The sequence below is a fragment of the Muscardinus avellanarius genome (assembly GCF_963383645.1).
Source record: "Muscardinus avellanarius genome assembly, chromosome: 2".
NCBI lineage: Eukaryota > Metazoa > Chordata > Mammalia > Rodentia > Gliridae > Muscardinus > Muscardinus avellanarius.
Genome location: NC_137787.1, coordinates 55,311,193 through 55,455,371, shown reverse-complemented (window position 1 = coordinate 55,455,371; position 144,179 = coordinate 55,311,193). Strand labels below are relative to the sequence as shown.

The 144,179-nt window shown below is 37.3% G+C and overlaps 1 pseudogene across 1 annotated transcript; it reads right to left on the bottom strand.

The window, feature by feature from the left end:
* Positions 1-44,249: 44,249 nt before the first annotated feature.
* LOC308258714 (shieldin complex subunit 2-like) lies at positions 44,250-123,106 on the bottom strand (annotated as a pseudogene). The gene is made up of 2 exons: positions 121,993-123,106; positions 44,250-44,420 (listed from the first exon to the last, which is right to left on the bottom strand). The product of its transcript is annotated as a shieldin complex subunit 2-like (transcript).
* Between the last annotated feature and the right edge of the window lie 21,073 nt (positions 123,107-144,179).

Below are 144,179 nucleotides of genomic sequence, written 5' to 3'. Positions count from 1 at the left end.
GATGCCAAAAGCCTGTAAGAAGATGACATTCCGATGAAGAGTTCTGAAGAGAGACTGCAACAGCACTCCCATTCTTCACTCCAAGCTGTGGGTACTGCTATGTGACAGAGGAGGAGTGTTGATTTAGGGGAGGGAATCATACTGTGGGGAAACATCTAAACCATTTAAGCTCTGGAAAAGGGTATACACCTTTGAGCTTAGGTTAAAAACATTGTCTTGCCTGCTCATAATGCTGGAAGGATAAAGAGATCAATAAAGTTTCTTCAGATCCTGTACGTTGTACTTGTCTCTTATGTTGTTAACATTCCAGGGAAGCCAAGATCACAAAGGACAGGGGATTCTGGTGGTAGAATGTTAGTATTGATTCTACGATGTTACTGTAAACCCCTTTCTCTGCACGTCTCAAGTTTTTGAGTCTGAGTATTTTAATGGAATTGACAATCTAGAGCTTATATATGTTATGCTAATATAGTGATTATATACTGTAAGTTTTTCTATAGGCTCCACATCTGGAATGATGGGACAAAATGGGTTAAACATACTTTGCACAGGCACTCTGACCACATCTCTAGATTCATTTCATAGAACACTATGGACTGATGTTTTAATAGTCACCTCTTTAGCACCTATACCTTCGGACATGTCTGGAAAACTCAGTTCCTGTCTATGACATAGCATATCTTGGGGAAATGGAACTAGAAGAATGAGTAAGACATATGCATGCACGGACACATCCCCAAAAGGTGACCTTTGAAGTCACTGAAATCTGCTTATTCTTCACAGTAGTGGTAATAGCCTTGTCCTGCCCAGTAATTCAAATTACCCTTTATAAAATAAAACCTATCATCTAGTAAAATGTATATTATTCATATATGAAAACTAATTACCAAAGCTGCAGCTTGACATTTTTTGGATACTCTGAAAACAAATGCATATGGAGGTCATGACCTGTAAATTTCAGGTTTATTTTCATAGAGTAATTAGGGATTAACTGGTTTATCACAATAGTGTCTTGGTAAAACACTTGAGTAATAGTTGATAATTCAATTTTCACTGTTGGGTCTTTACTGAACTCTGTAGAGCTAAAAGTTTATCAGCCTGTAATAGAATATATGTTTTCAAATCTTTTTATTTGCTATTTTTCTGTAAGTAGGATTTTTTTTCCTGTTTCACTAGGCCTGGATTTTCCCAATTATATAATTGTACTAAAAGCAATGAACAATAGGGTAGAAATGAGGCAAGGGGAAATGTATTTAGTGTTAAAACAACAGGTAGTATAAAGTATTTGGAAAGATTTTTATAAGCAACAAAATATAATTTGTATGAATATTTACACATTTGCAGCATGAGGCTTCACTGTTAGAACATTATTTTTGCTTGTGCTAATAGGGTTATATTGCATCTTGTTTTTGTGTTTTGTTTGTTATTGTCTATGGGCTCTGAAAATTGAAGTTTACTGCTAATTGCCAAGAAGAACATAAGTGAGTATATTTCTTAAAGATATAACAACGACAATTGGTACATATTTATTTGAGGATTATTTTATAATTAAGCACTGTGACTGCTTTGTGATTCTTCTATGATTTTACACTTGAGAGCGGGTCTGGTTCAGTCATTTCTTGATTCTGATTTCCAGATATCAGTGAAAGAATAAAAGAGCTTAAGGAATTACAAGCATGCTGGGTGTGGTGGGAACAAACTCGTGCACATTCTTCTCGAGAGAAAAATAACACATTTTCTAATCTTTTAGGATTTCTTTTCCATGTTTCCTTTAGACCAACAGTAAGATATTTTTACTTTTCTTATTTTCCCTTTTTCTTACAGAAAAGGTATGTTTGAAAAACCTGACAGAACCAGAGGCTAAAGCACACAGTTCATATATATATATATATATATATATATATATATATATATATATATATATATATATATAAACTTCTTTATTCTAGTTTCCAGAATTCCTCCTCTTCAGCCTTTTCTGTTCATTGGAATGATGAAGTGATTATACAGTGATGTAAAGAAGCTCCATCCAATGTTTGACACTCAATAGAAAACAAGGAAGTAGGTTGATGTAGATCAGATGGATGATCTGCACTGAGCCCTTAACAGGTTCATGGAGAGGGGGAAGGTGCATGGGTTTAAATTTAATTTAATTATTTTTTTGTTGTTGTGGTGGTACTGGGGATGGAACCCAGGGGCTTTCTACCTTTGGACTTTACTCCCAGACCTATTTTTATACTTTATTTGGAAACAAGGTCTTGCTAAGTTGCTGAGAGCCTCACTAGGTAGCTGAGGCTGGCTTCGAACCTGTGCAATCCTCCTGTCTCAGCTTCCCAAGTGCTGGGATTACAAGCGTGTGCCACCACGCTTGGCTTTAAATTTAATTTCTATTGTAGCAGATATAGGATTGTGATAATTTGCCAATATATATTTGTCAAACATACTTAATAATATGTTAAAATACATAGGTGTCAAATTGACTTCCTTCTAGAGCCACTTAATATATTTATTTCTTGTAACCTTTGTAAGGGACAAAAAAAAAAAAGCCATTCTTTTATTGATAGTGCCAGGTCATTTTCAAAAGCTCAAGGCAGTAGAAACATTGTACTTTATATTTTTATTCCAGAGTAAATGCAGTATATTAAATATATAGGTTTAGATTGATGCTTAGTGTTTTCACATAAGTTTGTTTAAAGGAGCTTTCCTTTTGGAATTAATAAAATTCTAAATACAAAGAGGTATAGAAGTTAATTTGAGAGATGTAGTGGAAAACCTGAAGACCCTCTCCACTTCCCCTCCCTGCCTTCCTTCCTCCAACCGATTGCATTCACCATTTGAGGAAAAGAACAGGTTAGCACATGCTTGTTTCTCATAGTCCTGAATTGGGAGGGGGTTTTTTTGTTTTTTGTTTTTATCTCTTAAATCACAACCTTATAAATAACACCTTTGCCACTAGGCCAGTGTTTCTAATTAAAACTTAAGCATGTGGAAAATACACCTTTTTAAAAATATCTTGTTCTTGGAGCTTTGCTTAAATACTGATAGGTGCTTTTACTTTTTCTCAGTTCTGACTGGTACTGGTTATTTTTCAGTGTAAGCAAACTCATAGTACACTATTCATCTCCACTAGGTGTCAGTGTGTTACCAAATGAAATCAGTTTGGCAGGCTCTCCAGTTCTTGAAATCTATTGGAAGGATGAGTTCATTAACAATTTCTAACCAGTATCATATAGAAGTGTGTTAATGAGTAGTAATGAGTAGTAATGAAAAGTATTTGTCCTAACAACTATTAGTAACAAATCTATTTTAAAAATCCAGTAACTTTCATGTAAAAATTTCAAAGTTCTTAAGAAATATTCTAGATTTTACTATAATATCCCCCAAAGAGCTCAAATATGGTTGTCCCATTACAGTAGAGAAATGATAACCACATGAGGACACAATGGCTGGCCCAGGATTGTTTGGTCATGGTAGGATGAGGATAGATGCTGCTGTAATTGTAGAGTCAACTTCACCTAAGTCTTGTTACTCCTTGCCATCTATTGTGTATTTAAATGTTTTAAATGTAATAGACTGTAGTTTCCCTTTAGAGGAGCTTGTCATTTAAATTAACTATTTTCCCTATAAAACACATGTAGTAAGAGTTATTAACTAAGCTATTTGCATAAGTTCTTTGAACTCTTTATACTCTATCAGCTGAATAACTGGCAAATATTTTACTCCCATTCTGTAGGCTCTCTTCATGGTCTTGATTGTTTCCTTTGTTCTACAGAAGCTTTCTAATTTGATGCTTTTCTACTTAAGGGGATGGTGCTAGGAGGGAAACACTAAGAAATATGTGTATATAAGAATATCACTTTTATTATTATGAATAATTATATTACACTAATAAAATTTTTAAAAGTATATTTTCCTGAGATGATTATTTGACATTCTCAAAAATATGAAATGAAATTTAGCTTTTTCTAAACAAACCATTGAGTTAATTGTTGATATATGGATGTTTATACAAAAAATTTTACACTGCACTGAGACTGCTAAATAAGATAATAATAGTATGTATTGTTTTATACATAGTGAACTCAGACCAACATGAGCCCCATCTCAGTTCATTTACTGAAGAGGAGAGGAAATTGTAACTTGGTGTGGAACATTGAAACTCTTAGGTATTTGAGTACCACAGTGCATATTGCATATTGTAGGTTTTATACTATATAGTTTCCTTAAAGAAAAGTCTACATATAATTGTATATGTTAGAATTTAAACAGTAATTTCCTTTATATATACAAGTTGTAACTATGTTAAGTCATAAAAATCAAGGTTAAACTGCAGAAGTAGAATCAGAGTTTAAAATTTTAAATATTAAGTGGAGATGGTTGCCTTAATCTAGGAAGGCTCTTTGTGTTTTGTGTTTAATGCATTGTTAATGTTAAGTGAATATTGATGTGTATAAAATGTAGCTTTCCTTTTTTGTTATTTTAAATGGTGTAAGGTTAAAGGAGTTACTAGCAAAGTTCAAGAGATTATCAAAATAGATACTGACTTGTATGTTTAGATTTATGTTTTGATTCAGAACATATATAGTAAGTCATGCATGCATAATTCAAATCGAGGTATAACATTTTACATGTATAAAAGAAAACTTGTACTCTGATTATATGTCTCCTTCAAGTAATCGCAGTGGCTACCATTGAATTATGTATGGAAAATTCATGGCCAATAAAACTTATACACCTGATCAGTGATCATCACTTGGGGAAGTTGGACATATATATATCAGAATTGTCTAAAAAACCTTAAAATGTTCCTTTGCCACTTTCTTTGTCCTATAATCGTATTTGGAAATCTGGATTTTCAGATTTGGGGTAGGGATTAGGAAGGAGAAATCAGAACTGTTCAGCTCAAAGACTTTTCAGGGTTCTATAAAGTGTATATAGTTCTGGTATATCTACAACCTTCAAAGTAAACCTACTCTCACCAGGCAGATGCTCAGATTAATTTCTAAAATGCTGGAGCACCTGGAATACTGAGTCCACACTAGTCTGGAGTTACAGCATTGAAGCAAATCTAGATGATAGACCAGTATTTGCTAGATCAATTCTTGTTAAATATGAAGGTAAGGAATCCAGGTGGAAGACCCAAACAAGGTCAACCTACCTTGTATCTGATTTGTAGAATATTTAAAACTCCAGGTTCCACAAAATCTTTGTTTAATAGTTGTCTCAGTGTACCTAAGATTTTACTATTCAAGATTCATTTGTTGGCTTAAAATATTTTCAGAAATCTTATTTTATGTTGATGTTATAAGAATTGGTAATATACTGAGTTTTATCCATGACTATAAAGCTCATTAAAATCACTTCCCCTGATGTGCATGGTGGCACACACAGTCTCAGCACTTGGGAGGCTGTGACAGAAGGATCACAGGTTCAAGGCCAGCCTCAGCAACTTAATGAGACTCTCAGTAGCTTAGATCTTATTTCTAAACAAAAAATAATAGGGGCTGGGGTTGTGGCTCAGAGGCAGAATGCCCCTGGGTTCAATTCCCATCCCCCCAACATACACACAAAATCACTTCCCTTACCCATACCTGCTTAAAGTAAGTTGTTGAGTAAGTGAGGACATTGAAGAAGAGGAAACTCAGAACATTCCAGCTACTGCTTGAGAAAGTAGGTCCACTGGGAACCAAGTAGTGATGAAAAAACCCTCTTGGAGATCAGGTCAACCCGTTCCAGCTTCTAACTTGAAGCTATGAAGAAATTGCCTAGGGATCTTCCTAAAGTGTGGATTTGGAATATGCAGGACTGGGGCAGGGAAGTCTGCATGTCAGAGGAGCTCTCAGGTGATGTCCCTGTGCTGCTGTGGGTGAACACACTTCATTGCTTGAGCTGTTGTTCCATGGCAAGCTCTCTACCCACCACCCGGATCTTCAGAAATTGTAGCAGCGCTTGAGTGAGTCTAGAATCAACAGAGAGCTTGTTAAAACATTCCCATTGAGTAGATGAGGATCACTGCTGATCTTGGGGGCAAACTTTGAATGGCAGTACCTTGGACAGCGCATTCCCAAGCCACATCTGGAACCCTGGCAGGGCACCTGGTTTTCCACCCAGCATGATTGCCTTCTTGTTTGTGAGTGATTCCCAGAAACCTACAATGGGGAGCCAGCTTTTTAACTTTTGCCAAAAATAGTAGCTAAGTGAACTTAACATTCAAGTTCTTAAATGTCTTTTCTGTCTGGGGAAGCTTAGCCACATACAAGATCAAGATTGTGTATTGATGGTTGGCATATTATCTGGAGGATAAAAAATAAATTCAGTAGGAACTGAACCTCAAGATAATTTTAGATTACAGTTTCCTGGCTACAGTGGGTTGAACTGTTGGAAATCCACAACTTGCTTAAGGATATACAGCAAAGGATGGAAATGGTATTGTTTGAAATGTTGCAGGCTTTTGTTGAAGAAAAGTTTTATTTTAAACTTAGAAATATTTGAAGACCTGGAAATGTATTGAGAAAATATTCTTAGGCAACTAAGAGAAACTTTGTAAAGTTCGTCCCTGCTTAGAGCAATGCTTATTCCAGTCTTGTTAATATAAAAGATAAAGGTGAGGCTAAATATGGAAGTATGTTAATGTAAAATAAGTTCACATGAAATAAATTTTCCTTATTGCAACAGCACTTAAAGCACAAAACTGTCAGATTTTTCCTTCAACTACAAGTCCATTTCTATTTTAATCAGTTCCCCAATGTTTCAATGTATTGGAATTATTACCATTATGCAAAATATGGTTACAGTTTCTTGACCTTCAGATAGCAGTATTTGATAAGCACTTAAACTTAAGGACTGACAAAATTAAACTTGTCTCAAAGATTAAATATATAACAGATTTTTAAACAGTAAGTTAGAGATTAATTTTTCATTTTAAAACTGTTTTCCTTCTTTTATTAATATATAGCCATTCCATTTGAACTCTAGTATTTTGTGATTTGTAAACATTCCTCTCAGTGGACATACATTTAAAAGAATTAGCATCCACAGCTGAGTAGTAGAGTTGGCATAGCTAAGAAACCGTAGGTTCATAACAACAGAACATGTACTACATGAGAACCACAATAGTAAGATTCACCAAATATTTCTTGTTAGAGGCTGGTACTATTCTGAACAAATCTACTCAAAGCCCATTGGTTTTTCTTCCATACTACAGAAACCTTGATTCACTACAGTGAATGGATTTCTTAGATAACTTTCAATGTTGATAGCTGAGTTGCACATTATACTCTTCTGTTACTGGAAGAATTTTTAAATGGGGACTTTCTCCATTCTACCCAACCCATTTAGGGCATTTTGTTGTTGTTCTAACCAGACTCTTAATAGAAATCACTCAGGTCTGTAATTAGGGCATTTCCTCATTTGTGTGACTAGTCGCCTGCACTTCTGAAGCACATGAATCAAGAACCAAGACTTTTTACTCTTCATTACATCTGCAGGGCCCCCTGTAACTCAATAAATACCTCTTAGTTATTTGCTCTGACGACTTCTTAGTGTTCATGTAGCGTCATTACTTCCCAGAGTCCATCAGCTTTGGGGACCAGGCAGAAAGTGCAGTAATAGTTACTTTGTACCTCAGTCTCTTAATATTTCTTCCCGTTATTTAAATAAAGGAGGGGTGAGATCTTGGAAATCTCCCAACTGCTATTTTCTTTCCCCTGGTTCTTTCTGTTACAGTGTGGATGCTTTGACTGTCTTTGACTGACCTAGCACAGCCCTGAGAAGAGAGAACACACTGGCTGTGGCAGCCACTGTTCCATAGCACCCCAGGCCTTGGATGCCACATCCTATTTTTCATTCTTTTTATTTTGAAACCGGGTCTCACTGAGTTGCAGAGGGCCTCACTAAGTAGCTGAGGCTGTCCATGAACCACGATCCTCCTGTCTGAGCCTACGGAATGCTGGGATTACAAGTGTCTGCCACCATGCCCTGCTTTTGTCATTCTTATCTTAATGTGATAATGTGTTTCTTCTTTATAGAAGAAACATGTTTTGTATCAAATTTGTTTCTACATTTAGTATTGTTGCCTGTGTCCTTTTGTTTTCACTTGGCATCCACATTTCTTTGATGTAGATACTCTTTGCATTTTGATTATCTTAGTTAAACCACACTGAAACAATAATTTGCTTTATCTGGTTCATAATGTCTGTGAGAAAGGCGATTACCTTTCCTGAAGGGTAAGCTGACAGTGGGCAATTTCCTTTTCCACAGGTGGTGGTGATAGGCAAACGAAAAGGCAGGGGTGGTATTGACCATGTTCCTAGCACTCCAAATGAGCAGGAAACACAAGAAGCACAGAGTCATGGTCTCCACTGCAGCAGATTGTCACTCAGTCACCTTGGAAGCCCCAGGAAGCCTGGAAGCGCAAAATAACCAAAAACTCTGTGACATTCAAAAGCATTAGATGTTGCTCTCAGGCTTGCAGAGGAACATAGAGCGATGGACATTCAAATTAAAGATGTGCCAAGAATAAAGGCCTGATAAAGCGGATGGTGCAGAGGAGAGAGATTTGGGTGGTTGCTACATTACTCCAGAAGGGAAGTATAACTGGGAAAGGGGAAAGAGCAGGAAAGGAGACAGCTCACTACCATTGTGCTGGCCATCACCAGATGTGATCTCTTTGATTTCTTTAAAAGTCCCAATATAGGAGATTTTATAAGACTATGTAATTTGCCCAAAGTTAAAAGCCTAAAGTGGCAGAATCAGGATTCAAATTCAGGACCATCTGACTGCAAAGCCAGCTGCCTTTTGTTACAGCATATGGTTAATAACCACATAAGCCATTCTGTCTTAATAAGGATGCTGCTTGTGCTACTAGTACCGTAATTGAGAAAGTGATCCTACCTCCAGCATGTGCCCACACCAAAACAAACAGTCACTGCAGGGACTCCATGTCTGCAACCATTGGCCCAGTCACACTTTTTTCTTTGCTTCAAATGCTGAATATTTAATTAAAGGAGAACTTAGGCACTCAATTGAAACACTGAAGATATGGCTCTGAAGTGTTCTATTGCTTTGAAAATTATAAATTTAACCATAGACCTTGAAACCAAACATTAAACTTTCCTATATTGGTCCAACTGCCAGTCACTTCCTTCTTATACCGAACCTTTCATACTAGAAATTTTTTGCATTAGAAATCATTTTCAATTTAGTTCAGCATGCAACTTTAGACATGATTAGCTACTTAAGAGCCCAGGCTGGCCCAGGTCTAAACAATGTTGAGGGGAGACTCATCAGGATTATTTGCACCTCCCACCAGAGAGAACATAGAGCCTGCGTTGTATGAGATCTAGAGCAGTGGTATAGCAATGCATCATTGAAAATGATATTTATTATGTAGGTGCCTGGACCCCACTCCAAGTCTATTGTAACAGAAATCATTGAGAAGTGATCCAGGAATCTGCATTTTAATAAGCACCCAATGTAATATCTGTATACACTCATCTTTAAAATAACTGGTGAAGCTATAGAGAGGCCATTTTTGCAATACAGTGCTATTCAGCAGCAGAGGACTTCCTCCTGGGATAACAGGCCCTTGGAAATAGATTCTCTGCAATCATCTGTTGTGCTGTATATTTTGAGATGGGGACACAAAAGGAGATAGGCATTTTTACTTGCTAACAATCACTTCTACAGTTAACATGTTATAATGACAGCCTCCTGAAAAAATGGCTCTTGCTCATTAGAAGTTGAGAGGGTTATTTCAGATGCTATAAAAGAATACTGTTTAATATTCATGGCTCTATAGTTTTAAATTTTCTGTGGTGGTATTTTTTCAGTGATTTTTTTGATGGAGTTATCCAAAAATATTTTTCTCCCAAGTACTGCACTATAATAGTACAATGCTCAATGAAAATGGAAGCCAAAATATGTCCCATAGGAGCACAGCTTGCCACTTTCACCTGATTTCTTAAACAGTAACATATGAAACAAAAGTGGCCAAGAAAAAAGTAGAGCGGTGTTTCTGGGGATAGCTTGGCGGCTTCAAAATTCATTATTTTTACATTTATAGAATTCATTGAAATAATTTGATTCATTTTGTATGGTTAAAGGGATGAGATGTTGATTGGAGACCCTTAAAATGTTGTGCCTAGGAGACTTAAGTGCTAATAGTCCTTTTAAAGAGATGCTTCATTGAGCATTTGAAAAATGAACAGAGTGAATATGTCATATTCATTGGTAGATGCTGAGTCCTAGCCTTCTAAAATTAAATATTTTACAACTTATGATAAAATTAATTTGTAAGTGTTAGCTATTGTGGCATAAAATTAGTATAAAATCTCAAAGAAATTATAACCAAATTTGATATTATTTAACATAAGGCTATTTTGCTTGAAATACATAACTTAAAATATAGCTGACCTGCAGAAAAGCTCAGACAGCTTCTTTGTTCTTTGTCTCTACATTAAGCAGTGACAGTCTGATGTTTTCTGCTACTTTTACTGAGTTTTCCAGACATTTTTAAAAATTTGCTTTTATTGGTGCATTGTAGTCATACATCTTAATGGAGTACAGATGGTGGAGGCACACATCCTCCAATTAGCCCTTACCCAATTCCCTCCCCATTTTCTTCCCCCTTCCTACTTTAAGAATTTTGGGGGAGGTAAAACATACACACATTTAAAGATAAAATTTCAAATTAGTGACAGACATATATCCCAAAGACTTTAAAATGTGGGAGGGGATTTGCTCTGGGCTGGATTTATCAAGAAGACTTTCTGGAAAAATGAGGTCATTGTGCTGAACCTTATATAAGACTTCAATAAGGAACAGAAAATGGGAGGATGCAGTGGCAATATCTCTGATAATAAAGGAAAAGTGTATTTGATGATATGCTTATAAGTAGTTATATGTGTGTTGAGAAGAAGAAATATGGTTAGAAAAGTAAATTCAAGGAAACATGTAGGTCCTTTGGGACTTACAGAATTCAGGCAATATCTTCTATCAAGTGGATTTCAAAATATAAGTTCCTGTGGAAAAGTCCAAGGCACAGATGAGAGCCTTTCTTGGCCTCCATGGGCTTCACCAGCTCTGACACCTTCAGTCTATCAGGCAGCCTGCTCTCTGGCTACTCTCCCATCAGAAGGCTCATGGTTCCTCATCTCACCTCCTCCCAGTTGGCTTTTCCATCCTACTGGCTCCTTTCTCTTCTTTTCTCTGACCTTCAATCATTTTTCTTCTTTTACTCAGAAAGGAAAAAACAAGAAGTGGCTCTTTTCTCCCACAAAACAGCTTTTTCTTTTCATCGTGCCTTATTTCCTGCTATTATTTATGATCGGTACTATGTTGGGAGAAAAGTGACCAATATAAGAATTTTTCTGCACAAAGACAATGACAAACAAAAACATTTTCCCCAGTTTCTCCTGTAGCTGTAGGTCTCTGCATCACTAATGAGAACAAACCACCTGCATTCTCTACACGGTAATGGTTCTATTTCTGGGTGATCATTGCTTTTTCTATCCCACTCCACTCTCCTCTACATTCTCCCCTCTCCCTCCCCTGTGATGGAGAGAGTGAGGGAGCAGAGGAGGGAAAGACAGAAAGAGATTAAACTCTTGTCAGGAAGAGTCATTTTAAGACCTGATGTCCTTTAAACTGCTCCCTAGAAGCAACTAATATTCATTACTCTTTAACGACTTTGTGTCTAACATAATGTGGGTTTTATATTCACATACATCCTCTTATTTAATTATCTCCATAGCCATATGAGAGAGGTATAATTATCCTTATTTTGATAGATGTGGGAACACAAGATTAGAGAAATGTAATAACCTGTCTGAAACAATGCAGCAAATTCAAGACAGTGGGGACTTGAATGAAACCAGCTCAGTGTTCAGGTATTTGAAAGAGTTGGTCTGATTTCTACTTTCTACAATTTAAGCTTCTCTCCACAGTTTTTTTTTCAGCCTTTTGCTTGACTGAAAAAAGAATTGTAGCTGCATTAATGTGAAAATTACCACCAGAATGCCATCTCTCTCAAATTACTATTGAAATTTAAATCTTTCAATAAACATGCCTCATATTAATGAGGCTTATTACTCATTCACCTAGCCAGTTATTTTATTTTCTGTCTAAGGGATTCTTTAGAGCATATATCCCTTTTGTATTTTATTCAACTTCCTTTTAGCCTTCAGGTCCATTCTCTGTGTGTCCATAAACACGACTGTAGTGCAATTCCCCAGAGAAATACAATGAGAGAGAGAGAGAGAGAGAGAGAGAGAGAGAGAGAGAGAGAGAGAGAGAAGAAAAAGAAGAAGAAGAAGAAGAAGAAGAAGAAGAAGAAGAAGAAGAAGAAGGAGGAGGAGGAGGAGGAGGAGGAGGAGGAGGAGGAGGAGGAGGAGGGGAGAAGGAGGAGGAGGAGGAGGAGAAGGAGGAGGAGGAGAAAAGTGAGATTGATTGACTGAAGAATTGATTTACATGATTATGAGGATTGGCAAGTCCAAAATCTGCCCCATGTCCTGACAGGCTGCAAACCCAGAGAAGAGCTGCTGTTGCAATTTAAAGATAGTCTGAAGACAGAATTCCATCTTCCTTGCAGAGACCTCAGTTTGTCTTAAGGCCTTCAACTGATTGGATGAAGCTCATCTACATTAAGTGTTATAATCTGGATGTTGAATGTTCCCCCACAGACTCATGTTTTAAGGCTTGGTTGGTCACTGGAGGCTCTGCTGAGAGGTGGTGGAGACTTCAGGAGGTGGGGCTGAGTCAGAAGAGGTGGCTTCCCAGGGATGTGTCCTGGAAGTGTCTTGTCTGTGGTCTCTGTTCCCTACCATTAGTTTGCTCCAACTCCTGCGCCTCACCATGCTGCTCTGCCTCATCACAGGCCCACAGCGATCAGGCCAAAGCACTGTGGACCAAGATCTCTGAAATCAGGAACCCAAATAAATCTTCTCTCCTTTAAGTTGATTTTCTCAGACACTATCACAGTGGTGAAAAGTTAACACAGTGTAATCTGCTTCACTCGAAGTCTACTGATTTAAACATTAACCCCATCCAAAAATACCTTCACAGAAACATCTAGAATAGCCGGGCAAGGTGGCACACGCTTGTAATCCCCGCACTTGGGAGGCAGAGACAGGAGGATCTTGCTGGTTCGGAGCCAGCCACACTGGCTTAAGAGACCCTGTTTCCACATAAAAAAAAAAAAAGTAAAAAAAAAAAATAGGTCTGGGAGTGTAGCCCATGGGAGTGTAGCCCGGAGGTAGAAGGGCTTCCAGGAACCCCAGTACCACCAAAAGAAAAAGAAAAAGAAACATCTAGAATAGTATTTGACCAAATTTCTTGATACCATAGCCTAGCTAAGTTGACACACAAAATTAACTATGATAGCTACTAACTGCTGAACTGCTGCTTTATTTATTCGTCCACTTATGTATGTGGAGAAAAATGTCTAGAAGTATGCACACTACAGTCTTTACAGCTGCAGAGTATGTGTCACTGAGCCATTGAAAAATAAGAGTTTTTTTGATAGTACTGCCCTATGTTGCTTAAATGTCTTCAGAGACATTGCTATCACTATTATATTTTTCAATTCGTTTCTTGAGCAAAATAACACCAGCATATAGAGTTTGTGAGTCATTTCTCAGGCCTCTGTTCTATCCCTCTAACTCTCTGATTTCCATTCCCTGCAAGCATTTCAACTCTTTTATCTATTATTTTTTCTGGTTTTAGACTCTAGAGTTAATCCCTAAACTTAAAAATGATGTATTGTTTTTCCAACTTGAGACATTGTCTATTGGTATGACATTCTGCCGTGGAAGATGGAATTTTTTACCCCATCCCATAAACTTTCCACTTGACCTCACTCCATTCTCCTCAACTCATGTCACATTTGGTTAAAATATAATCATTGTTACAGTATATGTTTTCTCTAATTTCCAGAAGCTAAGGAGTAATTGGGATACCAGAGGGACTACAGGTAATGGAGGATAAACCTCAGTGGAGCCAGGGGGATGGTCTAAGGTAAGGGGAGGGGAAGAGTAAGGCACACTGAAGGAATTACTATCATTGGCTATGTGTATATATGTGAAAATACCAATGTCAGTCTCAATACTCCAAATGGGGAAGGAAGAGATGGGGAGGGAGGTGGGGGGGAGGGACATGAAGTACTGTGTGCATTTATGTCACTGTCAACATGATTTACATTATGATGTGAGACTATAATGCACCCATAAAAGCATATTAATATATGCATGTGTATTTTGTGTTACATTATTGTGATTACATAAGTCTTTTATAGCAAAATGAAATAGAGTGATATAATTACATTTCTTTTTTATACATCTTTTCCCTCTAAAAGTTGCCTAACTTTGTGTACTTGTTTTCTACATTTTATTATTAACTCATTTCCATGCTGTTAGATCTTTAAAATTCATCTTTACAGAGTTAAGTATATATTTAACTCTATAAAATTCTACTACTGAGCTATACCCACACCCACGTATAGCTAAGCTAATACTTTCATTTATCCCCTCAAAATCAGCACTCTGAGCTCTCTGTCCTCCAGTTCCAGTCTGAATCACACATTATTTATTATTTAATAGTTTCCCTTTTATCTGTAGTAGCTTTATGGGACACTTATTAACGGATATTGGAACTCCTGGTTCTTTTATTTTCATATTTTTTCAATTTTTATGGTACTGAGGATTGAACCTAGGATTGATCTACCTCTTAGCTAGCCCATTTATTTTATTTTGAAGCAGTGTTGTGTTATGTTACCACATGTTGCCCTCGAACAGCTGATCTTTCTCTCTCAGCCTCTCAAGTACTAGTATCACAAACATGCACTACCACATCTGGCTTCTCCCCATGTTTTAGCCCAAGGAGAATGTACTTTATTTCTGTTATTGTATATTATAACTTGTTCCATGATATTTTTCCATATTTTTTTGTTTTTTAAAAATTTTGGTACTGGGATTAAACCCAGGGACATTCTACTACTGAGCTAGCTACACTTACACAACTGTTTTGAAACAGGATTTTGCTAATTTGCTGAGGGCTTAAGCTGCTGAGGCCGACCTCACACCTGCTATCCTCCTGTCTTAGCCTCCCACGTGCTGACTAGAATTACTGGTATGCACCACTGTGCCCAGCTATTCCCACATATTTTTGTGATTAGGAATCTGAAGAGTCACTGGTGCATCACCCACACTGGGGCTTCCTTTATTGGTGTTCCTATGGCTCCTCTCTGGTCCCATTAGCTCAGTTTTCCCGGGTCTCTCAAGCCATAGCTGCTGAGAGACTTTGTTTTCCTCTTTTGCAAACTAACTTTCCAGTTTCCCTCATGGTCTTCTCTAGGTCTTCTTAGAGATGTTCATTTTGTGGCTCTCCTGGAACAATAATAAAGAATGGCTAGATCAGGAGTATAAAAACAGTGATGTAAGTTACTCATTTGTATTTAACAAATAATCATTTTAACACAAAAACTTACAATGGCTCTTTTCTTCTGTCCAAGCTGCCTCTCTCTGTGGTTAAAGGTGCAGTTGCCTTCAGAAGGTAATGGCTAGAGACCCTGGTGAAAGTTGAGGCTGGATCCCAGTGGTCTTCAGCTTATTCCTCCCACACTGAAGGCCAACTGTCTATCTTCCCCACTTTGTCTCATCTCCTGACAGTCCTCAACTTTTCTACTTTTAGATGCCTGGTTATCAACTAATGCAATGTTCTTTTCTCACTGTTCAAAGCAGTTCAGGCCCAAGCATGGAGGATCTAAAATACCCTGACTCCAGACAAAGACATTCCTCATCCCAGATCAACAGAGCATGTCAAAGTAAGAGAATGAAATGATTTTAGTATTTTGCCACTTTAATTTTATGCCTCTTACCAACATTTTCTCCCCTTTGAACTGTTGTAATTCCTTCTATAGAAAAAAGCAAAATTTTAATCTTTGTCATGTTTACAATAAATTAACATTAAATGTGACAAGTATGTTGAAAATGTCAAAGAAAGTTTTATTGATTTTAAAATGTCACAGGTGACAGTTTCTTTGATCATGTGCTTTTTTTTTAGATTTAAAATCCATTTGGGCCAAGTATAATGGCACACATCTTTAATCCCAGTACTCGGGAGGCTGGGACAGGAGGATCTCAGGTTCACAGTCAGCCTCAATAAGTTAATGACATCCTCCACACCTTAGTGAGATTCTGTTTCAAAGTAAAAGATAAAATAGGGCTGTGAGGCCGGGCGTGATGGCGCACACTTGTAATCCCCACGCTTGGGAGGTGGAGACAGCAGGATCGCACAGGTTCGTCGTCAGCCTCGGTGGCTTAAGAGACCCTGTTTCCGAATAAATAAAAAAAGGTCTGGGAGTGTAGCTCGGAGGGAGAAGGGCTTCCAGGAACCCCAGCACCACCAAAAAAAAAAAAAAAAAAATAGGGCTGGGAGTATATCTCAGAGGTAGAGTGTTGCAGGTTCAAATCACACCCCCCCACACACAAGATGTATTTTGTTTTGAACATAGTTTGAACTATAAAATATCTCCTTTCCACCATAACTTTCAACTTATTCTGGTCTCTTCTTTGGAGGTAATAATGGTTTCTGCATCTTGTCTATTCTTCCAGAAATATTGCATGCATGTAAGAAAAAATACTTTTATATAAATGATAAAATATACAACATAGTTCTATATCTTGCTCCCCCACTTAACTAAGTATCTTAGAGCTTGCTCCATAGATAGAAATACTGGCTTCATTCTTTGCGGATGTGCCATACATTATGTTCACATCTCTACTGATCAACACGGTGGCTATTACAGATAATAATGTTATATTCATATTAGTTCACACACAGACAACTTATCTGTAGATTCTACAGTGTAAGATAAATCCTTGGTAATTCAATCACATTTTTCTTTTTTTTCTTTCTTTCTTTTTTTTAACTTTCTATTGGTGCATTGTAGTCTTATATCTTAATGGAGTACAAGATGGTGAAGGCATATATGCACACATCACCCAATTAGCCCTTACCCAATTCCTTTCCCATTTCTTCCCCCTCCTTCCTTCTCATGTTTGGTTTAGTGATTGACTTTGATATATTTGTTAATGTACATTATGAATTTTAGAGAATTTCTCTCTTCCCCCTCCCATCCCCTCAGGTCATTGTATTTGCTCATCTATAGTATTCTCTAATTCATCTAGAGCTCCTCCTATGGCCCATTCTCTCCCTAGCTTTCACATATTGGGTAGAGCATTGATTTCTTATTTCTTATGACTAACTAATCTCACTTAGCATAATGTTCTCCAGTTTCATCCATTTTCCCTATAAATGCTTTGTGTTTTTCTTTATGGCTGAGTAAAATTCCATTGTGTACATATCCCATAGTTTTGTAATCCATTCATCTGTTGATGGACATCTCGAGTGTTTCCATAGGTTGGCAATGTTAAATTGTGCAGTTATGAACATAGATACACATGCATTAGTTTGGTAGTTTGGTTTCCATTCTTTTCAGTAGATACCCAGACGTGGTATTTCTGGATCATATGATAAGTTCGTTCCCATTTTTCTGAGAATCCTCTATACAGTTTTCCAAAGTGTTTGCACTAATTTGCAATCCTATCAACAATGTAGTAGCATTCCCACTTCTCCACATCCTCACCAGCATTCGTTGTTGTTGTTGTTTTGAATGATTGCCATTCTAGTTGGAATTAGGTAAAATCTCAAAGTAGTTTTGATTTGCATCTCTCTAATTGCTAATGATGTTGAGCATGTTTTTATGCATTTATTGGCCATTTGAATTTCTTCTTTTGTGAAGTGTCTACTTAGTTCCCTTGGGTTATTTGTTTTCTTATGGATGAGTTTCTTGAGTTCTCTGTATAATCTAGATATTAGTGCTCTCTTGGAGGTGTAGATGCCAAAAATCTTCTCGCATTCTCTTGGCTCTTGGTTGAGGTTCTTGAGAGTTTCCTTTGCTGTACAGAAGTTCTTTAGTACATGCAATCCCACGTATTGATTTGCCTTTTAGTTTCTTGTGCCTTTGAGGTCCTGTTGAGAAAGTTTTTACCTGTACCTATGTGTTGCAGTGTTGGAACTATTCCCTCTTTAAGAAGCCTTAAGGTCTCAGATCAAATTTCCAAGGCTTTGATTAATCTTGAGTTGACTTTTCTGCAAGGTGAGAAAGTGGTATTTATTTCCATTTTCATATGGTTAACCAGTTTTGCCAACACCATTTGCTGAAAAGGCTTTTTTCCAGTGTATGTTTTTTGACCCTTTGCTAAAAATCAATTGGCTGTAAGTGTGCAGATTTGTTTCTGAGTGTTCTATTCTGCTCCATTGGTCTACATGTCTGTTTTTGTGCCAGTACCATGCTGTTTTTATTACTATGTCTTTGCAGTATAAAGTCAGGTATTGTGATTCTTCCTGCATGGTTTTTGTTGCTGAGAACTACTTTGGCTATTCTGGGGTTTTGTTATTCCAAATGAATTTAAGGACTGATTTTTCTGTTTGTGAGGAGTGACCTTGATAATTTAATGGGTACTGCGTTGAATCTGTCGATCACTTTTGAGAGTAAGGATATTTTGATGATATTTATTTTGCCTATCCCTGAACACAGAAGATCTTTCCATCTTCTAAGATCTTCTTTAATTTTATTTTTCAATGTTTTATAATTTTCTTTGTAGAGATCATTTACCTCCTTGGTTAAATTTATTCCTAAGTATTTTTTTTAATGGAATATTCTGAGTGGAAGTGTTTTCTGGATTTCTTTCTCAGTGGATTTATGGTTGGTATACAGAAAAGCTTCCAATATTTTAAGATTGATTTTTGTATCCAGATACTTTGCTGAATTTCTTGATCAGTTCTATAAGCCTTTTGGTTGAGTTTGTTGGAACTTCTAAGTATAGTATCATGTCATGTGCAAATAGTGAAAGTTTGAATTCTTCTTTTCCTATTTGTACTCCTTTGATTTTCTTTTCTGCTCTGGCTAGAGACTCAAGTACTATATTGAAAAGAAGTGGTGATAATGGACATCTTTGTCTTGTTCCTGTTTTTAGGGGGAATTCTGGAAGTTTTTCCCCATTTAATACGATGTTGCCTGTGGGCCTATTGTAGACTGCCTTTATGATGTTGAAGTATGTTACTTTTATTCTGATTCTCTGCAGTGCTTTTAGCATAAGTGGATGTTGGATTTTGTCAAATCCTTTTTCAGTGTCTATTGAAATGATCATGTGATTTTTGTCTTTAGTTCTTTTTATATGATGAATTATATGGATTGATTTTTGTATGTTGAACCATCCTTGCATCCCTGGGATGAACCCTACTTGGCCATGGTATATGGTTTTCTTGATGTAGTTTGAATGCATGTTGCTAGTATTTTGTTTAGCAGTTTTGCATCCAACTTCATCAAAGATATAGGCCTGTACTTTTCCTTCCTTGAGCTGTCTTTATTTGGTTTTAGTATTAAAATGATGTTTGCTTCATAGTTCTTCCCATGTATTTGGGAGAGTCCCATTTTTTTTTTTTTCTATTTCATGAAATAGATTAAGGAGTATCAGGATTCGCTCTTCTATAAAGAGCTTTAATAAAAGTTTTATAAAATTACTTGAAAAACCATCTGGTCCTGGGCTTTTCTTGGATGGTAGGCTCTTTATTGATGTTTCAATCTCTTTGATTGCTATTGGTTGGTTTAAATTTTTGATATCTTCTTGAATCAGTTTAGAAAGGTTGTAATTATCTAGAGTGTTGTTGATTTCTTCCATATTTTCCTTTTTGTTGGAGTATAGTTTTATTTTTTGTTTTTTGTTTTGTTTTGTTTTGTTTCTTTGGTGGTACTGGGGTTCCTGGAAACCCTTCTACCTCCGGGCTACACTCCCAGACCTATTTTTATACTTTTTAAAATTTGGAAACAGGGTCTCTTAAGCCAGTATGCTGGCTTTGAACCTGCGCGATCCTCCTGTCTCTGCCTCCCAAGTGTGGGGATTACAAGCATGCACCACCACGTCCGGCATTGAAGTATAGTTTTTAAAGTAGTTTCTGATAATCCTGTGGACTTTTATGCTGTCAGTGGTAATATCTCCTTTTTTTTTCTTATCTTCATAATTTGAGTTGATTTTCCCCCCACCTTTTTTTTTCGGTTAAATTGACTAGTGGTTTACCTATCTTGTTAATTTTTTCAAGAAACCAGCTTTTGGTTTTGTCGATTTTCTTTATTGTTTTTTTTATTCTCTACTTTGTTGATTTCTGCTCTGATTTTAATAATTTCCTGCCTTCTACTATTCTTGTTTTTCAAGGCTTCGAGGCGTGTTACTAGGTTATTTATTTGGTGATTTTCTGTTCTTATGTGGACACTCAGTGCTATAAATTTTTCTCTTAATACTGCCTTCAAAGTATCCCAGAGGTTTTGATATGTTGTATCTCTATTTCTTTTTTTTGTTTCTAGAAATTTCTTTATTTCATCCCTTATTTCTTCTATGACCCATTTTTCATTCAGCAGTGTGGTGTTCAGTCTCCACATGTTTATGTAATTTTTCTGGGTCTTCTTATAGTTGATTTCTAGTTTCATTCCATTATGGTCTGAAATGACACAGGGAAGTATGTCACATTTTTTAAATTTGTTAGTGTTCACTCTGTGGCCCAGGATGTGATTTATTTTGGAGAAGGTTACATGAGCAGCTGAGAAAAAATGTGAACTGTGCTGCAGTTGGGTGGAATATTCTATATGTGTCTAATAGGTCCATTTGGTTGATGGTGTTCTTTAGGTCTGAGGCATCTTTACTGATCATTTGTTTAGAAGATTAGTCTAATAGTGTGAGAGGGGTATTGAAGTCTCCCAGTATTATTGTATTGGGGCTTATGTGTGACTTAATGTTGCAAAGAGTTTGTTATATTAAAGTAGCTGCACCTGTGTTTGGGGCATAAATGTTGACTGTCATTATTTCCTCTAGCTGGATTTTTACTTTTACCAGTAAAAAAAATGACCTGATTTATCTCTTCTAATAAGCTTGGGCTTGAAGTCTAACTTGCTTGATAATCATAGTTGCTGCTTGTCCTCGAGCTCCATTGGCATGGATTACCTTGTTCCAGCCCTTTACCTTTAGTTTGTGGCTATTTTTACTTGTAAAGTATGTTTCTTCCAGGCAGCAGATAGATGGGTTCTGGTTTTTAATCCATTTTTATCACATTATGTCTTTTTATTGGGTAGTTGAGGCCATTTATGTTCAGTGTGATTATTGAGAGATGTTTTTTAATTCCTAACATATTGAGATTTAACTTCTGTTTGAGGTAGTGTTTGTTCTTCTTTGCTTTGTTGTTTGCTGGGTGGAAATTTTTGTGGTTTTTTTTTCTGGGATGTATTAATTATTTCTTCTTTGCAGTTAATCTCTTTGAGTATTTTCTTTAGTTCTGGTTTGGAAGACATACATCCTTCAGATTCTGTTTCTTGTGTAAGATTTTTATTTCCCCATCTAATCTGAGAGATAGTTTTGCTGGGTAGAACATTTTTAGCTACAAGTTGTTTTCTTTCAGAAATTGAAATATGTTACTCCAGGCCCTTCTAGCTTTCATGACTTGGTTTGGGAAGTCTGGAGTGATTCTCATTGGTTTGCCTCTGAATGTCACTTGGTCTTTTGTTTTTGTAGCTCTTAAGATTCTTTCCTTGGCTTCTGTATTGGTCAGTTTGACTATTATGTGTTGTGGTGAATCTTTTCTCTGATCCTGTATAAAGGGGGGTTTCTATTATTTTCCTGTACCTGTGTATTGACCTCTTGTTCTATGTTTGGAAAATGTTCTTATATTACTTCTTTAAAAAGCCTGTTAATTCCTTTTGTTTCCACTTCTATTCCATCTTCTATGGCAATTATTCTTAGGTTAGCTCTTTTAAAATGGGCCCATATTTCTTCAATGTCCAATTCATACTGTTGAATTGTTTTTTTTTAAAGTTATATACTATGTGTTCCCTTTTTGGAGTGATCATCTTCTAGGAGCAATATTCTATTCTCTATGTGGTATACTTGATTATTTATAGTTTGAATTGATGCCTTAACTTCAGTGATTGCATCCTTTATTTCTTTCAGACTATGTGTAGATTCTTTTTGGAAGTCCTGTGTTATTTCTACAGTTACATTCATCATTTGACCTCTGGAAATCTCTGCAATTCTGTGTTGTCAAGTTCTGTTATTATGGGGTTGTGGGAGCTCATTGCTTCCTTATTGTTCCTCCCTCTCAGGACTTCAGAAGCTTGTATCTGTTGCTTTTGGTAGATTTATCTCAGTCTTTAGGTATCAGCTGGTATATCCAAGGGCAAGTTGTCTTGTATTCAACAGTCAAAGTTGAGTGAGGAGGGAAGTGAAGTTGAAAATGCAGGAATAGGGTAGAGACACAGAAAGGGACAAGTAGAGTGAGAGTATGAATTTGGTAAGGTAGTATATAGTAGGAATTAGAGATAGTGAATATTTAGCAGTATTCTAGTAATCAATGTAGAGGTTTTATACACAAAAACTCCTTTTTTTGTATAGTGGTATGAAGTGAATTTAATACAAGACACTGAAGAGAAAAAAGAAAAAAAAAAAGGCAAAGAGAGAAAAGAGTAGGTATGTACAAAAAGAAAAGCTTGGGAGAGAGGTTGTGAATAGAGCCATCAAACAAGCATATACACACACACACACAAACAAACAAACAAAAACAAAATAATGCAACCCTACAAATATATGAATATTCAGCTAACTGTCCTCTGTAGTCTCTTTCTGTGCAGACACTGAGTGCAACCGGCATGTTTTCTGCTGCAAGTCTGGTTCTCTGAGTCTTTCTCACTCTGCAGATGGCTGGTGTCAATAGGCTGGATCTATTAAGTACAGATCATCCTCCATGCTTTCCACAGGTGTGGAATCTCAGTCTCTCCCTGCCTCTGTAGGTGGCAGATGTCTCTGAGACCAAACTCAATCTAAGAGTCTCTTTTCTGCACAGCTAGGGCTGGACTGTTCTAACTTCTCCATATTCACCACGATTGGATGGTCTGTGGTAATCCCAGAGATACTACTAGTTATATCTAATGTTAAGTATAAGTCTCCACACACACTTTCTTCTGATGCAGAGCCTGAGTCTGTCTGAGCCTCTGCTATGTCCAACAGCAGATTCCACCCCCTCCTTTGCCAGGTTGAACCACAAAGCCTCAGACCCAGGGAGTTTATTGTGGCTGTGCAGTGCCTGGGGACACTGTGCTGGGTGTTCTCCCACAGGGACGGCGGTATATTTATGGTGTTGCTGAGTGCTAGTCTGGATCTCTGGAGGGCATGGTAAGCTAGGCCAGCACTGCTGCAAGTTGCAGACTCTATTCCCACTTTTGCCAGTTTGAATTGCACAGTCTCAGGCCCAGGGAGTTTTTCGCAGCTGTGCCTCACTGGATGTTCTTCTCTGGGAAAAACAGGTTCACTAAATGGTGGGGATTGAACGGTGTTGTTGAGCATTGGTCTGGATCTCTGCAAGGCGTGGTGAGCTCAGCCACCACTGCTGCAAGTTGTAGTCAGTGTTTGGACAGGAGGAACTGATGACTTACAATTCCAATAATCTGCAGCTGCTTACCAAAAGTCCTTGGTTGTTTTCCAGTTCATCTCTAGAGTCAGGTGCAATGAGGCAAGATGGCACTGCCAAGGTGCCTGTGGCTGCGAGGTGGGCAGGGTTTTTTTTTTTTTTTTTTTGGTTGAGTGCTGCTCTGAATCTCTAGAGGGTGCAGTGAGCTCGGCTGCCACTGCTGGAGGTTGTAGCCAGTGTTTGTGCCTTCAAGTCTTTGGTTGTTTTTCTGTTTGTCTCTGGAGTTGGGTGCAGTGAGGCAAGATGGCATCTTTGGGGTGCCCGCGGCTGTGAGGTGGGAGGGTTCCTTTTCGCTCTCTGATCAGTCGTCTAGCCTTTTTTTCCTTTCACCCTTGTTGTTTTTTAAAGCTGTGCTGTTTTCTGGCTTTTGTAAGAACACTGTTTTTAAGGCAATGAAGATCGAGTGTCAGCAGGACTGGTATGTGCTGATTTCCTCAGTCATCATCTTCCCAGAAGTTCTCAATCACATTTTGAAACACAGGTGTTTGTTATGTCAACTGTAAAATTTTCAAGTACTTGATAAATACACAAAGTAAATTTATCTTAAATAATGCTCTAAAGTGGTATCATTTCTATGAATTTTATTAAGTACATCTTAAGGCCTAGAAATTATATGTATGATTGGTGGTTTTTACTCTTTTCTTTTTTCTCTTTCTTTTTATTTTCTCTTCTGTTTTTTCCTTCTTTCTTCTCTCTTCCTTCCCATTTCTTTCTTCTTTGGTTTCTGTTAGTGGTCAGAGTGAGCGCTATCTTACCACTAGGTGGTGGTACAAGAACACAGGGAGGAGTATTTTCGTAAACAGACTAGGAATTCATTTTGATTTCCTGCTTTGTTTTTAAATTGCTATACACTTGGGCCTTAAATGCCTCCTGAGGGATGTCATTGTGATTGCTGTTTAGTAGTTGAGCCAAGATAAAACTGATGTTGAGCTTTACAGCAGCTGTTATAGACCACTTTATGTTGATGTTGAGACTTTTAAAAAATCTTCATTGCTTGAAAATGGTAACTCTTCAGTGGGAATCGGTTAAGTTTTCTGAGTGATTTGAAGGGCTTGCTTATATTTCTGACTGATTTACAGACCTTACAATGTTGCAGTTGAGACTACTTAGAATTTATAATCCTGCTTTATATAGCTGACTGAATTTTCAGTAAAGATGGGACAGTTTCCCAGCTACTACCTATAGAAATGACAAAAGGCATCTGCTTTATATGGTTTTTACCTTTGTGACTGAAATTCAGTGTTTTGCACAAATTTGCAACATTAACTTTGTCTAAAAGGCTCAAATATATTTAAAAAATGTTTTTGGATTGTATCTAAAAGTGTTTATCTGTATGTGAATTACCTTAATTAACTTTGGAAGTATGCCTTTCCTCTTAATAGTCCAAGTCTACTCTTAGAAATTTTGAATCAGTTAATTCTCCTTAATTCACTTAAAAGAAGGAACCTAGCGTTAATGTGGAAGAATCTTTGCTTACATTAGAATCAGATGATAGTATTGCTGTTTAATGCACTAGCAGCAGGACTGCCGTGACAGGTACCCCGAAAAAAGACATTCTGCTCAGAGCTGGTCTATACACAGATTCTCATGTTCTGCAGTGTCCTTGCTGGACCTGTAGAAATGGGCATACACAGGCTCTCTCCCTACTTTTTTTTCACAGCATGTTCATGTCAATTGGCAAATTCATATCTTCCTGAGAAGTAACCTTAACAATTAAATGCCTGCTGTCTTGCTTTGATAGGTCAGTTATTTTGGGATAAGTGTGGAGCATATTATCTCATTTCCATAGCTATTAATAATTCCACATACCATTTGTACTAGGGTTACATGAGTTAGAAAATAAAGAATACCAACAGTTTGGCTAAATTGTCTTATGGGTTTTGATACAAATAGGGCAGTTTTATTTTACCACTAAACATACCCTAATGAAATCCTGACTCAATATCCAGTAGTGCCCTGTTCAAATATTATAACCCAAGCCTTCATTTAAGGCATTTGCTAACTAAAAGGAAAATGGCACTTCTGTGTCTATTCACACAATAAGAAAAAAGGAAAAAAAATTACAACATTCAATTCCAGGGAAGAACGGCAAGTTAAAAGAAGCATCCCTTAGATGAAATCATTACAACCCACCCCTGGTAAATATAAGCAACTGCAGCTGATTCCTTGGTTTGATTAGGAAAAGATAGCCCATTTTGTGATCTGCAACGTTTAAATCAATTGAACTATAGTGAAATCTCTCCCCTGAAATGGCTATTACACAGCTTGCAACCTTTTGTTCAAGAGATTAAGTTTGCATCTCCTCACATTATCTCCTTGTAATTGGAAAACTTTCATTTTGACGGAGAAAATGTGCCAGTATCCCTGTGAGCTTTGCCACAAGCCAATGCAGAAAGCCATCTGGAGGGTGCGTGCCCAAGTCAGGCGGCAGCCTCCTGTCGGGCTGTATCTGGAACTTTGCAACAGAACAACTAATAACGTCTTAAGCTCCATTTGTCTAGCTCGCTAGTGCTCTTGGCAGAGGTCATAACCAGCAGTGGTTTTGTTGATTTGCTGCATCAAATGTAATTAGGTTAAAGCACTCACTGACAGAGCCTCTCATGATGGCATCAAAGCCTCGGGCTGAAATTTACCCATTGAGTCAAATTTAAGTGGCGATCAACAAAGACATAGTAATTTCATCACTAGGACAATAAAACATGATAATTTTTAAAGGTGCTTACTTGGGATGACAAAGCTTTCTTTTCACTGGATCTTATAACTGTTTTATTTCTATTTTTATTTTATTTTAACTTAATGATATCATTCTTTAGTTACTGGTTTTGTTGGATCTACACATACACAAGCCATACATCCCTTCTGAACCTTACCATTGAGAACATTACAGGAAATGAGACATTCTCTACAGGGTATCTCCAAAGAACTTTGCTTACCACTTGTGTACTCCTAAAGATGAAGGCAGCATTATTACTGACCTTTTAACCCTTGCCTACTGGAAAACTCCAGTGCCATCAGCAGTCTCTTTATAAATGAATCAGTTTCAGACTCTGAGTAAGACAGAGAAACCATTACTTGGGGTTAAATTCAGGGCAAGTTTAGGCCCAGAGTTCAAGATAGAAGTATAGAAGTTAGCTATTGTAGAGCCATAAAAAAAAAAACCACCACCAAACCAATGTATGCCACTGCCGAAAAGAAAAAACTTTAGCAGAAATAAGGTTTATTTCCTACTTATATGTGGTAAAAGAAGAAGACAAGGTCTGTGCTAGAGAAAGAGAGAGCTTAGAGGTAGTCTCAGCAGGAAGGGAGCAGTTCCCAAGAATTGCTGGGCTATATTCGATAAGGATTTTTAATAATTAACAGAGATGTGAAGTATGATGTAATGTGCAAAATGATCATATGTGAATGCATATTTTGTTGGTTCCCCAATTTTCCTCTCACATCCCCTGTTTCTCTAGATAGATTGCCAATAGTAAGACTTGTAAAGAAATAACTCTGAAATTTCCAAGGAATGGCAGCAATATACTGCCAATATGAAGACTTGTAAAAAAAAAAAAAAAAATCACTGAATTTTCCAGGAATGGCAGCAATCCACACAGTAGACTGTGTCCTTCATTTTGGAAGTTGTCTTAGTTTTCATGTTCCAGGTATGCTGCTTTTGATAAAAGCAATAGGCATATGTGAGAATGAGGTTAAGTAAGTGTTTATTTGAGGATTTAATATTGTGCGTGTTGTAGGAGTAAAGCAATTATCATGCTGTTAATTTCATATTCATGTATGGCTTATTTATTTGTTGTTTACCTCTCTGCATAATGAAAACTCCAAGGAAATCTGCTTCTTCTAGGGCTCTAATTTTAAATGAAGCTAAATGTTATGTATAATTTTAAGTTTCAGATTGCTAATTTTATTCTATTTTAAATCATCTATGCATAAGAAACTCCTATGTTATTCTAAGAATCAGTCTTTTGAACAGAATCAAAGCATAATTGTCTAAGTAATTATATAACAAGTAGTAGATTAAAGCATGAGCCAGAGGCATCATAGGCATATTTTGAACCACCCAGTCATCTGAACTTGTATATATGTATGGCTTTTGTGTGTATATGCCTTTCTATGGATACCTTACTTTTTTGACAAGTATAATGTAGTCAGAAGATAATAGCTTATTGCCTCTGCTAATAAACTATTTGTTCTGGATTACTTGCAATCTGATGGCAGAGTCAATGTTTAGTTAAATGATTGTGAAAGCTTCTGGGACACCATGTTTTTCATCTATTTACATGACATGGTATTTTTAAAGAGCCAGTCATTGCCAGAATTCAAGGCTAGTTTGCTTTCTGGGCATAAAAGAGAGGAGGAAAAGGTGGATGGAGGGAGACAGAGAAAGAGCTTGAGCAAGAGCCTGAGAGTAGCCCAAATTCATATCCATAGTATATCTGAGTTTTCCTCTCCAGTCTTGGAATCCAGTCAAGCTACACACCTTGTCTTCTATTTCCTGGCCCACTCTTGCTCTTCTCTGTTTAATACCAGATTCATATCTGGAGCCAAAGTTTAATACCAGATCTGGAGCCAAAGTTGTATTTCATCCAAGTTCTTTAAAATATTTTGTTTATTTGAAAGCATCACTATGTGCCCACCATCTTATAAAGTTTTTGTCTTTGGGTACAGCGTGGTTGAGAAGATAACATACAGGTGTGAAATAGTGAATAAATAATCCTGCAAGTCAGTATATCTTTAGAGACCCCAAAAGCAGGCATTTTTGAGAAGATTCATTTCTGAAAACTCTTACCATGGTCTGAAAAAGTTGGTATATGCCAGTTGTTCAATTTCCATTGTTATTTACAAAAGTAAAGCTTTGAATTAAGAAAAAATGTGCCATCTGCCTACCCCTGTGATAATGCTTGGTGTTATTCCCAAGCATATCAGCCACTGGCTTGGCATTTTAACTAACTGAAGCACTTTTCTCATTAGAGTGTGCCTGTGTCTACAAAGCCCTTTTTTCCTGGTTTCTAATTTTAATATTTCTGCCCTTTGCCTACCTTTGCTGGAATTGAGGCTGTCTATCTGCCAGTATGGTCATCTTTTTAATTGCCTCTTGCCTTCTGTGTACTTCATGTATAGGCTGTCTATGGTATCCCTCCTTCCCTAGTTACTTATTCAATCAACCCTTTTACCCACTGACTGTTTAGTAAATATTTATATCAAATGCCTATTTTCAGTGGACACAAAAGGCATATACATCTTTTTGGAGACACAAAAAGTTTTATACCCAGGCATGGTGACATAGGCCTGTAATCAAGGAATACCAAAGGTTTGTGGCCAGCATCAGCAATTTAGTAAGGCCCTCTGCAATTTAATGAGACCCTGTTTTAAAAATAAAAAATAAAATAGGATGGGTATGTGTAGTTTAGGGGCAGAATGCCCCTGGATTCAATCCCTATTAACACACACACACACATACACACACACACACACACACACACACACAGAGAGAGAGAGAGAGAGAGAGAGAGAGAGAGAGAGAGAGAGAGAACATGATGCCTGCCCTCAACTAGATTTTAATCAAATAAAAAAGTGCATGTAAATGTACTTTAAATAGATGTTTGGAAGTGCCTTGGGTGAATATAACACATGTATTCATCCAGTCAGAATACATGGAGTGTTTCAATATGTCCAACACAGTGGATCACAGGAGATATAACTGCAAATTATTCACACCTAGTACCTTCCCTAGATGAATTTAGAGGAAGTAGATGCCACGGTGGGACTGGCAGCTTTGTTTCACATATGAGTTTGTTGGGGATGTTAATTTCAAGCCCCATTCAGATCCATTGAATGAGAAGTTGCATTTTAAGAATAAAGTACTCAAATATGGCACTGTGACACATGCCCAGCAATCCCACCACTTGGGAGGCTGAGAAAGGAGTACCACAGGTCTGAGGCAAGCTCATAATAACTTAGCTACATCTGTTTAAAAATAAAATAGGGCTCAGGGTGTAGCTCAAAAGTAGAATACCCTGGGTTCAATCCCTAATAACCCCCTGCCCCTCCCCCCCCCACACATTCAAAGAAGTTACCTAAATGATTCAAAATCAAGTTTGAAAAACACTGGACTAGAAAGATTGCAAAATACTTTTTAAAGGTTCTGAAATGAATAGAAATTAAAAAGTTTGTTGAAAGAGGAAGGAGAGTAAGAGGGAATTGGATGTTATCTGAAATCTACATTAGGATATAAAGTTTTGGAAGCTAGTTGGGAATGATTCTTCAAAGAATGACAGGTGATGGCCTGGAAAATATTTGATGGTCCACAGGGAGGGGAAGTGATTAATAAAATCTGATAAATCAAAATTCAAAATTGGGAGGAAGGAGAATGGTCCAGAGTCTATACTAGCAGTAGTGATCCAGTGCCCATTGTAGGGTAGTGCCTAGGTGTTGAGATTTCTTATACTGATCATGTGGAAGTAAACAGTGTTTTCCCAAGTAAATTATTGCCTGTTAGGATGTTTTTGTTTGTATTTTTGTAGGGGATACTGGGGATTGAATTCAGGGGCATTCTACCTCTGACCTACACTTCCAGTCCTATTTTTTTAGAAATTTTTAATTATCATTTCTTATGTGGATCATATTGAAAATGGCAAACATTCACACAGTGCTTGGTGCCCTCCCCCCAGTTTCCCTCTCCACCCCCAACAATGAGTGTCCTGGTTGACAATGCTACATTCATATATATATATATATATATATATATATATATATAATTTTTTTTTTTTTTTTGGTGGTACTGGGGTTCCTGGAAACCCTTCTACTTTTGGGCTACTCTCCCAGACCTATATTTTTATACTTTTTTATTTGGAAACAGGGTCTCTTAAGCCAGCACGGCTGGCTTCGAACCTGTGCGATCCTCCTGTCTCAGCCTCCCATGCGCAGGGATTACAAGCGTGTGCCACCACACCTGGCTACATTCACATTTATACACATATTTTAATGTAGCTCCTCATTAATTAACCTCAGCCTTCTTCCTCTTCTACTCTTCCTTTCTAGCTTTGCTGAGGTTTCCCCTCCATTATCTGGAGTCCCTTTGGTATCCCTAATACTCCCTAGTTTGGGCATATTAGAGAAAACATATGTCCCCAACCTAGGTCTCCATCAACAGATGAATGGATTGCAAAATCATAGGAAATACACACAATGGAATTCTATTCAGCAATAAAAAAGCACAAAATCATATCATTCGCAAGAAGATGGGAAGACCTGGAGAACATTATGTTAAGTGAGAACAGCCCTATCTTTTATTTCTTATTTTTAAAACAGTGTCTAACTAGGTTGTGGAGGGCCTCACTAAGTAGCTGAGGCTGGCTATGAACCTGTGATTGCCCTGTCTCCACCTCCTAAGTACTGGGATTGCAAGTGTGTGCCACCATGCCTGGCATAGGTTTTTAATTCCAAAATAATAGTGAAGTCAATAAGTAGATACAAATCAAAGTGTAGTGATTTATATACATCAATTTTTCTAAATATATTTAATTTTTTAGACCTGAGATATGCAAAATAAATGAGTTAATCATGTAAAATGGATCAGTAATCTTGCTTTAAAATTAATTTAGAATGTTATTTTGGAAAAATAAGGCTGTTCACATCTTTAACCACAAAGATTCACATCTTTAACTACATCTTTTGTTTATTTATTTTTGTAGTACTGGAGTTTTAACCCAGGAACATGCTACCATTGAACTACACCCTAGTCCTGTTTTATTTTATTTTTAATTTTGAAGCAGGGTCTTGCTAAGTTACCATGCACTGGCCTTGAACCTATGATTCTCTTGTCTCAGCCTCCTGAGTACTGTGATTACAGGTGTGAGCCACCATGCCTGGCACAGTCACATATTTATCACCAGTAAGGTCTCTCATAAGCTTGAGAGTAAGTGGGCTTCACCGTGGGCCCATTACCTGCTTTACTCATCTTTCCTGTGCAGTTTTTGCCCCAAACACCATATGTCCTAGTCTATAAAGGCAATGTTGAGTGTCCAGTGACCTTCTTAAATATACCTTTTTAAATCACCATGTCAATTGGTTTCCATTCTCTTGTGGGTTCAGTCTTTTCCACAGGGATACTTCCATTTACAGGTTTGGAAGAATTTGGGGGGGCCAATTCTGTGTAACCTCATTAACCTGTGACAATCATAAAAATTTTACATTTGTTTCCTAGGCTCTTGAGAGCCACAGCAAATAATTTCATCTCTGAACTGCTTTAAAAATGACATCCTTATCGTAAGTTTTGTGGACATCTGTTAGGGTGGCATTCGGTGTGCTTTAAACACATGACTTATCTGCACACAAACTTGAGCTGACAGGGAGAAGCCTGCAGCTCTCCAGTAAATGACAGACTTAATCAGTAAGACATAGAGCCCATAGCAGTGTCTTGGATAAAGTCTACCTCACAAGGACTGTAGAGCACCATCAGAAAGTCTCAATTTGATATTTCAAATATATCAGCACAATGGTAAGAAAGACATTCTTCCTTCTGATTGGAGTGAAATACCTTGTCTTGAAATAACTTGGTGGATAAAACCAGGATTTAATTTTCTTTGTAATTAAGGACAGGAAACTGGAGATGTAAGTGGGATTATGTAGGGGTTTAAAACATGAGTTTATTGGCTTGAGGTAGGATTTGTAGGTGAGTGTTTTGTTGCAGACACAGAAGGTTAATTCATCTAATAAGTTAAGATAAAATTTTCAAACCTGAGTTATTATAATTTTGACAGATCATATTTTGGAAGAGCCTTTTCTATATAGCCACAGAAATGTCTACTCATGAACTGAATTAATAGTTACATTGGACACAAGTAAATGTACTATGTTTAAAGGATAATATGTTTCTCTACTTTGAGTTCTACAAGTAAAAGTGGTGTATTACAAGTATGAATCATATGGTATGTAACTATTTCATGGATGTTCAACATTTAAGGGTAGATTTCCAGATTCATCTAGAGCCATGCATGATAAATCAGTCAAGAGGTCAATTTCTGATAATATTTTAGGTATAAAGAAAGATGGAAGAAAAATAGAATGAGGGAGGGAGGAAGACAGAGAGGAAGAAAGGAAGTAAGGAAGGAACGACTGTGTGGTTGAGAAATAAAAGAAATTTTATTCGTAAATTGAAATTTCTCTCTTTAAGTTGTGGATGATAGCAGCATTGGCTTTATGGTTCCTTATGAAAGGATTCTGCAAGGGCACAAACATTTGAATATATTTGTTCTAGTGTTTCTTAAATAGATCTCATTTTTCTGCAGTCAAATTTCATGCCCATGAATTACTTAATTTAGTCACTTAAAATTTTTATTTCAATAATGAAAGCCACACTACATAGACAAGTATACTATTTCTATCCTTATTGATAATAGAAGTTCTAAGTTTGATTGTTTCTATATATGAAAATAAGAATTTATAAAACAACAAAACAAATAACTAGAAAGCAAATTTCAGGTAAGAATACTTTCCTTTATTTCACAAAGAATAGCTACATTTTATGAGCTAATTCACTAGAATCAACAAATACCATTCATGCAAATATGAACACAGGGTCAAAAATTATTTTTCTAACATTAAAGTCAAGGTCATAGTTTTTCCTAAATATATTGGGCATCCTTTGACTCCAGAAGTATTAATTCTATATTTTGTCTCTTTTTTGATAATATCTTATTTATACTCAAGCTTCTTTCCCACCACATCAGATTACCACCGGTGAGAATGACTCAAAATAGCTTTCCCATTTAAGAAAAGCAAACAAAAAACTGGGAGTGGATTGACCGGCTGCTTAGTGACTGGCTGTTGGAGTCCATCCCGTGGAAGACTGGAATGTGATAGTGAAAGTGGCTACACATAGATGATTATCTGTAGAAAAAATGTCACACATCATGTGGTCTGTTTGCTAATGCAATGTGATGCACTTGAGTGTAAAAATAATGGGCTCTGTCAGCTTTATTAATTATCATGCTTGTTCTAGGAGTCGGGATCAGGAACTGTCTCCAAACCACCAGATTTAATGGGCTATTTTAGAGCTTTACATTCAAGTCTCTGATCCCAACTCATCTGTATTTAGTGATATGCTGAGTTAGACTCACATAATAGCAATATTAGTGATATGGGATAATCTGTTTAGATGGATGGGATAATTCTTATTTTGGTAGTGGGTTTCTTTAGCATAGTAGGACAAGTTTCTTAGTTATTGAACCTATTCTGATGCCTGGGGCTCTTCTCTATGTCATATTGCCTCTGTTTGTTCATTATATTATACTTGAACCATATTGCATTGAGGTTAATACTGGAAGCAAACGAGGTTGTAATGGCTACTCACATGTGGTTTCTTGATGTATTTTTCTTGGTGTGTTCTTAGAAAGCAAAAAGGCAAGATGGCCAGTGTTCCAACAATGGGAACTATTGAAACCTGGGAATGAACTAATGGGACATTTTGAGACAGAGATTTATGAATGCGATACTGCGCAGGAAAATCTGGCTGCTGTGGGACATTGCTTATTTTATTCTTCAAGTAAATGATGTGTGTGTGTGTGTGTGTGTGTGTGTGTGTGTGTGTGTGTGTGTGTGGTGCATAAGAGAGAAAGAGAATATAGTGATATGTACATTTAGACTACGAGCATCAAGAGGGCAAAAAGACATGTCCCTCTCTTCATAACATGCCTGGATCTTGGCACTGTATCAAGTACCCAGTGACTCTGTAAGACATATTTGTAAAGGGGTAGATGTTCTAGTAAAAATACACAAAGGTTAGTGTGAGAAACCTGGGTTTCAGTTCTCTTGGGTGCTTGCTAGCAGTATGTTCTTGGGCAAGTTAGTTATCCTCTGTGAATCTCAGTTTTTTACTTATAAAAGAATTATAAGCCAGACACAGTGACATGCACCTGAAATCTCAGTACTTGGAAAGCTTAAACAAGAAGACCTTAGGTTCAAGGCCAGCCTCAATAACTAAACACATTTTTGCCAGAATTTGTTGCTATTTGTGATTTGAATTATTGCCATTCTAGTTGGAGTTAGGTGAACTGTCTGGGTAGTTTTGATTTGCATCTCTCTGATTGCTAATAATGTTGAACATTTTTTCATACTTCTCTTGGGCATTTGAATTTTTTTCTTTTGTAAAGTGACTATTTAGTTTGCTTGCTTGTTTTTGACTGGGTTATTTGTTTTTTTTTTTAGTGCTGATTTTCTTGAGTTTTCTGTATATTCTAGATATTAGTTTTCTATTGGAAGAATAGTTGGCAAAAATTTTCTCCCATTCTGTTGGCTCTCTGTTGAGGTTCTTGATAGATTCCTTTGCTGTACAAAAGCTCTTCAGTTTAATGCAACCCCACTTATTGATCTTCCTTTTACCCTCTTGTGCCTTTGAGGTCTTGTTGAGAAAGTTTTTACCTGTGCCTATGTGTTGCAGTGTTGGACCTATACCCTCTTCAAGGAGCTTCAAGGCTCTTGTCTAATTTCCAAGTGTTTGCTTAATCTTGAATTGACTCTTGTGCAAGGTGAGAACGTGGGATTTATAACAAAAACCCAGAATAGCCAAAGTAGTTTTCAGCAACAAAAACAATGCAGAAGGAATCACAATACCTGACTTTAAACTCAGACTCAGAAACACATCTGCATCAACTGATGCATGGATTAAGGAGATGAAGTACCTGTACAACACGGAATACTATTCAGCCATAAAAAGAATTAAATTCTGCTACTTGCAGCATCATGAATAGAACTGGAGAAAGCTAGGCAAAGAGAGAAAAGCAATGATGCATGATATCACTCATAGGTGGAATCTAAAAAAGTTGATCTCACAGAAGTTGAGAGTAGAATGGTGGTTACCAGAGACTGGGGAGAGTAAAAAGGAGGGAAAGAAAGATGAAAAAAGGTTAAACAATGGGTATTAAGTTAGAGTTAGATAGGAGCAAGAAGTTCTGGTGTGCTACAGATAATAATGTATTGTACATTTCCAAAAGCTAGAAGAGAGGATTTTGAAATGTTTTATCATAAGGAAATCATAAATGTTTGAGAAGATAGATATTTTAACCTAGTTTACACATTACACAATGAATACATCTATCAAAACATTATAGTTACCCATTGATATCTATGATTTTTGTTTTTTTACATATCAGAAAAATTAATTTGAATTAAAATTAAAACAATAATTCTAATGCTAAAAAGAACAGGGAAATTGCTAAATATTTTTTCTATGTATAAGAACCATATGCATTTTATTTATTTATGACTTTAATATTACCTTATTAAGAGTAGGAGTTCCATCAATAAGTTGTTTATGAGCTTGCTCTTCTTAACACTAAATTGGAGTAGCCACTGTATTCTTGAAATTTATGATTGGTTGTCATCCTCATGTACAAGTAATGCCTAAGTACATTTTTACATTGGAAAAATAAATTTTATTGCTGTTGGCATGCATTTTTCTATTACAGAAGAATGTTTATCATACTAGATATAAATTTTAAATTTGAGAGTTCATTGTGGAATGTAATATATCTTTAAATTTTCTTGTGGGTTAGTAGGATACCACATATGCTTCCATAGTTCAATGACATGCTTTTCCATAACATAAAAATTTCTGAATATATTTTCATTTTTTTGTGAACTGATTGATTTATTTCATCTTTCAATATACATTCAAGTTAAGGTTGATCTGGGTGCTGTTCTCTCAACTTTAAATTTGTTGGAAAGATTTTTCCTTGCAAGAATTATAGTAAGCTTCACCAATGAGCTTTGCCTCCTAGCAATTAAATGCATTCACATTGCTAGAAAATTCAAATATATTTAAAATACAGGATTATGAATATTAGTGACAATACTATCTATTATTTGTTATAGGGCACTAATAACAGTCTCTTGAAAAATTAGAGAATTATCTTTCATGGTCCTTAGTGTCCATATGCCACATGAAATAGTTTTTTCTAACAAAGTTAATTTCCTCTATAAACTAACATTTTTCTTCATTGTAAAGCTTGTCAGTTTGATGGAGCGTATCTATGATGATCTGTTGAAGGCAAACCTTTGAAGCCTTCTATTAATGATTGTCCTCTAACAGATCTTGGAACCAGCCTGACGATAGAATTAAACCCACGCATATTTCATAATAACACTTGACATTACAACTAGACAATAGGTAAAAGCAAAGCCAGTAAGATAGTAAGGACATGAAGTTTGGGGGACAGGGTAGGAAACAGGATGTAAAAGGATTTGCTTTTTATTGCCTGCAGGACAGTTGTTGTGTCTTGGTTCCTGTGGGCAAATGTACTCGTCAGACACCTTGCTATAGAGCAAGAGACTCATTACAAACTTCTCCTAGTACCACATGTATAGCTATACATATTTCTGTGATAACTTTATTTTGATAATTCTTGAACTGCAACACACTGCATATTAATTGAGTACAACTGGTTTTGGATTGTGTTTAAAAAGGTGCAAATTATGATTTCAAAGTGACCTGATAGAGGTGCAAATGAACGTTAGCACAACATTTCTAAAACTGAATTATTTTAAATATATGCATATAGATATGAAATTGGAGCCGGTCTATTTCATTTTCCTTTAGTTGGAGGTTTACTGCCTTAAAATGGGAAATAAATGTGTGAATTCTATCAAGGGTGTGAAATTCTCCATTTGTACAGACTGGAAACTTGGTAATAATTATGAATAAGAGCAATAGCAGACATTATACAAAAGTTTAGCAACATTTTAATTTTAAATGTGAGTATTTTGGGAAGAGTTTACAATCTGCTTGGAGAGGTTTTCTTGCAGTCTTCGGTATTAAGGAGTTGGAGTTTTTCAAACAGCCTACACATGCTAATTTTCTTGTAGTTTTGAAACAGAAAATGGCATTGACTAATCTTTTCTATTTCTGAAGCTGCTTCTCCAAAGTGTGTTTGAATCTGATAAACCCACGAGCTTCAGCTTAACCCACCCTAAGTGAAACTTAACCTTTTTCTTTCCTCTCATCAGTGGAAGGTGGGCCTCAGCTGCAGGAAGCAGGAGAGAAGCTGGCCCGAGCCAAGGCCAGCTGGAAGGCCAGGCTTCCCTGCTCTCCAGCCAAACAGACGCTTGGCACCAAGTTACCCTGGGGCAGAGGTTTAACATGGCTTGAATGAGGCTTGGAGTCTGAAGCATCTCTCCCTCTAGGTGGATGTCACTGAGAGCCCAAGGCCCCTCCTTTATTAACTGGCCCCTCACATTGATGGCAATGATGAGGGAATAGCCAACCGCTAAAACAGTTGGTTCTTTTTTATTATTTGTAATTTTGTCTATTTGCATGGGAGTCTGGCAGCATATGGCCTGATGAATTAAAAAAAAATAAAACCCTGTAAACTCTCATCCACTGGCCAGACCCTCCAGCTCGCAGCATTAGCAGTGGCTAGTGCCGCTCCACCTGCCACTTGTCTGGAGATGGGGGTGTCGACTGATGACCTACTAGGACCCCAAAGCCAAGCCGTGCTCAGCTAATGCCATGATTTAATTCCTAACAGTACTGTCACAAATGGCTAGAAGTGGCAACACCTACTGTTTCCATAGTGAATCTGATTGCCAAGCTACCTGCTCTCTGCCTTACCTAATATTCCACACTAATTATGCCCTATCAGGCCGGCAGGGATAGTAAGAGAGCAGAGGTGCTTCTAGTCCTGTGCACGCAGGCCGGTTGTGAGTAGCAATGCATAGGGGCGCACACCCACGTTATCATTCCACACCAAGAGGGAGCTGCAGCAAACCTGGGAAAGAAACAAGCATCGACGCAGTGCATCTATTTACTTAATTAAATGCTCTGTCTTTTCAAAGTCAAATAATTATATAGTTCTAGATTTTTGTATTCCTGAATTAGCCATTTTAGTTAAGCATCAACATTGAAAAAGGGAATTTATTTTGTACTTTCTTTTGAGAACTAAACCTTGCTGTGCCTGAAACAAAGAAATTATAATAATTTGCGTTAATACTTTATAGACAAACTGAATCACAAACCTTTTTCTTTTTTCTAATTTTTTGTATTTAGCATGTGTTTATATTTGTCTGTAAAGCATATAGACAAACAAAGAGAAAGAATGTACAGACTTCCATTAATTAAATGGACTGGCACGAAAAGAAAAAAAGGGATCTTGAAATTCATGCTCAGTCTGCTAACAAATACATTTTTTTCTCTGGTTAAAAAATGTTTTATTTTAGCCAAATGTGGTGGCACATGCCTGTAATCCCAGTACTTGGGAGGCTAAGAGGAAGATTGCAGGCTGGAGGCTGGTCTCAGAAATTTAGTGAGGCCTTCAGCAACTTAGTGAGGCACTGTTTCAAAAACAAAAACAAACAAACAAAAAAAATTGAAATATAGGACCGGGGTGGTGTAGCTCAAAGATAGAATGTTCCTGGGTTCAGTCCCCAGTAACACACACACACACACACACACACACACACACACACACACACACAAACACTGAGTTTTATTTTTCCTGCATATTAAGATTGCCAAACACATTTATACTAAAGATATGTTGTCAGCAAGGCCAGAAATCTAAGAAAGAAGGACATAAATAGGGAATAAAAGCTTTTATAACCTTATCAAATAAGGTATTTTTCTGATAAGCCGAAGAAGATACGTCCAGCATTGTGAGATTGGCAACAGATAGGGTGGTCTACAATACCTCACACAAATGCTTGCTTGACAAATCCAAGGTATTGCTACCTCACTGAATCCTTTTAAAAACTCCATGCAGTAGACATGGGAGATATTTAAGTATTTAATATCTGGTAGGACAAGAATAATGACCAATCAGAATGGCAGCCCTGGAGTAGAATTTCAGAAGCCCCTCTATGTGGCGAGGTGTTGACACTTTGGCTCCTGTATTTGGTGAGGTCTGGAGGACACTGGTGCAGAATGGGAAACAATATTGATGGGCTTTGGGCAACAGCTCTTACCTATGTATGGAAGTGCTTCCCCCTTTACTAGCCAGCATAACAAAACTTTGTGTGCTTGCTGACATCCAGCCCCAGGGCTGGCATTATTTATAGATGAAGATATCGTGCCTTCAAGAGTATATTTAAGAATCATAAGTAATAGGAGCCAGAGCCAGGATTTGACTCTATGTCCATCTCATTCCAAATGATCTCTCTGTCATGTATGTCATGTCACTACTTAGTATAATGCTTCTTTGATATTTTGCTCCAAGTTGAGTCCAATATTTTTTCCCTTGATTAACCTCTGGATAATGTGGACAAAGACATCAAATATACCCTAGCAATTGAGTCATAAAGTTGACATAGAGCAACAGAAATCTCTCTACTTCAAACCCAATTGACTATTTGGAGTTTGGAGTGGTATGTTTCTTATGTGTAATTAGTGGTTGTGTTTGATCAGTTTGTTGACTTAAAATAAATCTTTATTGTTGTGCTTTTATCTAGAGAGGCATGTGGCTTATATTACATAAGAGTCATCTTTTTATGTAAAATGAAATTGTAGGTAAGAGCAAGATGCTAAGTTAAAAAAAAAAAGTTTTATGCTATTAGGGATTGAACCCAGGGGCAGTCTACCTCCAAGCCTCACCCCAAGCCCTAATTTATTTATTTATTTATTTTTGTGTGTGACACATCCTGCCCTATTTTACTTTTTACTTTGAAAGAGAGTCTTGCTAGGTTACTGAGGCTGGCCGTGAACCTGTGATTTTCCTGTCTCAGCCTCTATGTACTGGGATTTTGTTTCAATTCATAACAAACACAAATAAAACTTAAATTGTGAAAAACACTTTAAGTCTTAAAATTTTTATGTGTAGAAGTGAAATTTATATTACAAACTATTTGGTGGTTGATTTTTTCCTGAGGAAATAAAGAGATGTGTTTTGAAGAAATTGTAAATTGATACTAATCATTTTACAAATACTTTGTGGTTTCTTACGGGACCAACCAAAGTAGGACAAAAGGTTATATGCAAATGTATAACCACATTCTTTTTAGACAAACAAGAAAAAGAACATTGATTTCACTAGATAAAATGTAGCCGAGCATTGTCTGTAATATTTGTTTCAGATGTTTATTTGTAATTCAATATTGTAGAATTGTGCTTGCAAATTTCCAATATATAAACTAAAATTGCAGTAGGTATATTCTCAATCTGATGAGGTAAAATTTATTTCACCTATCATGTACCTTAAGTATAGGACTAATTTTGTTTTAGGCCCTAGTCTCTACCTATATTGCTAATAAGAAAATATTCTGAGTTCCATGAATTTTCTGGAATTTACTTGCTCTCAGACTTCTAATTCTGATGTAAAACAAACCCAAGCCTCATAGGTAGGTCACATCCTCCCATATTTTTCTCAGAAATAAGACAAAGGTTGGTTAAGCAAGACGTTATAATAGTTAAAGTTATTTGTTTAGATTTGCAGTGTGATTCTAAGAAAACTGACAAACTGAATCTAAGTTCTCTAAATTCTGACTATCAATGTAGATTGTACTACAAAGAATTTAAGAATTGGGACACTTCCGGGAAGATGGCGACCAAGAAAAGCGGGGCTTAAGAGCCCCGCTAACAACCAATCTCCATTACCACAAAATCAGCGCCTTTCATAGCCATAAAACACCATCATCAGAGAAACAAAAAAATCACCAGTCTCCAGTGAGAAAGCGGACTGAGAACAGAGCTCAGAGCCACAGAGGAGATACACCGGCCTCACGCCCAAGGACGCGGCGGCAGCGGCGACTTCATCGGATGGCTACAGCAAGCCGAGGTGAGCCGCTGTGGAACAGCCAGGCGGGATTTTTCAGCGCAGGGAGCATCTAAAGCTCCCAGTGGCTGAGCTCAGCACACGCTGCAGGGACTCAGAGTGGAACTCAAAACCAAGAAGAAATAAGCCAGCCTCACGGCCGAGGGCATAGCAGCGACGCCATATTGCCACTGGCGGCAGCAGCAGCGAATTCACCGAGTCCAGTACAGCTACATCTGCGAACTCAAGAACAGTGAGTCAAATTGCAGGCCACAGAGGAGAAATCCCAGTACTGTACTCCCTGGGACTTGACCCAGTGGGGGAGTGGCGGTGGCAGAGATATCACACCATAGGAGAACGTGCAACCTGGCACCCCCCAGAGTTTAAAGCAGCCTCTATCGACTCCCTGGGTCGGAGACTTTGTGATACAACCCAGTAAAGGAGTAGTGGGTCTGAGATACTACAGCCTCGAGATCCAGAGCACCTTAAGCAAAGTCATAGTGACCCAAGGGAAGAACCCAGAGAAGGCACAAACTTCCAAAATCATGGGAAAGAGGAATAACAATGGAGCAATGAATGCCCACAACCCCACAACATCAGAACCCGATAAAACAGAAATTCAGAGATTTCTAGAAGATCAAATCAGGAAAATAACTGTAGAAATAATAGAGGTGCTTCGAAAAGAACTCAGAGAGAGCCAAAAAGAGATAAAAGATGCAATTAATGAAGTAAAGGCATCAATTCAAAGCACAAACAACTGATTAGACCACATGGAGAACAGAATCTCGCTCTTAGAAGATGATCATTCCAAAAATGAACGCATAGTTTCTAATCTAGAAAAAAATATCCAACAGCAGGAATCTGACATTGAAGAAATATGGGCCCATTTTAAGAGAGCTAACCTAAGAATAATTGGAATAGAGGAGGGAAAAGAAAGTGATACCAAAGGGATCAACAATCTCTTCAAGGAAGTAATAGCAGAAAATTTTCTAAACATAGAGCAAGAGGTTGATACACAGATCCAGGAAACTTATAGAACTCCCTTCAGACAGCATCGGAGAAGAGGATCCCCACGCCACATAATTGTCAAAATGACCAATGTGGAAGCCAAGCAGAGAATCTTAAAGGCAACAAAAACAAAGGGCCAAGTGACATTCAGAGGCAAACCAATTAGATCACTCCAAACTTCCCAAACCAAGTCATGAGAGCCAGAAGGGCTTGGAGTAACATATTCCAAACTCTGAAAGAAAACAACTTCCAGCCAAACATTTCCTACCCAGCCATACTTTCTATCAAATTAGATGGGGAAATAAGAAGCTTCCATGACAAACAGAAACTGAAGGAATTTATGTCTTCAAAACCAGCGCTAGAGAAAATACTCAAAGAGATTAACTACAAAGAAGAAATAGGTAACACACACCAGAACCAGAGAAACAAGATTTTCCATCCATTAGACAACTAAGATTGGTTATCTGTGGAGATTAATTATTTATGTTAGTCTTTTACCTATCTCTAAATGGTATTATTTGCCTTTATTGTTGTTAATTTTTAGGATTTCTAGTTGGAATATGAATATACCTTCAGATATAGCATTTGGAAATATTTTATCCAATTCTATCAGTAACTTTTAACTCTGTTTACATTGTCTTTGGATATACAATATTTTTTTATTTTTTAGGGAGTTTGTATACTCTTCTGTTGCCTGTGCCATTGAAATCATATCCAAGAAATCACTGCCAATTTCAATGTTGTGAGGTTTTATGACTCAGATTTTCTTCTAAAAGTTTATAGTCTTAAGATTTATATTTAGGTCTTTTATCTATTTTGAGTTAATACTTGTATATGTGTTAGGTAAGGTTCCAATTTTATTCTTTTTCATGTAATTATTATTTTTCAACAACATTTAGTTAAAAGATTATTATTTCCTCCACCAAATGTTCGTGGAAACCTTGTCAAAAATAACTTGACAATATATGGAAGTATTTAGCTCTAGGCTTGTATTTAACTCCAATGGTTTATATATCTGCCTTTAGAACAGTATTACACTGTTTCAAATATTGTAGCTTTATATGGTTTGAAATCAGAAAATATATATCTTCTAGCTTTGTTCTTTTTCGAGATTGTTTTGGGTATCTAGAGTCCATATTCCATATTAGGATAGATTTTTTTCTGAAAAATAAATATATAAATATATGATAGTTTCACCTAAAAAATAGAAAAAAATATTCTCTGGTAAGAAAGAAAGCAAAAAGAAATATTGAAATGTTATCTTTAAGTCATCAAAAGCTTGGTATCAGACAAATGAAAGTGTTATGTGAGATTATCATTTTTAATTTTGGATAAATTGCTATAATACTAGATGTCAACCACTAAGCCAAGCATGGGAAGGAGGGATGGGGAGAGAATGGGGTGGGGATCGGGTGGGGGCTGACTGGGTGATGTGTGCATGTATGTCTACAAAGTTTGTATCCCACTATGATGTATGAATACAATGCACCAATAAAAAAATTAAAATAAAAAAAAATTGGATAGAACTTCAGGTATCATTAACTCAGCATGTCGTCCTAATCTAAATAAGCTGTATGACAACTCTTCTATTTGTTTTAATTCATAAACACAGGTAAAGGTAAAAGACAGTCTGTACCTTTTCCTGGTCCAGTGTCCTTGCCAGTATGGTAGAAACTAGCTATACAGAAAGATCCATGGACAGAAATATTTATCTTAAATCACACCCTTATTTCCTTAAAGCATCCATTCTGTTGCCAGGAGTGCTAATAATGGCTCCTGGACACTATATTTTAAACAAATAATGCTTCCTTTAAAAAAAAAGTGCAGTCTGTTATAAAAGGCTTTGTAGGTTGGAAATATATATACTTTAAACAGAACTCGGTTAAGAAAACTCCGCCATCAAATGCTTCATTAGTCCATGTGTAGGTGTAGTGTACACGTTCAGCTGCGTGGTGTGACCCAGTGTTGACTTCTCGGTTTTCGTATTGAGAGGTTGACCTGGACCTGCTGGGTGAAGTTGCCTGTTCCACAGGAAGCCACCTCCTTCACTGCTGCTTGCTGCTTTCTCTTTAGCCCACACCCAAAGCCACTGTCACTGTCATGGGAATGAGCCTTCACAAGGTAAGTGAAAAGAAAACAGGAACAAATATGTTTTCAAGCTGAATTTTCAACGCCTGATGCAGGCATTGGCTCATGCTGAGGAGCACAGCCTTGCAGGGACCCCTATCAGCCCCGGTTGATGTGGAATCTTATATAGTGTGAGTGAAATGACAGAGATCCCAGGTTCCCAAGTGCTCTATTGGAGACAGAAGTAGGTTATGTTGTCTAGACTAGAGGAAATGTTTTGTGTTTTTTTTTTTTTTTGAAGAAAGTTTAGCCAAATTTTAAAAGCCAAATGAGGGCTATAGAACTAAAATTTTACTGATTTCTTGGTTTTAGAAAGGCTTTTTCTTCTTTCTTTTTGTCTCATTTTAAAAGTCTATCTTTAATCCCAATATGCAAATTAAAACTTGCAGTGATTCCAAAGGGATACTGGCTGTATCATACAGAGGCAGCCTCTGGCTTTGGTTTTCCTATCCGGACTTTTCAACTTGAGGTAGAATCAATATTATGTTTAAGGATTCACTGTAGTCTTTTTGGCAAACATAAAGCACGGGGCTATTTTAAATGAGTGTTTCATAAGCATCTAAAAATATGGTAAGTTTTTATATAAAATGGCTTTTTACTATATTGTAAACAGTAGATTTTTAAAATTTTTATTACTATTAATTTTAATTTTTTAAAATTTTTATTAGTGCATTGTATTTATACATCATAATGGGGTAAAAGAACTTGTGTAGATATAAATGCACACATCACCCAGTCAGCCCCCACCCAGTCCCCACCTCACTCCCTCCTCATCCATCCCTCCCATGCTTGGTTTAGTGGTTGACTTTGATATGAATAAGTACATCATGCGCTTTAAAGAGTTTCCCTCTCCCCACCTCCCATCCCCACAGTTAGGTTGCCTTATTTGCTCCTTTATAAGATCTCCTTTTCACCTGTAGTTCCTCCTATGACCCCATTCACCTTTCACATATTAGGGAAAGCATCCAATTCCTTACTTTTTGCAAATGACTAATCTTGCTTAGCATAATGTTCTCAAGATTCATTCATTTCCCTGAAAATACCACAATTGTATTTTTTATGGCCGAGTAAAATTCCATTGTGTACATATCCCACAGTTTTGTAATCCATTCCTTTGTTGATGGACATCTTGGCTGGTTCCACAGTTTGGCTATGGTGAATTGTGCAGCTATGAACTTAGATACACATGCATTAGTTTGGTAGTTTGGTTTCCTTTCTTTTGGGTAGATACCCAGAAATGGTATTGCTGGATAGAATGGTAGATTTGCTCTCATTCTTCTGAGGGTTCTCCATACTGTTTTTCAAAGTGGTTGCACTAATTTGCAATCCCACCAACAATGTTTTAGAGTTCCCACTTCTCCACATCCTCACCAGCATTTGTTATTGTTTGTTTTGAATGATTGCCATTCTAGTTGGAGTTAGGTGAAATCTCAGGGTAATTTTGATTTGCATCTCTCTGATTGCCAATGATGTCGAGCACTTTTTCATGCATTTATTGGCCATTTGAATTTCTTCTTTCGTGAAGTGTCTATTTAGTTTACTCACCCATTTTTTGCTTGGATGCTTTGTTTTCTTAGTGTTGAGTTTCTTGAGTTCTCTGTATATTCTAGATAATAGTCCTCTATCAGAGGTGTAGGTGGCAAAAATCGTCTCCCATTCTGTTGGCTCTCGATTGAGGTTCTTGACAGTTTGCTGAACAGAAGCTCTTCAATTTTATGCAATCCCATGCATTGCTTCGCCTTTTTGTTTGTTGTGCCTTTGGGGTCCTGTCCAACCATAAATCCATTGAAAAAGAAATTCAGAAAGCACTTCCACTCAGGATCACCCACAAAAAAAGAAAATACTTAGGAATAAACTTAACCAAGGAGGTAAAAGATCTCTACAAAGAAAATTATAAAACACTGAAAAAAGAAATCAAAGAAGATCTTAGAAGATGGAAAGATCTTCAATGTTCATGGATAGGCAGAATAAATATTAGTAGATTTTTAAAGAGTTTTTTTGAATCTTTTTCATCATAAGGCAACATAGACATTTGTAGTTCTCATGCTTCAAGGATTTTTCTCCCATTTGCCCTCAAGCCCTTTTATTCTTTTTCCAGTAAGTTACCACTTTCCTCTCCTTTCTCCCTTGCAGAATATAAGCCATCAATTTAAGATGCCAAAAGCAGAAGTTTTGAGAAAATTTGAACAATAATTAGAGCAAGTTTTTTTTACCTTTGATTTTTTATCCATTCTATAGACATTTATTGATTTAAGTTGCTTTATTACAATGGTTGAAAGTCAACATTTTTTTCCATTATAAGAAGAGGGTCCCGAACTCACTATGGTTGGAATTACTGTTTTATGATGTTACAGGAGTGATATGCATTCAATAGAAACCATCTTAGAATTCTGTGATCTGTTCCCAGGCCAGTGGCCTGTGGCACCCACCATCTCTTGCAAGGCTGAGTGGTACTTTCCCATCAGCCATGCACTCAGGAGGGCGGAAGCTGTAACTCTATGGTGTCTGGTGCTGCTGAGCTGGGCCGATGGAAGGTTAGGTGTATTAAGTGCATTTGAATATATGATATTTTTTGTGTACAACAGGTTTATCAGGAAATACCCATTGTAAGCTGAGGAACATCTGTACTTATGGGACCATTTCCCTCCAACCTAGAATATTCCATCTCATGTTATGGTATAAGTTTTAGCAATTTCCCCTGTCCACTAGCTATCTGAAGTCTCAGTTCTAGCCTTTGAAACTATTATTCAAGAGGCCATTGGATCTGAGATCACACACTATTTCATTTTTTCTAAACCTAGAATTTGTTTTTTCTGCTGCAAATGATCCTATTTCCCACTGGTGGCTCTAATGATCCTATTTCCCACTGGTATCTCTGGGTTTCACAGATATCATCAACTAATAAGAATATTTGCATTTATATACAAACATTTTGTTCTCTTAGTACCATTTCAAGTTATTAGTGGATTTTGAAAAACAAACACAAATGACTGGCAAACAGTGACAGACACTCTGTGTTCACTGATGGCCTGTGTTCATAGACTGCCTGTCATGGCATGACTGTGATAGGCTTTGGGGAGTCTAATCTAGAAATATCTGTGAGTCTTCACTGTGGCATCTTCTAAAGCTCCTCTCTAGTCCTGCATCAACTAGGCTGTGGCCAAGATTTCTGCCTGACGCTTTGCCTGCCTTTCTCTCCTTGTGCTTTAACCCAGTGTTAGCCACTTGATCTCAGTCACCATCAGCAAGCTGACCTCTTAGAACTTCAGAGCTCACTGCTCTTTTTGCCTGGATTTCACTCCCTTTATCATTTTTCATGGCTTAATCCTGCAAGTAATTCGAGTTCCTAATTAAATATCATCTCAAAGATATTTCCCTGACCACTCCATCTAAAGGAATAAGTAAAATTATTTGTAACTTTCTTTCCTCTGATTTTACCTTCATAAAAATATAACATTCTGTTACCTATTCCATGATTGCCTGTCTTCTCCACCAGAATGGGTGTGCCCTGAGTACAGACATTGATTTGTTTGGTGTCCTGTTCATTAGAAGTGAGCCGGCACACAGAAGGTATTAAATGAACATCTGTGGTGTGAGTGAATTGTTTGTGGTAGCAAATGAATACAAATATAAGCAAAAAAAAAAAGACTCATTGGTAAGAGAATGTTTAAGTGAATTGTGGTCTATTGATAATTTGCAGTATTGTGTAGTTACTGATAAGAATGGAATGAGATCTCTTATCACTGAGGGATTTCCAAAACTTATTATTAAGGAAGAAGTATGGAGATAGAAGAGTATAACAAGGTATGGCGGTTCACATCTGTAGTTCCAGACCTAGAGAGGGAGAGAAAGGGGGATTGCAGGCTCAAGATCAGCCTCAGGAATTTAGTGAGACTTCCAACAATATAGCAAGATTCTGTTTCAAAATAAAAAATAAAAAGGGCTAAGGGTGTGGCTCAGAGGTAGAATGCCCCTGTGTTTAATCCTCAGTACCAAATGAAAAAAAAAGAGTATATATAGAGAATTATACTTGTACCTTGATTTCAAATAAATTTTGCTTTAAAAAGATGAAATAGTTTTAAAATATAAGTATGTTACTTCTATCGTTATAGGGTTTCTAGACAACTATTATTTTATGATGAACATCAATGATATAACTTGGCAAGAACACTAAAAATTATTCTAGAACAAAAAATGGCCAACGTGTCATAAGCCATTTTGTACATTATAGTGTTAGTTTCAAAATTATTTTCCTAAGAGAAGAAAAATGTTTAAGCACTGAAGTTGGGCAAAGAGCTTTAGATTTACCTGAACTTTAGATTTTCTTTGACCATTTCCCCCCACTAACATATTTGTAAAACCAAATTCTTTTTTTTTCTCTAAAAAAATACATAACATGAAGAAGAGAATTCTGGGAAGTGATAGATTAATGATTCAGTGTAAGAATTCTAAATTTCTGACATGCATGCTTAATAATCACCAAACAGCAACAAATTGCAGTGGTTTGTAATTGTTTTCTTTCGTGATAAATGCTGGTCTTCGGCAGTCACTGGTTTAGGGCAGAAGTCTTTGTGTGTGTGTGTGTGTGTGTGTGTGTGTGTGTGTGGTATTGGGGGTAGTACCCAGGGACTTTCTACCACCAAGCTACACCTCTAATTTTATTTTTATTCTTTATTTTAAAACAGCATCTCACTAAGTTGCCGAGAGCCTCACTAAGTAGCTGAAGCTGGCCAAGAACCTTCGAGCCTACTATCTCAGCCTCCCAAATACTGGGTTTACAAACATGCACCAGCATGCCTGCCTAGAATTCTTTTGAGTAGGTAAAACAGTAAACACTCAAAAGAAACATGTAAATAAGGAAAGAAATGCAAAGATCTTTTTCACTATCTTTTTGTAAAGCAGGATTGAAAGGAATCAGCAGTATATAACAAGGGGGACATCAGCTTTATGATTGACCATTCACAAGATATGCTTTATGTTAACTTCTCTGCAAAGTGTGTGTGTGTGTGTGTGTGTGTGTGTGTGTGTGTGTGTGTGTGTGGCAGTGTCCTTTTCAAAATTAGAGTTTTTGAATCACAGAACCATGCGGAAATCCCACACTATTAGAACTGTGGGGAAAGTTCACACCCACTGATGAACTGAGAAGCTTGCTTTCATTATTAATATGCAACAGTAATGCCAGTTGTATTCTGATAAAAGTCAGTATAGATATTAGACATCAGCTCAGTAACTCTTGACAAGACAGGTTCCTGCAGAGAGCTGTAAAGTCTGACATCTTCATCCTTTTTAAAACTGTGAAACTTAAAACAAAGAATTATTTCAATCTCAGTAGTAAAGAAAATTGTAGAGAAAATTAGTAGTAGAAGATGTATTGACTAACTACAGTAGTCTTTGATCGTGGATGCCTAGGGTCACCTCTGGAGAATCTTACAGTAATTGAAATGAAGACCTTAATGAATTCTTCCCTTTACCACGTTATAAATGTCTGCCAAGCAGTGTATACATAGGTTTATTGATGGACAGCTGTTTAAGACAGTGCTCTTTACAAATGCCATTGACCTACCAACCTCATATCTGTAGTTGCTTCATTGAGATTTACAATTTTCTCTGCTTATGTTAAAACTGCATGGATATAATTCATTTCTAGTAAAGCCCCATTAAATAATATTATAAGAATGGCTTTATTTTTTTAACATATGTACTGATGTTATATGCACCTTATAAATACAAGGATATGCCAGGAGATGAACAGTTATAAAATTAACTTTACTTAGAGATCTCACTAAATATTTTCAAACATAAAATGATTCTAAAACTCAAAAAGTAAGAAAAATAAACACATTACTGGGGACATAATAAGCAATATGTATTTGTCTTTACACATGAATATAGAAAGTTTTAAACATTTAGTTTTAAAAATGTATGTGAAATCTATTGTGAGTTGCAAAACCTTTATTATTTTATTTTATGACCCACAATTATTATTTATCTAATGTACTAAATTAATTTAAGTAAATGTTAATTTATATACCATCTCTAAATCTCATTCTTTTTATATTCTTTCTCCCTCCACCTATATTATATATTTCTTTCCCTAATGCAAATATGGGATATTTAGATATAAATGTTAAAAATTGAGGTTTGTATTATATTTTAGATTATGATAGCTGTAATCATTAACCTGTTGTTTAGAAAATACAAAAAAAGTATTTCTAAGAAAGATTTAAAAATTTATGCAGGCTATTATAATTATTACATAACACATGCATATAGATTATACATATCACTCAAACTGTGGATTAGATGACGAATTTGTCCAGTGAATAATTTTATTTAAACATTAAGAGAATTTTAATTTTGTTTCCTCATGACAATAAAACATATTATATCCATTAGTAACATCTACACATCTACATGAATGGTTTCCAGATCCTCTGAGGTTTCTTTCTTTCTTTCTTTCTTTCTTTCTTTCTTTCTTTCTTTCTTTCTTTCTTTCTTTCTTTCTTTCTTTCTTTTTGTGGTACTGGGGTTCCTGGAAACCCTTCTACCTCTGGGCTCTGCTCCCAGACCTATTTTATATATATATATATATATATATATATATATATATATATATATATATATAATTTTATTTGGAAACAGGGTCTCTTAAGCCAGCGTGGCTGGCTTCGAACCTGCGTGATCCTCCTATCTCTGCCTCCCAAGCGCGGGGATTACAAGCATGTGCCACTACGCCCAGCCAGATCCTTTGGGATTTCTAATCACTGAAATGGACCTCACTGAAGTAGCTTGGACATTGGCCAAGCAAGTTTATAAGTCAAGGTGGCAGCATTTTCAATTGATTTCATCTCTAATGATGAAGCATCACAAACACTGGGAACAGACCTTCTCTTAAGCTTCAGAAGAATGCTCTACCCTTTAGTAACAAATTTTACTTTAATTTACTTTTGTTTACTTTCAACTACACAGGATATTCAATAGGAAAGTAATGTAGAATGAGCCCTGGCTCCAAAGTGAGTTCATATACTTTCTGATCTTTTACTAGAATGTCAGTGACTAACAACTATAAACTTGTATATGCTTTTCTAAATCCTACCCCTCAACCAATTTTTTAAAAAATGACAACAGGTTGTATGGTTGTTACTGTATTTGATAAGGTATACACTTCACTACACATATGTCTGTTGAATAAACATGGCTTCTAAGCTGTTCAGAATTACACATTTTTTGACCTGGTCTTTCAGGTCCATCAGGAGTAAGCCAAGAGTAAGCAAGTGTGTTCTGGCTCCCGGAGGGAAAAAAGTCTTCATTTCATGAAAAGGCAATTAATCTAGAAGGCTGGAGCTAAAAACATGGATGGGTATAAGCTTGTCTAGGAAGATGAAGAAGAGGATAATTTTGAGATGAATAGCGCCATCTGCAGCATTAACTTGAAGCTCAAGTTACAGGAGAATAAAAATGTGCTTAGGAATGATGACCACTAAGATTTCATGGTGGACTTAAGGAGAGTGCTTTTGAAAGACTGACGTGGCTGAGAGGATGGGGAGTGGAGCCAGTGAACATAAACAGCACTTGTGAAAGCATTTGGTGATGAGGTGGGAGAGGCAGAGTGAATGGTCTGAGCAAGAGAAAAGGTTGAGTGAAGAAACATTGGATTTTTCCATTTTGAGAAATAAAATTTATTTCTGATATAAATACATGAATTGAATCCAGAATGTTTTTGTAGTACTTAGAAGGTCTCAGGAATATAGGTTTGCTATAACTAAATAGAAATAAACAGAGAAAATTAAATATCTACTTGAAGTAATTCATCTTAAGCTCAAACACAAAAATATACTTATTTTTAAACACTAACCTTACTTTACGATATATTGGTAAAGGTTTAATAAATAACAGTTAAATGAAAATTTTTATGATTCTTTCTGTGGATATTTTATATTTGGTACTCTGATGATGATATATGCCATGCATAGACTGTTGGTTTAACATTAAGTATGTTAGAATGCACATTCCTCAGAATATGTTAGTATGTTTCACAGAAACTAAAAATTTTCCACTCTCCAAAGGAAACTATCAAGCATCTAAAGAGAGAATCTATGAAATGGGAGATAATCTTTGCCCGTAATTCATTTAATAAAAGTCTAATGTCTAAAATATGCAAATTTCTTAAAAGACTTAACACTAAAAAATCTAATAATCCAATGAAGAAATGGGAAATTGAACTGAATATATATACTTCAGAAAAGAAGACATAAAAATGGCCAATAAATACATGAAGAAATGTTCAACATTATTAGACATCAGGGAGATGCAAATAGAACTACAATGAGATTCCATCTTCCTCTAATTAGAATGGCAATCATCAAGAAGTCAAACAACAATAAATGCTGGCAAAAATGTGGGAAAATAGCCACTCTTCTCCACTGTGGGTAAGATTGCAAATTAGTACAGCCACTACAGAGATTAGTGTGAAGACTTCTCAGAAAATTAGGAATGGATCCGCCATATGATCTAGCTATACCGCACCTGAATATTTTTCCAAAAAGATAGGAATCAGAATATTATAGTAATATACGTGTATTTATGTTCATGGCAGCATAATTTCTAATAGCCAAATTATGAAACTAACTCTGGTGTCCATCAACAGATTAATGGATTACAAAAATATGGGATATACATGCAATGAAATTCTACTCAGTAATGAAGAACAAAATTATATCATTTGAAGGAAAATGGATGGACCTGGAGAACATTATGTTACATGAGATTAGCCAGTCACAGAAAGTAAATGATCATATGTTTTCTCTCATATGCAGAAGGCAGTGAGTAACTAGGATGTAAGAGGGGACTTTAGATAACGGATGAGAAATTCCAGTGGAGCAAAGAAGATGGCCTAGGAGAAGGGAGGGGAGTGTGTGTGGGGGGGAGTGCATGCACGCACATGGGTATAGAATTAATAAACACTTCCACTGACATAATATACATATGAGAATAATAATGCCAATCCCAAAATCTTATATGGCGAAGGGGGGAAGTGGAGAAAGAGCTGAGGGAAGCTCACCAAGTGCTGCGTGCATGTATATCACTATCCATGACTTCCTTATGAGTCTATAATATACCAATAAAAGAATAAAAACATTTATAAATGTTAATACTTGAGAAACAAGACAACTTCTTTAAAATTAGGAATAATGTTGAATGCAATTGTTTAGAATAGAAAAGATATATAAAGTCACAAACATTTTCAGGTTACAAACTGCCTAAATGACATATTCTTACTGCTATAGCCTGTAGTGAGCAAAACAATGATTAGATCCTTCAAATTGTTGCAGGGGGATAGGTTGGGGGGGGAAAGGTGTGGGAGGTGAAATAATCCCCCACCGTGGATTCTTGTCCTAGGCTAAGAATAAGTATTCATCGCTTGGACAGCTGCTGCAGATTTAAAGAAGTTTATTAAAAAGATAGAAATATAGAGATAGTTAAAGCCCTGTGCCGGAGGAGACACAGGGGGGCAATTCGACCGAAAATGCCAAAGAATTCCAGTTTACTGAGTTTTTATCCTGTCTAAGTCCGAGGAAGGTCCTTTGATCTGTAGATATGCTAGCCTTATCTCTAGCCCAGTCTCTGCTGTTTCCAGGAGGATTTGCCCTGGAAGGTGGGGCTGTCCTGCCTTCAAACATAGTCCTCTACACCTCTTGTTCCATCCCCCGAGATGTGTGAAATTGTTTCTCCCGGCATCTGGGATTTCTTCAGATTTCCCTTAGGCCATTTGTTTCTCTTTCAGAAATGTAAAGAAGCCTCTCAGGCTTCCTTTCCTTCCCTTTAGAAATGTAAATTACAAGTCCCTCCTTTCTGCTAGCCCTGGCCTTCTTAGTATAAAGGATATATTTTTAAAATTGGAACTCTTTTCCCAATACTTATACCTTAATACATTTCAAACCCTCTTCCCAATACCAGTACAAAATTCAATATTAATTTTAAACAAAATTAAGAAAACGGAAGAGTTTGCTATCACTCTCTTTATCCCAAACTGCTGCATTTTGGTGTTTCTTCAGGCTGCATCTTAGTTCCCCTTCCCTTTTTTTTTGACAAATCTCTCCCCCTAGGTAGTTTCTTCAATTCCAAAGTTTCAGGTACTATCTATACAATGATGAGGACAAAATTTATATTTCTAGCAAACATCACTACTTTAATTTATCTACATCTTGCTCTCCAAACTTCTTTTCTTCTAAGAGCTTAACTGAAGAATCATTGGTGTATAATATGGTACACATATTTAAAATATACTATTTGGAAAGTTTTGACATGTTCCTCCATGAAATTATAACCAAAACAGAATAGCAAACAGAATAATCACCCAAAGTTTTATCATGCCTTCTGTAATTTCTCCCATTCTCCTCATTCCCTCACCAGTCCCTAGGCAACCCCAAACTGCTTCATGTTTTTATGATTAGCATGTATATTCCAAGGTGCTATGGAAATGGAATAATTTGATATAGTAAATGGAATGTTCCTGTAGTATTTAGAGGTTTTCAGGACTATAGCATTAGGTGACAAAATACAAATAAACATGGTTAATATGGTCATTTGAAATATTTTTAATACTTTTACCTGGCTGTTCACTCAGCCTAATTATTTTCAGAATCAGCAATGTTGTTTACATGCTTCAGCATTTCCTTTTTTTTTATTGCTTAACAGTAGCATCCTCCACTCCCTAGTCATTTATTAGATGGTGGGTACTTGTGCTGTCTCCAGTTCTTGCCCATTACAAATAAATCTTCTGTATGACCATTTATATATGAGCCTGTGTATGGACATGCATTTTGATTAATCTTGGTAAATACCTAAAAATGAGAAGTCAGGGTCTTAGTGTACACTTATATTTAAATCTTTAGGAGGCTGTTGAACTATTTTCTAATTTGCTTGTACCATTTCTTTTCATTCCCAAACAGTACATTTTAAATATATGTGGCATATTACACATCAATTATTCTTCAATAAAGATATTTTTTAAAAGGAGGTTGAAAAGTACTAGGAGGGAGAAGTTGATACCTGAGTTTAGAGGGATGGTATTTGCGATAAATGTAAGTTTCGTCCTCGTTAGTGTATACATGCTGTTTCCAATTGAAGAAACCTCCCAGAGAGAGATTAGTCAGAAAAGAGAAAGGAACCCAGGATACAGCCTTAGGAAACACCAGAATCTAGAAGTTGGGGATGAAGACAGCCATGGAAAACACTTCAGTATTCGTAAGATGTTTAAATCCAATTCGAAATGTGAAACATCTGATCATTTTACTCACTATAGGCTTGTGCTTGACAATCTTTGTGACTTTGATTCTTCTGATTCCTAAGCCCATTGCTAAAGCTTGTTTGTTCCCCTACATCCTTGCCAACACTGAGTGTGGTAAGAATTTTAATTTGAATTCAGAGAGGTGTGTATTGCTACTTCATGTGGTTTTACTTTACCTATCTCTAATAACAAATGATGTTGATGCATTTTCTGTGCTTATTTGCTTATTTGTTTTTGATGTTTGTTCAAATCTTCTATTTTTAAATTGGGCAGATTGGTTTGTTAATACTGTGTCTGAAAATATCTAATTATTTTTTTTTCTGGGTAAAAGTTCTTTAATAGATATATGCTTTGGAGATATTTTCTCCCAGCCTATGGCTTGTCCTTTGATTATCTTTAAGGAACAGGCATCTTTTTTGCATTTAGGCCTATGATGTACTTTCAATGGTTTTTTGTTTATGGTATGAAGTATACCTTCTTTTTTTTCTTTTCTTTTCTTTTTTTTTTTTTTTTTTTTTTGCGGGTCTGGGGATGGAACCCATGGGCATTCGACCTCTGGGCTACACTCCCTGCCCTATTTTTATTCTTTATTTTTAAACCGGGTCTCACTGAGTTGCAGAGGGCCTCACTAAGTAGCTGAGGCTGTCCGTGAACCAGGATCCTTCGGTCTCAGCCTCCCAAATGCTGGGATTACAAGCGTGCGCCACCACGCCCAGCTACCTTATTTTCTTTTCCTGTGTATGCATGTATGATTGTGCTAGAATTATCTTTAGAAAGAATACTTTCTCAATTAAATTGCCTGTTCACAGTCAAACTTGAAATTAACTGTCTGTGAAAGTGTCTTTCTGTCCTGTTTCATCTGTTTATTTTCATGCCACAGCCATACTTCTATCATATCTCTCTTGAAATGAGGTAGTGTTAATCTCCAACTATTTTTTAAGTTTGTTTTGACTATTTCGAGGCCTTTGCATTCCCATACACACCTTAAAATTAGCTCAGTGGAGTTCTACTTATTTTTTCAATGATCTATTCTCTTAGTATTTTATTTCAGTAGTTCCTATTGCCATGTTTTTAGTCCACTAATTCTTTTCTTCTGTAATCTTTAATCTGCTATATATCTAGTTTGGTGCATTTTAAAAAAACTTAAGCATTATGGTTTTCACCTCTGAAAGTTTTATTTCATCATTTTTTTCTCCTTCTGTGTCTCTACTTCCATTTTTTTTAATGTAGAAAATAACCTTTTTTGCTAACTGTAACATCTGTATCTTTCTGCGTTGGTTTCAGTTGATTTTCTTCTTTTTTTCTCAAGATGAGTCATATTTTCCTGCTTCTTTGTATGACTGGTAATTTTTATTAGATACCAAGCATTGTGAATTTTTACTTTGTTGGGTGCTGCATACCTTTGTATTCTTATAAGTATTTTTGAGCTTTGTTCTAGGGTGTAGTTAAATTATTTGGAAACAACTAAATCCTTTCTGATTTTATTATAAAGATTTGTTAGGTGAAACCAGATCAATACTTAGTTTAGGGCAAGTTCTGTTTTTGAGGCAAGATCCACCAGAGGGCTAACCTAGTGTCTCCCTGTGGGGCTGGTGTGAAAAGAGCTATTCCCAGCCCGATTGTAACCCCTAACAACTATTCTCTTTAATCCTTTCTGATGTTTTCTACCCTAACCTGAGGGGAGAAGATCACACACCTCAGATGCATGTGAAGATTGGGGCTCCCCTGAATACTTCAGAGCTCTCTGCAGATGGCCATGCTTTGATCAGTCCAGCCCTCCCCCTGCCAGTGTATGTGCGAGTGAGTGTGTTTGTGTGTGTGTGTGTGTGTGTGTGTATTGTATTGGTTTGATTTTTATCCCATAAGCTATATACTTGTTTTCCTCCTCCTCCTTCTCCTTTTATTCTTTTCTTCTCCTTCTTCTTCTCCTTCCCCTTCCTTCTCCTTCTCCTTCTTCTCCTTCTCCCCTTCCTTCTCCTTCTCCTTCCCCTTTACCTTCTCCTTCCCCTCCATCTCCTTCTCCTTCTCTTTCTCCTCCTTCTCCTTCCGCTTCCGCTTCCCCTTTCCCTTCTCCTTTCCTTTCTCCTTCCCCTTCCCCCCCTTCTCCTTCTCCTCTCCTTCTCCTCTTCTTGTGCTATTGAGGATTGAACCCAGAGGTCTTGTACCTCAAAGCTATATCTTTTCCCCTATTTTTGTTTTGAAACAGGGTCTTACTAGGTTGCTGATAGTCTCAATATAGATCATGTCAAATTACACTTCTTTAAGCTTGATGTCATGATATATATCTGTAATCTCGGTTCTTGGGAGGCTGAGACAGGACCATCACAGGTTTGAGGCCAGCCTTGGCACTAAGCAAGACCCTGAGCAATGTAGTGTTTCAAAGTAAAAAAATGAAAGGAGCTGGGTGGGGTGGGGGTAGCATAAAGGTAGAATACCCCTGGGTTCAGTTTCCTCTGACAAATATATATTCCTGTAAAATCCTTTAAAATATTTCTTCTTACAGATAAAAAAGAAATCTAGTCTCCTTGCTTTATCCTACAAGATACAAAAGACTGGATCAGTCTTATCCTGAGCAATTAACATCTTCCCTGGCTATGCTCCTATCACACTGGCATCTTTACTTTCTAGAAAACATGAAACTCTTCCCAACTTCAGAGCCTTCCACATGGAATGTGGAGTTCTGCCCTTAGTTTTGTGGTGTAGCTGACACTCTGCATCCTTTGTCTTGACCTAAATAGCACCTCTGCACACATCTTCACTAATTATCTCATGAACTCTGTCCTCCATGTTGTTTACTATCATAGTGCCGGCCAGTTATCTCCATGGAACTTGATTGCTTTGCAATGATTATGTTGTAATTCGGTAGCTCTTATTTTGTTTGTCTCTTTACTAGATTTTAATCTTTGGAGGATTTGAACCGTTTCCTTTTGTTTACCACTATATATGTAGCACTTAGTGTTATCTGTCACTTGGTAGGAATTCAGTTCCTTGTCAACTGAATGAGGGTCATGACCAAGTGAAAATCACATTTGGTGTGGTTTTCAAATGCAAGAGAGACTATCTTGCCTATTTCTTATTGATTGCCAAAATTCTATAATTAGAGAATGATGTCCTTGGTTTAGGAGTTATTACTCTGAAGAAAATTTAGACTTTAGACTTAAATTTTTGAGGTCTTTTCCTAAGGATGAAAGCCAGAACCTAGAGTGAATATATGTATATTGTTCGTATAGAAAGGATGTTCAGGGGAGAAAGAGTCAGGAAGCAGAAGATAGATATAGACAGGGTTCCAGTGTATAGGATACAGAGTATCTATCTTATATTTTTCTATGCCAAGTGAATTCTCATCTTTTTATCATTTATATATCTCTATTTGTATTTACTGTAGGTCCCTTTAGTTATAATCTTCCTATAAATGATACTATTATATCTTATTTAATTCACACAATTCAATGAAGAAATTATCTTTATTATTCCATTTTTGTAGGTGAAAAAATAAAATTTAGGAAGATTGTATGATTTCCTTAACATTATAAAGTATTTACCTTCCAAGCCTGAGCTTTTAATAGCTGGGTCTTACTACCAGCCAATCTGGAATTCTTGTAGTCTTCCACAAAACTACTTCAGAAAATACAGGGCTATAAAGGGCTAGGGAAATATCTGAGGGATCATATTGTAATGTCTGTATTCAGTTCTATAAAGAGACTCTCACAATGAAAATATTGTTATTCTGGATAACCAAATCAACTTGAGCAAGAAACAAAACTGGAAGCATCACCCTGACGTCAAAATATACTATAAAGCTGTAGTAATCAAAGCAGCATGGCATTGGCATAATAATGAATGCACAATGGAACAGAATTGAATGCTGAGAAATAACTCCATGTATTCTCAGCCAAAAGAATAATCTCTCTCTTTTTTTTTTTGTACTGGGGATTTTATCAAGGGCATTCTACTTCTGAGCTGTACTCCTAGCCATATTTTATTTTTTATTTTGAAAAAGGGGCTCACTAAGTTGTTGAGTCTCTTGCTATGTCACTGAGACTAGTTTTGAAGCTGTGATCCTCCTGTCTCAGTCTCCCAAGTTCTGGAATTATAGCTGTGTGCCCAAGAGGCCACTAATCTTTAAATACTGTGTCTCGAACCATTGCTTAGCGTTTTCTTGATCTCTGTGACCTAGACACTGTTATTTTGTAGAACGTTTCTCTGTTTGGATTTGTTTGATGCTTCTTCATTATCAGATTAAGATTATGTGTTTTTGGCTTATTACCAAATGGTTTTGATACTGTAAGATACTATAAAGTTCTCTACCTTAGTTTGTCTCATTTTTTATGATACAACATTAATCACTTGGTCAAGGTCAGGTTTGCCAATTTTTTCCCAAAGTAAAGTTACCCATTTTGGCTTTATAATTAATAACTATTTTGTGTGAAGGTGATACAAAACTATAAAAATCATCTCAGTTTTTATGAAAGTCTCTCCCTCTAGTTTTAGCATCCATTGATATTCTTTGATTAAGTTATTACAATGATGGCTGCCAAGTGGTGATTTTCTAATTCTATTGTTATTTCTACATAATTTATTTGTATTCAACTATAAGAAAAAATTTTCTCTCCACTTATTTATGATTTATTCATTTACTTATTTTTATCAGTATGCAGCCTTTTTGCTTAATAGGTTACAATTTGTTAATTTTGCTTACTGGGTTATAATTTGTTAATATCATTATTTGTTTTGATGATCATATTGTCCTTGATTTGGCCATTGGAAGGCCAGGCCATTCATGCTGGTTTTCTATCAATTTATTGATCACTCATTTAATTTCTGGTACAAGAAGACTTATCTTTTACTTTTTCTGCCCCAGCTCTTGAATTAGCTATTTTTCCAACCAACTCTATTTCTTTTTATGGAGGATCATATTTAGAAGCCAAGATCAGAGAAGTTAAGCATGGCTATTATACTGGGTATCAATATCAGGTTCTCCCAGTGGACAATACTAGCAAATACATACATACATACATGTGTCTTTATTTATTTGTGTATTTATGTTTTTTATTTATATTATGTTTATTTATTTATTTATTTATTTATTTATTTATATAAGTATATACTGAGGTTCTTGAGTTTGCACTGATACTTCTAATTAGAATCTAACCATGAAGTTTGTTCCAGTGTTCTCCTTTTCTATAAGGATATTCTGTATGAGTAGTGATAAATCTGGCTCTCAGTATCCTTTAAAATATTTACCAATTTGGCCGGGCGTGGTGGCGCACGTTTGTAATCCCCGCGCTTGGGAGGCAGAGACAGGAGGATCGCGCTGGTTCAGAGCCAACCTCGCTGGTTTAAGAGACTCTGTTTCCACATAAAAATGTTAAAATATCCCAGTAGGTAACATCTCTTGACTCCAGGCCTGCCCACTGCTTTTTTTTTTTCGGTGGTACTGGGGTTCCTGGAAGCCCTTCTACCTCCGGGCTACACTCCCATGCACCTATTTTTATACCTTTTTATTTTTAGAAACAGGGTCTCTTAAGCCAGTGTGGCTCGCTTCAAACCTGCGCGATCCTCATGTCTCCGGCTCCCAAGCGCAGGGATTACAAGCGTGCACCACCACGCTCGTAGCCCACTGCTTTGAATACTTTCATAGTCCTGCTCATTTGGGTTCCAGGTAGCCATCAACACCTCTGCTTCCCTTAGGCAACCTCTCAACCTATTTGGGCTTCAGCACCATAATGCCATGCAACGGGTTAGGGCACTGTCTTCCTGTCATTGCTATGAACCTATACCTCACATGCAAGGAAGGCAGGAGGCAAAGAGAGAAAGAGTTATAGCGGGGCATGGTGGTGCATCCCTGTGATTCCAGCATTTGGGAGGCTGAGCCAGGAGGATTGCAGTTCATGGAGGTCTCAGCTATTTAGTAAGGTACTCTGCAACTTAGTGAGACCCTGTTTCAAAATAAAGAATAAAAAATAGGGCTGCGGGTCGCTTGGAGGTAGAATGCCTCTGGGTTCCATCCTCAGTAAGACACACACACACACACACACACACACACACACACACACACGCCAGTTACAAGGCAGTTAGTAAGTCTGGACCCTTTTGATGTTGCTTGTCAACTCATCCTGATCTCTAGCTAATCAGAGTGCAATTACCCTATCTACCATCTAATCCTCACAGTCTCTGTTGATTATTATAGCTTAGGTATCATTTTATAAAAATGGAAGAACAAATTGACTTTGCTTTTCTGCACTACCACCACCAAAGAGCAGTCCACATGTCTTTCCTTAGTAGAATTGTGTATATAATTTACACATAAAGCTATCCTGGACTTATCATCTTAGATAGGACGCCTGGGGATAATATGGAAATGATGCTCTTTTGTGTAACTGGGAAGGTCTCCAAGATGAGTGCCATTTCTTGGAACAGCAGACTTCTTTTCTCACATGAGCTACATGGCAGGGGAGTGTTACACAGCTCACCCATGGCTGCTGGCAGCCCAGTGGCACCCAAACGGAGTTCTCATTCTGCATCTTGGAATTGGAAATCCCTGCAGTGCAGCTAAATTTCCAACACGCACAATGATCTAAATTAATGTCTCACTTCTATTCAGGGAGAATAAGGCTGTCAAAGATTTAATTTCTTCTTTTGGAGAAGAAAAGAGAAACAATTTATCTTAGAGAAAATGGTAATGGATGTTTCTATGTGTCCGTTTTGTGTAAGAAAAATGTGTTTTATGCTATTGCTTTTGGTTTTTTGCTCGAGCTTTTGAAATGTGTGGACTTATATCTCTGTACAGCTGTGTGCATGTGTCTGCTTTTGTAAAATCTTGGTTGCTTAGTAGCCCCAATCTGGGAGTTACTCTCATGGAGGCAGCAGCTATTTGTCGGGCAGATTCCAAGGGGCTTGCCTTTGATTATTTTAGAATTGATACTCTTGGATCCATTGCCTGCAACTTTCTGAAGTTCCTGGATGTGTTTACCTTTCTTCCAACTTGAATTAAAAAACATTACTACTTTTTAATCTAATTTCCCAGAAAGATTGTTTACCTATGGTATTTTCTTAATGAAGATATATTTCCATAGAAATTGTTTCCTTTGGTTCATTTTCAGATTTGCTGTTTCTAATAATACCAAAAGAGGACTTTCACCTGGAAAGATATAATATTGATTATTTAGAAATTGGCACTTCGACTGTTCCCTCTTGAATTCAAATATGTGTGAAATCCTTTTACCCACTGCTAATCTTTGTACTCTTTAGAATATTCCAAAAGAAAAATGTCTTTACATAAAAAGTGTGCCTGGGCAAATGAAAAGAAAGAATGTTCATTTTATGAAAACCAAGCTCTTTCTCCATCACTTGAAACATCTCTAGCTTCTTGGCTATATCGAATATTCCTTCCTTCCTTCTTGCCTTCCTTCCTTCCTTCCTTCCTTCCTTCCTTCCTTCCTTCCTTCCTTTTTTGTGTCCCTGGGATGGAACCCAGGGGCATTCTACCTCTGAGCTACACCCTCAGCTTTGCTTTTTATTCTTTATTTTGAAACAGGGCCTCAAGTTGTGGAGTGTCTCATTAAGTAGCTCAGGCTGTCTGTGAACCCATGATCCTCCTGTCTCAGCCTCCCAAGTACTGGGATTATGAGCATGCACCAACATGCTAGGATACACATTATCTTTCTTGAAACCCAGTGACAGCCTCCTCACAGGTTTCTCCACAATCACTTCAATCTTCTCCAAACTGCTCTTCAGAGGCAGAATTTCTGTGATCAGATCAACCCCTACCTTTCTATGAACTGAGGAATGCCCATGCTTAAAATTCTTCCATGGTTTTTCCTTTGTTCTTAGGATAAGAAAACAGACTCTTCAACAGGACTGGAATGGCTTGGTTTGCTCCTCTGGCCTCATCCCTCTCATGCCACACGGTCTCTGTTCCAGCAGCTCCTTAAACTTTTCCAGGTGTGAAAAGTGCTCTGTGGCCTCCTGGCCACAAGCATCCTCCTGGATTGGAGCTCACACCATCTATCTAACTCCACTCTTTCTTCAACTCAGTTACCACATTTTTAGAGACATGTTTTTCATCTAAGTAGTTTATTCTTTTCTCTTGAAATTACAGCCTCATAGCACTGAGTTTTTCTCTTTCAAATTACTTACAAAAGTTGCGATTTTACATGTGTGTGCTTTGACTGATTAAAATTTACATTCCCTACTATAGGTACACAGAAATTGCATTTATTTTCTGTTTAACTTTGTATCCCACAACTTAATATAGTGCCCAGGTTGCGATAAGGGATCTCAAAATACCTTTTTAACAAAAGATGAGAAAAGCCAGACATGGTGGCGCAGGCTTGTAATCTCAGCATTTGGGAGGCTGAGGCAGGAGGATCATGGTTTGTAGACAGCCTCAGCTACTTAGTGAAGCCTTTTGCAACTCGGTGAGGCCCTGTTTCAAAATAGAGAATAAAAAATAGGGGTGGGAGTGTAGTTCAGATGTAGAATGTTTTTTGGGTTCCATCCCCAATAACCTAAAAAAAAAAATAGTGAAGAAATGAAGTCACACTGGAGGAATTCTTTTTTGTATTGGTCTGGAGGTAGAACCCAGGGGCATTTAACCTTTCAGCTACACCCCCTGCCCTATTTTTTATTCTTTATTTTGAAACAGGGTCTCACTAAGTTGTGGAGGGCCTCACTAAGTAGCTGAGGCTGTCTGTGAACAGAGATCCTCTGGTCTCAGCCTCCCAAATGCTGGGATTACAAGCATGCACCACCATGCCTGGCTTGAAGGAATCTTGAAAAACCCTTACTGAGTCTGTTATGATTACATGAGCATTAAGCTCTTCAAGCATAATAGAGGTTTTGGGGGGTTGAGTGATGCTGATAGTCAAACTGACCTTGAAAGGAAGGATTGTTTAGATTTCATCTAAACAGACTTTACAGGGAAGTGCCCAGACTCATGAAAAAATATATATCTTGGATGGACTCTGATATGTTTAGTCCTTAAGAATACGGTGTGGGGATTGATTGATCAGCATTCCTGAAACACACATATAAAGAAATATATAGTCATATCAGAACAATAAGTATCTGCTGAGTTCTTATTCTGTATCAACCTTGCACCAGCTCTAAGTCTAGCCCAGAACGGCTTGTTAATCGTCCACATCAGTCTCCTGAGGCACTGGTGCTGCTGCTTGTCCATCCACATTCCCCATGAAGACGCTGGGACAGTCAAGCAGCTTACCCCATGTCAGAGCCAGCTGGTAGACAGAGTCATGCGTGGGATCCTAGAACCAGCTTTCTACTGCCCTTTTAAAACAGAACATGGCCAGGCGTGGTGGTGCAGGTTTGTAATCCCAACATTTGTGAGGCTGAGACAGGAGGATTGCAGTTTGTGGCCAGCCTCAGCTACTTAGTGAGGCCCTTTGCAACTCAGTGAGACCCTATTTCAAAATAGAGAATAAAAAATAGTGCTGGGGTGTAGCTCGGATGTAGAATGTCCCTTTGTTCCATTCCTAGTACTGCAAAAACAAACAAACAAATAAACAGAAAACAGAACATGAACAGCTTGTATTATGTAGCAAACAGAAGTAGGAGGTAAATACTTTGTGTTTTGTGTGATAAGTAGGAGTGGGAAATGAATACTTTTTATGAATAAACAGGTGTGTGTGTGTGTGTGTGTGTGTGTGTGTGTGTGTATGTGTGTTGCTGGGGATCATCAAACCAAAGGCCATTCTACCTTGGAGCTATAACCTCAGCCCTATTTAATTTTTTATTTTGAGACAGAGTCTCACACAGTTGCTGAGGCTGACCTCAAACCTGAAATTCTCTTCTCTTAGCCACATATTGAGATTATAGTTGTATGCCACCATTTTTGGCTAAGCAGATATTTTAGCTGCCTGCAAATATAAACTTATATGCATTCTATTTTTAAAAATACAATGAAATAAAAATTAAGATGATAACCTATCATATTCTTTGTATTACCTTTAAAATTCTGAGATATTTGAGCCTTTATGTTGGAATCTTAACACTGTCCTTGGCATTAAAGTTCTGATATTATTAACAGTAAAATGAATGCCTTACATTTATCATTAGATGTTTTGCTTACATGTTAGATTTCACTCCCCCAAAGACCTCATAATATAGAAATTATTATCTCCACGTTAAGGCTATGAATGTCAGCCTTAGAATTCTTGGGCAGAAAACAGATAACTAAGTGAGGTATGGGCCCTTGATTTTCAAGTCCAGCACCTTGTTATCACAGAGCCTCTCAATTACACAAAAATTATGGAACAATCTGCAATGAGTCCTATCTTATTTGAGCTCTATTAAAATTTACGAGACATAGTTTGTCTTATAAAAAAGAGAAAAACTAAATTTTTGTTTTGAATTAAAGAAATTCACTTGTGAAGACACAAATACATTAATGTATATTTACCTTATATATACTTTGCACATAGCATTATTGATTATTTCATGAGATTGCAAAAGAAATATGGTCAGCAACATTTCTTCAGTGTCAATTTCTGGTAAAAATTGTTTCAAACTAAGTTTAGTGCTGCTTTTTGTCTTATTGAGAGCTACTAGGAATAACAATAAATACAAAACATTTAAATAAATGGTATAACAATTCAAATAACACTTTTGTAATAGGTCCCATTATTAAGGTAAAAGTGATGGAATTTTTTATTTAATATTTGCTATCTTTAGTCTTCTCTTTTGAAAAGCTTTCCTTTTGATTTTGTTTTTCGGTTTACACCAAATCATTAAAACTTTCTTCAGTGTAGCATCAGCACAGGAAATGAAGGGCAGCCGGGTCGCCTACCTGGCCTCACGAGCCAATGTTCACTGTGAAAGCAGGGAGAATTGAAATCCAGCAACATAGACCAATGTGGAGTGGAAATAAAAGCAGAAAAGATGTCCTCAAGGTTGTAGGCTTAAAATTAGTTGAGTTAAATCAGGCTGTTTTAATTAACTAATTAAACTAATTTAAATAGTGCAAACCATAGTGTGCTTTGTATTTCCTGCTAGGTTTTGACTCCTTCCAAAGCGTGTTCTATAGATAAGCTATTGTATTGCCTACTATCATGACCACAATGTTGGGATATATGTGGTGGGTAAGATGTAGGATTAAAAAAAAATTCAGTAAGTTTTCATTTAAATATCCTGAGATATAAACTGATAAGGTTAGCCAGGAATTGTATCAATAGTTGCAGTTGGTTGTCTAAAATTAAAATTATAGGGAAGCAATGTTCTTACATTCTGAGTATAAAAGCTCAAGTGTTGTAATCAATGTTTATTTTGCAAACCACAGTAGTTCCTTTTTAATAGCTTTGACTTAAAAAAAAAATCATTAGAGACAAAACAAAACAACGCCCCCCCCACACAGCATGCTGACCTACCAGACAACTTTATCAAGTGGCACATGTCTCACTGCTGGTGTGGGCTTTGCAACACAGTTTGGGAGAGCATTTGCTGTTTGAGGAGAAAACTCTGACTTGGAATGAAATCCTAGGACCTAGGATGGAATCTCAGTCCTGCCACCTACTAGCCTCAAAACAGTCTGCACCCTCTAAGTGGCAGAAGGTACAGCTGGCCCTTGCCCCAGCCCCAGCTGCTTCCTGCTCTGGCAGGGCTGCAGTGCCAGGGCTGCAGTGCCAGGTGTGGAATGGCTCTGTGACACTATTCCAGTGTCTCAGTATCACCTCTGTTCGTTATTTATTTATTTATTTATTTATTTATTTATTTATTTATTTATTTATTTATTTTTGGTGGTACTGGGGTTCCTGGAAGTCCTTCTACCTCCGGGCTACACTCCCAGACCTATTTTATATTTTTGAAACAGGGTCTCTTACGCCAGCGCGGCTGGCTTCTAACCTGTGCGACCCTCCTGTCTCCGCCTTCCAAGCGCGGGGATTACAAGCGTGCGCCCCCACGCCCGGCTCTGTTTGTCCTTTAAACAGGACGGACAGAGTAATAATTCTCTTACTGTGTTCCCTAATATCAGGGCTAATGATTCCTTAGTCACAAAATGAATCCGGAAGAATCAGATAATTTCAAATTTGTCTGGTTGTTAGGATATGGTGTACCTAGTTAGCTATCTTTGTTTTAATCCTTAGCTCTTTGTGGTGCTTTAAATAGCAGGGCTTTTGAGACTTGATTTCTCAATGTTATTCCAGAGGGCAGTTTACTAGAACGACCTGGTTATATGTCCCTGTAATCCCAGTATTTAAGAGGCTAAGCCAGGAGAATTGCAGGTTCAAGGACAGCCTTAGCAATTTAGCGAGATCTACAGAGCAACTTAGATACTTTCAAAAAAAAAAAAAAAACCCACTGCTCCAGGCTTCTCTCCAGTCCCCAAATAAGGAAAATTATTTATTACTATGCTGATCACTAGGCCTTGGATACCTGAGTGACCTATGATGGTCTGATTTAGCAAGGTTCTATCATAATATAAAATATGGTGTGCTTTCCAATTTCTTTGGGCTTAGAAAACATAGAAGGAAACCAATGTCATCAAGAGTTTGTGGTAGTGGTAGTATACACCATCAACAAGAGGCAAGTAAGTTTGGTGACTTTTTTTTTGTGTGGTGCAGGAGATTGAGCTCAGGGGAGACTTTCATTCTTAGAGCTCATCAGAGCTAAGGATACACTTACTCTATCTCATAGTCCCTACTTCACACAGGGATCAAGACTCCTTTGTGTTTTAAAGAACTTTATAGTTTTTGAGCAGTAGAACATTGACATGATTAAAAGTCACAAAACATAGAGCTATCTATGAAAAAATACCTTCCCTGCCCTATGTTGACTCACACAGTCATCCTTCATCCCCATGGCCACAAGCAGATAAACCCTGCTATCGGTTTCTTGTGTATTCTTAAATAGATTCATTTCATTTTTATAATTGTAATCTAATATACCTACTTTTTTCTTTAAAAAAATTAAATAAATGGTAAAATAACACATGTGGCTTGGCACTCTGTTTTTACTTACTATAACTTCAGCTTTCTTTTCCAGCTATACTTGCCGATGTAATCCTGTAAGATGATTTCTTTGGAGGATTGGTTTTGAGGTCAGAGTGCTGTAACTTTATTATTCTTCAATGAACTTGGGAGAAAAGTGGGATCACTGGCATTTCAAGAAGTTGAGCAGAAGAATGGTAAGAGGTACCTATTAGTATTTTAGGTCCTAAGGACAAGGCCCCTTATGCATCCTGTTAAATGTCCTTCCTGTTTTCTAATAAAATCTACACATATGAATGTATTTCTCTCTCAGCTCATCGCAATGTTGGTGTAATAATTTGATATTTAAAACAATCACAAAGACCTAGTCAAATTTGCCTTTATGATATACTTAAGAAAACTCCTTGGCAAAATCAGTGCTCATCATTACTGCCAAGGAACTGCCTGCCTATGTCTGTTATCTGCAAGTATACCTTCTTGGGAGAGAAATGATCAGATGTATGTGTTTTGTCCTACTGTGTCCAATGCATGTTTCCAGTGGAGTCTAGCATAGCTTCCTGTTACTAATGACAGAAAATGAGCTGAAACAGAATTTACAAAATACAGAATTTATTGTCCTAACACTAAAATCATATCATATATGGAATTACTTGCTATTTCTTAATTTTTTACCTCTTAAAAAAATCACATACTGGTCACAAATACTGTTTCAGGCGGGTTTTAATCATGCAAATTATTTCTCTTGACTGTGTAATTACTGTGATGGACTAGTTTCTAGAGTATCATATACTTAATGTGAGTTTCTAAAAATGCTTAATCATATAATTGCTAGTTTATCAAGTAGAAAATATAGGTCTGAGAACACTATCATTATGTCATTATTTTCCACAAAAGACTGTGAAACACACTAAAGAGGCCATTGTGAGGCAAATAACAGTTTTCTATGGCATCTAAATATGCAAGGATTAAAAAAAATGAATAGTAAAGAAAATACTGAAAGGTGAAGAGTTTAAACTCTAGCTAGGCAATTTATGTGTCACTGTGTAAAATCAGTACAGACAAAGGAAGCGAAGAGGAGTGATGCGCTAAGTGAGGCTAGTGGAGCATCATCTAGCCGGGTGAGTGATGCAGATATTGAATGTTTTACCTGATTCTGTGAAAAAGCCTGAGGCCAATGAAATAAAGCCGAGACTTTCTATTTACAGCAGAATCCAGTTGTATTGTCTTTCTACTAGTTTGTTTTTGAGCGTACTGTATCCAAGTGTGATTGGAATAGATAATCACTCATATTCACTTGGTTTTGAGTCAGTAAAAACAAGAGGCGTATAATCTGAAAGGCAAAACTAAAATCTAAATTTACATAATTCAAAGATTTAAAAGGCGTTTTCTCTTTTGTTTGATTCAGTGAATGGTCATGGGTGAGAAAATTGTATTTTCAACAAAGTCTAGTAAAGGTCAAGGTAGAACTGCTCCATTTGTGGGTTTAGTGTGAGAAAAGTACTAGTCTCTAATCACACACACACACACACACACACACACACACACACTCCAAAGAAGATACACAATTATTTTATTTGTGTTCCGGTACCTTTATTCTCTTGCTTTGCAGTGTAATACATGCACATATACTTTAATCCATTGTTACCTAATTGCTTAATAGCTATATAATGCCTAGCATGGTGGTGCACAATTGTAATCTTAGTACTTGGGAGGCTGACGCAGAAGGTAGGAGGATTGGAGGTTCAAGGTCAGCCTCAGCAAGACCCTGCTTCAAAATTTAAAAAAATGAAAAAGGCTGTGTGGGTAGCTTGGGGATAGAATGTCCCCCTGGGATTTGTTCCCTTGTACCAAAATGAATAAATAAACAGCTACATAAGGCCAGAAAGAGCAAAATAAAAATGGGAAACAGACAAGATTTGAATAAAATGCAAAATAACACCAACAAGAGCAAAAGCAAAATAAAACAAACAAAAAACACCAGCCAAAAAAATACAAAAGGGAGTTCCCAGGAGGTCAGGTAAAGCAGAATAAGGCAACTGGAACTGAAACAACAAGATCCGTGGATATGCGCATCGGTAAAGTGGAATCAGATCTTAAATTAAAATGTGGATGGTTTAGCTGAGTTTATTTCTCAAGTTATAAAAAGTGCATATATGCACTTTTTATAACTTGAGAAATATTTATTAAGTTTCCACCAAATGCTAGTACATCCTCTAAGTCACTGGGATTTAACCGTAAAGGAAGTCCCTGCTCCCCAGATCACAGTGTGATAGTGAAGACAGAGACACACACAGATAATTAAAATGCAATGTGCCAGAAGCTGCAAGAGTGTGAGCACAGGTTACTAGAAGACGCAGGACAAAGAAATGTAGCGCTGCTGAGGCAGAGTGGGAGAGTAGTTTCCAGAATGGATCCCCGGCTATGTGCCTGAGGAGTCGGGGATAATGGAGTGTAGAAGAGGCATACAAACCTAGCCACAAAAGCGACAGTTTACATGGTATGCATGTTTCTATGACTGGTGTGTAATCCTTGAGGCGGGGAGATTGGCTAAGGAGGCAAGGGCTTGCTCATGGCGGTTCTGTGAAGAGATTGGGATTTATTCTGAAGAAGAAGGGAAATGATTTGAGAGTTTTAACCCTCTACTTCTATTTTACATAAGTTGCCCTGCCTCATGGAGGATTGAGCTGAGTGAAAGGCCACTTCAAGCAGACAGAACAGTTATGGGTTATGACATTCTAAAATTAACTCATAGACATGCTTCACAAAATTACTGGTGATATCTAAAAACAACTTGATGCTTTTTGGGTAATAATTCTGATCTTCTTTGTAGAAAGAGAAGCCCTTAGGAGGAAAAGCACAGTAGACATGATGGGGAAAGAAAAGCATGAGGCTTCTCCTGGGCTCCACTGGCAGCCAGGGAGCAGTGTGCTCCTTGGATGCCACATACATGAAAACTGCCAAATGATTATCACTGATGAAGGAAAGGGCTTTGTTGGAAGCAACATCTTGACTTGATGCACTAATTTAGAGATCGTTAATTACATTAATTTGGCACTCTAGGGTTTATTTTGTATCAGAAGTCATTCTATTAGCAGTCATTTATGTTTCCAAGACCTAAAGATATGGTAAGGAAAAAATGTACAGTGTTGAACTTAAGAATGAAGAGTCTAAGGTAATAATTTCTGTCACTCATCAAAAAAGATTATGAGGTATAGCCTATAGCCACAAAAACAATAAATTGTATAAGAACAAGTATACATTTTGTTAATAATGAAAATTACAGGGCAAAGCTAAACTAGAGGGGACAACATCCTCAAAAATTTTAAGTATTTACCCATCAATCTTTCTTCTGTGTCCCACACTCATTTCATATTACAAATTAAACTGCGCCTTCTCATTTAGACATACTTTCTGTCTCTTGGGAAAGAAATGTGTACAGTATTCTTTTTGGCTCAATTGTAAGTCAAACAGAGCAGAGTTTTAAGATATCAGAACTGCATAATTAGAAACTCTAAATTGCCCTCAGCCAGTAACCCGAGGAAGATATGCAGCTCTTAGCCTTTTACTGACTACTAGTACTGTTATTGCTGTGGAGATTCTTTCATTTCTGGGTGGACTGTGTCTTTAAGTCCCCATGACCTTCATTTAGTCGACTTGGTGAGAGTATTTTAGGGATCACAGTTGTAAACACATGCTTAACTTATTTTTCACCACACTTTAAACTTTTCTCTACAAGTATTTTATGTTATGTTCACGCCTATTAGTAAACGAATGCCTACAAATCTTCCCATGCTTGCCCTCCTATGATGTATGTGTGTGTGTGTGTGTGTGTGTGTGTGTGTGTTTATTTTTCTCACCCACTGCTGCCTTGCTTCACACTTTATTTTTGTACCTGAGCTCATTAATTTTACTTCCTTAAACTCTGCCTATGTCGTTCTTTGTTTCAGTCCAGTGAAATTGCCTGCTCTGCCAAAAGTCATGCAGAAAACAATGACATTTCTGTTCAAAAGTTTTTGCTAGACATGTTCTACTAAGGAATGGTAACAATTTGGAAAAAGCTCATTTCTGGCAAGTTCAGATTTCAGCTTAAAATAAAAAACAAGCATCAGCTTATGCAATGAAAGTTTTAAACTGTCAAATTTACATTTAAATCTTTTTCACTTATCACAGAAAATAGAGACACATTTATCAACTTATATGTATGCACATCCAATGTTGGTTTTGTGATGCTTGTTCAAAACCAGATAATCTTTTACAAGATGAGCTGAGTACTTTTGTATTTTGTTCTTGATAAGATAAAATTAGATCTTTCAATCATCTTTATTTAAATACCATGTTTCATTAGACTATGGGCTTTTTACAGGCAGAAACAAGTTTATCCAGTCAAACTATTAAGTTAAACTCAGGAGTTTTGAAAATGAATTAAAGGGATCACAAAGAAAATATATGCTGCTATTTCTGAACCAAATTTAATAATACATAAAATAGGAGTTCTGGGGTTACTTATTAAAGCTTTATTCTGCCACCTTAACATAAGCACAGGAGAATTTGAGCTGCACATATTTATACAACCAGAGTTATAATTAGATACATTTAACTAGTGTAGCACAGGGAGCAACTGGCTGTAACAGGTGTGTGTTGTTTCCTCTTGTTGTTCTTGTGCTCATGACTAGATCCCTGTCAGCATCAAAAAGTAGTCATGTACTTGTTTCACTAGTAGGTTATTATATGCCCATGCATCAAACCAAGACTTACCATTATTTTTAACAAAATTACTAATTTGATAAGTAAAACCTTATTCTATTTTCCATGTACTCAAAACAATTTGCTTTTTACAAAAATATTTTCACATATTGGCTGAAATAATTGATCATAATTCTTCTAGGGTAGAATAATTGACAAGGTCATTATTAGACTGATGTTGGGGAAGAGCAATCAAAATTTGATGGAAACTGGGCGTGGTGATGCACGTTTGTAATCCCAGCATTTGGGAGGCTGAGACTGGAGGATCACGGTTCACGGATAGCCTCAGCTACTTAGTGAGACCCTCTGCAACTCAGTGAGACTCTGTTTCAAAAATTAAAAAGAATAAAAAATAGGGGAGGTGGTGTAGCTTGGAGGTCAAATGCCCCAGGGTTTCATCCTCAAACCCGCAAAAAAAGAAGAAAAAAAAAATTGAGGGGTTGTGAAGATAGCGGGTAAGGATGATTTCAATGTATGACATACAGCTAAGGACACTGACTCCCAATGCACAGTTATAATTATACTTTCAAAATACTTAGATTCTTGAGAGTTAGCTTTCAGCTTATTATATACATAAATTGTTTAGAATGCAGATATTTCTTACAAATGTGTTACACATATAAGGTATTCAAATATGTTATATAATGTTCTAAGAACAATAAACTTACATATTATGCACACTTTAGAGCCAAATATATATTATATGCTTCACTTATATAAACATGACATGTAAAATATCTCTAACTTCATATATTACAGATACTCCTCTACTTGTGTTTGGTTTATGTCCCAATAAACCTATCGTAAGTTGAAAATGCCATCACTTAATATGGTTAACCTATCAAACCCTAGAGGTTGGCCAGCAGTCCAGCATGGAATGCAGTTGTTTCCCTCCTGAACTCTGGGATGACCGGGAGCTTCATCTGAGCTCTGCTGACTAACATCTGTGAGAGAATACACTGCTTATTGCTAGCCAAAAAAGATCAAAATTCAAAGTACAGTTTCTACTGAATGTGTGTTTCTTTCACAACATTGCAAAGCTGAAAGATCATAAATCAAACCATTGTAAATTTGAAACCATCTGTATATAAAATGTGATTAAACATTACATATTACCACACTATAAAAAGAGGGAGGTGGGAGGCTGAGTAGTATAACAACTGGAATCCACTCCTTGTGTTTAATTTAATTTCCCTCTTATTTTTCTTAACATTACAAGAGAAGATAATATCTTCTCAGGATTTTTGTGTGAGTGAAATAAGAGAATATACATAAAATATTGTGGGGCAGTTGACACTTTCTAAGCATAAAATGGATGGCATAAAAGACAGGAGACCAAGGAGCATTGGAAGTGTGGAGAGGTTCCCTGCTATTGTCCCAATCCTAGTGGTCGTATTTAGTTTCTTCATAATATATAATTTGTGTTTCACAAGCAAAGCATGAATGTAAAAAATTCTAAAGCCAGAAGAAACAATTTGAGGTTTTCAAATAAGCACTGGGTTGGTTATTTTTTGAATAAGAATGGTGGGACTTAAGAGAATGCACATCGTCAATACAGGGAAGAGTTGTGTGGTTTGTGATCACAGAGTTCTTACAGACTTTGGGTGGTGGGAAAATGCTTTTTAAAATGACTCTTTAATTTTAAAGAGTTCACATCAGGGTCAAAACGAGTGAACATAAAGTGAGAGAATGAATGTGTAGAACCGAGCTACAGAGTCACAGCTTCCCAGACATTACCAGGTGAGCCCTTTCTAGTCAGCAACAGAAGCCTCCCTGTGGCCCATGTTGGCTCTTCTGTCCATCACCCACCAGTAATGCTAATGGGGAGCTCTGAAAAATGTGTCAGTGGGGAGAAAAATTCTGCTTTGATTCTCAAGTGTGGGAGTAAGTGAGCATTTTTTGGTTTCACCTCCAGATATTTAAGAAAGTAAAGTAGGTTTCAGGAACCTTAACAAATACTCCAAGCATAAATTTTAAAAAGGCCAGTAAGCATTTAGTTTTTCATTTCGCCAAGAATTAGTAGTTGTGAAAAGAAAAGCAAATGAAAGGAAAAAAAAGTCTCTGTATGAGATTTATCAAAAGTTTTTTATTTAGTAAATTTAGGAAAAGAAAATCGAAAATATATACATAACAGTGTTCCTATTTGTTAATATTATCATATTAAATTTGTCTAGGGAGATAATGTGCTGCAGTTCAATGATCATTGTGTACAACAACAAATTTTATATATTTCATATAAATTTAAAGCTTTGCGTTTATATAGGAGTGCCAAACAGCTTTTTTTTAAACATTGAGGTAAACAACATTCTGATATTGTTTTGCACGAGGTTCTCAAATTATTGAAGCAACCTAATCCCTAAATTACCTTTCCCTTTAAAAGAGATATCAACTCTCTTGCTGATGCGGAATTAGGATACACCTTAGGTGAGTGTGCTGCCTTGTACAAGCCAGTGGCTTAATGTGTAGAAGGTGGCACTCTAATCAATCCGGTGAAAACTGCAAACATGCCAATGTAATGGGTAAACCTCATACTGCTGAAAGAAGGCTTGAGGCAGGTTCCTCAGGCGAGCAATTAGAGTTTTTGAGGTTAGGTAGTAAACAAATTTTTTTGTGTGACTTTCCATTAACTGGCATGGTATTCACCAGCATATATTTTGTCTTCATTCTTGAAAGATATTTTTACTAGATGCAAAAATCTGAGTTGACAGATTCATTTATTTCTGTTCTTTTTTGTTTGTTTGTTTTTGTACTGGGCATTGAACCCAGGGGTATTCTACCTCTGTATTACACCATTGGCCCTTTTTACTTTTTATTTTGAGACAGTGTCTCACTAAGTTGCTGAGATTAGCCTTGGACCTATGATCCCTCTCTTCCAGCCTCCCAAGTACTGGTATTACAGGTGTGCACCACAACACTCCACTTATTTCAATCCTTTAAATATATTGTTTCACTGTATCTAGCTCCTGCTGTCTTTGTTAAGAAATCTATTGTCACCTCAAGTGTTGTTCCTCTATACAAAACATGATCTTTTAATTTTGCTGCTTTCAATGTTTCTTTTTATTTTCTCTTCATCAGCTTATTTTTTCCATTGGTGCATTGTAGTCATACATCTTAATGGAGTACAAGATGGTAGAGGCACACATGCACACAGCACTCATTTAATCCTTACCCAGTTCCGGGCCTACCCCCTTCTCATGTTTGGCTTAGTGATTGACTTTGATATGTTTGTGATTGTACATCGTGTGTATTAGGGAGTTTCTCTCTTTCCCCCTCCCATCACTCCCCATTAGGTCACTTTATTTACCAATCTAAGGTTTCCCCTTCTTTGCCTAGAGTTCTTCCTATGACCCATTTTTTCCCTAGCTTCCCCACAGTAGGGAGAACATCCGATTTTTTACTTTATCCATGTATTTACGTGGATACTCTGGGCTTTTTATAGTTGATTTCTAGTTTAATTCTTTATGGACTGAAAAGACACAGAGGATTATGTCACATTTTTTTGAATTTGCTAGTGCTCATTTGTTGCCCAGGATGTGGTCTATTTTGGAGCATGTTCCGTGAGCAGCTGAGAAATAGATGAACTCAGCTGTAATTTTGGAGAATATTCTGTATGTGTCTAGTAGGCCCATTTGGTTGATGGTGTTCTTTAGGTCTGAAGCATCTTCACTAACCTTTTTTCGAGATCAGTCAAGCAGTGTGAGAGGAGTGTTGAAATCTCCCATTATTATTGTATTGGGATCTATGTCTGACTTAATGTCACAAAGAGTTTGTTTTATGAGAGTAGCTGTTTCTATGTTTGGTGCATAAATGTTGACTATCACTATTTCCTCTTTGCTATATTGTTTTTTTCACCAGTAGAAAATGATCTATTTTTTTCGCTTCTGATAATCTTAGGCTTGCAGTCTAATTTGTCTGATATCACAGTTGTTACTCCTGCTTGTCTTCAAGCTCCTTTTACTTTGTCCCAGCCCTTCACCTTTATTTTGTGAGTACCTTTACTTGTAAGATGTAAGGTATGTGTTTTGCAGGCCATATATAGATGGATTATGGTTTTCCATTTTGCCAGAATCGATTTTGCCTCCTTATATCTTTTTATTGGGGAGTTGAGGCCATTTATATTCAGTGTGATTATTGAGAGATTATTTTTAGTTCCTAACATTTTGAGTTTTAACATCTGATTGAAGGAGTGTTTGTTCTTTACTTAGTTGTTTGTTTGATGGAAATTATTTTTTCAGGTTCTGGCATTTTAAAATTATTTCTTATTTGTAATTATCCTCTGAATATTTTCTCTAGTGCTGGTTTGGAATACATAAATTCTGTCAGCTTTTGTTTGTTGTGAAAGATTTTTACTTTCCTGTTGAATTTGTGAGATATTTTTGCTGGGTAGAAAATGTGGGCTGTTAGTTGTTTTCTTTCAGAGTTTGAAATATGTTGATCCAGGCCCTCCTGGCTTTCATGACTTAGTTTGGGGAGTCTGGAGTAATCTAATTGGCTTGCCTCTGAATGTCACTTGGTCTTTTACTTTCATCATCTTCAAGATTCTCTTTGTGGTCTCTATGTTAGTCAGTTTGACTATTAAATTACCTGGTAAACTTTTTTTTTTTTTTTTTTTTTTTGGTGGTACTAGGGATGGAATCCTTCTACCTTTGGGCTACACTTCCAGACCTATTTTTATATTTTATTTGGAAACAGAGTCTCTTAAGACAGCAAGGCTGTCTTCAAACCTGTGCAATCCTCCTGTCTCCACCTCCCAAATGGGGGGATTATAAGCGTGTGCCACCACACCCAGCTAAAGGGGATTCTATATGTTTTTTGTATCTGTGTATCAACCCCTTCTTTTTTGTCTTTTGCAGTACTGGGGATAGAACCCAGGGACATTCTACCTCCAAACGACATCCTCAGCCCTATTTTTTATTCTTTTTTTTAAATTATATTTTATTTTGATGGTACTGGGGTTCCTGGAGGCCCTTCTACCTCCGGGATACACTCCCAGACCTATTTTATACTTTTTATTTGGAAACAGGGTCTCTTAAGCCAGTGTGGCTGACTTCGAACCTGCACGATCCTCCTGTCTCCGCCTCCCAAGCCCAGGGATTACAAGTGTGCGCCACCACGCACGGCTTTATTCTTTATTTTGAAACCAGTCTCACTAGGTTGCAGAGGGCCTCCCTAAGTAACTGAGGCTGGCTGAAAACCTTCAGCCTCCGCCTTTCAAGTATTGGTATTACAAGCATGCACCATCACATCTGGCTGATCCCATAGCCCAGTTGTCATTTTCTGTGTTTGAAAATGTTCTGATATTACTTCTTTGAAAAGATTGTTGTTTCCTTTGGTTTCAGCTTCCGTTTCCTCTTTTATGGCAATTATTCTTAGGTTAGCTTTGTAAAAATTGGCCCTTATCTCTTCAATGTCTAATTCATGCGGTCAAATTGTTTATCCTAAATTATTTACTATGCATTTATTTTTGGACTGGTCATCTTCTAAGAGTGGGATTTTATTTTCCAGTGGGGTCTAGCCCACTGTTTATAATTTGTATTAATGTCTTCACTTCAATGATTGCATCCTTCACTTCCTTCGAGGCTTTTTTAAAATTACTGCTCAGAGTGTCAGAATCTTTATTTGTTTATTCATTTATTTTTAGGGTATCTCTGAGTTATTTTTGGAATTCCTGTATCATTTCTACTATTAAAGTTCTGAATTGTCCTTCTGACAATCTTTGCAATTCTGTGTTGGTGGGTTCTCTTATTGTGGGGTTGTGAGGGCTCATTGTTTTCTTACTATTCTTCCTTTTCATGATTACAGTTTCTTAAGTTTATATTTTTTGCTTATGATAGCATTCTCTCATTCTGTAGGTTTCGTATGTCTATTTTCTATTTTTTATAGTATTTTATTATGGAGGTAGGTATTTACAACCAGGTATGCCATACAATTGAATAGCCTCTAGTATATGGTTATCCACTGTTCTCTGTTTTATATTTATCACTTTTTGATACTAACCTTGAAAAATGTGTCTACTATTACCAAACTGTTTTTCTACCTGTAGATTGCCAATACAGGGGTTCCTTCTGCCTGCTGCTTTTGTGGTATTGATAGGTTTCAGGTTTTAAGGTCCAGAGCCCTATCTGTCACTTTCTTTATAGGGAGTTGGCTCAGAGGTGTGAACAGAAGAGTTTGTGACCTATGTGTTTTTATTTTTTTATTTTATTTTATTTTTTTTATTAATTTGACCTATGTGTTTTTTTTCAGATGTAGAACACCCCTGAATTTGATCTTTATTTTATTTTTTTAACAATTTTTTATTGAACATAAGTAGTATACATTTACACTATATTTGGTGCCCTCTCCCCCCCCGCTCCCATTTTCTCCCCCCCCCACCAATGGTTGTCCAGGTTAACCATGTCTTATTCATAATTTTACACATGTTCAGGTGTAGACCCTCATTAATCAAGATCGGCCTTTCTTCTCTCCTATCTTTCCATTAAAACTTAGCTAGTATTTCCCCTCTAATATCTGGGGTCCTACTGGTATCCTTTGTGTTTTCTAGTTTGGGCATATTAGAGGAAACATGTGTATCTTCTCCTTCTGTGCTTGGCTGATCTCACTTAACATGATGCTCTCCAGGGCTTTCCATCTTCTTGCAAATGATATAATTTTGTTCTTCTTTATGGCTGAATAGAATTCCATTGTGTGTATTTCCCACAGTTTTGCTATCCATTCATCTGTTGATGGTGATCTGGGTTGGTTCCATATTTTGGCTATTACAAATTGTGCTGCTATGAACATAGGTATGCATATGTTGCTGTATTTCTCTGAATTCAACCCCTTTGGAAAGATACCTAGGAGTGGTATAGCTGGATCATATGGTGGATCTATTCCAAACTTTCTCAGGAATCTCCACACAGATCTCCATAGTGGCTGAACTAGTTTGCACTCCCACCAACAGTGTAAAAGAGTTCCTCTTTCCCCACATCCTCGCCAGCATTTGTTGTTGTTTGATTTCTTTATGCTTGCTACTCTGACTGGGGTTAGATGGAATCTCAGTGTAGTTTTGATTTGCATCTCCCTGATGGCCAGTGATGAAGAACATCTTTTCATGTATCTATTAGCCCTTTGTATCGACCTCTACAACAAAAACTATAAAACATTAAAGAAAGAAATAGAATAAGACCTTGGAAGATGGAAATATCTCCCGTGCTCATGGATAGGCAGAATAAATATCATCAAAATGGCCATTCTGCCAAAACTGATCTATAGGTTCAATGCAATTCCCATTAAAATACCAGTGACATTCTTCAGAGACCTAGAAAAATCAATCATGAACTTCATATGGAGAAGGAAAAGACCTAGAATAGCCAAAGCAATTCTCAATAACAAAACACGCAGGAGGCATTACAATCCCAGACTTCAAACTATACTATAGAGCAATAGTAGTAAAAACAGCATGGTACTGGCACAAAAACAGATATACTGACTAGTGGATTAGAATAGAAGATACAGAAACAAACCCACACATCTTTAGTCAATTAATCTTTGACAAAGGGGCCAAACACATACGCTGGAGAAAAGACAGCCTTTTCAACAAGTGGTGCTGGGAGAACTGGCTAACCATTTGTAAAAAGATGAATCTAAACCCCTATATCTCACCTAACACAGGAATCAACTCAAGATGGATCAAAGACTTAGAAATTAGACCTGAGATGGTGAAGTTAGTAGAGGAGAACATAGGTTCAACACTACAACATATTGGCACAGGCAGTAACTTTCTCAACAAAACCTCCAAAGCTCGGGAAATTAAAGCAAGAATAAACAAGTGGGATAACATCAAACTAAAAAGTTTCTTCTCATCAAAGGAAACTATCAATAACCTAAAGAGGAAGCCTACAGAATGGGAAAGGATCTTTACCAGCCACCATTCTGATAGGGGGCTAATATCCAGACCTATGTGTTTTTAAACCTCAATGTGTGGGTTGCTGAGCATTTCCTTCGGTCAGCTATGGTTAGTATATCCTTAGTGTCTGACAGTCCTTTCCAGTGGTTTACCTCTCTGCTCTAATCTCAGCAGTAGAGATTTAGATGTGTCAGCTGGTATATACACAAGCAAGTTGTGTTGTATTTAATGATGAAGATTGGGTGAGGGTGGAGGAGCCAGAGTGATGGTTGCAGGAATAGGGTAAAGAAGAAAATATTATTGAGTACAATAAGAGTTTAACTGTGGCAAGGTAATGTATGGTTGAGATGAGAAATAGCGAACATATATGAGAAATTTTGTCATCAATGTATTTAGGTATAGAGATAGGAAGTGGATTTAATATAAGACAAAGAGCCGGGCATGGTGGTGCATGCTTGTAATCCCTGCGCTTGGGAGGCAGAGACAGGAGGATTGCGCAGGTTTGAAGCCAGCCACGCTGGCTTATGAGACCCTGTTTCAAAATATAAAATAGGTCTGGGAGTGCAGCCCAGAGGTAGAAGGGCTTCCAGGAATCCCAGTACCACACACACACACAAAAAAAAAATAATAATGCAAGACAAAGGAAAAAAAAAGATTGGATTAAAGGGAAGAGAGTAGATAGGAACGAAGAAAGCATGTATATGAAATGGGGAAGAGAACAAATAAACAAACATGGAAATTAACAAAGCAACCAATCAAACAAACAAAAAAACAACAACAAAAAAATAATCCTGCAAATATCAAGTACAAAGCAGACTTGGCCTCTGCAGTCTTCCTGGGTCTGCATGGATATTTTCAGCCCTTCAAAGTCTATTCTCTATAGTAGATTCTGGAGCATGTTCTAAGCATTCTTATTTGCTCAGTAATCTGTAGTAGTTATTTTAGTTTGCAGCCCCAATTTTATGTCTCCTATAATGATCAAGACCCTGAGCTTGCAAGTGCCAAGCACCACTGGTGCCTCTACCACTGCCTTCTTGGGATTTTGAGCTATTCACAGGGCCTGTCTCTATGCCTCTGTCTCTGCAGGCAGTGGGTGTCACTAGGAATGGACCCTGTATAATCATGGGGCTCTGTGCTTTCTGTAAGCCCTGGGCCTGTGTGTGTGTGTGTGTGTGTGTGTGTGTGTGTGTGTGTGTGTGTCTCCCTCTGCTTACACTGGTGATGAGTTTCCAGTGTAATTACAAGGCAATCTCTGATGACCTGTGTGGGCACTGTGCCCTGAGTGCTATGGGTTTCTTTTGTGCTTCTGCTGTGCTGGGTAGTAGTCTCTAACCCGACCTCCACAGGGGTGGACTGCAAAGTCTCAGACTCCATGAGTCTATCACTTGCCACAGGCGTCCCTGTGGCCACACTGGACAGTATCCCACTTGAGCTGCAGTTAACTTACTATGGAGTGCTACTCTGGGTCTCTGGACATAGCTGCTGCAGATTATGACTGAGAAACTGGGCTATGGGATCTCTATCGATCCTGGAATGAGGTGCTGACACTTAAGATGCTGAAGATTTCTGTAGCCACTTAATTCACATCAAGTCATTGGCTTCTTTTCAGAGACCACAGTGCTAGCAGTCCCGGTGTGAAGCAAATAGGCCAAGATGGCATGACTGGCTGCTGTTGCTGGTGTTCTCCCTATAAGAAGTGCACAGAGTACTTTGCTATTCACTGTTCTGTCTTCCAGATTTTGTTCCACTGCAGTTCAATATTTTGTGGCTTAGTTCAACTATTTGCTGCATTTTTTTTTCACTTGTCAAGGAGATGCCTTCATGGTAGTTGAATTTCAACCTTTGCAGGTACTGAGATGTGCTGTGTCCCTCAGTTGCCATCTTGCTGAGTTCCTCCAGCTTATTTTGTTAGATCTAGTTAGTGTAGATGGGTGTTTAGGGGTATTTATCCTATTTGGTCTTTACTGCTTCTTGCAACTGTAAATTTATTTGTTTACCAGTTTTGATACAATTTTTGCCACTATTTATTTTAATATTTTTCTGATCCATGTTTTTTTTTTCTTTTCCTTTTCTGGAACTCCAGTTATACTCATGTAAACCCTTTCATAATACCCACAAGTCCCTAAGGTTCTTTTTCCCTTCATTTTTTCTCTGTTCTTCAAATTGGATAATTTCTATTTATCTGTCTTCAAGACTTCTAACTCTTCTATTTAAAGCCTGCCTTTAAGCACATCCAGTAAAATCTTAAATTTCAGGTCTAAAATTTTCCCCTTGGGCTTTATTACTGTTTTAGTTTTTCTGTTGAGATTGTTTATCTTTTCACTTCTTTGTACATTTTTATGTCCTTGAGAAGTGTTGTAATGGCTACTTTAAAATCTTTGTTTTTAGCTGGGCATAGTGATGCATGCCTGTTAGCACTTGGGAGGTTGAGGCAGGAGGATTGCAGGTTCAAGACCACCATTAGCAATGTAGTGAGATTCTCATCAACCTAGAAGACCTTGTTTCAAAACAGAAAATAAAATGGACTAGGTGGAGGTATAGTTTGGAGGTAGAATACCTCAGGGTTTATTCTCCATTAATGAATGAATGAATCTTTCTTTGCTAATTCCTACCTCTGAGTCCTCTTGGGGTTCACTTTAGTTGATTATGTTTCCTTATGCCAATGGGTTAAATTGTGCTAATTTTTTACATATGTCAAATAGTTTTAATATTCTCATCATCATGAATGATATATTATAGAGACCCATTTGTATTATGCTTCTCTTGAGAACTTTGAGTTTATAAACGCCTTCTTTCTTATAGTAGACAGCAGCTCAAATCTACTCTTAGCTCTTGTAGTATTAGCTGGGCTGCTGGTAGTCTGTCCTTCAAAGGCAGAGCTAAGAAGGCTGTCAGAGATGTGGGATTTCCATCTGATTCCTTCTCCACCTTCCAGTCATTGTAATTGGTCCAAGGCTTGTGCTCTGGCTTTTCAGGTTCTTTCTGATTTCTAGCTACTCTATGTGTATGGCCCACACAGAAGTCTTCACCCAGCCCCCCCCCCCACACCAAAAAAAAATAAATAAAACTGCTAAGGGAAATAGAAAACATACATAATGCCATTTTCTTCATTCAAGTATTGAATCCTCTCTAGTATCTGTTTTGCTGTATACATTTAGATTTGAGGGGAAAAAATGAGTGACTACCACACAATCAGAAGTACAAGGTGATTTACTATTAGAACATAATCAAAACACAGCCAGGCATTGTCATGCAACTTAGTGAGAATTTATTTCAAAATAATGAGAAGAAAAAAAGTTTGAGGTATAATTTAGAGGTAGAATACTCCTGGGTTCAACCTGAGTAACACACACACACACACACACACACACACACACACACACACACGAATCAAAACACAAGAAATCCCACTTTAATGTATAAAATTAGTTATATTACAGCAACACATCCCAAGAAACTTCTGCACTTGGGAGGTGAAATAATAACAATTAAAAATCATAGAAAAATGTGATATCATGAAAGAGAAAGAAAAGGGGAAGTAGAGCCCCCAGTGCAGAGCTGGGAGGTCCACCAGCAGCCTCTCTGCAGATCTGGTCAGAAAGATGGGTCCTGGACAGTGTGTCCATGTCATGGGTGAGATCTCAAAGAGATGCCCCTATTGTTCTCCCTTTTATGGGGAGGGATGCCTGAACTTTGTGTATACTCTTGGGGTAAGCCTTTTGGTGGTGGCCCAAGGTGGCCACCTTTGGGCCAGTGGTCAAAGGTCTCATGAAACTAACTTTTTCTGACATCTGGCTCTGGAAAGTCTTGTAGCAAGTTGACTTATTAAGTACAAAAGTGGTAAAACAGAGTAATATACCAACGTAGCTTTGACAAAGGAATCAGTATAATAGGTTAGTAAAGGGCACAAGGACCTTCCCAATCCCAGGAAAACAATCTTTGAAAAACAAGAGCTGATTAAGGGGCCATGGAAAGGAGGGAAGCTGCGCCTGTCTGTTCTCCATTGCCTCCAGATAGTTATGTTTTCATGCTTTGTTTCAAGTTGTTTTAATTCACAGAGGGGCTGTCTAATAGGAGCTTATTTAGAGATGGTGGGAAATAGTGTCCACAGTAATATATATTTTATTTTCAGAATGTATTAGATAAAACTTAAAAATAGTCATAGCAGTACTTCTAAGATTAAATCTTCCAGTCACACATTTACTTGCTCAGTAGAATTTTAGCCATATTCAATCTTCTCCTGAATTATTTCGAAGTCAACAATAGGTGTTTAATTTATTCTCCAATGATAGCATCTACCCTTCTCTTTTCTCCTCATCTAACTTGCTGTACCTTTTATCCTTTGTGGGAGTTTTAGAGCACTAACTACAAAGTTAAGAGGAAATAGTCTCCATAAGAGATGAATCTTTCTTCGCACACCAGCTGGAAGTTCAGGAAGGGTTCCTATGATCCTCTCAAGATTGATAATTCACTTAAAAGAATTGCAAGCCTGGTGTGGTGGTGCACACTTGTAATCCCAGCATTCGGGAGGCTGAGACTGGAGCATCATGGTTCACAGTCAGCCTCAGCTACTTAATGAGGCTCTCTGCAACTTATAGACCCTGTTTCAAAAAATAAAGAATAAAAACTAGGGCAGGGGATGTAGCTCAGAGGTCAAATGCCTCTGGGTTCCATCCCCAGACCTGCAATAAATAAATAAATAAATAAATAAATAAATAAATAAATAAATAAATTGTATAACAGATATGCATGGTATTATGGAGTAATTTCCCCAGGAAACAGGTTTTGTTTTTGGTATTGTTATAGTAGTGGGGATTGAACCCTGGCTTATTTTACCTCTGAGCTACACTTCAGTTCTATTTTATTTTCTTAATTTAAAACAGGGTCTCACTAAGTTTCTAAGGGCTTCGTTAAATTGTTGAAGCTGCTATGAACCTGCACTCACTCTGTCTCAGCCTCCCAAGTACTGAGATTACAGGCACCCACCACCAGGCCTAGAAAGTCATTGATTCTTTTAAAAATATTTTTACTATTATTTGTGCTATATTACAATGAGAAGAGAATATAATTTTGTACAAAAAAGTACTTTTCTACTATTTTTCACCAGGAATGAAATGAAGAAACATGTGTCTGCTCTATTTTGAAATATAATGGACTTCTAAGGCAAATGAATACCAGGAGAAAACCACAATATTATTTTTATATTTATCTTTTTGCCTATAAGTGAAACAAATATTATTTATATATGACATTCACATCACTATAATGTATGTGGGTAATACTGGGGATTGAACTCAGGCATTCTGCCTCTGAGCTACACCCACAGCCCTATTTTTTTAATTTTAAAACAGGATTTTGCTAAGTTGTTGAGGATCTCAATAAGTAGCAAAGGCTGGTTGTGGACCTGTGATCCTCCTGTTTCAGCTTACCAAGTACTGGGATTACAGGCATTCACTACAATGCCTAGTTCACATCACTATAATTTGAAATTTATACCATCACGAGATTTGGTATGCTTAAGTTTCCTAGTCAAATGGTAGCACACTCCAAGTGAATTAGATATATTCTTACTTTTTCTTGTAGCATCGATTGGGTCACATTTTTCTATACTTTATGCAAGATTATGGTTTCAAACACTTGATGAAAAGTTATGCAATTTAATTCTTATCACTGCCATGCTTTTACTAGTGGGAAAATAAATGCATCCATTATTTTATATGTTCAGCATGTATTTCAGCTGGATTCTAGGGTAGAAATGAAAGACAGAGTGACTGGCTAAATTATGATGAGCTCTCATGTGATATAAAAATGAGATTGTGTGTTATTTCTAAGACAATGGGGGAACAAGTGAAGGAACAGGAAAAGCATCAAGCGGTCTCGTGGTGTCAGTCAGCCTTCTGAGGATCCCTGGATAGTGCTGCACAACATAAGATCCCATGGCAAGAGTGATACTCAGTTAGAAAATAACTGCTTTGCATCTATTACGTTCTGCCTGCCACCTGCCCATTTGAATGGTTATTGCATGCCTCCCATAGATGTTAGTGTTTGCAGTTTAGAATCCAGAAATAGATCTTTGAGTACTACATAGAAAGGCCTTATTTTCATACCATATAAATATCACCAAGACACTAACCTTTAAGTTTAAATAAAGTCTCAATAACTTTACCACTAAGTAATTCTTATTATTCCCTTCTACATATATGACTATAGAAATTTCAGCAATACCTATTTCTGCAAAATTCTCAGGTGTAAAAGAACAAATGATGCATTCATATTTTTCACTCCATTGCCAGAAAATTAGCCGAGGGAGGTATCATATTGAGACCACGGCAGTTGGTTCCCTCCTGGGGAAAGAATCTTTCCCTCCACTCCACTGGCCTCCAGGGTGGCTACCCCTGCTTGCCACTGCTCCGCAGGCCCACCAGAAGTTGCCATTCACTTTGGAGATTGAAAGAAAAGACTAGGGAAAATTAACTGAGAGTAGAGTGGAAGTAGTTTTTCTTTTCCCCTTTTTTCTTCCTTTCAATAGAAACTACAGAAGCTCGAGTGTATTTCAGCACATCTAAGTGGACACTATAAAACATGACTTGTAGTCTTTTAAAGAGATGATGGATCTCACTTCTGGACTAGCAGACCAGTATTCCTATCACCTAGTGCAGTAAACAAGCTGCATATATTTTCATGTCTTTGTAGTATATCCATGATCAAATCTATATAAGCATACCCATAACAAAATCTTAGTGAAACTGTTTCAACATGTAGACTATTCATCTATTTTAGTAAATTCTACCTAAATGTTGCTTTTCTTGATTACCTTTAAACCAAAGTTAAACTAGGTATAATAAATTTTTTGTACTAAGAATTGGGCACAGGAGGTCTTTGGGATTTTGGTATGGTTCTGTTGATAGCTAAATGCTGCAAAGTTAGAATTTTCCACCAAATTATACATTTATTATTATTAATGTGTTTCAAAGTAATATGAAATTGGGGAAAGTTATTATTTTGGACTAAAACAAAAAATAAATACATAGTACATAGGGTATAAGTAAGTACCTTAATACTGTTGTAGGGGTTTCTTTCTGGTTTATCAAATTGCTTTTTTCCTAGTAATTAGGTAACTCTTTATTCCTCACAAATATGTGAGTTTCTTGATGGCAAAATTGTGCCTCATCTGTCTCTTTGCGGCACTTGGGACCCACCACACAGTAGCACAGTCTGGGTGCACAGTAGCACTCAGGACATGTGAACCACACTTGTCCTTTTCTGCTTTGAACTTTCATTCTGTTGCTTCATTTTGTAAACAAGATGCCTAGGTATAAGGCCTGTCCTGCCTTGAAGGCTGCAGTGCAGGGCTCACATGTGGTTTGGTTTTTCACTTCCTGAAGATCATTTGTTTTGAGGTTATCCCCGCTGTTGAGGGTTTTTTTTTTGTAGAGCCTTGTATAGAGTTTAGAGGGTAGCTCAACACGAATAGATGTAGAGTTCTCTGGAAAACAAACTGTTGCTTTATTTAGAATTTCATTACATTATGTTAACGTTTGGGGGTAATTTTACTATTCAATTCTCTTTTTTGTGTATTGAAAATTTGCATCTTCAAAATGCAAAATAAAATAGGAATCAAAACAAGGGAAAAAGCTGGGTATGGTGGTGCATGCTGGTAGTTCCAGTCTTTGGGAGGCTGAGATAGAATGATTTCAGGTTTGAAGCCAGCTTCAGCAACTTAGTCGGACTCTCTTTTCTCCAACATTTTATTTTCTCAAGTATTGAGCAGATTTTTTTCTCTTAATATTTTTATTGGTGCATTATGATTGTGAATAATAGCAGAATTTGATGCACACTTGTACGTGCACACACATAATGTGGTCAATTTCATTCCCTGGCACCTCCCCCTTTCTTTTCCTCCTCTCTCCTGATCTCCTTCCTCTACTTTCTGGTCTTCCTTCTATTTTTATAAGACCTTCTCCCCTTTTCTTCTTTCCTTCTATAGCTTCCACATATAAAACATATGACCTTGATTTTCTGAGTCTGGCTTACTTTGCTTTACATAATGCTTTCAAGTTCCATCCATTTTCCTTTAATGGTATAATTTTATTTTCTTTTTATGGCTGAATAAAACTCTGTTGCGTATATATACCATATTTTCTATATCTACTCAACTGTTAATGGGTACTTACGTTGATTCCATTACTTGGCTGTTGTGATTTGCACTGTTATAAATCTGGTTATATCACTGTAGTATGCTAACTTTCATTCTTTTGGAAGGATATCGAAAAGTGGTATAGTTGGGTCATATGGTAATTGCATTCCTATTTATGTGAGAATATTTTAACTAACTATTTAATTATAATATGAAGAGGATGAGGTAAGTTTTCATGAAGGTACAAATGAAGGTCTGTAGAAGTTAGGAGATGGCTGACAATGCATTTTTGCCTAAGAAGGATACCCCCATAGATAATGGTTTTTCAGGCCTAAAAGAATCCTGGAAATACTGGTGTGATGAATGCTGTTTCCTGGTCTGAAAAAATATCTTACCTCTTAAGGCTTTACTTATTAGTATAGATACTAAATAAAGATTTCAGGTCTAAATTACGATTTAACATTTTAATACGAGATGTAGGTTATAAACTATTAGGTATGCAAATACAATTAAAATTAGTATGTACAGTATAATTTATATTTTATAATAATTCATGTGTATTTTCATGTATAATTTGAGCAAGATTACACAACAAAGTTTAAGAGTATTTAAATCTAATATGTGTAATTGGATGAAGTAGAGAGAAAATTTTCTTAAACAAGTTTCGGGAGATTTTTACTTTTTTATCTCTTTGGAATTCTTCAAGTTATCGTTTTAGATTCATTATAAAAGGAGCCATGAAAAAGGATCTAGTCTATGCCTTTGACTTTGACAAAATAATCAAATTATGTATAGGGCCTTTTATTACTAGTTTTCAATTTTCTTTTATTTAAAACAAAGCAGTAGAGTGTGATTATATATTGTTGTTCCATAGCAAAACTGGAGAGAAACTCTGAGAATGGTAAGATTATATGTAATTTATCATCTTTATCTTATATTTCAAATTTTCTATAATGTTATATTATGTTTCAATTAATATTATCTTGAATAAAACAAAAATTTATCTAAAATATTGGCATATACATTATATTAATGCATTTTAAAATTATCTCAAGATTAAGTTTACAATGCATTTCAAGATTATCCTAAAATAAGCTTACAATTAGGTACCTCTTATTTCTAAGGCATAAATGAGTGAAATAGTATCACTTATTCATTGTAGTATACTTCAACTATTGGTACATTAAAAATGGCCATCCATGAGGAGATTTCTATTCTTCCAAGTAAAATTGTATTCACATTAAAAGCACAACATGGGAGAAGAGTATTTCACAAACATCTGCTTACAAAGACCAGATGTTTCAGGGTCCCCCCCCCAAAGCCCCCAAAGGCCTGCATCTTGGTTAGATACACTCGTTTATTTGGAAATGTTCATTCTGCATTTGCTGCTTGGCTCCCCACAGCTGCACACAGTGGAAAGTTGGAGGGTTCTGGTTTCAGACCCAGGTCAACCACATACACACCAGGTAGGTCATTTAGCATGTCACTTAAGTTCTCCCAGAGTCGGCTTCCTTGCTTGTGAGAAAGAGGAACAGGAACACCCCGATACTTCCTTACCCAAGGTGGAAACCTATCTGCTGTGGGGCTAGTCTTTACCTAATCCTGATAATCATCTACCTAATGTGTCTCACCTGCTGTCTGAAAACCCCAATGCCTTCAATCTGATGGAGGCCTTTGTGGGTGATCTGAGCAAGAAGATGCTCCAGGCAGGGAAAGACACTGCCTATCAGATGTGTTTTCTGTGTCAGCAAGGCAGCTTCACAGGCATGTAACTGGCACTTCAGGTGTGCCAATTATGGTCCTGGCTTTATAGTCATTGATTTTGTGACTTGTAAGTATAGTAAGATATGATAATGGAACAAGAGCTGGAGGTTCTCTGCACCTCAGGTGGTTTTCTGGCTGCCCTCTCCACTGTCACCCCTTAACCCCCAGCCCTCACTGGCTTCTCTGGAGTGGGGGACAGCTGGAACCCTCCATCATTGGTGGGGGCCAGCTCACAGGCAACCCAGAAAGTCTTAGGTACACCGCAGTGTGTTGAAGCAGGGTCATGGTGCATTGCACAGGTGGAGCTAGTCTTTACCCAATCCTGATAATCGTCTACCTAATGTACCTCACCTGCCTTGGCTGGGAGTCTGGTTCCTCAAGGGAAGATGCAGTGTTCGATAGGCCTGCGTGCACGGTGCGGGGATTGGATAGCACGTGCAGGTGAGCACTTATTCCATCGGGGAGGGGGCCCAGGCCTTAAAGACTGGTGTACCACCCATTTAGTGCTACAGAAAGAATGTCCTGAGAGAGAATGCTGAGACAGACTGAGGACAAAGGTAAATATTTAATAAATGAGTATCCATGAACGATGCTTTAATGGGCTGATTTTAATTTCGCATTGAGCTCTACAAATTATTTAGTCCTTTTGGCATATGGAGATGTGCAGTTGGTTGCTGAAAAGATTAAGTGAGGTGAGGTTTAAGAAAGCATTTAGTGAAGAGTCTGGTATACAGGTCCTTAATAAACAGAGGGGTTACAGGAAGCAAATCATGGACCCTCAAAATAGGAAATGATTAGGAAGAAAATTCTGGATAGGATAAATAATCCTGCTGGAATCGCTGGGGAAGGACACTTGTGCTTTGCTCTCTCCTTTCCCTCTTGGCCATGGTTCATTCCTTTCATATGTCGTTTTTGAGGAATTATTCATCATGTTTTTGGTATAATTAGTTAGAAAGGGATTAGGCAGTGAAGGAGGCTATTTCTAAGAGCAGTCCAAGAAAGGGTTATAAGTTGAACAAATCAATTGTTGTGTGCACACCTGAGCACTGGGGATTGAGCCCAGGGGGCTTTCTGCCACTGAGCCGCACTCACAGCTGTTTATTTTTCTATTCATTTGTCTTTTTTGTGGTACTGGGGTTTTAACTCAGAGGTGTCCTACCTCTGTGTTACACCCCTAGACATTTCTGTTTATTTTGAAACAGGGTCTCACTAAACTGTCGAGGCTAGCTGCAAACCTGTGATCCTCCTGCCTCAACCTCCCAGGTACTGGGATTATAGGCTTACACCATGGTACCCGCCATTTTGATTTTTTATTTTGAAACCGTATTGCTAAAATACTGTGTGCTGGTCTGGGACCTGCAATCCTCTTGTCTCAGCCTTCCAAGTACTGGGTTAGCAAGTTTAAAGTGGAGACCTGCGGCTGCTTGCAGCTAGAGTACTGCTTTGAGAAGGTCTAGCTCAACCTCTCTTTTCTCAGGTGGGTCGGCTCACTCATTCCTCCCATTTGTCTGTATTTTAGTAAATGTTAAGATTAGCTTAATCTGGGGGATTGTGGGGACTAGTCATGTCATGCTGGTGAAGGACTCTACTCCAAGATAGAGAAGTTTCAGAGCAGAACCTGCCAAGAGCATCATGAACCCGTGAATGTCTACAGGCTCTTGCAAGGCAAAAACAAAAAAAAGTTTGGCCTTTGGGAATAGAAAAATGCCCTGCCTGTTTTTGTGTATTTAAGAATATTGGTTTAAGTGGTTGCAGTGGTGCATGCCTACAGTTCCAGAGCTTGGGAGACTGAAAGAGGAGGATCTCGGGTTTGAGGCATATTCTCAGCAATTTAGGGAGACGCTGTTTCAAAATAAAGATAGAGAAGTCACCAAGAGTTGTGTGCATGCATTTTTCTGATATTCTGCTCCCCAATATGATGTAAAATTGCAATACACCAAATAAAAATAAAAAATTAAAAAAGGCTGGGGGTATAGCTCAGTATCTCAGAAGTAGAACACCCCTAGGTTCAATCCCCAGTACAAAATAAAAATCAATTTAAACTGGGCATAGTGCCACATACCTCCAATCCTAGTACTTGGGAGGCAAAGACAGGAAAATCACAGGTTCCATGCCAGCATCAGCAACTTAGCAAGATATTGTTTCAAAATAAAAATTAGGACCGAAGATGTAGCTCAGAGGTAGACTACTCTGAGATCCATCTCTAATGCCTCCCCCCCCCAAAAAAAAAATCAGTTTAAACTGGGCATAATGACATACAGCTGCAATCCCAGTACTTGGGAGGTTGAGACAGGAGAATCACAGGTTCCTCAGAAACTTCATAAGACTCTGTTTTAAAATAAATATTAAAAAGAGCTGGGGGTGTAGCTTAGACATAGAATGCCCTAGGTCAAATTCCCAGTACACACACACACACACACACACACACACACACACACACACACACACACACAATTTAAAAGGAATTTACACAGCTTTTTGGTAAATTTTTTCCAGAAAATTTAGCTTCTCTATTTTTCTCATCTCATTTTTATCTTTGCTACTAACCCATGAGCAATAAAACTCAGAAATCATATAAAGTATTATGGCTAATAAAATAATTCACGAATGTAATATGTTTGGTCTGGGAAATCTATTTTTATCCATTACATGATACATGGAGTGCACTGTGCTTTCTTCCAAGTAACTTTTGGAAGATATCTGGCAAAATAATTCAATATGACTAGCAGTTATTTTCTGGAGAGTGGTATTGTTTTGACATGGAGAGCATTGGAAACATATGGTCTTTCATGTCTCTTGCCTTGTGCTTTCCTAGAAAATGTTTATATTTGCTTGTGATAAAATGCATTAAGTTTCCTAATCCTGAACAACCTTCTGGTACACAGATTCACTTTCAAACAGTGCAACTGGGAAGACAGAAGTTTTTACAAAATTGAGGTTTTCTTAAGTAGCTGTGCATTTTGCACAACACAGGTGCCAATTTTGATTTTTTTTCAAATGCTTAAATTCCAAAGTGACTTTCAGGATAAAATTATGTTTATGCTTTATTCTACCTTCTCCAGCTATTGCTGATATTCCTTCACAATCAGCACAAGTGTAGCCAGGGCTCATCAACCCGACAGCAATGGCAAAGTCTGCACTCTCTCATCAGTGACCCTGTGATGATTGTTGTAAGCATTTCCTGTGCATATGGGGGAATGAGATGCCTCCCTTTGCTGAGAGATTTTTCTTGACACAAGATGGCTATAAAACTACATTTTCTTCTTACACTGTGATAAATCTAGGCACAATTGCTAACATGTACTTTCTTTATGTCTAGAATCAATAATATTTCTCCTCAGCCTTATTTAAATCAAGGAAGTGAAAGATGGTTTTGGCTGTGATCAACAAAGAAAGCCCAAATTCTGACAACATCTAAATACTTTAAAAAAATAGATTATTTCAGGTGTATTGAAATAGCATCTCAATTAAAGGTTGTGTGGGAGTTGGTCATTTAACAGGGCATATATAATTTTTTACACCCTATGCAAAACCTTAATGTCTCCTTGTTAATGGCAAATTTACATTGAAACAGTCAGTACTCAATATAGACTAATTATATGATGCTGGTAGAGGACTCTATTCCAAATTAGAATTCTAAAACACAGTTCTAAGATAGGAAAATACTTTAGTGTCCTCAATGTCGAAAGTTCGTAACTCTTCTTTTCAAAGCCCATTATAATATTTATATAATAAAAGGTTCCAGTAATGTTTTAATTTCTAAATTATTGAAATCGTATCTCTTTTAGAGACTACCAGCATATCGATGAAAGATTTGAGGAGACGTATCTGCTCCCAAATTTATGGCAACACCAGTTAAAATAACAGTATAATTATAATGTCCAAATGTTCATTTTATAATTAATATGGTTTTCCAAAGCACACGAATTTCTAGCACTTTGGGCCAACTTTCAAAGAAAAGTTATTTCAGTTTTTATTTGAAGTATTAAAGGCAGAAACAGCTTGATTCCAAGTACTTTGGAATTCATTCAAGATTCAAATTGTTAAAAGTGATTCAGTCTGTTCACTGTCTTGGGTTTTTCAGAAATTATCCACCTGTAGTAAATTGAAAAACCAAGAAAGATCACACTGTTAGAATGTTTTCCAGTTGGACCATGGAGTACTTTCTGGAGATTTTTTTTTCCTCTAAGATGGGCATGTGTGCAAGTTTGCTCTATTTGTTTTGAGAAGACAATAATAGCATCAAAGAAGCAATCATATTAAAGATGTACCCCAAACTCCCATGTGGACAGCACATGAATTCTTAAGGTTAGCACACTTTGAAAGGGATTGTTTCACTTTATGGAAGTTACATGGCCACAGGGATGGAAGAATCAGGCTAATGGTTATTAGTATGGTTAAACCATTCTTACATGAATGCAACCTAGAATATAGAAACAAGTCGTCAAGAACTTGATTGAAATGGGGTAATGAATAAAACAAACTACAGAAGCAAAGGAAATAAGTGTGCCTCCAAATGGCTTTCTATGATTAGTGTATTGTATTTAAAGGGCCATGATCTTGATGGGAGCATTTGGTAGCATCAGGATTTTCAGTTCCTACTTCAAAAATTCACTGTGACCTGGAAGAGACACTTAGAGTAATTCTGACTATCCAATTCATCGTGAGCCTTTATTATAAAGAAGAAATATTAGAGCTCATGAAAGGTCCTTGTCATGAAGCTGTCAGAAATAACGAGTCTCCTTGTAAGTTCTAAATATTCTGAATGTTCTTCTCACTATGATCTTAATTTCTTAAAGTCAGTCTGGCATGTGCCATAATAGCTCCGAGGAGTCCTTTGCCCATCTTAAGTCAACAAACTGCTTTGTGTTTTGAACGTATTTCTTTGTCAGCAGTCATACCTGCTGGCAGAGCAGATTTCTGAGTCTGATAATGAATGGTGTTAGCCTGGAACTTTGAGAATTTTGAGCATTTTTGGAGTAGGAGCCACAAGGAACTGACCTCTCCTTACAAATGTATGTCAAACACTTAGGTTATGTATTTCAAAATACACTTTCAATTCCTCAACTTAAACTTCTAAAATTAAGTTAATGTTGGGAAATATCTATTTTCCTCTTTCTTACTACAAACTACCTTTCAGAGTATCAAGATGAAGAGAGTTTAGTTGAACAAGAGCAACTAATCTATCTTTGGAGGATACAGAATTATTTTTAATTAAATAATTCTAAGATTATAGAGATCTGGCCCAACTGAATCTAGATATGAAAAAAGACAAGGTGTGATCAAGGATGGGATGATCCTGTCTCCTATTTGGAAGAACTGAGGCTGTGCTTTGCAGACCCTAGAGGCATCTAGCTTGAATGAGGGCATTTTGATAAAAATAAAAGAAGTGCTGGGCTCCATCTTGTTCTTAGAAAGCACTCTCTAGGCTGACCTTAATGAGACGCCCTGGAAACTGTTCTTTGCCTGATGGCTTCATTTTATCAGCCCTTCTAAAACCTAGTACTGGGGAAATTAACAAAAATCAAGTCTGTCTGTGAAAGCAGCTGAGGCTCATTTAACTAATCCCAAACACAAAATTTTAATTTTGTACTAAAGAGTAAACTCAGAGGCATTCTACCTCTGAGGTACACCCTAGGCCCTTTTATTTATTTATTTATTTATTTATTTATTCATTTATTAATTTACTTATTTATTTTTCTATAATTTTTTATATTTTGTTGTTGTTTGCTATTTTCCTTTATGAGTACATTGTAATCATACGTTTTAATTGAGGTACAGGATGGTAGAGGCATACATACACATATCATTCATTTAGCCCTTCCCCAATTTCCATCCCATTTCCTCCTTCTCCCTCCTTTTTGTGTTCAGCTTAGTGATTGACTTTGTTAAGTTTGTGAATGTACATCATGTGCAGTAGGGAGTTTCCCTCTTCCTCTCTCCCATCCCCCTCAGTTAGGTCACCATCCTTACATATCTATGGTTTCTCCTTTTGTTTTATATATATATATAATTTTTTTTTTTTTTTTTGCGGGTCTGGGATGGAACCCAGGGACATTCGACCTCTGAGCTACACTCCCTGCCCTATTTTTTATTCTTTATTTTGAAACCGGGTCTCACTGAGTTGCAGAGGGCCTCACTAGTAGCTGAGGCTGTCCGTGAACCACGATGCTCCGGTCTCAGCCTCCCGAATCCTGGGATTACAAGCGTGCGCCACCACGCCCAACTCCCTTTGTTATATGGAATCCCTCTTACTGTTCCATATTCTCCCCTAGCTTGCAAATATTAGGGCAAACGTCAATTTATTACTTTTTGTGGCTGACTAATCTCACATACCATAATGTTCTCCAGTTGCATTTCATCCGTTTTCCTGCAAACGACACAGTTTTGATCTTCTTTGTGGCTGTGTAAGATTCTGTTTTGTACATTTCTCATAGTTTTTGATCCATTCATTTGTTGATGGACACCTTGGCTGGTTCCATAGTTTGGCGATTGCAAATTGTGCACCTATCGACATAGATGTTCATGCATTAGTCTGATAGTTTTGTTCTGTTCTTTTAGGTAGATACCCAGAAGTGGTACTGCTGGGTGTCTACCTAAAATCTTCTGAAGATCCCCCATATTGTTTTCCAAAGAGGTTGCTCTAATTTGCAATCCTACCAACAATGTATTAGAGTTTCCGCTTCTCCACACCCTCACCAGAATTTGTTGTTAAGTTTTTAATGATTACCTTTATAACTAGGGTTTATTTTTTATTTGGAAACAATCATGCTATATTACTGAGGCTGGCCTTGAACTTGGGATCCTCCTGTCTCAGCCTCCCCAGGACTAGGATTACAGGCATCTGCCACTGTGCTTGGCTTCGAACATATAACTTTGAGGAATATAGGAAAATAATGGTACAAAGCAATACATATTATAGAATCCATATATTGAGAGGGTTATAAATTGTCAGACCTGGGATATTTTGAGAGGTAGAGGTCATTTAATCTAGTCACCTCCTTTTCTCATGTGCTAAGTATAATGAGGACTGGGATGATTCAGTGACATGCTTGCCAAGGCTTATGTATATAATAAGGTGCAGAAGTAGTTGGCTAAAAAGCAAACTGAGTTTTAAATTTCTATTTTCTTAATGATCAATTGTCTTTCCAGAGAGTATTTCTTTCTAATAGGCCCTATAAAAATGTATGTCTATAACCAACCAAGATCACACACTCTTGATACAGCTCATGAATTTCTAAATTAGCAAGGGAAGTGTTTGTGTAACTTACCACATCTTAATGACCTTTTCAGTTGTTAATAAAGTTTTCTTTCTCATTGTGTGAACAGATTTTTTCCCTGGAGTGTTAGAACTGCTCATTCACTTGCTTTTACTTGCGTCTACACAAAGTGTTCAAGTTATCCTGGGGTACTAAGTTACTACTGAATCGAACATTCCAATCTTAAAAACAGCCGGGGCTCTTAATAGCTTCTCTACTTCTACTTCCAGCTTTAAGGCTAAATAAGTTGAGGAGATGAGGTTGGAAGTGGAAATTTATTTTTTGTTTTATTGTGTTTTTTTCTCTTTTATAAGAGAGACATGTTGAGATATAAATGCTGACACTTAGCTTGACTTACTCACTAGCCAATTTTCTCTTGCCTAGTATCACTGACTTTTGTGAGATTGAAAACACAAATGTCAAATTTGCTAATGGCAGGGATCCATCTACCTATCCTTCTATCTATCTGCCCATCACCAGGCACTTATCTGCCTTTGCAGTCCTCTCCATCAAAGGATGTCATTAGCAGACACTACTGGAGGCAAATGTACTACCATGTACATAGGGACAGAGCTAAAAAATATCCCCCCAAAGAGGCCTGGGAGCTTGGGAGCTTAAGAGAAGGTACATTGTGTCTCTAAGTTTTTTAATCCTCAGTTCCACATCCTATGACTGTCAGGCTGTCTTGAATCTAGAATCACCAAAGGGTTAACTTATCACTACATTTCTAGTTGCTTTTGAATGGCACATACACAGCATGTTCTCTTTCTATAGAGTTTTCTTTGGTTATTTCTTTCATTCCATGAAAGTTTGCATATACTGACTTCTTAACTCTGGCAATCATTTTGATTGAGCAGTCTCTGTGCATTACACGTTTCGTTGATTAGACTTCTCAAGGAATATATGACCTAACATCACCCTCATTTAATACCTGAGGAATCCGGGCTCTATTTGTTCTGAAAGCCAGTTCTTTTAGCTCCTGTGTTCTTTGACTTTTAGGAAGGCCTCCACCTCTTACTGAAATTTTCATGAAAGGATGCTCAGTACCACAAATGGACTGTGCCCCCAAATAAGTGATAATTTTTCCTGGGAAAATCTGCATCTCTTCTGAACTTTCATTGTCTCTATTTCTGCTGAAGAAACCACCATTCTCTCATGGTCCCAGGTCTCAGTGCCATTTTTAATAGTCTCTTTTGTAAATTGCCTGACCATCTGTGCAGTGTCTCTGATACACGTCTTTTTCTTTCCATTGCTATTCATGCCACCCAAACTCCCTCTAACTTGAAGGATGACTGAACTTCTGATTGTTTTTTCCACCTCTATTTCCCTTTGCAATTAATTTTATTTCCCTTTGCTGGATTAAACTTTTTTTTAAAGTAGATCTCTGGTCAGCCACTTAAATCCTCAAACTATTTCAAAGCTCTATCATTGTGAACCAGATGAAGAACAAATGCTTCCAGCTGATGTTTAACGTCTTCTGATCTTCCTTTATGGTGAAGATCAAAAACTCAAATACCTACAGAGATCAGATACCTAAAAGTATGTGAAGCTAGATATAAGAAAAAACTCTTGTGTTTGCTAAAAAAACAACAACAATAAACTCAGTGTGGTCCTAATCGCAAATGGCAACCACCCTGCAGAGGCAGTAAGAAGTGACGCAGAGTTGGTACCCTGTCCAGAAGTCTACCCATGTGGGTAAGGCAGGCCCTAATTGCTGCCAGAACTTTGCAGTTTTCAGGAGAAACTAAACATTTGGATTTTTAAGTGTAATCTCTCAATGTCTAAATACTGGTTGCTAAATCAAATAGAGATTTCTCTCTTTTTTTTTTTCCTGCAGTTAGAAAAGAAAGCTAAATACTTGAGTAGGCCAAACAGGTTGTCTGTTGGCTTCATTCGGTTGTGGTCTGACATTTGCTCCATCTGTCTTGTAGTATGTGTCTCTGGTTTCTTATGTAGGCCGTGTGCACCACACACACCTCGCCCCTATCATCTCCATGGTCTCACCTCTTTGGCTTTGTTCTCATAGCTTCTATCTCCAAGTAAGCACTCATCACACTCAATCTGTTAAAATCTTACTGATCATATTACTCTAACTAAAACCCAATGCCCTCCATAAAGTGCCCTGACCCTCACAGCCAGGTGTCTTATTTTCTTACAAATGTTCAGAGTCATCTCTTCTGGGGCTCATCCATTAACTCTATCTTGCACACATTTTCTGTTTATATTTATATGTTCTTACTTGACTATAGGATCCATAAGGCAAACCATCTCTGAGAACCCCAGAATCTTTGCAAATAACACCTAAATAAAGCTAAAGCTCAATAAATCTGATTTTGCACTTGCCAAGAGAAGAGAAAGAAGGTTTCTCTGTATTTGAGCATTTTTGTTTTAATTTAGGAACTGCAGTCCATCTGCTTCTTATCAAAAGTAGGTGAAGCCATCCAATCCCTTTCTTCCTCCTCATAGCCCAGAAAACATTTCCACTGTGTCTGTGACAACTCACTTTTGAGGAACAGAATGTGACATGGAATCTGTTGCTTTGAGGAGGAAAAGCATCACTGTGCAGAAGATCATCTGGTATATGGAAGGCTGATCCTAGCCAAGGTGCTGTGTATATTCTTCCCAAGTAAAAAGGCAACATACTTGCTCATTTTTGTTCTCATGTGGAGCCTTTTCATTTTCTCTTTCAGACACCATGTACTATCATTCAGTTTTCAGAGGTGGTGTTCTAAACATGGTTTTCTGTGTTGAACCAGGTCTGGTCCTGAATCACTGTTTAGATAATAGGCAGTCAGGAAGGCGGGTACATCACACATTGAAGACCACAGAGTTCACTGGGAACTTAGGCATGCCTATTTGAAAGTGTCCAGCCTGAGCAAGTTTGTTATTAATAAATCATAAATGCATCGACACATATATACCACCACCCTGCTACTTAAATATATATCTACCATACCAGTTAGTTCATTAACTTTGAGATAGAGAAAAACCTTTATAGAAAGTTACACTCTTATTCTACTGCCTGGCCAGGATGGAGACTGTAGGTATTGTTGATAAAACTTTATTCAAGCTAGGATATACCCTAAAGTATAATCTAGTGAGAGATTTAGTTCTGTTTATATCTGCTGCCATAAGCATCAAGGGACTCATTGAATAGTCCTGTTAAAATAATCATTGAAAGATTCAATAGAAATTGAAAGAGAGATACTCATTTTCCAAACACCTAACATGTAATTGTTAATTCCTTCCAGTTTTTATCTAAATCAACAAATACCTTTTACTTGTTTTTAAGCACACTGCATTTAAACTTTGGTTGAGATACTATTTTGTTTTATGTTGATGATTTCCTAATCCCTCAAACATTGTTATATTCCAGTATATCTTTGAATTTTTTTTGTGGTACTGGGGTTCCTGGAAGCCCTTCTACCTCTGGGCTACACTCCCAGACCTATTTTATATTTTGAAACAGGGTCTCTTAAGCCAGCGCGGCTAGCTTCGAACCTGCGCGATCCTCCTGTCTCCGCCTCCCAAGCACGGGGATTACAAGCGTGCGCTACCATGCTCGGCTATCTTTGAATCTTTTAATGTAAAATGACTTAGAAAAACAACAGGACAGTTGGGTGTGGTGGTACATGTTTGTAATCCCAGTACTTTAAAGGCTGAGACAGGAGGATAACAGGTTCATGGCCAGCCTCAACAACTTGTGTGAGGCCCTCTGCAACTTAGTGAGACACGTTTCAAAATGAAGAATAAAAGATAGGGCTTGGGCTGAAGTTCAGAGATAGAATGCCCTGACTTTAATTCCCAGTATCACACATGCACAAACACACACACACACACACACACACACACACACACACACACACAGAGAGAGAGAGAGAGAGAGAGAGAGAGAGAGAGAGAGAGAGAGAGAGAGAGAGATATGGAGATGACAGGACCTAAATGTATATTCTGAGATAATTCTGTTTTTCTAGAGATGAAGAAAATAATCATAGATCAAGAGTTATAGGCTCTCACTATAAGCGAAGGCTTGATGATGCATTACTATTTGCTGACACTAAAATCTCAGTCCTGAGGTGAGTGTACAGAAGTGTAAGAATGGAGGAAATACTGTAAGGTATTATTTCAGTATTTGTCTTCAAATTTGGGGCTTGGTTGACTTGTATTCATGTAGAGCTGCATTATATTAGAAGTTGGCACTGGTGCCTTATCATCCAGTCATCATTTGGTCCTGGCAGTTTTCTGGGAGAATCCTGGGAGGTCCTCTAGGTGGACAGGCTGACAGGACTCATTAGCTGCCTTCCGTGCTCATTAGCCATCACTCTATAGCATAGTGAAGTTTTGTGCATTCAGTGAAATAGATTTATGGATTATATTTAAATTTAAAAATTTCCCATTGCAAAGTGGACAAGTTGCTTAAAAAGATTCCAGGAAATAAGGGTTTAAGATAGTAAGAATATAAGCCTAACAAAATTTTATATACATAAAAATTCCTTTACATAATTAGCAGATGGTAAGGAGAAGTATGATTTATATTTGGTATGTTATCAAACGGTGTTTTTCATTCCTAGTAATTCATTTCTAACCTATACATAGTCTCCCTTGTCCCTTGAATTTCAGTGTCAAGCAGGAAGAAGCAGAATATGCATTGTTGTGGACAGGAGCAGTGGGGCTGTGATCAGCATGGATGGGACGGGGTGACTGCGCTAGGGATCTCAGGAACTAGAACCTGGAGAAGTCATGTGTTTAGGGGACTCAGTGGAGCCCAGATGATTGACATGAGCTGGGGATTAGCTGGATGCTTATCCCTGCTGAGCTTGCTTTCCTGCCTTGGCATTTGATAATTCTCATTCAGTTAATACCAGCTCCAATTAAAGAAGAACACAGGGAAGAAGGGAGAGAAGACTTGGATGGACTAAGATTGTACTTCAGCTACCCTGTGGGAGAGGAAGCTTAAAATAAATTTTAGTCTTTCTTTAAAAAAATAAACAGAGCTATTTCTTATATACCTGAGTTTGTGGCCTCAGTTATACCAGTTCCAGTAGGCAGAGGGCAATTTCAGTTCCCTATTGTGTTCCTGTTCTAGACCAGTGGTTCCCAAACCTGTCTGTATATTGGTACCATGTGATGAACTAAAAAAACCTACCCATGCCTGTGTTTCATCCCCAGAGATAGACATCTTAGTTGATATGGAGTGAGACTTGGGACTTGCAATTGTTAAAAGATCCTCAGGTAATCCTAATGGGCACATGTCAGGGGTTCACAGTCAGTGGTTGCAGGCAATGAGATCCCCAGGACAAAGAAAACAAGAGAACAAACAGCAAGGAGCAACTTTATTCATAGACCCATCCCTTATATAGGATTCTGGGCAAAGCAGTGTTCTTCCATGACAGCATGATGTGTACATGTATGTTGCACTTTGCTTAGGCATTACACATGCATGTTACACTTAATCACTGCATGTAACTATATGCTGTGTGTCTGCATGAGATATGTGAGCACCTGCAAATGCGTGGGACACACCTGTGTCAGCAGCTATTTGGGGTCATTCTTTCACCACCAGCCTGATGCCCTCTGGGTCTCCACAGCACACCAGTCAGGGAGTCACTCATCCTAACCTAGAACATTCCATTGGTTGTTAAAACATACGTGGTATGGCTCATTTCTGTGCCTTTTAAAACAAAAAAATTCATTTACTCCTAATAATCAGTTTTGAACAGAAAAAAATTCAGTTTTGAAATTATAATTTTCTAATTTGTGACAATCATGCTCTAAAACCCAACAAAAATCAATATAATTCTATAAAAATTTTACAACCAATAGCTCTGTGTAAAATAGTCTTGTAATTACATAAATTGTAGTAAATAAAATTGTTTTATGCATTACATATGATTGTATATGCCTATGTATGAATACATGTTTATATTTCCATAATTTCACATGAATATCTGAATACCTCTTTATTAATTTATTTTTTATTTTTATGTGGATCATATTAAAAATGGAATGCATTCAGACTGTGCTTGGTATCCTCCCCCCACACTTCCCCTTCCCCCCTCTCCACAATGAGTGTCCGGGTTGACCATGCTACATTCATACTTTTACACATACTCTACTGTAGCTCCTCCATTAATCAACCTCAGCCTTCTTCATCTCCTACCCTTCCATTTCAGCTTTGCTGAGGTTTCCCCTCCATTATCTGGAGTCCCTTTGGTTGAATGCCTTTTTTTAACCATATGGCAGATTAGTGCTTTAGGGAGGTTGTCCTTTATCACTATCCCTCATCAGTAGAAGCCTAAAATGCCTCTTCCATGTCCAGACTAAAGCCTTATTTTTGAGGTTATTAAAATATCTAAGCAAAAAAATTAGACCCTTCCTTCCTCTAGACACTTGCCCAGGCCAGTTGATTTTATCTTTTGAGAGCAATTGAATCTCCTACTTCTTCCCATTATCCTAGTTCAGACCAACATCTCTTACTTGTATTTTTTCAAGAGTTTCCTAACTGGTTTTTCTCCCCTGAACTTCTATGCTTCTGGTTTGTTCATCTCCAAATTGCTGGAATGATTGTCATGAAATATAAATGTGATCACTCTAGTTGCTGATCATGCAAAGATCTCCATACCCCTGGAGATCAAAGATGAAATGCCTTAACCTGCTCAAAAATTTTTTTCATGTTCTAACCCTACTTGTTCTGGTCAGACTGCCTTGTCCCCATCTGAGCTCCAGTGTTTCATTTCATTCATTTTTTTGAGAAGCCTGAAGTCATGAGTGTTCTACACTAAGTTTGGATTCCTCTTAGGCAAGTAGGTTTGATTTGGAAAACTATTTGTGGATTCTTGAAGTCCAGATTGCTGAGTAACCTAGCTCTTGGTGATTCTTAGTACAATGTGCACTGCCCTGTGATCCAGTTCTCATTTTGTCTGCATGCCCCACAAGATCGTAAGCTGTGTGAGGGCAGGGGTCTTCCATTTTAGTACTCTTTTATTGCCCCATTACCCCTCAGCATCTGTCACAACACAGCGTGAGGAAGACTGTGCATTGCAGAAGACAACGGACAGTGTATGAGTGAAGAAATGACATATAAGTCTTGTGTCCTTTCTACCCATTATACTTCAGCCTCAGCTCCTCTTCAGCTGGAAAGTTTTCTGACTAAAGCCATGAGTCATGAAGCATGGTGTCGAAGCAGCCATGTGAAGAGACAGAGATGCAAATTCAGCTCCTTGGCTGAACTTGACATCATCAGGCTGATCAAATGCCAAGTCTGCTTAAAGTTCTGGAGTAGGAAAGGAACATTTCTGTTTTTTAATTTGTGGAATTAATCAAACTACATATTTATGAACTTTTTATTAGGCTACTTCAATTTTTTGTTTAAATTTCTTTATTCTCTATATTGGTCTGTCTAAGATATGTAATCGACATTTACTATAGTTCTCAATTCTATTCTCTTGCAGTTGCCAGAGATTTGGTAGATTATAATAGCAGTTTTTAATTTTAAGTTTAAATTACTCAAGTGCAAACCATAATGTGCCTAAAGCTATTCTTTTTTATAATATTTTATTCTAAATGCAATAGTAATAATTAGAATATTAATACAATTCTGAAGCTTTTCTTGGGACCTTTTGGAAAATGTTTTGTGCCATATATTTTCTCTCTGTATAACACAGAAATATACATTTATATTTTGAAATTTGACAGTGGACGTTATTCTAATCTACCTGGTTAGTACTTAGCACTAGGAACATAGCACATAGCATGTGCAGCAGCAAATGAACTGCAGAATAAATACTGTTGGCCAGAAAAAAAAAGAAAACAAACTTATCTAGGTTTTTTGTTTTAAAAAAGTTTATAATTTTTGTCACCTCATCAAGTCCCCCAATTCCTTGGTGAAACTTTAAAAGCAACAATACTGCCAATTTTCTGATAGGTAGCAATCACCATGATAGATTTTGTACTTTTCTGTGTGAACATATTGACGTTTACTATAAAAAAAAAGTAATGACATCTGTATTTACTCTCATAAAATACTAAGTGTGATGCAAAATGCACCAAGCAATATCTTGTTCACCCCTAAGTAACTCACTCACCACAAACCTTTTCAAGGAGATGCCATCATTTTTGGCCCTCCAGTATCTGGAAATGAAGTAATTATAATTCTTGAACAAGGATACACTATCATCATTTGAATAAACATGGTCATCTTTTATTTTTTTGCTTTCACAATATAAAATTGCTCCTGAGCCTACAACCTATCCCAAGAATTTGGATCATATACATATGCATATGTAAATGATATCTTAAATTTACCTGTATATTCTTTCTTGGCTCTTTTCTTTACCTTCAGAATTAATCACTATTCCAAATTTTGTATCTAATATTATTTTTAAAATGGTTTTATCACGTACACATAAAAAGAGATGCAGATTGTCGCGTCCCTCGACCAGCGATTAAGACACGACACGAAGCTCTTCTTGCAAGCCGTTTATTCAGGATACTCGTAATGGCGGAATGGCCAAGATCTGCCTCGCGCAGGGCATTATAAACATTAACTCACCCAATCACTTCTTGCCACATCTCACTCACTCACTGGCTCACGCTCGTCAGGTCACCACCACGTCATGTGTTACGCAACCCTAGCCTCCAAATATGGAGTTGCTTCCTGCACAGCCATGTGCCTAATCAAGCTCAGAGGCAGGAAGCCGGCGCCATCTTTCAATGGCGGCTCACCACAATTCCCCCTTTTTGTTTTTATAGGCAACAGGTAAGAGCAGAGGTTTGACCCCTATTAATCACTGGCACCTTTTTCTAGGGACGGGTACTTGGGTGCCTAACCCGTGTGCAGTCAAGCGTACTCTTCCTGAGGACCAAACTTGTGCCCTCAGCTGCAGTGCTTTGCCTTGCAACCTGAGCCACTATGCCTTAGCTGCCGCGAGCCAGGCTTGGGGTGATTGTCCTGCCTCGATAGCCACACAGGCCTGTATAAACATGGCTGTATTATGATTAAAACTTTGGCGAAGACGAGCAATGCACCAGACACAAAACAACACAGCCACAACCAATAATCCCATCAAGGCCCCCAATCCAGCCCATTCCTTTAGATGATTCATGGCACGAGTTATCCAAGATGACAGTCCTTCAGCCAAACTGATGTCCACACGAGTTGAGTTGACGGTGACCACGGCAGTGCGTAATCTCTCTAGTTGGGTTTCAAATCTCCCGTCCAGTTGCCTAAAAGATAAATTGACAACTCCCGAGACAGGTTAGCGGCTTTTGTAAAATTTTCATATTGAACGCTGGTAACACAGAGACCAGGATATCTCCATTCACATCCAAGCTGTGCAAGCTGCCATAATACCTCAATTTGTTCTTAATTTTGGTTAGATTACCAGTAGATTCCCCTGAGCTCCTAAGGGATTTCCATGCTCTAATAGCACAAAAATTTATTTGATTATAAACTTCCAAAGGAAGTCGGGTTTGGTTTTGGGCATGTAGCCCTTGTCCTAAAATCATATCTCGATCCCATTGAGGATTTCCAGCAAGAGCATTAGCAGCAGCCTGATCAGAGGCATATTCTATGTTAAAGGCCTTCCATTCCAAAAATTGTCCAGGGGTGAGGCACGCTCGTGTTAATCCATTCCAGTCCCCTGGCGTCATGCAGTTTTTAGCCAGAGCTTCCACTTGGGCTAATGTAAAGGAAGCTGTGACCCCATACATGCGAACTGATTCTGCTAATGCCTTAATGACCTTAAAATCAAGGGGTTCATAAAAACAAGCACCCTGTGTATCTTGAAAAATAGGAAAGGCCAACGGGAGCTCAGTTCTAACACGTGACCAAACTTGAGGGCAAAAGGAATTATGAGATCCCTGAGTGGAGGATGGTAAGGATGGCGGTGGCCCAGGAGGAGGATCTTGTAAACCTGAGGGCATAGGAAAGTCCGGATCTAATTTAGGCAAACGAGATTTTTTCGAGGCTGAATGAATTGACACACAGGCCATTTGTTTCTTTAACGAACCCTTTTCTTCATTAGAAGAATCAGAAGAGGAGTCTGGCCCTTTAAATTCAGACAAATTCGGATAGAGTGAGGAACAGACAGGTTCCTTTGCTTCACTAACTGCCCGTTCTGACTTATGCTTTTCAGATTTCTGTTCTTTGAGTAACTCGAGGGCGGTTTGCCCTTCCTTAATAACATCATCATATTTTTGATCTTCTAAACAACCTCTGACCAATTTCCAAATAGGTAGAACACAGGGATTAAGGCTTCCCTGTTGCTTGGCATATTCAAGATCTCGACCAAGCTTTTCCCAACTAGGAACTGTCAGGTTACCTGAGACAGCAAACCATGGAGCAGCTCTGTCACAATCATTTAAAAATTTCTCTAAAGTAGACTCTCTAAATTCTAAACTTCTAGAATAAAGTAGCTCCTGGAGAGCCAAAAAAATTGGATGAGACTGTGAAGCCCCCATCCCAAAACTAAGCTCAAAATGAAATTCAAAAATGGTCCGCTTTGATCGCGGCTCTACCTTTGCGTTCCCGCGTCTGCTTTAACCGCAATTTCACTTTCACTTTTTCGCGTCTGCTTGACCGCAACTCCACTTTCACTTTCCCGCGTCTGCTTTAACCGCAATTCCACTTTTCACTTTCCCGCGTCTGCTTGACCGCGGCTCTACTTTTGACTTTCCCGCGTCTGCTTGACCGCGGCTCTACTTCCACTTTCCCGCGTCTGCTTTGATCGCAGCTCTACTGTCACTTTCCCGTCTGCTTTGATCGCAGCTCTACTGGATTTGCTCTCCCCTTATCCACAGGTGAGAGCCGTTACCCGCATTTTTCGCGGACCCCCCAACTTACCAGGGGACTTACCGGTGCACCTTCCCTGACGACAGCAAGTTCTGAGCTTCACGCACGGGAGCTGTTTTTTCCCCGTACGGGCCACCAGTTGTCGCGTCCCTCGACCAGCGATTAAGACACGACACGAAGCTCTTCTTGCAAGCCGTTTATTCAGGATACTCGTAATGGCGGAATGGCCAAGATCTGCCTCGCGCAGGGCATTATAAACATTAACTCACCCAATCACTTCTTGCCACATCTCACTCACTCACTGGCTCACGCTCGTCAGGTCACCACCACGTCATGTGTTACGCAACCCTAGCCTCCAAATATGGAGTTGCTTCCTGCACAGCCATGTGCCTAATCAAGCTCAGAGGCAGGAAGCCGGCGCCATCTTTCAATGGCGGCTCACCACAGCAGATATCTAAACACTACATATATATATGTATATATGTGTATATATATATGTATATATAGTGAGAGAGAGAGAGAGAGAGAGAGAGAGAGTGTGTGTGTGTGTGTGTGTGTGTGTGTGTGTCTGGGGATAGAACCCAGGGGGATTCGACCTCCGAGCTACATCCCCTGCCCTATTTTTTTCTTTATTTTGAAACCAGGTCTCACTAAGTTGCAGAAGGAGAGGGCCTCACTAAGTAGCTGAGGCTATCCATGAACCACGGTCCTCGGGTCTCAGCCTCCCGAATGCTGGGATTATAAGTGTGCGCCACCAGGCCCAGCTTTAGTTTTGTTTCTTTTCATTCAACATTGTAGCTAAGATTTATGTGTGTGGCTATGTAATTTATTGCTTTTTCCTTTTTTTGTGTGGCACTGGGGGGAAACCCAGGGGCTTTTCTACCTCTGGACTATATTCCCAGGCTTGTTTTATACTTTATTTGGAAACAGGGTCTCACTAAGTTGCTGAGAGCCTCAGTAAGTAGCTGAGGCAGCTTCGAACCCGTGTGATCATCCTGTCTCAGCCTGAAGTGCTGGGATTACAAGCGTGCGCCACCACACCCAGCTGTAATTTATTGATTTTTTTTAAAGCTTTATAATATATGGTGACCATTTACCGTGATTTGTGTATCCATTTTCTTGATAATGGGCATCTGAAACATTCAAATCTCTCTATTCTAAGCTGTGATGTGGAGCTCCATTAAGTGTGTCCCTAGGGAATGGGTCCAACTATTTCTCTTATTTATGTATGTTAAAAGGCAAGTGCTGGGAAACAGAATAAACAAATATTAAACTCTCCAACAGTTACAATTTAGAAAATTATTCTCAAGACTGATGCAGTTTTTCATGCTAATACTAAATATTGTCACACTTAATTTTTTATAATTTTGTATTTACAATGCAATATATTTAAAATTTTTCATTAGATTGAGCACCTTTTTTATTGGCTAGTTGCATTTCTTTTTAAAAATATTTCTGTTCTTTTCTATTATATTTTAATCTGTATGATTTTGTATATATACATGATACTAATCCCTGTAGCATTTATATTTCAAGTATCTTCCTTCTACTATGTGGTTGAGCTTGTCTTTTAAGGTGTATTTTAATTTTAATATGGTCAAATTTATCAATGCCTTCCTTTGTGAATTAAACCACTTTACGCACAAACATGTTCACATGTATGAAAAGATACTATTTATTTAGCATAATATGTGTTCATGTAAATTAATATGGATGTATATGAATTTCCAAATCTCAGTCTTTTTTATTCTAAACCATATGATTCCCAAAACAAGTTATCTATAGTATGGGGATACCAAAGCATGTCAATTTATTGATTGCAGGTTACTTTCTGAATTTAAAATTGTTACATCTTAGTAAAATGTACATTTTATTATTAAATATTGCACTCTAGCCGGCATGGTAGCACACACTTGTAATCCCAGTTCTTGGGAGGCTGAGACAGGAGGAACCCACAGGTTTGAAGCCAGCCTCAGCTACTTAGTGAGCCTCTCAGCAACTTAGCGAGACCCTGTTTTCAAATAAAGTATAAAATAGGTCTGGGAGTATAGCCCAGAGATAGAAAGCCCCTGGGTTCCATCCCCAGTACCACATACACACAATAAATAAATAAATAAATATTATACTCTACATTTATTGATTACATTCAAGAGTCTATCTTTAAGGAATCAACTGACTCTTTATCTCAGTGCAAAAAATAGTGCATTACATATGATGAGAGTGTTTTGCTCTAGAAACATTATCTCTCCTGATATGTATTTCCCCTGTATTTATTGAAAGATAATGATGAGTCCAAAGTGTGAGAAATCAGTCTATAGTACCTTCTGAATCTTAAAATAAATTCTATGAAATAAAATCATAGCTAATTCTTCTCAAGTCTTTGCTAAGTAATAGGTACCACTCTGAGCACCTCACTGCTATTTTACGGCACAGTTCTTAAAACAATGCTATGAAGAAAGAGCCATGATTGCTATTCATAAGTGATCAATCAGGAGCAGAGGTCAAGCAGCTTGTCCCAGTTCTGGAAAATAGTGGAAGCTGTGTGGCTTTGGGGCTCTAAAACATATGAGGAGCAAAAATTTTCCAGACTTTTTGTGACTTTGAAACAAGTGGATAGGATCTCTATCTAGTGAGCACCCGCTTTCTCTGGTGTCTGGAAATTTACAGTCTATTTCACCCGGGGCTATTAGGCAAGCGTGTAGGCATCAGCATAGAGCAATCAGGGCCTAGTGCTTGGAGCCTTGCCAAGTGGGCATCCCAAAGCCTTTGCCCTGCCTTCTCAGGGATAGGTGGATCCCAGACAGAGAGGCCTCTGCACTGAACCCTGTGTGTCTCAAAAGGATAGATTGCTTACATGATGTACTTTCACAAACATATCAAAGTCAATCACTAAGTCAAATATGAAAAGGAGGGAAGGGGAGGGAATGGTGGAACTAGGGAAGGCCTAAATGAGTGACGTGTGCTTGTATGGCTCTACCATATGGTACTCCATTAAGATGTATGTCTACACTGCACCAATAAAAAATTAAAGTTAATTTTAAAAAGACATACATATGATAAGATGATTAAGCATGATTAAAAAATTATCATTTAAAGAATAAATTTGAGTACAATGTTGAGATTAAAAGGCAAAAACATAACCATCCCCCCAAAAAGAACTGATTGCTACACTGTCCTCTTTTAGAATGAAACAAATACTGATCAACCAAGCCTTCTCCCAGAAGATGAAGGAAGGAATAATGGGGTTTTGAAGTTTATAGCTCAAAACTGAAAGAGATGTGAAGCCAGGGCCCATGGTATGCCTAAATTCTTATGTGCCTCTTCTGTTGACTTTTAGTCATAAACGTTGTTTGTTAAAAAGAAATCCATGATTAGAAACAAGTCAATATCAGTCTTCTTAAAGCACCCTGGAAAATGTAATGTGAAATGCCCATCATTTACAGAGGCACTTTACCAATGAGCTACACCCCAACCCTGTTTTTATATTTGAAACAGGGTCTCACTATGTTGCTTGGCTGGTCTCGAACCTGAAACCCTCCTGCCTTTGCCTCCCAAGTTACCAGGATTACAAATGTGGCACCACCACACCTGGAATATTTCTTTTTCTTTGCCTAACCTTTGTGATGAGGTTCCTTTTAAAGCCCCAAATTTGAAAACAGAAATATTGAAAGCCAAGGGAGAAATGTAAAACAAAATTGAAAACATTCTATTTTGTGAAAAATTGTGTTTTTATTAAGTCCTTTTTTATCATTTTAATATCATTGAGTAAAGCATCCACATATATAAGAAAATTCTGAACATTATCTAAAATGAGACATAAGCTCTTCTTCATTGTGCCTGTATTGGCAGAAGCTGGTGCCTTCAGCTGAACACTTGACCATTCCTTAGCTACATCCAGAAACAGAAGCTCTTGAATTGAGCCACAGTTATGAATCACTGGAGATATCAGGCTCTTGTACATAACAGGTGCACAATTGAAGGAATCATCAGTTATTTGTTAATGTAATATATGATTCCTTATAACATTTTTCTGAATATTGTCATACTTACAATTAAAAGAAGAGAAACTGGCCTGTTGTAAAAGTGACAGATTTAGATTCAGTTTATCTTAAAGATATGTTTTCCTGATTAAAATTTACAGACAAGCAATGTACTCTAATCTGTTATCAAGAGAATTAAAGAAATAATTTAGGGAGAAGTACACCTGCCCCCTATGTACTTATTTCTAATGAAGGCTTGGCTATCTAAGATGGCTTTCCAAAACCATCATGTTGGTTGTAAATTATAATTTTACTTGATTATTCACTTGAGATTTCAAGAGAAGATTTGAATTTTGGGGTTTTTTTTTGCATGCCATTTAAATGAGAATCTGTTTTAAAAAGAAATATTTTAGAATTTTAACACATATACAAGTCAGGTAAAGAGCTACATTTATTAGTCCCAGGAGATCAGTATAAAATTGAGACATGAAATTAATTTCTCAAAGCACAGAAAGGAGAGAACTCCCTGTAGCTTATGTCAGCTATCAAAAACAAACAAAATAAATAAAAAAATAGTGATATACTGTTAATCTCCACTAAGTTGCTTCACCACCAGCAGGTTTTAGTTAACATTATTATGATAGTGAATGACCCTAAAGAGGGCTCCCTGGTTCATTTAAGGCTCCTTCCTAATGACCTGCAGCTGTGTGAACACCATCGGCTGTGGGAGTTTGTGATGGGCCCGTTAAAAGTGGTCGCATGTCACTCCATATGGTTCTTATGGGCATTCTTTGACGACTGGTAATACTCCATCAGTCCAGCTGTCAAGAGCCCATTCCTCAGCTGGGATGGTGATTTGAACAGTTCCTTACCAGTCTTTAATTGTTTCTCATTGTTACTAAGTAAAAGCTGGGGATTCTTTGTTTGCAGTGAGTAGGAAGAAATGTAGAGGAGCTCATTGCAAATCAAAGCCACCTAGGTTCTGAATCTGACAGTCCCCCCAAAACTCAGTAAACATTTGCTTTTGCATACTAACATCCACATGGCTATGGGGATCCAAAGTAATTTAGAGAGAGATTGTTATTGCTTCAATGGCAAGGAAATGTAATCACACGTTTGCGAAGGAGGCCCCAAATGGAGCTTTGGGCACCAGTTTAAGAAGTGATCTTATTTTGTTGGCTTGTAACGGAGGTAGTTAACTTTCAGGCTTGTTTTCCAAAGAAAAGCAATGAACATAAAAGAGGTAATGGCAGTTTTACTGTAAAACTTTAATTTGGAAAGAATTGTGGGGTCATTCCATCTTTTATTTGGGGTAAAACAAAGAAAGGCATTACTGAAAAGTAGCAGAATACCTATACACTATGTATAAAATTAAGCAGAACTCAAGGGGTAAAAGAGGTAAAAAATTGAGCCTTATTCTGTAATGAGGTTAAAGTTTAACTTTTTTAGTGTTTTATATTGGTATTGCTAGTCTGAGAGCCCTGACATTTTATTGCTTGAATTGTCACAGGAAAATAATGAGTTAATGTTTACGTATGTTACTCTCATCGCTGAATTTTAGATATTTACGTTTCCCCCCCCTAAACTGGAAAACCTTTTTTTTTTTTGTACTAAGAAGCTTGGTAAAATGAAGACAATTTCTAAGGAAATCATTTTAGATTGATTGTATTTATATCTTTAGTCTTATCTGTAAAAATGTATTTAATTTTCACATGTTTTTGTTTATCTGCTTTTGTAGAAGGTAGGGAAACAACCAGCTAACTTCAGGATATGAGGAATGTCTTTACAAATATTCATGACATTTTTGGGGGGGGGGAGATACAGTAGTCCTTAGGCTGAACAAGTGATGGGAAGGCAAGACAAAATGAATAAAAGTGACTGTTGCTATTTCATTAGAAATTACTGTTTGTGGGGATAGGGATATATTTTGGGATTCTTTGTACATTATGCTCAATTTTGTTGTGAAATTAAATCTGCTGTAAAAATAATCTGTTTACCCTGGGCGTGGTGGCACATGCTTGTAATCCCTGCGCTTGGGAGGCGGAGACAAAAGGATAGCGCAGGTTCAAAGCCAGCCACGGTGGCTTACGAGACCCTGTTTCCAAATAAAAATATAAAAATAGGTCTGGGAGTGTAACCGGAGGTAGAAGGGTTTCCAGGAACCCCAGTACCACACACACACAAAAAAACCCCACAAAAAATAAAAACAAAAAAACAAAAACAATAATAATCTGCTTAAGAAGTGTGGAGAACTTTTATTTTATTTATTTATTTTTTTGGTGGTACTGGAGGTGGAACCCAGAGGCTTTCTACCTCCGGGCTATACTCCCAGACCCATTTATATTTTATTTTGGAAACAGGGTCTCACTAAGTTGCTGAGAGCCTCACTAGCTGAGGCTGGCTTCGAACCTGTGAGATCCTCTTGTCTCAGCCTCCCAAGCGCAGGGATTACAAGCGTGCACCACCATGCCTGGCTATGTGGAGAACTTTAGAGAACATGGCTGATATCTTGAAATAGGCTACCAGTTGATATAAACACTCTTTGTTTTGACTCTGAAACTTTATAATTTTTTGCTTTTATTCGAGGAGAAAAACCCCACACAATCTTTAAAAAAAAAAAAAACAAATCTGAAACAATCTTTAAAAATATTGAATCTGAGATATTGAATCTGACTAGAATTTGTAAACCTTTTCATCTTTTAGCTATTTATGCTAATTTTGAATTATTTTATATCTTTAGAGAATGCAAAGTCTTCAGCATTTTCCTGACCTTCTAGGAAGCCTGCTCCATGTGTTCCCAGGTTAGTGGTGCTTTGGGGAGAATAAAGTGCTGGGGTGGTGGCAGGCGTGGAACATGGGAAGGGCTCTCAGGGAAAATCAGGGCACGGTGAGAGTACCTGTCAGACCAGCAGCTGCCAGGTGGATGGCTGGCCTTTCCCCAGAAAGCTACTAATGAAGCTAACTGTTGGAGATTGCACTTGGCACACTGGGTGGGCAGTTGATGTGAAAAGATGTCTGCTTCCATACTTGCACAAGGAATCAATTTTATTCTGAATTTTGTGATACCACTATATGAATAAATGGGGTCTGAAAATGTATGGGATGAATAAGTGTTAGACAGATAATAGATACTGTAAAAAGTAAGCAAACAGAGAGAAAATGTCAGAGACAAAACTGATGCCAGATGGATAAGGATAAAAGTGGTAACTATAACCATTACATGAAAACATTTCATTTCTTTTCAGTTTTTGAAAGTGCCAAAGTAATTTTATAAGGACATAAAAATGAGCAGATTTTAAGCTAATGATTATGGATACATGAAGAAATAAAGATTGTGAGGGAGATGTTTTTTTTTTCTTTTAATTCTAAACTGTGACATAAGGAAATCTCATAGTTCAGTCAACTAGAAGGGAGATAAAACAGTGTCCAGGCATTTCTTAATTGGAAATTTCTTTTTCTTAGCCCAAAAAGAAAATTTCCATCTGTTCTAGCATCTGCTTACTGTGGTTCAAGAATTTCTCCAATTTAACAAGTAGGTGTGTCAATTGTGACATCTGGGGACTTTTATGAGGATACACACAAACGAGAGGCGGTTGGTGGCTAGTTTCATGAGCTTTTTGCAGACCCTTTATATATGTATAGAGCAATGATAGCTAATCATAATATTTTTCTGCTCTTTTCTAAAAAGAAGCTTTGAATTGGAATTGTATCACTTTTCCCTAATCCATTCGACATGCAAAGAACAGAAGAGGTTTGTTCAGGTGTGGTCATAGTGGGATTTAGGAAGTGTGATTTCAGTTCTATTTGTGTGGCTAAATCCCTTACAGCTTTGGGAGGAGTTGCCTCATTTCTCTTTGACTCTATTTGTTCACTGGTAAAAAGGAAAACTTAAATTCTTCTCTATTCTAAATAAACTGAAATGTTGAGGAAGATGATATACAGGCTATGAATACAAAAGAAGACCACTACTTCTGAGAATTGCATCTTCTCTTGTGCTTATTTTAGAAGCTTTGGATTTTGTAATTTTGTCATTCCTTGCTTTAAGAAAAATATCCACTCCACAATCTTAAAGAATTGTGATTCTTAATATAATTGGCATAGATAATGTTTTCATTTTTAAAAATCTTTAAAAGTACTTATATTAATTTAAATTTTTTTGTCTTTACAGTTGCCTATATTTTTTATCATGTTTTTCAGTAGGCATCAGAAACTCAGTGAAGCAGGAGTTTTCTGTAGCCATTTTCCATCTTTACGTTTGGAAATTGAGAAAGTGAGTGAAGGGTTATGATCATCCTTGGTATTCCGCCATGTGACCAAAGCAAGTGTTCCTTGTTGTAATGTGTGTTAATTCTACGCTGGTCTGAGGGTTTTTTGTAGTCTCATAGTACAGCTCATCCTCATGTGGTTGTCAGGGGTGACTCCAGGGTGGCCTGAGACTTCTGTGTTCTTGACCAGTCAAGTGGTCTTTGGACCAAGACTAGAACTTATGCATCTTCCAGTCTGAGAAGGTCTTAGCTACAGATGACTCTGAGTTATTCTATGGAAATGAAACTCTCCTTTCCAGATCCTCTTCTTTTGATTTGATTGGAATTCTGTGTGCTTTGGGAATGAAGTGAGGTATTGAGAATCAAAAGCAAACTTGTGGAACATTCTACAAGCTGAATGTTAGTTGGGGGTTATTATTTCCTTGGCATAGTGACTAGCTCATAGTGCGAGTATTCATTCATATTCCCATATTCCCCTCAAAAAGAAAAGAAGACAAGGGGCTTTTAGTTCTTCTATGATTCTTATTATGTCATATTACTAGAATCATATATTTGGTATCCTAACCTTTCTGTAGCCATAATATTACAGATCAAACACTGGATACTTAAAAACTGCCTAAGACAAAGGCAAAACAAAAATTCATTTGAATTTTACTCTTAAAAAAACTACTTTGGAAAAAACAAATGATAAAATTCAGCCTTTCAACCAGGCTAAGTGCTCTACAGATTTAAGTGCATAATTTAAAGGAAAAGTTTAATATGTAAGTTGCCATAGTGTAGCAATTATCTTTGTATATAGGGATATGTTTGTGAGAAACACAAAGAAATTCTCTTTGTGGTAATTCTACAATGTAATGAAACTCTTAGTGTACAAGGCATCAGTGCTCAAAAAACATTAAATATCTAATATTCATCCAATTAAAAGCATGCAAAACAATGTGCTATGCTCATTATTTTGCTGAGAAAAATGGAATCCAGAAAGCTGTTGATACTTTAGTTCAGAGAGGTTATTTTTGTTGTTGTTGTTTAATCAAGCACTAATCAGGAGAGATGCACTTTATAACAGGAGAGCCAATTTATCTGACATCAAAACTACTCAGGCAGTTAGCCTCAGATGATTATTCTTAGAATCATGTTAGCCTATTTCCAATTAAATGTTACTTCCTGTTATAGTAGTTACAATAGACACACATTTTAAAAATGTGCTTCTCTGTCCTTCCTTTCCATACAGTACATTGCCAACCCAAACCTTCTAGAATACAAATTAGTTAATATATATTAGATAAAAATCTTTTGATAGAAAACTACAGAAATCTTGTATCCAAATAACTCAACCAGAAGGGAAGTTCAGTGTTTGGTTGATTACTGCGGATTTCATAGGACCAAGATTGATTGCCGGTTTCACTTCTTCCCTATGGGCTCCACTTTATAGCAGGCTGTTTAGTGGTTACCCATTTCATCTAACAGGAAAGAAAGCTTCTCCCCTTCAAGGCTAGAGTGAAGGCTTGGTTCTCATTACATGATCTCAAGGCACAGACCCATCCCTGAGCCAATCACTGTGTGCAGTAAAGTAAAATTCTGTGAAACCTTGGATAAATGCCTTTAAGGACACAGGAGTAGGGAGTGAGTTCCTCCAGATACATGGATTGCATCTGAAAAGGGTTGATACTTCGACCAAAGTAAAGGTAGTTACCAAAGATAAATCTATGCTCAATGTTTCTTTTGTCTACTGTATTGCTCTTCTAAACCAGCTCCACATTTTCTTTAATAATTGTCGGATATACATTATCTTTATTTAGAGGAACTGAGGGATAGTTGGCAGAATAGAACTATTTTTTTATTGTTGATGTTACTGTTGAAAGAAATGGCAAACCACTTTTGTACTAGGTGAAGGACAATGAGGAGCCAATTTGGAGCTGATTGAATGCAGAGAAAGCAGTCCTCAGAAAATTTGTACTGTCAAAGACTTCTAGAAGAGACTAGACTCTTTCCCTGAATCCACTTTGTTGGACCATCATATAGGTTAGGATGATTATGAACAATTTTGTCCAAAAAAGTCTGTGCCCTGAAATGAAACAGATATTTAACTAGTGGATTGTAGGAAACCATGAAGAAAAAGTCTTTGCTACATGTCTGTAGCCAGAAGGCCTTCCTGTCCTAACAGGTGTCCATGGGAATAATGGCTTAAACAAAAGGATGAAAGTAGATCTGTAACTGTGAAGACTAGACACAGTGTACCTCGGCATTGTGCTGTATCGCACAAAAGGGCGAGAAAGCTCAAGAAATGTGCTGGACTGTGCCACTTACCTGCAGTGAATTTGTATAGCAATGGGAACAGAAATAGGGACTGATGCTGGGACTACAACATAGATCAAACATCTTGAGTGCCCTTCCTTCCTCCCTCTTCCTTTCCTGCCCCTGCCCCTTCCTTTACCCTACCCTTTCTTCTTCCCCCTTCAGCCTTCTCCTTCCTTCCTTCTTTCTTTTCATTTTTAATTCTCTTGCTAAAGATGATTACTAAGAAAAGGAGGTGACCCCAATTGGAGTAGGTGAGTTGCTATGAGTTGTTTGCTTGGATAAGGGGAGAGTAGATTTCAAGAGGCTGCCATTAAATTTCCTTTTAAATTGGTCCTGTGGGGGGATTGAATGATTAATTTGAATATTTAAATGATTTGTAACCTTCATTAGATCCCAGGTGGTGCTGCAGGTCTCATTGATTTTACCTGATTTGACAGAACCCAGAACTTAGAGTAATTTAAAAAAAAATTCTGCTTTTTCTTCTCCTGTGTTTGAACCTTCAAATACTATCAGAAATAAAATTTTATTTAAAACAAATTGTTCCTAGATCATCAAATGTGGACTTGGGAAGTAATGGCATAGGAAAAGTATGAATGGTTTGGAGGGAATGGGTTGATGGTCAGCTGAGGAGAAAGGGTGGAAGGGCTTAGCACTGGCCTGGCCCATCCTTATTGGGAGAGCTGGCTCCTGGACTTGTCAGACAGACATCTTGGCAGGCTTCTCAGCTCTCAGTCCAGCCTCCTTCGCCAGATGTCTTCAGAAAATAAAATCCAATTATTAGATCTCTTCCTTTTTCAAATTTGATGTTCATAAAGCAAATTTCCAATTATATTTTGGCTTCGCTCTAGGAAAGGAATTCACTGAATAAAGAACATGTTCAGTGGGAATTGTTGTCAAAGGATAACAACTTCAAACAGGGCTTTGAAAATAGCAATTTATAAATTTATAGTAAAAATACATTGAAAAATATAAAAGTAAATGAAGACAAATATAAGATTCGACTTAAACTAAAATGGATGATAGAGGGTATCAACTGTCTCATAAAGACAGAAATAAAATTGAAAAAGTTTACATTTGACTTTGCTTCACTTTTGGAGAGGCCTACTATGTAAGGTCCTGGGGATACAATGATGTACAAGATATTCATGTTCTGAGCTCTTGTGGATCAAAACTCTATGGGAAGAAAATTGATTATATAATGGTAATTATACAACCAATTTCTAATTTTAGCTTTTTTTTTTTTGTATCGGGTTAGAATGAGAAAAGTGTAAATGGGGCATTGAGTATGATGTCTTCCCTAGTCTGAGAAATCAAGTGAGGCTTTCTGCAGCACATATATTCTGTGACACAAGGTCCAAGAAAAGAGGAGAAATTGTGTCTGGGCAATGCTGCTTCATAGAATGCTTGTAGTGGCATCCTCTGACCTCAGAAAAGGGCTCCAGGCCTTAATGGATCAGGACAGAAATCCCAGCAGAGAGAATCCTGTTGGAATGGGTAGACATTTTCCTCTTACATAAAAGGTTCTTAATCTTCAACACACCAGATCCCGAGCTGAGTGTCAACAAGGAGCAAAGAGGGTCTGCTGCAACTGTCCCATGGGAAGCCTGAAGAAGGCACCGTCACTCTGCTGGGATGCTCCAGAGAAAAGCTGAGAGGAAGTCTTCTTTATCAGCGTTGATCCTACATGGATGTAGATATTATGTCTTCTATCACTATGGTCACAAAAGCTGGCCTAAAGTGTGTATTCTTCCTAGTCAATGGCAAGCAGTTAAGATACTGTCTATACATCTTGTTCTCATCCATTTCTAGTCCCAATCAACATTGTGCACAGCCAGTATATATGAAGTTGAAAAGGAAGGAGACAATACTCTTCAAAGAGCCATGAGCATTTAGAGCTACTATTCAGAGATGCTCCAACAGGAAGCTCTAAAATTTGGGCTTTAATCAGAACCACTCCTGAGTACTTATTCTTTAGGTAGGTTGCTAAGTCTGACATCTTGACAAAGGAGAGTGCACAGTTTTGAAATTTTGTTTTAAATGTAATTGCCCTTGTGTCATTATCAAATAGGCCCAAGATGACCATGATGTATGCAATTCTAGGTTTTCTAGTATGAAACTGTGTTGAACAAAAAGATACTTAAATTACCAAAATATAATTAAATACCAAATTAAATTACTAAAAATATAATTAAATTACCAAATCTTTTTTCCTTTGAAGTTGAGGGTGCCAGGCTGCTCTAGGACCTCATAATACAAGCACATAAGTGACTTTGGGCTGGTTCTGTTGTCAACACAACTTTTCTTTGCTTCTGTTCTCTATAGCTGTATAACGACTCTGTCAGTATAGTGACAATCGTGACTTTTAGTATTGTATGGCCTAACTTATCAGACTACAGTTGCTCCAGTTCTTCAAATTCTATACTGTTCATTCTCTGAGATGGCCTCTGAGAAAGATCTTTGAGATAGGAATGTTTTGAAGAAACATATGACAGTAAATCCTCAAGTACAACACCACTAACTATACAGAAATATCTAAGTAAAATTATATCTCCAAGAAACACGGTGTAAGTGCCCCTCCACAGCAAAAAAAAACCCCTTAATTTCCATTTGGTCAATTATTATAATTGTTGCTAAAGGAACTTTAGAGCCAGAATTTGGTCTAAATTATATGTTTATTTCCTTCATGTGGCATGGAGTTCACACCATTAACTAAACAATTATACTTCTGACTTTTAGAATCACAGTTTTTAAAATTATTGATATATTTTTAATACCACTAAATTTAGACACAGTCCTTGTTACACTGCTACAGCAAAATCTCTTGCATTAGAATCCAACCTTAATTTTCTTAGATACTTGGGAAACTTCAGACAGATCTTTAGGATGGCCTGATTTATCTTCAGAAGTTCAACTTTTTTAATAGCAGTTTTATGGAAGGTACCTACTTGGTAGCATAGATTCTTGAGCTGTACAACTCAATATGTATTTTATTTGGTGGCAGTTCATCTATTGAACTGAAAAGTTCTGGAGATTCTGTATTTTCTTCAAGATCTTTTTCAGAGTTTATTTGAATGTGCTACTTTGTGTTGCTGGACAAACAGGATTAAAAATTTCCAGGGAATGTGCTTGGTTTTGTCTACTCTTGTATTCTGAAAAATATTCATTAAGCTGAATCAAATTATTTTCAGTTATTTGCACTTCCCCATGACTTGCCTTTGGTTCAATCTCCATATTTAGGGTCCTATTATTTATAGAATTCTGTGTTTACTCTTCCTTTGAGTTAAAAAAAAAAAGCGGCCTCTGGAGGCCATTATTCTGAGAAAATCAGTGTCAGTTGATATTTTAAGGTTCAAGACCTTCCTAATTTCTCCTTTGACCTTGGCTCACCCACTGTGGCAGGGGAAAAGAATTCCAGACATTGATCTTGTATTTCATTACATTCTGTTGGCATGTACTTTGTTTCTTCAGTTTCTAACCCTGTATTAGTGTGCACAGCACTATAGACCAAATCTAATGTAATTGTACATTTATTTTTTATTTATTTATTTATTTTTTTGGTGGTACTGGGGTTCCTGGAAGCCCTTCTATCTCCGGGCTACACTCCCAGACCTATTTTTACATTTTTTTAAAATTTGGAAACAGGGTCTCCTAAGCCAGCGCGCGCGGCTAGCTTCGAACCTGCGCGATCCTCCTGTCTCTGCCTCCCAAGCGCGGGGATTACAAGCGTGCGCCACCACGCCCGGCTAATTGTACATTTATGATCTGAAAAGAATTTGTTTGAAAGTTTTGACTATGTATATTTGAATAATTTTCAGGCTGTTCCACATCTGAAATATTCTCAGGTTCACACTGAAACTGTGGCACTCCTCTCCTTCAGGTAAATGCTGGATTCTGCTCTTAGACCCATGTGTTTCCACATACGGTTGGTCACATCACTCAGCCCTGAGTGGTGAATCTTCAGGGATTTTATATTTTTTGTTTCTGAATAATAATAAAGTCTCCTTTCACCTAAACAGATATATTCAGAGTTCACTCAAAAATTCTCACTAAAATCTGGAGGACCATTGGCCACTGGGGTAAGATAGCTTTTCACATTTCTGGGCTCATGGATGTTGATTGGACAAAAGCTGGAGTCTTTTCCAATGGGTCTACAGTAGATATTAAAGAAGTTGTTCCTTGATACAGTCACTTTCGATGGTCCTGCTGGAGCACCCCCAAAAAATGTGGACTTGAGATCTTTTACTCATAATTTCTGTTGTCTTCCTAGATAATCTCAGTAAGTTGGGGGCCTCCTTTCATCAACTGTGAACTCAATTTCCAAAACCCAAACTGGAGGCTCACATTGAAGTTCCACAGCAGCAAATGGCTATCGTTTTCTTCACCTTAACCCTTGACTATCAAGAACTCGAGACACAGATCAGAGGCTCTTTGTTTTTTTTTTTTTTGGTTTTTTTTTTTTTTTTTTGGTTATCTATAATAGTGTGTTGGTTTAAGCAGTTCCCACTGAGTATAGATATATACCTAGCTTAAAGCTTACAAATTATACCTTGGATTTAATGAGACATAATATACTGAGAATTTCCTGGGGGCATTCTCACGTTTCTACCATTTGCTTATTTTGTGGAACCAGCTGAGCGCCCAGTGGTCCCCATCCCACCCTTCCTCTATTTTAATTTTAGATGCCAGATTTTAAAGCAGTTTGTTACACAGACATAAAATAAATAAAGACTGCTCATGTTTGATTCCTGTTTGCCAGGAAGAGAGATTCTTTCGTGTTACAGGTGAATAAACTTAACTTAGGTGAAAAGAGAATCTTAAATTTTCATTAAAATCATTACTGAGCACTTGTGCAGTTCTACCAGGTGCCAGTCACTGGTCTTAATGCCTCACAATGCTAATTCATTTAATCCCAAAGTAGCCCTGTGAGGTAGACACAATTGGTATCTGTTATCTACTGAATTGCTTCCTCCCAAAATTCCTGTGTCAAAAGCCAGGCCTATACCCCCGAGGTGACTGTATTTGGAGAGAAGGCTTTGAAAGGTAGTTAAGGCTAAATGGACCATAACCTGGTGTGACTGATTTCCCTCTAAGAAGAGGAAGACACACCAGGGAGGTATGTGCATGCCTTGTGAGGACACAGGATAAAGACATCCATCTGCCAGCCGAGGTGCCCAGCCACCAGTGAAACCAGAGCTACCAACAGCTTGATCTTGGATTTCTGGCCTCTGGAACGATGATAACATAAAGTTCCATCATCTGTGCCACCCAGGCTGTGGCATTATTCTAAGGCAGGAAGAGGTGACTAATTCTAGCCAACACCATGGGTATGCAGGTGTCAGGCTATTCTGATTGTTGCTTTGACACAGCTTTTCATTAAGGCAGTTACCTCCACCATGCCTGTGGTAGAGACTATAGATAAACTGAAGCAAAGAGATGTTAAACAACTTGCCACATAGCTGGTGAGTGGTAAATTGGAATTTAAACTCTCTTAAATAAATTTACTGTGCTATTGCTCAATAAATCTAGCCAAGGAGATTTGAAAAGTTATACTTGCCTTGAGAACTCATAGCTTCTACATGAGCTTTGTAAGAAGTTTTCAAAATTATTTTGGTCTTCATTGGAAAAGATCAGATCCATGTCTAATTTTCTGGAGTGTTTGAAAATTTTCACTTTAGAAATGTTTAAATGTCTACTCAGTCCAATTGCTCATTTTTGATTAGGTTATTTGCTTTGCTAGTGTTACGTTTTTAATGTTAACTATATATTCTAGGTACTAACTCTCTATTTGAGGAGTAGTTGACAAAGACTTTCTCCCATATTGCAGACTTTCTCCTAAGACTTGTTTTCTTTCCTGGCAGAATTTTTAAAATATCATCACATTTATTGGTTCTAGGTTTTATTTTCTAACATTAGGTATCTTATTGAAGAAGTCTTTACCAGTTACCTATATGTTGACAGCTAGCCCTGTGCTTTCTTCTAGTAATTACAAACTTTCTGGTCCAATTTCTAGGTCTTTGATCAGCCTTGAACTGACTCTTGTGCAGGTTGGAAAACTGGAGTCTAATATCATTATTCTACATATGGATATCCAGTTTTCCATGCACCATTTGTTGAAAAGGCAGTCTTTTCTCTTGTGTGTGTTTTTTGCTCATTTTTTTTCAAAAAACGACTAGTCAGTCGTGGTGGCTCATGCTTGTAATCCCAGCATTTGGGAGGCTGAGACAGGAGGATTGCAGTTTGCAGACAGCCTCAGCTATTCAGTGAGACCCTTTGCAACTCAGTGAGACCTTATTTCAAAATAAAGAATAAAAAACTAGGGCTGGGGTCGTAGCTTAGAGGTAGAATGCTCTTGGGTTCCATTCCCAGTACCACACACACACACATCAACTGAGTACAAGTATGAATTTGTTTATATATCTTATATTCCTTGGTCTACAGGTCTGTTGTTATGCCAATACCTTACAGTTTTTGTTACTATAGCTCTGTAGTATAATTTGAAATCAGGTATTATGATGCCTCTAACATGCTTCTTAATGCTCAGAATTGCTTTGACTATTCTGAATATTTAAAATTTTCATCGGAATAGACTTTTGCTTTCTATCTCTGTGAAAAATGACATTGGTATTTTGACGCTCCTCCAAAGAAGAAATATGAATGGCCAATAAATATTTGAAAAAATGTTTGTCATTAGCAATAAGGGAAATGCAAAACTACACTGATATTCCATCTAACTCCAGTTAGAATGGCAAATCAAGAACACAAACAATAATACATGCTGGTGAGGATGTAGGGAAATAGGAACTCTTACATACAATTTGTGGTATTGCACATTAGTTGAAGAGCTGCATGGAGGCTTCTCAAAAGGCTAGAAATAGAACCACCAAATTACCCAGCTATAGCATTCCTTGGTATCTTTCCAAAGTAATTAAAGTCAGGAAACTATAATGATACATGCATACCCATGTTTCTAGCAGCACAATTCACAATAGCCAAATTATAAAAACTACCTAGGTGGCTGTGGAAGCTAGAGAGAAAATAGGGAACAAAAGGTACTTCAGATAAATGAGGAGAGATTTCAGTAGAAGAGTGGAAGGGGACATAGAGAGGGAAGTGGGGAGAAGATGAGAGAGGAATATATACTGTTCAAATGTTTGCTGGCATGTGCTGAATTATATGTAATCTCTCACCACCACCTCTGCATCCTCCTTTTGTATTCCCACACATTTTTAAGAACTAGAACAAGTATCTGATTGGCCGAGTCTTAGTCACAGATTCCTAATGAATGTAGACCACTTCTTTAGCTGCATGGCAGACATCTCTAAGTCAAAAATAGAGAAAATATGTCTGTGGTATAGAGCTGTACTTTTCTATGCTAATATAACCCAACTGTGGTCCAAAATGTAATCAGCACTTGCTTGCACTGAGACACTCAGCAGTTTCTTGGTGTTCCAGAACATGTCCAACTTCCCAATACATTCATTAGAACTCACTATTTTACCAAAAGTATTGTACACAGAGGGTAAGGTTCATATTACACACAGCCCAGCAGAAATTTAGAATATTTTTCATAAAATAGGTTTGTGTTTATCCTCAACGTTTCTCTTTTTGTCTTTAGCCTCAACTGTCATTTTTTTCTTCCTAAGATCCTCATTGGCTGCCTTGATTATTTCAGTTCTGTACAGACTCTACTTGGCAAAAACAGATGCTCTGTCTGCAGTAGAACACCAGCTTTCTGCTGAAACTCTCCTGTCTACAGGTGACATCAGTACCCAGTTGGGCTTTTGTATAAGAAGAGCGAGGAGTGTCTATCAGCTCAAAGCTGCTCACCTTGCTTTAAAGACACTCGAACTTGATAAAAAGCAAACAGCCAAACAAAACATAAAAAGCAAGAGAACACCTGTGTGAGCTGGTCAGGATGTTTCTGTGGGTGTATATGGTTCATCTAACACTCTATTAGTGTCCTGTGCTGTACCCTATGTGGCTTCTCAAACATACTCCTCAGTCCAAGAAATGGGTGGCATGAGGCTCTTTCAGAGAGGGGGTTCTGGGGCTGTGGAAGCAGCAGCAGTCATAATACATAGACATGGTGAAAGGACTTTCACCATGTTGTTAAGGACTTTCCAGGGCGTGTGGCAGGAAAACTATTGAATAAGAGTTAAATTCAGCAGTTGAATTTCAGTTCTAATCTGAAAATCAACTCTCCACTTTATAATTACAATAACAGCCTGTTTCCTTATTCTGCACTCATTTATCCATGTAATATTAGGGGACAATTTAGTTTTCTTTTCTAGGACTAAGGACTCTGAGTGAGGTTCTGATATAGTCCTAGACTTTAATTAAAAGCATAACTAGAAGCACAGCTTGGTAGGGGCTTGACATTTTGGTAAATTTTTTTTTTTTTTTTGCTAATTGTAGCCTTGCCTTTGCTTGAGTCACTAGAGGGCCAGAACATGTCTATTTCACGCGTATGTGAAACAAAATCAGTGAAATTCTAGTGGTGAAGGGTAAAAGAGATTTTGGTCTATTTTTCTCTTAAGTATTAGATTTTTCAGTCAGGGATTTTATACTCCTCTGCACTCAGGTTTTTCAGGAAATGCTCCAACTAAATAGAGTATTAATTCACTTAAAGCTAAACATTGATGATGTATAATGAATAATCTGCTAAACGTTAATACAATTTATTCTTTCTAAAATTTATAAACATGACATATTGCTCGCACTTAGTGCTAATCTAGTTTAGACATTCATTTGGGTTGACCTATGACCATAGTATATTATGTTCCTTGAGATATTTATCTTGTCATTTGGAAACAAGATTACAATTAATGTGACACACATGACTTTAAATTACTACTTCAGCTAGAGATGTGTGAGTAATGAATTAGCTACAGCTTCGAGCCCCTCTGCTTATTATTTAAATTGCCAGCCTTTAGTTGATGCCGGATTGTGGTCCATTAAATAACTCACAGAATCTAAGAATCACATATTGTTTTAATGCTAGGCCTATGGGGGTATTTTCATTTAATTTATCTAATCCTAGGCTAATGTATCCAAGTTCATGTAAGAAAAACAGACACAAGAGGGCATTTATATATTTGTGTTAATAGTAAAATAAGATCATAGCCACAATTTATCTAAACTAGATATTTCTTTTTTTTCTCTACTCTTAAGGTGAAAAAAAAAGATATTAGAAAAATTAGCTCATATCAGAGCATTAGTTCACATGCATCTTTTGGGGGAGAGTGACTTAAGAAAAAATTTCAGTTTCTTAGTTTTCTTATACTTCCTCACCATCAACGTTATCCTGCTATAAGTTCTGGAATGACACAGGAGAGAAATGCAATGGATATTCATTGAGCAATGTCTCTGATAATAAATGATAACCATGGTAATAGATACCTGCAAATCCTATGTAATTGACAGACTCAGTAACGCTCAGTGGCCTACCTTTGCTGTGACTGGCTGAATATGTATTTTTAATTGTGTGTGTTTAAGGTGTACAACATGATGTTAGATGCACATATACAGACTGAAATGATTACAGTCAGGCGAATTGGTATCTCCATCTCTGCGTATAGTTACCTCATTCAGTGTGTGATATACAAAACCATGTTATTAAGTGTAGTCATCACGCTGTGGCTAGATCTCTTGGATGCATATGTTATTGTTTATTGAGCTCATGATGCAGGCTAGGTACTGCATATATATATATATATATATATATATATATATATATATATATATGATGAAGATGAACCCTCTGTGCAACAAGATAATACTGTTCTTATGGGCAAGAGTTATGTTATAGACCTCGGAAGTTCTTCCCCCATGGGCTTGGCAAAAGCTATTCACATAATTGTCACTCATAAAGACTTCTTGAATGCAAGTTAACATGTTCTTTGTGACTTTATATTTTATAGTGCACTAGAGGGCATAGAGTTCCACAGGGTTAATAGAACTATGAATAACTCAAGCCAGTGGCAAATGCAACAGTAATCTGCAAAACATAACTCTCCCTCTAATTTATTAATCCATTCTCAATTCACCAGATTCAATCCATTGACAAGTTAAATGCTTGGTACTAGGCTGGGGTGGAAGATAAATGATAAACATCTACATGTTTACAGCCTAATGGAAGAGCTCAGACTAGTATAGATGAATATGAAAACTATTAAATCCTGAATCATATGGGGCCATCTATAGCACGAGTTCAATGCAAAAATGGTCTTAGAAGAGGGAACAAAGCTGGGTGTGGTGGTGCATGCCTGTAATTCCAGCACTTGGGAGACTGAGGCAGGAGGATCATAGGGTTGAGGCCAGCCTCAACAACTTAGTGAGACCCTGTTTAAAAATTTAAAAAGTAGGACTGGGGGTATAGATAGGTCAAATACCCCTGGGTTCTATCCCCAGTACCACCAGAAAAAAAGGGGGGGGGATCAAAATAACAGTATTTGAGAATAGACATTTTTTTTTGTGTGTGGTACTGGGGTTTCTGGAAACCCTTCTACCTCCGGGCTACACTCCCAGACCTATTTTATACTTTTTTATTTGGAAATAGGGTCTCTTAAGCCAGTGTGATCCTCCTGTCTCCGCCTCCCAAGTGCAGGGTTACAAGCATACGCCACCACGCCCGGCAACAAGACATAGACTTTTAAATTAAATTTTTTTGTGTGTGGTACTGGGGATGGAGCCCAGGGGATTTTCTACCTCCGGGCTATACTCCCAGACCTATTTTATATTTTATTTGGAAAGTCTCACTAATTTGCTGAGAACCTCACTAAGTAGCTGAGACTGGCTTCGAACCTGTGCAATCCTCCTGTCTCAGCCTCCCAAGCACGGGGATTACAAGTGCGCACCACCACGCCAGGCAGCTCTGCTACTTTTTAGCTGTATATCTGTGTATTGTGAGACAAGTTACTTAATGAATGGCTCTGAGGTGTTTTTGACTCTCAAATGGGGTCCTATTCCCCTTAATGGAGCTGTAATAATTAAATAAGATCATATGTGGTAAGCACTTAGAACGTTGTCCTACACAAAGAAAATGATCACTTGGATTAGTTAAACCCAAAAAGCCTTAAGGGAAAGTGATATTTTATCTGTATATGAAAAGATTAGGCTTCGGGTGAAATAAAAAATTACCAAAATTATTCTAGGTAGTAGACAATGATCATAAGCACGAGAAGGCAGCAGCAAGAACAGCAGTTGTGAGCAAGAACGAGGGTGTCTGTCTGAACAAAGGAGAAAGTTGGCGGCAGTGGGGAATCAGATTTGTTTAGTAAAATTGGTTTGGGTAGTTGGAAACCTGGCATGGAGGAGCCTCCTGCTCCATCCTCTGCAGCACTCCGGCATAGGTGTCGAGCAGCATCTTTTTGTAAATAAAGAGCCCCTTTATGTTGGCTTTCTCTGCCAGCGCTTGACATGTTGTTTTAAATATTACAAACAATGCATATATTTGGTATAAACTAATGAGTTTGCATGCTGACAATCCTCCACTTTGCTCTTATACAAATTTGCTGTATGAAACGGTAGCTGTCTATGCAGAGCCATCCAGCTGTAAGTAAGGAAGAGTCTGTTTAACAAGGATGCCAGTAAGTACTTAGGAATCTTCAAGTTAATGTTCTGTGAAATTATGATATTAGATTCTGTCAAGAATATATATATATTTATCTTCAGAATTTTTGTCTTCCATTATAGTGCTCAATTTTTTGGTATCATTTGTAGTATATTCTCTTAAGGAAGTATTCTAAAATGTCAGATTTCAAGAGCAGAATTAATTATAACACATACTGATTTTAGAGTTTCTATATCAAAGATTGTTTTCAAGTTTTCAAATAAGAAAATGTATATTGTTTAGCAATATACGTGTCAGTTTACTGAGCTAACTATAAAGTTAAGACCATTAGTAACTGGAACTCTAAAATGATCTTATATGACACATTGTAGAAAATGAAAATACATTTTGAGAAGGTCAGATTTAATTTTTATGTTTAAGTGAAATTAATTTTTAGTGACTTCCTGGATAGCTTGATTTTCCCGTGGCCAAATGCTTAGAGTAACCCATATTTCTTGAACTTGACTATTGTGCTCTAAGGAAAATGTCTTCAAACAATAAATTGTTATACTCTGTCTTTTAGAAATAGCTATTTGAGGAGTTTATGGGATTTTCCCCAATGTCTGATTGAAGCTGTCTGATTCTTATGTAGATTTTTTCCAACATACAACATTTGGTTTGCAGAATTGAGGCTCACAAGAAAATGGTTGCCTAACAGAGGCCGAAGTATAATTATGATATCATTAGAAATATTTAAATATAAATAACATTCTATATTTGTCCTTGTCACTTGTCTGGGCTTTGACAGGAGGAGCCAGTTTTGATGGGATTCCTGTGGCCCCATAGATTTTTATCCTGTTATCCAATTTTCCGCTGCACTGCTCTCCTTCTGTCAAACTGACTGCCAGCCAGCCTTACGTTTTCCCGAGAGGAGGAGCAAAGCTTTGTGTCAGAGTGGACAGGAGAAGGAGAACAAAAAACTGATTTTTCCCTCTCCAAGTGCTACTCTCTGTCTCTCTTTCTAATGGAAAATTCCATTGTCTGATGGGTAAAGAGATTGGGGTAGAAGGGGCAGGGAAGACTTCAAATTTTCATTCAGTGATGCAAGATAATGTTGCAAAATGGGCTCAGATCCACAGCTGAGCAGCATACAGATCAGGAGACAGTTTTCCAGGATGCTCAGAGTCACAAGAGTTGCTGAAACGCTGCCAAGCCTGATTCCTGCTGAGTATTTCCTCGCATTTCAAACAGTGGCTTGTTAGAAAACGGGAAAGAAAAGAAATATTTTCTTTCCATGTGAAGACCTCACAGTGGATACTATTTTATTGTAGGTTTTCCATTGATCGTTACATGTGTGGCAGGGCTTGGAGCAGAGAAAAGATAGCTAAACAGAAACAAGGGGACTGGATGGGCTGTTAAGCTATAGGGAAGAGTAAAAGTGGGTGAGGTGACAGGCTCAGGGCCCTGAATACAAAATATTAAATGACAAAATTCCAGAGCGACACAAACTATGCTCTCCCACTACCAAATTGCAAAGGCCTTCAAAATATCAGCTTGCCAAAACAGAACCATAGTCTTCAGGCCCACATGTATGTTTAGTCTGTATGTGACCATGGTGTTTTGGGTGCAATTTCTGGATTACAGAAAGAGTGGTCTGAAAGGCCTGCCAAGAAGCCACAATACAGAAGGGATTGAAAAGGACAGTTTCTTACAGCTACCATTATTTGTTGATAAATATAAGACATTATTGTAGGTTAAGAACTGTTATGTGAGCCTTCTAATTCTCAAAAAGAATGATTCATTACATGCATTAAAAAGCATGAAGTTAGCTGGGCATGGTGGCGCACGCTTGTAATCCCCACGCTTGGGAGGCTGAGACAGGAGGATCACGAAGGTTTGAAGCCAGCCTCAGCTGGACTAAGAGACCCTGTTTCCAAATAAAATATAAAAAATAGGTCTGGGAGTGTAGCCTGGAGGTAGAAGGCCCCTGGGTTCCATCCCCAGTATCACCAAACAACAAACAAACAAACAAACAAACAAACAAACACCATGAAGTTCAGTAAACATTTTCCTTTTAATTTACATTACATGTAAACCATGAGAGTTGCTCTAGGAATCTTCAAACTATATTTTACATCACATAGGTCAGATTCTATACATGTAACTACTAATGTATTATAAAAAATTAAATGTTGAACTATATGAGAAATTTTGCTTTAAGGTGTTAAAGTTAATAATACCATTGTGAATTTAGCCAAATGTCTCCCTGATTAGGGTGTGATTTTTCTCATAAGGATGTGAGTATATACAATACTGAGAATAAACAAGAAAGAAATTTATTCCTGCTGGATTTCTAGGTAATCTATGTTTTAAAATGAAGGTTATAGCCGGGCGTGGTGGTGCACGCCTGTAATCCCCGCGCTTGGGAGGTGGAGACAGGAGGATCGCGCTGGGTCGAAGCCAGCCTTGCTGGCTTAAGAGACCCTGTTTTCACATAAAAAAGTTAAAAAATAGGTCTGGGAGTGTAGCCCGTGGGAGTGTATCCTGGAGGTAGAAGGGCTTCCAGGAACCCCAGTACCACCAAAAATAAAAAAATAAAAAAATAATGAAGCTTATATTATCTTACGGATTAGAGATTTTTTTCCTTACCTTTGGTTACACAGAATATGAAAAAGACTAGCCAAGCGTGGTGGCGCACGCTTGTAATCCCAGCATTTGGGAGGGTGAGACCGGAGGATCGTGGTTCACGGACAGCCTTAGCTACTTAGTGAGGCCCTCCACAACTTAGTGAGATCCTGTTTCAAAATAAAGAGTAAAAAACAGAATAGGGGGTATAGCTCGGAGGTCAAATGCCCCTGGGTTCCATCCCCAAACCTGCAGAAACAAACAAACAAACAAAAAACACATCTACCTTCTGATATCAAAACGAGATTGTGATGCCTTTGAGTCTGGGCTTTGGGGAGGTGGCTAACAATTGCTTGAGGGAATATATTTGCCACTTTGATGTGGGATCAGATTCTACTTTAAGTCATTGTTTTCTGTGTATTGATACATGTGTAGTATTCTTGACTATATTTTGAAACATATGTGAGCCCATTCAATCAAATTACATTTCTAATTTCTAATCACTTGGCACAAATTTTGATGGGTTCAATATACATGTAATGATATTTTAAAGTGTCCAATACTCAGAACTCTGCCTGATTTACTTTTAAAATCATCTACATTTACAGTGCAAAATATGATTTTTGAAGTATTTATACATTGTGAAATGATCAAATCTATCATCTTACATACTTATCATGTATGTGTGTGTGGAGAACATTAAGGGTTCTCTCAGCAATTTTCAAGGGTACTTTATCATTAACCACAGTCACCATTACTATGTAATAGATATCTAGGATATATAATGTAACTCAAACTTTACACCTTCTGGCCATCCTTGCTTCACTCACGGGTCTCTGGCCACCGCTGTCCTACCCTTTGCTTCTATGAGTACAACTATTCTGATTTCACATGTAAATAAGATCGTGCAGGATTTATCTTTCTGTGCCTGGATTATTTCACCTACCACGATGCCCTATGGATTAAACCATGTTGTTGCAAATTACAGGAGTTCCGTCCTTTTAAAGGCTCAATAGTATTCTGTTGACGATATGTACCACATTTTCTTTATTCTTCAGTTGAGCCACTTTTAGGTTGATTCTATAGCTTGGCTATGATGAACAGATGTCTTTGACAGACTGATTCTAGTTCCTATGAGTGTGCCCAGAGGGTTGGGATTCCGGGATCAGGCAGTAGTCCTGTTTTTAATTTTTTTCTTGAGGAACCTTCCTACTACTTTCCAGTATGGCTATACCAGTTCACATTCCAAGTACAAGGTTCTTTTTTCTTAGCATTCTTACCAATACTTACTATTTTTTTAATAATTACCATTTTAACAAGTGTGAAATGACATCTCTTTGTGGCTTCGATTTATATTTCTTTGTTGGCCATGTTGAATATTTTGTCACATTTGTTAGCCACTTGTATGTCTTTTGGGGGAAAATATTTAGTTCCATTGTTCATTTGAGAAATTAACTTATTTTATTGCCATTGTTTGTATTCCTTATATATTTTGAAACTTCCTCCCTTATCAGGTGTAGGGTTTGCAAATATTTCCCCCATACCATAAGTTGTATTTTCCCTGTGTTGAATGAATTATTTCCTGTGCAGAAGCTTTAAAGTTTGATGAGTCTCATTTTTTTTCTGTTATTGCTTATACTGTGGGGATCACATCTAAAAATCATTGCCCAGAGCAACGTAAAGATGCTCTCCTTCTGTGTTTTCTTCTAGAAAAATTTAAACTTTCACATCTTAATTTTAATCTTTCTATCTGACATAATTTTACACACCATAAAAAATATGAATAAAAATTAAATTTTACACACCATAAAAATTTCATTTCTCTGCAGGTGAATGTTCAGTTTTTCTAACACTATTTATTAAAGTCTGTCCTTTCCTTGTTGTGTATTCCTGGCACTTTTGAAGTTTACTTGATTACATATGCATGGGTTTATTTCTAGGATATTTATTCTGTTCCATTGGCCTATGTGTCTGTTTTTATGCTGATGCTATGCTATTTGTTTAAGAAAATATATTTTAATATCAGGTAATAGGATACCTGTAGCTTAATTTTTCTTGGTCAATATTATTTGCTATACTCAGTCCCATATGAATTTTAGGATTATCTTTTACATCTGTAAAAAGTATCATTGGAATTTTGCTAAAGATTGCACAGAATCTATAGATTGCTTTGTATGTGGTTTGGACAATTTAACAATATTAGTCTTTCAACTCATGAAAGATTATTATTGGATAATAACAATATTATTAATAATATTAATAATTCTAATATTTACACTATTATATTATTAATGTATTATAATAATTATATTATCCAGTAATAATATAATATAATAATAGTAGATTATAATATATACTACATATGTACTTATATTATATATTAGATATATAATATTATATCTTTTAAATTACCTGTGCCTGCTTCAATTTCATCATTACTCTTCCTAAATATCTTATTTATTTTGATGCTGTTGTCCATGGGATTGTTTTCCTAATTTCTGCTTTTGATAGTTTGTTGATAATTGACTTTCTTTTGAATCACAATAATGGATATAGTTAATGATACATATAAGAGGCCTGGGTAGAAACAAATTAGGAAGAAGAAAAAATGGTCAATAACAGTATTTTAGTGTCCACACTAATTTTTAACAGAGCTAACATCAAATTAGTCAGTATATCTGAGGTAGAAGAAGCTAAGCATCTAACTATTGAAAGAAAAAAAAACTTAGATTTGTTGCTGTCAGATCTGCATGTTGACTTTAACTCTAGATGACCCAAAAGAATTCTATTTTAGTATGAAGTGAAATAAAGATACTGTCTTCCCTCTATGAAAATTTCTGCTAATTAGTTATCTATAGTTCCCTGAAAAAATGTAAGACATTAACAGGATAAGATATATTGATTTCCATACATATCCACTTAAGATTGGAAGCCCTTCTACCTCCGGGCTACACTCCCAGACCTATTTTATATTTTTGAAACAGGGTCTCTTATGCCAGCGCGACTGGCTTTGAACCTGCGTGATCCTCCTGTCTCCGCCTCCCAAGTGCGGGGATTACAAGTGTGCGCCACCATGCCCGGCTGCCTGCCTCTCTTAAAGAACAGAATATGTGCACCAATATTTTCTGACTTTATTACAGGGGCAAACCTGTAATAAAAATAACTCTGTAATAAAAACTCTGGCTTTTACCATTTTTTTTAATGAATCAAAGTTGTAGCAAGTCAGCTCATCTGCATCATTTCAGGATCTTGTGAGGTGGATTTTCCTGCTCTTCACTAGAATGAATATAAAACTGATGTAAAATATCAGGAGAAAGTCCTTCCATGTGTGTATTTTTCAATACAGTTGGGGCCATGGGAGATCTCACTCCCTTAAGATTTGCTGGCTTCCTATTTATGTCCTGCTTGTATCATTACACTTTTAACCTGTCCCATTTTTCAGTTCATAGCTTCTAATAGCTTTTTTTAAAAATTTCCAATAGCATTTTAATGGTGACTGTTTTGCCGACCCATATGGAGAATGTTGAATCTGTTGTTCCAATAACAGTATGAACATAGTCTGTGGTTGCTTTTTGGGCTAAAAGAAACTCATTACAATTTCCTGTTCCTCCAACTGTTGCCAATAAACATTATTATTGCTCAGGTCTGGAGATGTCTTTTGAATCTGTGACTATTTTTTTGAAAAGCTTTTTTTTTTTACATCATGTGCTTTGTAAATGTAGCAAAATAGACCCTAAAGACTCAGGAAAGTCCATTACTCCCAAAGACAGACAGAAAAATAAACAGACAAACCTTTTGGGAAGAAGCAATTCTTAGAAATGTGTGTGATTCTTTTTATGTACCAGGTAGTATAAAGACCTGGCTGTTCTACAAGTTAAGATTGTTAAGGAATAGGTTCCAATATGGAAAAGAAAGTAAAAAAATATTTAACAAAGGATTTAAGTCCTCTAAAGCTTCACTACTCAAAATCATAGCTATTCTACAAGTTGAGATTGTAAAGGAACTGGTCCTGGTATGGAGAGGAAAGAAAGTGAACCATATTTAACAAAAGGCTCAAGTCCTCTCCAGCTCCACTAATAATGTGTTTAGCTGCTCAGCGGCATTGGCATCACCTGGATGTCTGAAATGCAGACCTCTAGGCCTTACTCCAGACCTAGTAAATAATAATCTGCATCTTATCAAGAACCTGGGTGGCTTGTGTGCACACCCAATTCCCAGAAACAGAGCTAGTTTCTATGCAGTCAGCATAGGCATTCCAAACTTATCACCAGGTGATGCTGTCATAAAGCTTTGCTGTTTACCAAGGTTGCTGCTTTGTAAATACAGCCCCAATTAGTTTTATTTCAGTCTGCAACAAAAGTTAATTCACCTTGGTAAGTATGATCAGTTTAGTTTTTAGTTACTACCTTAAGCTTAAAAATAGATAAGCTCAAAAGAAAAAATGCAAGTTAAACCAAACTTTAGAAAGTTATATCTGAAAAACAAAAATACCTACAACCATGCTGTACAATGTCCAGGTGTGTTTAAGTGTGTTGATCTTCAAAATTATGTATTTTTGATTACTTGATTGTTGACAGGAGAGTTACTTTTGACTTTCATGTTTGTAAAAATGCCACTGGGAAAAGGAACATGTGTTTTATTTTTCTCAAAAGTTAAAACTGGATGAATGAATTAAACTCAAATTTACAAAATAACTCACCTTTATACTGAGGCTTTCTTATCATGGTGCCAGCAAGAGTTTTGAAAGTCTCTAGAGTGGCATTATGAGCCCCTATAAAGGTAGGTTTTTTAATAAGGAATACTCTCTCCCTTTAGCATTCAGAGTTGATCATTCTAAGAACTGATGGTTGAATAAGATCACTGATATCTGTTTTCTATTCATGCCTATTGATCTGATAGGAGAGAAGTATTTTTTCTTAGACATTTTTTCATTACTTTCTCTTTTTCTTTCATCTATTCCTTAGTTCTCCCCTCCTCTCTTTTTTTCATTTAATTGCCTTTATTTATTTGTTTTATTTATTCTTGTGGTACTGGGATGGAACCCAGAGGCATTCTACCTCTGAGCTACACCCCCAGTCCTATTTTTTAGTCTTTTATTTTGAAACAGAGTCTCACTGAGTTGCAAAGGGCCTCACTAAGTAGCTGAGGTTGTCTGCAAACCTCAATCCTCCTGTCTCAGCCTCCCAAATGCTGGGACTACAAGAGTGCGCCACCACGCCTGGCCTTAATTTCCTATTTTGCATATGACCCTTTTTTTTTCAGATTGCAAAATTATTTAGGAAGAACAGAGGATACCTTGTCTTCCCAAATTTTCCAAGTTCTAGACACTTTCGTGAGATATAACACCCTCTTGACTATCCTATCTGAGGGTTTTCTTGCTCTCATTATATATTCAGGGCCAGTTACGTCTATTTTTTTACTTAATTTTTCCTTTTCACCACCTTGTTTTAACAAATAGATCAGTTACTATGGAAACATATCACTTTCTATGTGTAGTGACCACTGCAATTTACATGACTCTTAAAATATGAGTATACAAAGCTAAAATATCATATCACCCTTCTGACATTCTTGATATTTCCGAATATGCTTGCTTTGACTGAGATGTCATAATTCTGTAAAACAGATCTTACTTGGTTCAGTGCGTTTGAAATTTTATTTTAAGCGAAAATTTCATTTGTAACATCTTACATAATTAACAAGACAGATTAGAAAGTCATGCTGATTTGGTTCTAAAAATAGGTGGGTGGTATTAAATTCTGTAACAAATCTACCCAAATCCTTAAATTATGAAAAGTAAGTCAAGACAAATAAACTATGAAAATGTTTTTTTTTATTTTTGATGCTAGGAATTGAACCCAGAGACATTCTACCTCTGAGCTATACCCCTACCCCTCTTATATTTCTTATTCTGAGCGATGAGTCTCACTGAGTTTCTAAGAGTCTTGTTAAGTTGCTGATGCTGGCCTTGAACCTACCAAACCCCTTCCCAGGCCCCTGAGTACTGGAATTACAGGTGTTTACCACCACACCTGGCAAAGAATACTTTTCTATTCTGTGTTTTCAGATCTACAGCGTGTTGCCTGTGGAGTGGATAGAAATATTTTTTTCCTCCATCATGTCACAGAGTGAAAACTGTCGGGAGGAAACTTTTTTCTCTACCAGTTTAGTGGCGCCCAGACATTGCAAAAAGAGTTGTAGTGTGTTTCTCCCCAAACAGACAAGAGTGAGTGGCTATATATCTGCATAACAAAAGGGTTTCTGGAGCTTCAATGGGAAAGTATGAGAGGTTCTGTTAGGTCTTTTCTTCCTTATGCTAATGGGCACGTTCCTTGGCTGAACACTCCACCAGAGGGGAGGGAGGCTAATGGTTGTATTTCCTGGGATATAGATTTTAGTCAGATAAGAAAAGTTCAGGTAAATATTTTTCTGTTGATTCATGTCATACCCTATCTAAACTTTACTATTGCAAGTGTTTTTAGAAAAGCTTTACTTTGTACTTATAGTATATGTTAATTTTGATTATAGTTAAATTAACTTAGAAAATGTGTGTTAATATATACTTGAAAAGCACATCTCTGCCTCAACAAAGAAACTAGATCTAGCCTTTGTGTTCTCCTATGAAATATGAGAATCAGTTCCAGTGGTGATGGAGTTCAGGACATGCTACTCCCAAATATGATTCTTTGACATGTGTAAAACCACAGAAGAGAGAGTGCTAAGTCCATATTCCTCTTGCCCATCTCCCCTAAAGCAAGTCATAAGATGCTCCTTGTGAGGGTGTCCTCCCTATTCCAGTTCCCTGGAGGGAAGGAACATCCTTACCTCTGAAGACATGGGGACTCAGAAGAATCTGAACAAATGTGTCCAGCTAGGTTCCTCAGTTAATTTCTCTTAGCTCATACTCACTCTGTCCAGTCATACATCTCCATGACTGTCCAGTGTTCACAGAACCAAAGCACTTAAAATGTTACCTGTGTCAGGTAAAATTATATTAAATAAATTTTCATGCTTTTACCTCTTTAAATCTGTCATTTTTACATGGGATTTAGCCATATAAAACCCCTAGAGATAAGTGAGAAAATGTCCTTCTCTGCTACAGTGGCTAACATAGCCCCTTGTTAAAATTGTGATATAATGATACATCATATAACCACTGTTATATGATATATCATTTTCTGTTATATGATGTTTCAAATTCTTCCTAGCATGAAGAATACTTTATTTTGATATGCTTTTATTGGTGCATTGTAGTCTCACATCTTAATGTAAATCATGTTGACAGTGACATACATGTACACAGCACTTGGTTCCCCCATGCCTTGTCTCTCTTCCCACCCCCTTTCCACATACAGAATACTGAGATTGACATTGGTATTTTCACATATGTACACAAAACCGACGGTAGTAATTCTGAAGGCTGCTTTAGAAAGTAAAGTTTAATAAAATAATCAGGATTTAAATGAACATGAATAGAAACACAGACAATGATAGGAGCATTGTATTTGGTTTTAGTTTTCCTACCCAGAGGTTTTCTGAGTTGTCAAACTACTTCCTACTGAATTTACTTCTAGGGTATTTTGTTTATGTCTTTTTTTCTGGTTCATTGCTCTTTTATTTATTTATTTGATACTGGTTGTTGAACCCAAGACTCTTTAAGGCAAACCAAAGTCCTTGGGAGAGTGAGTAGAGTTGGGTATAATTTTATATTGTATATTGAGATCAGCTTTCATTCTAAAAACTGTTATCAAGGTAATATAACTCTTGGGGGACTTATCTAACTATAAATATAACTATCTGATTATATATATGATTTTCTTAATTTCACCCATACCCCAGGAAAAAAAAGTGTTGAATGATTCAAATACAATTTATAAAAGTAATGATATCAATGACTGTTCTCCTTTGGTGATATTAAATCTCTGTTAGTCTGCCTGCCTGCCTGCCTTCCTTCCTTCCTTTTTTTATTCCTTCCTTCTCTTCTAAAATAGACTTGGGGATGGAAAAAATTGGCTTGCAACATTATCTGCTCCCCAGCATAGAGGAAATGAGAAACTAGAACGTTTCCCACAGTTATTTGAGTCAAAGTCTGGTTGGTGTCCTGCAGGGACAGTGACTCTGGCCCTCGCTGGCATATCAGCCTAGGAGCAGAGGCAAGCTGGCTTGGAGAGGCCATGTATAATTCTTAGAAGATTCTCATTTGGTGCCACAGAAGCCACTTTTCAGCTTTTTTCCTTTAATAAAAACACCTGGATCCAAAACATGATTTTTTTTTTTTTGACATTTTCTGTGAACAAAAGTTAACTGCCATTGGGCAACATACAATTTTTTTGTTACAGCATGCATCTTTAAAGCAACCTGTTTTACATGGAAGTTGTTTAAATTTTAGTTGTCTAGATTAATCTTAATATAAATAAGTTAACAGTCATGAAAATAATGCTAAAAGGAGTTCCACATTTGAAAAAAATGAAAGAACATTGTAATGATTTAGAAATCGTTGTGCAACTGTTTAAGAGAAATGGATCATGCCATTTCCAAATATGTTTCTTGTTATTTTCTCAAGTCTTATTACTTGCTCAGTATCCATATGAGTGATTTAGACCAGTTTTAAAAAGTGAGTACAATTTCAATGAGTGATTTGTCCTAAGATTATAGCCAAATATTCTCTTCTCTTCTTCCTTTTTGTTATTTATCACTGATTCTTCATCATGTTTTTTAGTCAAGCTACTACCCATGTAATTGGTATATTATTCATGAATTGTCTTTTTCTCCAGAATCCTTTACAAATTGTTAAACCCTCCCTCATTCATTTCTTTCCTCTCTTTCTTTTTCTGTTTACTTCTTTCCTCCCCCCCTATTCCTTTCTTTCTCTCTCTTCTCTGCCCCCCACTTTATTCCACCTTTCTTATATTAGAATTAAAATTTGAAAACAGGGGTTTTAATTATAAGAAACAGAGACCACATTAAAAAAAAAAACTTAAACCATTATGAAACTCACAGGACATGCCAACTTACCCTCTGGTGCAATGGGTCACTAAAAAAGAAACAAGGCCCACCTCCTTCTTCAGCACTCATATTCTCTGCAAGCCTGGCCACAGCGCAAGAAAGTTCTTTGACCCTAAATATACTTTTTAATTCTGTTGTAATTACTTTGTTCTCTGAGATCTAGAACACTTTCTTGAATTACAAGTGTTCCTTTTTAAGATATACATTCTCTTAAGATGACTTAATGATCATTACTTTTTAAAATAAAGTCAAGTTGACAGTAAAGGAGAGTAAAATGGTACTTTGTACAGGCTTAATGGGTGGGAGACAACCTGAAGTGTTAGAAATGTGGCCAAGAATTAACATAATGATAGGCAGCTCTACATTGTATGTCAGCCTATACTTTCTATGCTGAGTATTGATCCTATCCTTGACATAGGGTTTGATGTACAAGGCATAATGAGGAAAGCTCCTTATATTTAAATAGTCTCAGTGATACCCATAGGGCACATAGGTCAGACTGCCCAGATGATATTCTGTGGTTAGGAAGTAGAAGCATCATAGACCTGGGACCATGTGGTGGCTGAGATGCGCCTTTACCTCAGTTTTCACAGACTTGCTGGCTGTTGTTCCATCTTTATGCTAACACCAGACTTGAGATTATTTGATTAATTCAATCCAAAGGAAGATTAAGTAGGTACCTGCCTCTTACCACCTTTGTACCCCTAAGCTCTTACCCCAATTTGGAGACCTCTTTGTCTTGAGACTACTATCGAAAATGTATTATTTGGATTATTGACACAAACATTTCCTGAACTAGGAACACACACACACACACACACACACTTCACTTTTTTTAAACGTCTTGAAGTATCATGATATTTCAGATGACTCAGGAACTTGGGATTCAAGAGTTTTGATAAGTATTAACACTGTGGAAGACAAAGGGTAAGGCAAGACTGGACAAAGAAAGAAGTCGGACTGGCAAAAGCCTTGGCCAACCCAGACAGAATATTCCTCATCAGGTTCCCTGAGCCAAAGTGGCTGGGCTTCCGTGCCCAAGGGAGAGCCAGTCACCATATGCAGGATGTCCCTGGTAGACTGAGGCAAGGAACAGGGGTCTCTGCAAAAAAAGCAGATCCAGAAGGAGCAGGAGGCTGCCTGCCCACTGCACTTCCTGTGGTTGTGAGGGGGAGGAAGGTAGCCCATCCCCATCCTTACTG